The 144054-nt window shown below is 46.1% G+C and overlaps 3 protein-coding genes across 5 annotated transcripts in view; all 3 read left to right on the forward strand.

Annotated features, from left to right (window-relative positions):
* Positions 1–35482: 35482 nt before the first annotated feature.
* Positions 35483–80899, forward strand: si:ch73-95l15.5 (ELKS/Rab6-interacting/CAST family member 1). 3 transcript variants are annotated; one of them, XM_068009151.1, is made up of 11 exons: positions 35483–35583; positions 41421–42512; positions 56092–56226; positions 59805–59927; positions 63190–63306; positions 65000–65137; positions 65580–65759; positions 66426–66620; positions 77841–78032; positions 79062–79181; positions 80169–80899. In XM_068009151.1, exons 2-10 carry the CDS (start codon positions 41505–41507, stop codon positions 79164–79166), a joined length of 2193 nt encoding a protein of 730 aa, XP_067865252.1. In that variant the 5' UTR covers positions 35483–35583; positions 41421–41504; the 3' UTR covers positions 79167–79181; positions 80169–80899. The 3 variants fall into 3 exon arrangements, with proteins under 3 accessions (XP_067865252.1, XP_067865254.1, XP_067865253.1); XM_068009153.1 differs by having other exon boundaries at positions 77841–77888; XM_068009152.1 differs by lacking the exon at positions 35483–35583 and adding an exon at positions 35656–35725.
* Positions 80900–89040: 8141 nt separating this feature from the next.
* Positions 89041–103122, forward strand: LOC137346068 (zinc-binding protein A33-like). Its single transcript, XM_068009352.1, has 6 exons — positions 89041–89666; positions 90961–91056; positions 92366–92599; positions 92749–92771; positions 92868–92983; positions 101061–103122. Exons 1-6 carry the CDS (start codon positions 89256–89258, stop codon positions 101603–101605), a joined length of 1425 nt encoding a protein of 474 aa, XP_067865453.1. The 5' UTR covers positions 89041–89255; the 3' UTR covers positions 101606–103122.
* A 35671-nt stretch (positions 103123–138793) lies between these two features.
* LOC137345910 (zinc-binding protein A33-like) overlaps positions 138794–144054 on the forward strand; it is a 30568-nt gene continuing 25307 nt past the window's right edge. Inside the window, exons 1-3 of the mRNA XM_068009154.1 lie at positions 138794–139192; positions 139273–139368; positions 143987–144054. The exon at positions 143987–144054 is cut by the window's right edge and continues 178 nt beyond it. Of these exons, the coding sequence (XP_067865255.1) occupies positions 138794–139192; positions 139273–139368; positions 143987–144054 (563 nt within the window). The remainder of the gene's footprint in view (positions 139193–139272; positions 139369–143986) is intronic.

A 144054-nucleotide genomic window follows, 5' to 3' on the forward strand; every position in this document is an offset into this window, starting at 1 on the left:
GCGCTGAATTTATCCGCTCTCGGTTCTCAGCATTTCCACACAGGTCCGACTGTTCTCCACTCCCGGAAGGTAAGTGAAGGCCCCGAGCCTCGCGCTGAATTTATCCGCTCTCGGTTCTCGGCATTTCCACACAGGTCCGACTGTTCTCCACTCCTGAAGGTAAGTGAAGGCCCCGAGCCTCACGCTGAATTTATCCGCTCTCGGTTCTCAATGTTACCACACAGGTCCGACTGCTCTCCACTCCTGAAGGTAAGTGAAGGCCCTGAGCCTCACGCTGAATTTATCCGCTGTCAGTTCTCGGTGTTTCCACATAGGTCCGACTGCTCTCTGCTCCCGGAAGGTAAATGAAGGCCCCGACCCTCACGCTGAATTTATTCGCTCCTGGTTCTCAGCGTTTCCACACAGCTCCAACTGCTCTCTGCTCCCGGAAGGTAAGTGAAGGCCCCAAGCCTCACGCTGAATTTATCCGTTCCCAGTTCTCAGCATTTCCACACAGCTCCAACTGCTCTCCACTCCTGAAGGTAAGTGCCCAGGTATGTCCTGTACACAAAAAGCAGGACAAGTCCAACCCAGCCAATTACCACCCCATCAGTCTACTCTCAATCAGTAAAGTGATGGAAGGAGTTGTTGACAGTACTATCAAGCGGCACTTACTTAACAATAACCTGCTCAGTGATACCCAGTTTGGGTTCCACCAGGGCCACTCAGCTCCTGACCCCATTACAGCCTTGGTTCAAACATGGACAAAAGAGCTGAACTCAAGAGGTGAGGTGAGAGTGACTGCCCTTGACATCAAGGCAGCATTTGACCGAGTATGGCATCAAGGAGCCCTAGCAAAACTGAAGTCAATTGGAATCAGGGGGAAAACTGTCCACTGGCTGGAGTCATACCTAGCACAAGGAAGTTGGTTGTGGTTGTTGGAGGTCAATCATCTGAGCTCCAGGACATCACTGCAGGTGTTCCTCAGGGTAGTGTCCTAGGCCCAACCATCTTCAGCTGCTTCATCAATGACTTTCCTTCAATCATAAGGTCAGAAGTGGGGATGTTCGCTGATGATTGCACAATGTTCAGCACCATTCGTGACTCCTCAGATACTGAAGCAGTCCGTGTAGAAATGCAGCAAGACCTGGACAATATCCAGGCTTGGGCTGATAAGTGGCAAGTACCATTCGCGCCACACAAGTGCCAGGCAATGACCATCTGCAACAAGAGAGAATCTGACGATCTCCCCTTGACGTTCAATGCCATTACGATCGCTGAATCCCCCACTATCAACATCTTGAGTGTTACCATTGACCAGAAACTGAACAGGAGTAGCCATATAAATACCATGGCTACAAGAGCAGGTCAGAGGCTAGGAATCCCGCGGTGACTAACTCACCTCCTGACTCCCCAAAGCCTGTCCACCATCTGCAAGGCACAAGTCAGGAGTGTGATGGAATACTCTCCACTTGCCTGGATGGGTGCAGCTCCAGCAACACTCAAGAAGCTCGACACCATCCAGGACAAAGCAGCCTGCTTGATTGGCACTCCATCTACAAACATTCACTACTGGCACACAGTGGCAGCAGTGTGTACCATCTACAAGATGCACTGCAGCAACGCACCAAGGCTCCTTAGACAGCACCTTCCAAACCCATGACCTCTACCAACTAGAAGGACAATGGCAGCAAATGCATAGGAACACCACCACCTGCAAGTTCCTCTCCAAGTCACACACCATTCTGACTTGGAACTATATCGCTGTTCCTTCACTGTCACTGGGTCAAAATCCTGGAACTCACTTCTGAACAGCACTGTGTGTGTACCTACCCCACATGGACTGCAGCGGTTCAAGAAGGCAGCTCACCACCACCTTCTCAAGGGCAATTAGGGATGGGCAATAAATGCTGGCCTAGCCAGTGATGCCCACACCCCATGAATGAATAGAAAAAAGCTGTCCTGCACTCTTCATTGAACCCAGGTTGATCCCCCAGCTTGATGTTAATGGTAGGGTGGGGGATATGCCGAGCCATGAGGTTGCAGATTGTGGTTGAGTACAATTCTGCTGCTGCTGATGTCCCACAGTGTCTCATGGATGCCGAGTTTTGCATTGCTAGATCTGTTCGAAATCTATCCCATTTAGTATAGTGGTAGTGCCACACAACACGATAGAGCGTTTCCTTAATGTGAAGACAGGACTTTATTTCTACAAGGACTGTGTGTTGGTCACTCCTATCATGGACAGATGTATCTGTGGCAGGCAGATTGGTAAATATTAGGTCATGTATGTTTTTCCCTCACCACTTGCCGCATACCCAGTCCAGCAGTTATGTCCTTTATGACTCGGCCAGCTCGGTCAGTACTGGTGCTACTAAGCCACTCTTGGTGATGGACATTGAAGTCCCCCACCCAGAGTACATTTTGTAACCTTGCCACCCTCAGTGCTGTCTCCAAGTGCTGTTCAACATGGAGGAGTACTGAGTCATCAGCTGAGAGAGGGCAGTAGGTGGTAATCAGCAGGAGGTTTCCTTGTCCATGTTTGACCCGATGCCTTGAGGCTTCATGGAGTCCAGAGGCAATGTTGAAAACTCCCAGGGCAACTCCCTTCCTGCTGTATACCACTGTGCCGCCACCTCTGCTGGGTCTCTCCCAACTTTGGTACAGGCCCCAGATGTTAGTAAGGAGGTCTTTGCATGGTTGACAGGGCTGGGTTTGCAGTTGTCGTTTCCGGTGCCGAGGTCAATGCCCGGTGGTCGGTCCGGTTTCATTCCTTATTGACTTTGTAGCGATTAGAGACAACTGAGTGGCTTGCTGGAGCATTTCAGAGGGCATGTAAGTGTCAACCACATTGCTGTGGGCCTGAAGTCACATGTAGGCCAGACAATTTCATTCCCTGAAGGACATTAGTGAACCAGATGGGTTTTTACAACAATCGACAATGGTTTCATGGTCATCATTAGACTAGCTTTTAATTCTAGATTTATTAATTGAATTGCCATGGTGGGACTTGAACCCATGTCCCCAGAGCAATACCTTGGGTCTCTGGGTTACTAATGCAGTGACAATACCACTACACCACCACCTCCCCTTTTTCTACAGGGTTAAGACTTGGCACGGTGCAGGCCTGTGTTTGTTCCTTCTTATGGTTCACTGAAGCTTGGAAGGTTCAGGAGGATGGATGTATTGTAGCAGACTTCTTTGGTTATCTTTCAGTCACAGCTCAATGACGAAAACCCTGGTACAATTTCTTAGGTATGGTGTTGAAGAACACATCCAGTCTCTGCCTACTTGTAGTTTGAAGATAACAGAGGCAGAGTCCTGCCTCTTCACTGGAATAGATGGAACCTATCCCTTTCCCTTTGTCTGCCCAGCGTAGACCTTTACTCAACTCCTTATCAGAAACCTGGCGGAGATTTTATGAGTCCCACGGCATTCCTGACGGCGGGAAAAGAAGTTGGCGGAACTTTGGCTGCCGCCACTTTTCCCGTTTTGCATGCAATATAAAATGCAAATCAATGGTGCGGTGATGGGCGTGGGAGACATGTGCGATCCTGCGGTGGGGATGGACCTGCATTGCTGAAACCTGCCGTTCACTCGCTCACGCACCATGTGCCTTTGTGGAATGTGTCTTCAGGTTTACCACAATTAACTCATTAACTTAGTTTCAACTGTTTTATCCTTCGTTAATTTTTCAAAACCAGCGCCAACTCCCCATCATTTTTTTTTTGACTCCAGCAAGAACTAGGAGCAGGAGTAGGCAATTCAGCCCCTCGAAACTGCTCCACCATTCAATACCATCATGGCTGATCTCATCTCGGCCTCAACTCCACTTTCCTGCCCGTTCTCCATAACCCTTCAACTCATTACTAATTAAAAATCTATCTATCTCCTCCTTAAAATTACTCAATGTCCCGGCATCCACCGCACTCTGGGGTAGTGAATTCCACAGACTCACGACCCTTTGAAAGAAGTAATTTCTCCTCATCTCTGTTTTAAATCTGCTATCCCTTATCTTAAAACTATGACCTCTCATTCTATATTGCCCCACCAGAGGAAACATCCTCTCTACATCTACTTTGTCAATCCCCTTAATCATCTTATATACCTCAATTAGATCTCCTCTCATTCTTCTAAACTCTGGAGAGTAAAGGCCTAAACTGCTCAATCTCTCTTCATAAGACAAACCCCTCATCCATGGAATCAATCTAGTGAACCTCCCCTGAATTGCCTCCAATGCAACTACATCCCTCCTCAAGTAAGGGGACCAAAACCGTACTCAATACTCCAGGTGCGGTCTCACTAGTGCTTTGTACAGTTGCAGCAACACTTCCCTACTTTTATACTCTATTCCTTTAACAATAAATGCCAAAATTCCATTTGCCTTCCTTATCATCTGCTGTACCTGCATTCTAGTTTTCTGCGATTCATGCACGAGGACACCCAGATCCCTCTGCACCGAAGCACTCTGAAGTTTCTCTCCATTTAGATAATAATTTGCCTTTCTATTCTTCTGATCAAAATGGATAACCTCACACTTATCCACATTAAACTTCATCTGCCAAATTTTGGCCCATTCACCTAACCTATCCATATCCATTTGTAAATTTCTTAATTCTTTATTGCAACTTACTATCCACCTATTTTAGTGTCATCTGCAAATTTGGCTATAGTATCTTCTATCCCTGCATCCAAGTCATTAAGATAGATTGTAAATAGTTGGGCCCAAGGACCGAACCCTGTGGCACCCCACTAGTTACATCTTGCCAACCAGAAAAAGACCCATTTATCCTGACTCTCTGTTTTCTGTTGGTTAGCCAATCCTCTATCCAAGCTAATAAATTGCCCCTAACCCCATGTGATCTTACCTTGTGTATTAACCTTTTGTGCAGCACCTTATCAAATGCCTTCTGGAAGTCCAGATATACTACATCTACAGGATCCCCATTATCCACTTTACTTGTTAAATCTTTGAAGAACTCGAGCAAATTAGTCAAACACAATTTACCCTTCATAAAACCATGCTGACTCTGATGGATTGCGTTTTGACTTTCTAAATGTCCTGTTATTACTTCCTTAATAATGGATTCTAACAATTTCTCAACAACAGATGTTAAACTAACTGGTCTATAGTTTCCTACTTTCTGCCTCACTCCTTTTTTGAGTGAGCATTTTTCCAATGTACTGGAATCTTTCCTGCATCCAGGGAATTTTGGAATATTATAACCAATGGATCCACTATCTCCGCTGCCACTTCCTTTAAGACCCTAGGGTGTAGGCCGTCAGCCCTGGGGACTTGCCTGCCTTCAATCCCAATACTTTTTCCCTAGTGATGATGATTGTTCTAAGTTCCTCCCTTTCTGTAACCTCTGCATTACCTGTTACTATTGGGATGGTACCAGTGTCCTCCACTGTGAAAACGGAGGCAAAATACTAATATAGTGTCTCTGCCATTTCTGTGTTCCCCACCATTAACTCCCCAGTCACCCTCCAAGGGACCAACATTCACTTTAGCTACTCTCTTCCCTTTTACATACTTATAGAAGCTTTTGCTATCTGTTTTTATATGTTGCACTAGTTTTCTTTCATAATTTACCATTGCTCTTTTTATTACTTTTTTAGTAACCCTTTGTTGATCTTTAAAAGTTTCCCAATGTTCCAGCCTGTTACTGGCCTTTGCAATATGGTATGCCTTTATGTTATCCTTAACTTCCTTGCTTAGCCATGATTTTTTCCTCCCTCTTTATTACTCTCTGGAATATATTTTAGTTGGAAGGAATTGAATATCTCCTTAAACATCTGCTACTGCTTATCAACTGTCCTACCTTTTAATCTTCCTGCCGAGTCCACTAGGGCCAACTCTGTCATCATGCCTATGTAATTACCTTTGTTTAACTCCAGAACGCTAGTGTGGGACTCCAGTTTCTCGCCCTCAAACTGAATTTGAAATTCTAGCATGCTATGATCACTCTTCCCTAGAGGATCCTTAACTATGAGATCATTAATTAATCCCACCTCATTACATAATACCAAATCTAGAATAGCCTGCTCCTGGTTGGTTCCACAACATATTGCTCCAAAAAACAATCTCTAATACATTCAATGAACTCTCCCTCGAGGCTACCCATGCCAATTTGATTAATCCAGTCTATATGCATATTAAAATCACCCATGATTACTGCCGTACCTTTCTTACAAGCCCCCAGTATTTCCTGGTTTATACTGTGCCCCACTGCGGAACTACTGTTTGGAGACCTATAGATTACTCCCACCAGGGACTTCTTTCCCTTGCTATTTCTTATTTCTACCCAGACTGATTCTGCACCTTGATCTCCAGTGCCTATATCATTTCTCACTACAGCACTGATCGCTTCCTTTACTAACGAAGCTACACCACCTCCTTTTCCTTCCTGCCTATCCTTCCGAAATATTGAATATTCAATTCCCAAACCTGATTTCCCTGCAACCACGTCTCAGTAATCGCCACTAAATCATACCCATTCATCTCCATTTGCCCTGTTAACTCATTAATTTTATTCCAAATGATTCGTGCAATCAGATACAAAGCCTTTAAGTTTGTTCTATTATCAAATTTCTCTACTCTTATTCCTTGGTACAATATGACCTTCACACGTTCTGTCCCTACCTTTTATTTTCTGATAACAATCAGACTCATCACTAGCCTGCACTCCTACCTTCTCCTTTAACTTTGACTTCCTAATTTTCCATTCAACTGAACCCTCCCCCCCAACTATTTAGTTTAAAGCCCTATCTGCAGCCCTAATTATGTGATTTGCCAGGACTCTGGTCCCAGCATGATTCAGGTGGGGCCCGTCCCATCGGAACAGCTCCCTCTTTCCCCAGTATTGGTGCCAATGTCCCACGAATTCAAACCCATTTCTCCCGCACCAGTCTTTCAGCCACTCATTTACCTCTTTAATCTTACTGACCCTGTGCCAGTTAGTTCGTGGCTCAGGTAGGAATCCGGAGATTATTACCTTTTTGGTTCTGCTTTTTAATTTAGCCCCTGGTCTACCTACATCATTGATACCTACGTGAACCATGACAACTGGATCTTTCCCGTCCCACTCCAAGTTCCTCTGCAGCCCAGATGAGATATCCCAAACCCTGGCACCAGGTAGGCAACACAGCCTTCGGGACTCTCGATCCTGGTCACAGAGAACAATGTCTATGCCCCTAACTATACTATCCCCGATTATGACTACATTTCTCTTTTCTCCCCTCACTTGAATGGCTCCCTGTATCACGGTGCTGTGGTCAGTTTGCTCATCCTCCTTACAGTCTCTACTCTCGTCCACACAGGGAGCAAGAATCTCTAACCTGTTGAACAAGGACAATGGCTGAGGCTCCTGCAGCACTACCTCCTGGATCCCTCTACCTACCTCCCTCATAGTCACACCCTCCTGTCCCTGTCCACTGGCCCAATTCAAGGTAGTTAATCTAAGGGGTGTGACTGTCTCCTGAAACACAGAATCCAGGTAATTCTCCCCGTCCCTGATGTGTCGCAGCATCCAAAGCTCAGACTCCAGCTCATTAACTCTGAGCCAGAGTTCCTGGAGCAGCCAACACTTACTACAGATGTGTTCACCAGGAACCACAATGGAGTCCACCAGCTCCCACATCATGCAGATACAACACACCCCCTTACCTCCAGCAGGCGAGCAACATGGGGGATTCTCAATCACCATTACTGCAGACCCCCAGTAGGATGGAGCCATCAAGGCTACGTTCCACCTGCCACAGTCATCCACGGCAACGGGGAAGCACACTGAGCAGACTGCCCGCACCTCAGCTGCTAAAGTCAGGGTAGCACCTAGACCTACTGGGAGAAGACGGGGGGGGGGAAAAAAAGCAATTTTGATCATGAAGGTGGCATGGGTGTTGGAAATTTTGTCCACATATTAAGGATGTTCCAATACATATTTATTTGCTTTAATATTTGGTGCACTCTTGTAATCCATTTACTTTGTTCCAGTTGAAAAGGAACTTGATTATTGGAGGCCTATGGCAGGAATGCATTGATACTTGCAAAGTATTTCTGAAAGTGCCCAATGTTCTTTTATCATTGACGTTTGAGCTTTCAGTCTTCAATGATGGCAGTTTTGTTGTTTGAAGACTTTGCACTTTTTTCCTGACCAACATGCCTTACATTTGTGGTTCTGAGGTCACCCCCATTACTTTCCTTGTATTGGTGTGTTTTCGGTTCCGTCATAACCTAGAGAATTGATCTGCCACTCACATCAAAATGGTGCAGTGTTGTAGCTTCCCATATGTGCTGGGTAATGCCTTGATGTAAGGTAATATTTCCACGGAGACGCTGGTTGCTCTCGATGAAGTTGATAGCATGCAGGCCGTTAGGCACATCTCCACTGCAGGTCCACATGCTCTTTTTAATGGCAACAATGAATAAGACCTCAGGTGTATGTGAACATATTTGGAGAATGTGCTTTTTCTCCTCCCAACATTCCTTTATGAGGTGGCTCAATGTTGGCTGAAACATGTAAATATGAGGTTCTCTCTGATGTCCCTTGCTTGCCTCTCCATGACCCTTGTATTTGTAACGGCATCATTTGCATTGTTGTCCTCCTCCTCACCCTCTTCATAGTCATCCTCACCTGCTATTCCTCCTGTGCCTCCACATGCAAAATGTGACCATGTCTAATTGCCAGGTTGTGCAATGCACAGAAGACAATGATTATTTGTGAGACGCTCTGTGGTGTGTACTGAAGAGCCCCTCCAGACCAGTCAAGGCAGTCAAAGTGCATTTTCAACATGTCAATGGTGTGTTCAATGATGGCTCCGGTAGATGCGGGAGCAGTATTGTATCTCTCTTCAGCTGTGCTTTGGGGATGCTGCACTGGTGTCGTCAACCATGTCTAAAGGGGGTAACAATTGTCACCCAGGATCCAGCTGTTTACTTCAGCTGGTTCCTCAAAAACTCCTGGCAGCTCATGTATGAAAAGTGAATCGTGCGCAAACCTGCATGATTCTTCTCCTGTGGTTGCAAACCAGTTGCATGTTTGAAGACGGGAAACCTTTGAGATACACCAACACAGCAGGCTGGTCCCAGGGAGCTCGAATGGCCACAGTCGATCACCCCTTGCACTCTTGGGAAACCAGCAATGGCACCGAAGGCCGCATTGTCCTCGTCTACAGGTAAGTAGATGAAATCATTGGCACGAGGGAATAGGGCATTGGTCACCTCGTTGATGCACCTATGGGTCACAGACTGCGATATTCCACAAGTGTCAGTCATTGATCCCTGGAAGGAGCCGCTGGAGAAAAAAATTGAGTGTAGCAGTCACCTTGAGAACAACTGGCATGGGATTCCCAGAAAACCCAAGCAGCTACAGGTCATGCCGCAGTATCCTACAAATCTCTGTGACCATTTCACGTGACATTCTTAAGGTGTCTGGCATTGTCTCTCTGGCATGTGATGACGTGCCAGTGCTCGTCTTCGATAAGGCCATTCCTGGATGTTATCATTCGGAGCATCCTCACCTTCCTGTTCTGCCTGTTGCTGGTGTTCCGGCATCATTCGTTGAGGGAAAAGATCCCTCCTTAGTCACTCCCTCTGCTCATCTTCCCGTGGTTTTGGACAAAGAGGGTCTATGAGACCCATGTTACTGCAGCTTTTCAATGATGAATTGAGCAGAGCGTTCCACATTCCCTCTGTTGCCTGTCAGCTGAACCATTGAGACAATGAGCAGTTTTGCTTTTATGTGCTTTAAAATTGCAGCCGTGTGGAAATCCCACCCACCATCATTGGTCTCCTCCCAATTGTCTTGCAATCCTAGAGTGCCACGTGGTTTGCATAGAATTCAGGACAAGTCTCTCCACCCTCCAACCTCCTGAACCCATCACCATTGGCCCACCCAGTGTAACCTTACATCTTCCCTCTGTTAGCATTGAACCTCCCATATCACCTTGGACTGGGTCAGAATCAATTTATTTATGCTATCCCTCCCCATGCTCCTATTTCCATAACCATCCAAATGCCGACTCTGACCCTTGATCCTCCTCAAATCCATCTTAATGCTATTGCCGAGTGCCGTTCCCCTCTATATCATGCCGTAGAATTCCCATCCCTAACTCTCAACTTTCCTCCCACTATGAAATCCAGTTACCCCCATTAACTGTGACCATTCCCTCTGCCAGTCAGTACCCTGAATTTTCCCCACAGGTCACTGATACTGACAGCACTCATCCCTCCCTTTAGGCCCCTCAGTCTGTTTACTGTAAAACTCAAATCAACCCCCTACATCCAGCTTCAGCAAGAAAGGGGTCTTTTTTCGAGTGGCAGGCAGTGACTAGTGGGGTACCGCAGGGATCAGTGCTGGGACCCCAGCTCTTCACAATATATATTAATTATATAGATGAGGAAATTAAATGTAACATTTCCAAGTTTGCAGATGAGATAAAGCTGGGTGGGAGTGTGCGCTGGGAGGAGGATGCAAAGAGTCTCCAATGTGATTTGGACAAGTTGGGTGAGTGGGCAAATGCATGGCAGATGCAGTATAACGTGGATAAATGTGAGATTATCCAATTTGGTTGTAAAAACAGGAAGACAGATTATTATCTGAATGGTGATAGATTGGGAAAGGGGGGAGGTGTAACGAGACCTGGGTGTCCTTGTACACCAGTCGCTGAAAGCAAGCATGCAGGTGCAACAAGCCGTTAGGAAGGCGAATAGTATGTTGGCCTTCATTGCAAGAGGATTCGAGTACAGGAGCAAGGATGTCTTACTGTAGTTATACAGGGCCTTGGTGAGACCACATCTGAAGTATTGTGTGCAGTTTTGGTCTCCTTATCTGAGGAAGGATGTTCTTGCCATGGAGGGAGCGCAAAGAAGATTTACCAGACTGATTCCTGGGATGGCAGGATTGATGTATGAGTAGAGATTGGGTCGACTAGGCCTATATTCACTACAGTTTAGAAGAATGAGAGAGGATCTCATAGAAAACTATAAAATTCTAACAGGACTAGACAGGCTAGATGCAGGGAGGATGTTCCCGATGGCTGGGGAGTCCAGAACCAGGGGTCACAGTCTCAGGATACGAGGTTTGCCATTAGAACCGATATGAGGAGAAATTTCTTCACTCAGAGGGTGGTGAACCTGTGGAATTCTCTACCGCAGAAGGCAGTGGAGGCCAAGTCATTAAATATATTCAAGAAGCAAATAGATATATTTCTTAATATCAAAGGGATCAAGGGATATGGGGAGAAAGAGAGAACAGGGTACTGAATTGGATGATCAACCATGGTTTTTTTGAATGGCGGAGCAGGCCCGAAGGGCCGAATGGCCTACTCCTGCTCCTATTTTCTATGTTTCTATCTTTCAGCAGCAAGAACAACCACCACACACCCCGGACACTCCCCTCCTCCCTCCCCTGTTCCTCCATGCACTTGATCTCCCCACCCTGTCCTCCCCTCCTCCTCCCCTGTTCCTCCATGCACTCGATCTCCCCACCCTGTCCTCCCCTCCTCCTCCCCTGTTCCTCCATGCACTCGATCTCCCCACCCTGTCCTCCCCTCCTCCCTCCCCTGTTCCTCCATGTACTCGATTTCCCCACCCTGTCCTCCCCTCGCCCCTCCCCTGCTCCTCCATGCACTCAATCTCCCCACCCTGTCCTCCCCTCCTCCCTCCCCTGTTCCTCCATGCACTCGATCTGCCCACCCTGTCCTCCCCTCGCCCCTCCCTTGTTCCTCCATGCACTCGATCTCCCCACCCTGTCCTCCCCTCGCCCCTCCCCTGTTCCTCCATACATTTGATCTCCCCACCCTGTCCTCCCCTCGCCCCTCCCCTGTTCCTCCATGCATTCGATCTCCCCACCCTGTCCTCCCCTCGCCCCTCCCCTGTTCCTCCATGCACTCGATCTCCCCACCCTGTCCTCCCCTCACCCCTCCCTCCCACCATGCCTTCACTGCCATCCCTGAGAAGAATCACCCTTACTGGTGCCGAACCTGCAGACAAACATCCATTCCAATGTCGTCCTTCCTTGTGCTAATGAGTTCAAGACTTGAAATCACTGACCTCAGATTCAAATACACAAAGCTGACTGGTGCATATCATGTTTAAACAAATGTGAACCAAGTGACATGGGAATACCATTCACCACTAAATGAATCAGGCAGGTAGGGCTTAATTTGAACTAGGTGTAGGGTAATGAGTATTCATGGTATGGGAATGAATGTAAAGCTGCAATCGGCCACCAGGCGGGAAGATCCCCGGATCTCGACAAACACGCCACCGACTTGATTGGGATAAAAAAAAACTGTCAGAGATCTGAAAATACAACTCACACCTAATTATATCACCCCGCACACCACCAGAGCTGTACCTGCAGGGCCCATAAAATACCCTCCCCCCACCCTCCGAGGTTTATGTCATGTGACCAGAGTTTCTTTTACCATTGATGGTGAGTCCATGGTTAGACAATAGTGCCTGGGGTGTCATTCATTCTCATTCCATTTTGATAAAGTGGAGTTTTTCACACCTATTCTCGAGTTTGAATTTGGAGTTGTTGGAATACTATTGTTCACCCAATTCTTTGGAGAGAAGTAGCCATTATCACAGAATGGGTCATTTTGTATTTAAATGCCTTCTCCAAGAGTTGTCCAGCCAGAAAGATTGTCTCAGTGTTCTTGCAGCTTCCATATGTATCAGCAGTACAAGAAAGGTCACCTGGCACCTTGACTCTGTTTGTTTTGCAGGTAAAGTGTCTGTTTTGGGTTTGCTTCATAAGTTTCTTTTCTAGTTCATAATTTCTCCTTGCGTGAGCATGACAACACACAGACAAATCATTGAAGGGTGAATTTGTTTGAACACTTGACGATGGCATTTCTAACTATCTAACTGACAGAGTTAGCACCGTTTGTGCAGAGAACAGTATAGACTGGACAAACCTTGGCTACAATGGTAGGAAGACACGACTTGATCAGGAACAAAGGAAATGAGTGTGGTGAATGCTGATTGGTTTAGGCTTTGTGTAACCCAGGTTTCTGATGCGAAAAGGACAAGCGCTCGAGGCTGTTCGATGCAGAGGAACTTCGAGATGAGAGGTGAATCATGCAAGAGGAACAGAGCAAATCCTATCAATTAACATCCAGAGGCATCCTTCTGCCCGGGACAGAGTGGCTGGTATACTTCCTGCTTTGTTCTGTAAACTATTGCTCATGTACTGCTATGTGTTAGGTTTTAGCGGTCTTCAATAAAGTATCACTGCAGCCACATGAAGTTAAGTTCAATTCACTACAGGTGGAAGGACAAGTTGAGGAGGTTGTTAAAAACGTGGCTGAGATCCATAGCTTTGTAAATAGAGTTACAGAGTACAAAATAAAGAAGTTATGTTAAACTATTACATTTCATTGGTTAGGCCCCAGTTGGAGTATTGTGTCCAATTATTGGCTGCACACTTTCGGAAGGATGTTAATTTTTTGGAGAGCATGCAGAGGAAATTTACTAAAATGGTACCAGAGATGAGAGACTTCAGTTAGGCAAACCCTTTAGAACTGCACCATTAAGTATATACTGCCGCTCCCTTTTGCTTCTGTCTAAACGCATCAACTTACACTTGTCTGTGTTAAATTCCATCCGCCACTTGTCTGCCCATTCTGCTAGCCTATCCATGTCCTGTTGCAGCTGGTTCGTATCATCCTCACGGTTTGCAACGTCTCCAAACATGGTATGAGAGGCAAATTTTGAGATTCTACTCTGTATTCCAAGATCCAAGTCTTTATATATATATCAAAAAAGCAGTGATCCTGGCACTGATCATTGGGAACACCACTATCTCCCATCCTCCAGTCTGAAAAACAACCATTTACCATGAAATGCTGTTTCCTGCCCTGAAGCTAATTTGTTTATCCAATTATATCTAAACGTGCTATCCACGACATCCTCAGCATCGCGGATGCTCCACAGTGAATCCACCCCCAGCTCCAGTTCTGTAATGCGGGTAGCCAGTAGCTGCAGATGGATACACTTCCTGCACACATGGTCACCAGGGACACTGGAAGCGTCCCTGATTTCCCACATAGCACAGGAAAAGCATAACACGGGGCTGAGCTCTCCTGCCATGACTTACCCTTAGGTTAATTAGTTACTCCCTTTAAAAAATACTAATTACAGTCAGGGTCTTGTTCTACTCCAAACACGACACAGTACAATCCAAAGTCCTGAATAAATTACACTAATTTAAAAAAATAAATTAAAAAAACACCCTTTAGCACAACTCACCTTTATCACTTGAGGTTTTAAAAAAAAACTTTCCCTTTTTTAAGCAATTTAAATGCACTAACAGCTGTTACTTACCCAACCAATCACCTTGCAGAATTCCCGTGATGTCAAGAAGTTTTTTTTCCTCTTTTCAAGTCTCAGCGCGCGCCGAGAGACACAGGGAGAAGAATATGTCATTGTAATTATCTGTCGCTCCAGATCAGCTTCCTCGCAGGTCCGTCAGCCGCCGCTCCAGATCAGCTTCCTCGCAGGTCCGCCAGCCTCCGCTCCGGATCAGCTTCCTCGCAGGTGCGCCAGCCTCCGCTCTGGATCAGCTTCCTCGCAGGTCCGCCAGCCTCCGCTCCGGATCAGCTTCCTCACAGGTCCACTAGCCGCCGCTCCGGATCAGCTTCCTCGCAGGTCCGCCAGCCTTCGCTCCGGATCAGCTTCCTCGCAGGTCCACCAGCCTCCGCTCCGGATCAGCTTCCTCGCAGGTCCGACAGCCTCCTCTCCAGATCAGCTTCCTTGCAGGTCCGCCAGCCGCCACTCCGGATCAGCTTCCTCGCAGGTCCGCCAGCCTCCGCTCCGGATCAGCTTCCTCGCAGGTCCACCAGCCGCTGCTCCGGATCAGCTTCCTCGCAGGTCCGCCAGCCGCTGCTCCGGATCAGCTTCCTCGCAGGTCCGCCAGCCTCCGCTCCGGATCAGCTTCCTCGCAGGTCCACCAGCCACTGCTCCGGATCAGCTTCCTCGCAGGTCCCCCAGCCTCCGCTCCAGATCAGCTTCCTCACAGGTCCACCAGGCTCCGCTCCAGATCAGCATCCTCGCAGGTCCCCCAGCCTCCGCTCCAGATCAGCTTCCTCGCAGGTCCCCCAGCCTCCGCTCCGGATCAGCTTCCTCGCAGGCCCACCAGCCTCGGCTCCAGATCAGCTTCCTCACAGGTCCACCAGCCTCGGCTCCAGATCAGCTTCCTCACAGGTCCACCAGCCTCCGCTCTGGATCAGCTTCCTCGCAGCCCCGCCAGCCTCCGCTCTGGATCAGCTTCCTCGCAGGTCCGCCAGTCACAGCTCCGGATCAGCTTCCTCGCAGGTCCACCAGCCTCCGTTCTGGATCAGCTTCCTCGCAGGTCCACCAGCCACCGCTCCGGATCAGCTTCCTCGCAGGTCTGCCAGCCTCCGCTCCGGATCAGCTTCCTCACAGGTCCACCAGGCTCCGCTCCAGATCAGCATCCTCGCAGGTCCCCCAGCCTCCGCTCTGGATCAGCTTCCTCACAGGTCCACCAGGCTCCGCTCCAGATCAGCTTCCTCGCAGGTCCCCCAGCCTCCGCTCTGGATCAGCTTCCTCACAGGTCCACCAGGCTCCGCTCCAGATCAGCTTCTTCGTAGCTCCGCCAGCTGTCACTCCAGATCAGCTTCCTCGCAGGTTCATCTGCCTCCGCTCCGGATCAGCTTCCTCGCAGGTCGACCAGCCGCCGCTCCAGATCAGCTTCCTCGCAGGTCCATCAGCCACCGCTCCGGATCAGCTTCTTTGCAGGTCCGCCAGCCTCCGCTCTGGATCAGCTTCCTCGCAGGTCCACCAGCCACCGCTCTGGATCAGCTTCCTCGCAGGTCCACCAGCCACCACTCTGGATCAGCTTCCTCGCAGGTCCGCCAGCCTCCGCTCTGGATCAGCTTCCCCGTAGGTCCACCAGCCTCCGCTCCAGATCAGCTTCCTCACAGGTCCGCCAGCCGTCACTCCAGATCAGCTTCCTTGCAGGTCCGCCAGCCACCGCTCCTGATCAGCGTCCTCGCAGGTCCACCAGCCGTCGCTCCGGATCAGCTTCCTCGCAGGTCCACCAGACGGCGCTCCTGATCAGCTTCCTCGCAGGTCCGCCAGCCTCTGCTCTGGATCAGCTTCCTCGCAGGTCCACCAGCCGCCACTCCAGATCAGCTTCCTCGCAGGTCCGCCAGCCGCCGCTCTGGATCAGCTTCCTCGTAGGTCCACCAGCCGCCGCTCTGGATCAGCTGCCTCGCAGGTCCGCCAGCCGGCGCTCCGGATCAGCTTCCTCGCAGGTCCACCAGCCTCCGCTCTGGATCAGCTTCCTCGCAGGTCCGCCAGCCGCCACTCCAGATCAGCCTCCTCGCAGGTCCGCCAGCCTGCGCTCCGGATCAGCTTCCTCGCAGGTCCACCAGCAGCCGCTCCGCTCCCAGCTAAGTGTTGGGTCCCTTGCTGTTTGTCGTAATTATTAATGATTTGTACTTAAATGTGGGAGGCATGATTGGGAAATTTGTTGATGACACCAAAATTGGCCGTGTCGTTGATAGTGTAGAGGATAGCCGTAGCCGCCAGAAAGATATCAATAATTTGGTTGAGTGAGCGGAAACGTGGCATATGGAATTTGCAGGTGGATAGAGTGGTGAAGAAGGCAGATGGAATGCTTTCCTTTATTGTCTGAGGTATAGAATACAAAAGCAGGGATGTAATGCTGGAACTGCATAAAATGCTGGTTAGCCCACAGCTAGAGTATTGCATACAGTTGTAGTCACTACATTACTAGAGGGACATAATTGCTCTGGAGAGAGTACTGAGGAGATTTACAAGAATGTTGCCAGGGCTTGAAAATTGCAGCTATGAGGAAAGATTGGATCGGCTGGGGTTGTTTTCCCTGGAACAGAGGAGGCTGAGGGGTGACTTAGTTGAGGTGTTACAAAATTATGAGGGGCCTAGAAAGAGCAGACAGGAAGGACCTGTTTCCCCTAGCAGAGAGGTCAATTACCAGGGGGCACAGATTTAGGTTGATTGGTAGAAGGATTAGAGGGGACATGAGGAAAACCTTTTCACCCAGAGGGTGGTGGGAGTCTGGAATTCACTGCCAGGAACGGTGGTGGAGGTAGAAACCCTCAATTCTTTTAAAAGGTACCTGGACCTGCACCTGAAGTGCTGTAACCGGCTAGGCTATGGACCAGGTGCTGGAAGGTGAGATTAGATTGGACGGCTAGTTTTTCGGCCAGCACAGATACGACGGGCTGAATGGTCTCCTCCTGTGCCATAATTTCTCTCTGGTTTTATGGTTGTATATTTAAATAATACACTTCTTTTCTATTCTTCCTCTCAAAGTGGACAATTTCATCTGGTTCATTAATATCCTTTAGGGAAAGAAATCTGCCGTCCTTACCTGGTCTGGCCTACACGTGACTCCAGACCCACAGCAATGTGGTTGACTCTTAACTGCCCTCTGAAATGGTCTAGCAAGCCACTCAGTTCAAGGGCAATTAGGGATGGGCAACAAATGCTGGCCTAGCCAGTGACACCCACATCCCATGAAAGAATTTTTTAAAATGTCCTGCCACCTATACTGCACATCAGAGGTGTGATGATCCAAAGTTCACAGACTAACACTGGAGGGTTATGAAAAAGCGGACTTGCTCTTGAAAAAAATTAACCTTTATTTTAAAAAGGGAGCAATGGTCCAAAAATTCCGTTAACGAAAAGCAGTCTGACAAAGACAAAGGACAAATCTTCAAAGCCAAAAGGTGATAAAGAGACCCATCTCACACCTATCCTAAAATCCATTCCAGAATTGAATGTCTTCTTCTAAAACAAAGGAGGTGCGAAATAGCGATGTCCTGGGCCATTGTGTGATCACCATGGGGTGGAAACCAGAATGTCTCCTGAAAGGTAAGAAGAAACAGTTATACCTCACAAAAAAGACAGCCAGAGAGACTGACTAGGAAGGTGAAGCTACTTATACCAGCTGGCATTGTGGCAAGCCATAAAGCACATGCCCTGCTGAAAAAATCTGCCATCTACATTATATAGCAGAGAGAGCTGGAAGTGACCCACCATCTTCAATAGAGAGAGAAATCTACAATCATCTCAGACCTGCAACCACCTAGAACTTGAGTCTCAAGAGAATTCAACGGGTTTATTGTAACCCTTCTACCCAACTATAACTCACGTTTCCTTTCACTATCTGTTTCCTCTTGTGTGAATGTGTGAGCGAATGCACCTTTGGATGTGGTTGCGACAATTTTGAGATAATACGTACTGATCAATAAACAACTGACTTTCTGTTTTTAAAACCTACAAGAAAACCTGTTGCTGTTTATTTGAAAATAAAACACAAAGGGGTGAAACTCTTAATACAAATACACTGCTGAATTGAAACAGTGAGAATGAACAGGGGTTAGTCAAACCACGTGGCTAGAACACACCTTTAGAGATCAATGCACATGCACCCCCAGGTCCCTCTGTTGCTGCACACTCTTTAGAACTGATCCATTTAGTCGATATTGCCTCTCCCTATCCCTTCTGCCAAAATGCATCACCTCACACTTCTCTGTATTAAATCCCATCCGCCACTTGTCTGCCCATTCTGCTAGCCAAACTATGTCCTGTTGCAGGTGGTTCATCGCGTCTTCACTGTCTGCCACACCTCTAAGTTTGGTATCATCAGCAAATTTTGCTCTATATTTGAAAATCCAAATAATTTATTTCGATCAAAAAAGCAGTGGTTTCTGCTCTCACCTTTGGGAACACCACTGTCTGCCATCCTCCAGTCTGAAAAATAACTATTTACCACAACTCACTGTTTTCTGTCCTTTAGCCATTTTTAAAAATCCAAGCTGACACTGACCCTCCTATTCCACGAGCCTCAATTGTATTAACCAGCCTTTTATGTGGTACTTTATCAAACACTTTCTTCAAATCCATATAGACAAGATCTACCACATTCCCTTCATCAACCTTCTCTGATAATCATCAAAAAATTCAATTAGATTAGTCAGACATGATCTGCCTTTTACAAATCCATGCTGACTATCGTGAATTAGCTTGAACCTCGCTAAATGTCTGTTGATTTTTGTCCCTGATTATTGTTTTAAAACCTTATTAACCACCGATGGTAAACTAACGGAGCTGTAGCTTCTAAGACTGTCCTTGCACCCTTTCTTGAATAAGGATGTCACAATTGCCATTCTCCAATCTTCTGGCACCTCCCCCACATCCAGGGAAGACTGGAAGATTATGGAATCCCTTCCACTATCTCCATCTGCACTTCCTTTAGCAACCTGGGATGTAAGCCATCCGGACCAGGTGACTTATCCACTCTAAGCATAGCCAACCTTTCCAATAGCTCATTCCATCTCAATATTTACCTCATACGTTGCCTCTACACTCACCACTTCTACTGATATTTTGTCAACTTCCTCTTCTGTAGTAAACACCAATACAAAGTACTCATTAAGTGTTCTAGTTTTGCCCCGTGCCTCGAAACATATATCACCCTCTTTGTCCCTAATAGGCCCTACTCTTCCTCTTACTACCCGCTTACTATTTACGTGCCGGTAAAGGATTTTTGGGTTCCCTTTTATGTTGACTGCCATTCTATTTTCATATTCTCTCTTTGCCAGTCTAATTTTGCTCTTCACCTCCCCTCTCAACCTATTGTATTTGGCCTGGTTCTCATTTGAAAAATTCATCTGATATGCATGTTTCATTATAATCTCTATCTCCCTCATTCTCCAAGGAGCCCTGTTCTTGGTTCCCTTCCCTTTCATCATTGTTGGAATGTTCCTAGCCTGTACCTGAAGCATCTCTTCCTTAAAGATAACCCATTGTTCCAATACAGCTCTTCCCGCCAGTCTTTGGTTCCATTTTATCTTGGCTGGATCTCCTATCATCGCATTGGAATTAGTCCTCTTCCAAACTAGTCGTTCTACCTTATATCATTCTTGCTTTTCTGCATTACGAGTCTGAACCTTATGATACAATCATCATTCTTACTCCACAGGCTCTTGGCCTAGCTTATTTCCCAACACCAGTTCCATCAATGCCTCCTTTCTAGTTGGGTTGAGAACATATTGATGACGGAAGTTCTGCTGAACACAATCCACAAATTGTTCCCCCTCCTTTCCCATTTAACAGGGTGCAACATGATCAGGGTGTCCTCAGTGTGATGTCTCCAGAGTGCGTGAGGAGGACTTTGCAGAGCCGACTGCAAAGATACATTGAATGATATAGCACAGATAGAGGCCATTTGGCCCACCGTATCTGTACTGGCATTGTTATGTAGAGCTATCCAATTAATCCCACCCCCCTGCACTTTTCCTGTAGCCTGCAAATATTGATGCAATTCTCTTTTGAAAATTACTATTAAATTTCCTTCCACCTTGGAGGAGTGCAGTCTAGACCATGGCACCAATGGGCAAGGAACTGCACAGGAGGGAGCAGCAAAGAGTAGAAATGCTGTCGTTATAGGAGATTCCATAGTCAGGGGGACAGACAGGCATTTCTGTAACCATCATCGTGAGTCCCGCATAGTGGGCTGGATTTTACGTCAGGCAGACGGGAGTTCGCCACGAACCTGCTTCCGCCTTGCCCGGGGATCCGTCCCACATTTTACGGGTCTCCAGGCTTTAATTGTCCCAAGGCAGGACTTACACCCGCTTGAGGGAGGAAGTCCCGCCTCATTGAGCTACTGGCCAATCATCAGGTTGGCAGCTCTTAGTCCCAGCAGTGCCATCGGGAACGGTGGTCACTGCTGGGACTGCAGCCCAGCCGAGGACATGGAGCCAGGACTGCAAGTAAGTTGGGGTTGCCTCACCAGGGAGATCGATCGTGACCCGGTGAGGCAAGGATGGTCGTTTGGGGGGAGGGGTGTCTTGGGTCCCGGGGGTGGGTTGGAAGGCAGAGGCAGCACTCAATTGGGCACCCTGTGCCCAATTATCAGGCCCCCCCCCCGGGGCACGGACAAGCCAGCAGATATCATGGGACGGCCTTTCACGTCACCAGCACGCCCGCTTGCCATGGGTAAAATACTCATGGAGGCGGGTGAAGGCCCTTAAGTGGCCACTTAAGGGCCTTGATTGATCTGGGGCAAGCAGCCCATTTTTCGCACCCCCCCCCCCCACCCCCGCCCACCAACCTCTGTAAAGTTGGCCAGAGGTGGGAGCGGATCGGGCAGCCCTCCCGAGCCTCCCGTTCAATTTCATGCCACCCCTACGCCACCATCTGGCTCGCTGGGGTGACGTAAAATTTCAGCCGGTGTGTTGCGTCCCAGGTGCCAGGGTAAAGGCCATCATGGAGAGGGTGCAGAATATTCTACAGGGGAAAAGGAGTGAGCCAGAAGTTGTGGTGCATTTTGGTACCAATGGCATTGAGAGGGCAGTTATTGAGCTCCTATGGTCAGTTATTTAGGACCTAGGGAGAAAGTTAAAGTGTAGGACCGTGAAGGCTTTAATCTCTGGATTACTCCCAGTAGCTTCCAGTATATTAATACACCGGGCCCTGTTCTTTGCAGACAGAAAGAACATGCAGACACATTGCACTTGTTTCAGCTGAACAAAATAAGTGACAGCCATTTGCTGATTCATTTGACCAATCAGAGTCAAACTGTGTGGTTTAAATTTCAAACAGAGCTTGACAGTTAACTGTCCGTCACCATAGGCTGGTGCATTTTCCATGGCAATGCCTCTACCAATCAGAGTCCACTTGCCAACCAATCAGCACTCTTTCCTCAAACATAAATTTGTTATTTTCCCTTACATTGATATTCTTGTGAAATATCCTGATCAGTCCAAGATGAAAAGCTTCGACAAAATGTCGGCTTTCAGCATTACTCAAGTTCTGTACTACCAAATGACTAGACGTAGAAAAGATGAATAAGGTGCATAAAGTGAGAGAGTTGATAGTACTGGAAAAAGAAGCAGTACTATATTCGATAGGAGCAGACTAAGAAGGACTATGAGGAATAAAAGGACAGGTTTACAATGCATGTATGGAAACGCACAAAGTGTGGTGAATACAATTGGTGAGCTCGAAGTACAAATAACTATGTAGGAATCTGATGTAGTGACAAGAACGGACATGTGACTTAAAAATGGTGAGGACTGGGTCATTAATATTCAAGGATATGAAGTGCTCAGAAAAGATAGAGAAGGAAAAAAGTGAGGTAGGGTGGCAGTACTGATTTGGTAAGACATTGTGGTGTTGGAAAGAGAGGATGTCCTTGAGGGGGCAAAGACAGAATCTATTTGGTTAGAGTGGGGAAGCAATAAGGGGATGATCAAGCTACTAGGGGTATTCTATAGGCCTCCAAATAGTGTGAGAGAGATAGAGGAACAAATCTGCAGTGAAATGATAGAGTTCTGCAAGAACAATAGAGTGGTGTTTTTGGGAGACTTTACCCAAATATCGATTGGGATAATGTTAGAGTAAAGGGTAAGGAGAACTTCCTGGACCAATATGCTCTCAATCCCAGATGGAGACATTGCTGGATCTGGTGCTGGGGAATGAGGTGGGCCAAGTGGACCAAGTGTCTGTGGGGGAACATTTGGGGAAGAGTGATCATCGTATCATAAAGTTTAGATGAGCAATGGAAGAGATAAAGGAACAATCTAAAGTAGAACTTCTACATTGGAGGAGGGCTAGCTTCAATGGGATGAGCGGGATCTAACAAGTGTCGAATGAAACCAAACATTGACAGGAAAAATGGTAGCAGGCCGTTGGATGATTTTTAAGGAGGTAAAGTTTCAGCTACAGGCTAGGTACATTCCAACCAGGGTGAAAGGTAAGGGAACTAATTACAGGGCTCTTTCGATGATGAGGGAGATAGAGAATGTGATGAAACAATAAAGATGGTGTATGATGCATGTCAGGTGAATTCTTTGAGTGAAAATCAGGCCAAATACAATGAGTTGAGAGGGGAGGTGAAGAAGAAAATAAGATTGGCAAAGAGAGAATATGAGAATAGAATGGCAGTCAACATAAAAGGGAACCTAAAAATATTCTACCGACACGTAAATAGTAAGCAGGTGGTAAGAGGTGGAGTGGGGTCTATTAGGGATAAAGAGGGTGGGGTCTATCAGTAACAAATAGGGTAATATATGCTAAGAGGCATAGGGCAAGGCTAGAATACTTAATGAGTACTTTGTATCAGTGACAAAGTATCGGTAGAAGTGGTGAGAGTAGAGGCAATGGATCGGGTAAAAATTGAGAGGGGGGAGGTACCAAAAAGGCTGACTATTCTTAGGGTAGATAAGTCACCTGGTCCAGATGGCTTACATCCCAGGTTGCTAAAGGAAGTGGGGATGGAGATAGTGGAAGGGATTCCATAATCTTCATGTGTTCCCTGGATGTGGTGGAGGTGCCAGAGGATTGGAGAATGGCAAATGTGACACCCTTATTCAAGAAAGAATGTAGGGGCAGTCCTAGCAACTACAGGCCACTTAGTTTAACATCAACAGAGGTGAAGGTTTTAGAAACAATAATCGGAAAAATAGCAACAGACACTTGGAAAGCTCAGCTTCTATCCAAGTCTTTTTTGCAGAGAAAATCTAGTAGCAATAACCAAAATAAGACCAGCGATTGGAACAAAATCATTCACGATAGTCAGCATGGATTTGAAAAAGGCAGATCATGTCTGACTAATCTAATTAAATTTTTTGATGATTATCAGAGAAGGTTGATGAAGGGAATGTGGTAGATCTTGTCTATATGGATTTGAAGAAAGTGTTTGATAAAGCACCACATAAAAGGCTTGTTAACAAAATTGAGGCTCGGGGAATAGGAGGGTCAGTGTCAGCTTGGATTTTTTAAAATGGCTTAAGGACAGAAAACAGTGAGTTGTGGTAAATAGTTATTTTTCAGACTGGAGGATGGCAGACAGTGGTATTCCCAAGGGTCAGTGCTGGAACCACTGCTTTTTTGATAGAAATAAATGATTTGGATCTTCAAGTATAGAACATAATTTGCTGATGATACCAAACTTAGAGGTGTGGCAGACAGTGAAGACGCTATGAACCACCTGCAACAGGACATAGTTTGGCTAGCAGAATGGGCAGACAAGTGGCGGATGGGATTTAATATAGAGAAGTGTGAGGTGATGCATTTTAGCAGAAGGGATAGGGAGAGGCAATATCGACTAAATGGATCAGTTCTAAAGAGTGTGCAGCAACAGAGGGACCTGGGGGTTCGTGTGCATTGATCTCTAAAGGTGTGTTCTAGCCACGTGGTTTGACTAATCCCCAACTTGAGACTCAAGTTCTGGGTGGTTGCAGGCCTGAGATGATTGTAGATTTCTCTCTCTGTTGAAGATGGTGGGTCACTTCCAGCTCTCTCTGCTATATAATGTAGATGGCAGATTTTTTCAGCAGGGCATGTGCTTTATGGCTTGCCACAATGCCAGCTGGTACAAGTAGCTTCACCTTCCTAGTCAGTCTCTCTGGTTGTCTTTTTTGTGAGGTATAACTGTTTCTTCTTACCTTTCAGGAGACATTCTGGTTTCCACCCCATGGTGATCACACAATGGCCCAGGACATCGCTATTTCGCACCTCCTTTGTTTTGGAAGAAGACATTCAATTCTGGAATGGATTTTAGGATAGGTGTGAGATGGGTTTCTTTATTGCCTTTTTGGCTTTGAAGATTTGTCCTTTGTCTTTGTCAGACTGCTTTTCGTTAACGGAATTTTTGGACCATTGCTCCCTTTTTAAAATAAAGGTTAATTTTTTTCAAGAGCAAGTCCGCTTTTTCATAACCCTCCAGTGTTAGTCTGTGAACTTTGGATCATCACACCTCTGATGTGCAGTATAGGTGGCAGGACATTTTAAAAAATTCTTTCATGGGATGTGGGTGTCACTGGCTAGGCCAGCATTTGTTGCCCATCCCTAATTGCCCTTGAACTGAGTGGCTTGCTAGACCATTTCAGAGGGCAGTTAAGAGTCAACCACATTGCTGTGGGTCTGGAGTCACGTGTAGGCCAGACCAGGTAAGGACGGCAGATTTCTTTCCCTAGAGGATATTAATGAACCAGATGAAATTGTCTACTTTGAGAGGAAGAATAGAAAAGAAGTGTATTATTTAAATATACAACCATAAAACCAGAGAGAAATTATGGCACAGGAGGAGACCATTCAGCCCGTCGTATCTGTGCTGGCCGAAAGACTGTCCGTCCAATCTAATCTCACCTTCCAGCACCTGGTCCATAGCCTTGCCGGTGACAGCACTTCAGGTGCATGTCCAGGTACCTTTTAAAAGAATTGAGGGTTTCTGCCTCCACCACCATTTCTGGCAGTGAATTCCAGACTCCCACCACCCTCTGGGTGAAAAGGTTTTCCTCATGTCCCCTCTAATCCTTCTACCAATCACCTTAAATCTGTGCCCCCTGGTAACTGACCTCTCTGCTAGGGAAACAGGTCGTTCCTGTCCACTCAATCGAGGCCCCTTATAATTTTGTACACCTCAATTAAGTCACCCCTCAGCCTCCTCTGTTCCAGGGAAAACAACCCTACCCTATCCAATCACTCCTCATAGCTGCAACTTTCAAGCCCTGGTAACATTCTTGTAAATCTCCTCTGTACTCTCTCCAGAGCAATTATGTCCTTCCTGTAATGTGGTGACCAGAACTGTACGCAATACTCCAGCTGTGGCCTAACCAGCATTTTATACAGTTTCAGCATTACATCCCTGCTTTAGTATTCTGTACGTCAGACAATAAAGGAAAGCATTCCATCTGCCTTCTTCACCACTCTATCCACCTGTCACCTTCAGGGATCTGTGGACATACAGTCCAAGGTCTCTCACTTCTTCTATCTCTCTCAATATCCTCCCGTTTATTGTGTCTTCCCTCACTTTATTTGCCCTCCCCAAATGCATCACCTCGCACTTATCTGGATTGAATTCCATTTGCCGCTTTTCCGCTCACTCAGCCAAACTATTGATATCCTTCTGGCGCCTACGGCTGTCCTCTTCACTGTCAACTACACGGCCAATTTTGGTGTCATCAGCAAATTTCCCAATCATGCCTCCCACATTTAAGTCCAAATCATTTATGTATACCACAAACAGCAAGTGACCCAACACTTAGCTGGGAGCAGAGCGGCGGCTGGCAGACCTGCAAGGAAGCTGATCTGGAGTGACGGCTGGCGGACCTGCGAGGAAGCTGATCTGGAGTGACGGCTGGCGGACCTGCGAGGAAGCTGATCCGGAGCGGTGGCTGGCGGACCTGCGAGGAAGCTGATCCGGAGTGACGGCTGGTGAACCTGCGAGAAGCTGATCCGGAGTGGCGGCTGGCAGACCTGCGAGGAAGCTGATCCGGAGCAGCGGCTGGAAGACCTGCAAGGAGGCTGATCTGGAGTAACGGCTGGCGGACCTGCGAGGAAGCTGATCTGGAGTGACAGCTGGTGGACCTGCGAGGAAGCTGATCTGGAGCAGTGGCTGGCAGACCTACAAGGAAGCTGATCTGGAGTGACAGCTGGTGGACCTGCGAGGAAGCTGATCTGGAGCAGTGGCTGGCAGACCTACGAGGAAGCTGATCTGGAGTGACAGCTGGTGGACCTGCGAGGAAGCTGATCCGGAGTAACGGCTGGCGGACCTGCGAGGAAGCTGACCTGGAGTGACAGCTGGTGGACCTGCGAGGAAGCTGATCTGGAGTAACGGCTGGCGGACCTGCGAGGAAGCTGATCTGGAGTAACAGCTGGTGGACCTGCGAGGAAGCTAATCCGGAGAGGCGGCTGGTGGACCTGTGAGGAAGCTGATCTGGAGTAACAGCTGGTGGACATGCGAGGAAGCTGATCCGGAGTAACGGCTGGCGGACCTGCGAGGAAGCTGATCTGGAGCAGTGGCTGGCAGACCTACGAGGAAGCTGATCTGGAGTGACAGCTGGTGGACCTGCGAGGAAGCTGATCTGGAGTGACAGCTGGTGGACCTGCGAGGAAGCTGATCTGGAGTAACGGCTGGCGGACCTGCGAGGAAGCTGATCCAGAGCGGGGGCTGGCGGACCTGTGAGGAAGCTGATCTGGAGCGGAGGCTGGCGGACCTGTGAGGAAGCTGATCTGGAGCGGAGGCTGGCGGACCTGTGAGGAAGCTGATCCGGAGCAGTGGCTGGTGGACCTGTGAGGAAGCTGATCTGGAGCGACAGATAATTACAATTACTCTACAATTACAATTATTCTACTCCCTGTGTCTCTCGGCGCGCGCTGAGACTTGAAAAGAGGAAAAAAAACTTACAGTGACATCACGGGAATTCTGCAAGGTGATTGGTTGGGTAAGTAACAGCTGTTAGTGCATTTAAATTGCTTAAAAAAAGGGAAAGTTTTTTTTAAAAATACTTCAAGTGATAAAGGTGAGTAGTACTGAAGGGTATTTTTAAATTTATTATTTTAAATTAGTGTAATTTATTCAGGACTTTGGATTGTACTGTGTAGTGTTTGGAGTAGAACAAGACACCGACTGTAATTAGTATTTTTTAAAGGGAGTAACTAATTAACCTAAGGGTAAGTCATGGCAGGAGAGCTCAGCCCCGTGATATGCTTTTCCTGCACCAAGTGGGAAATCAGGGACGCTTCCAGTGTCCCTGGTGACCATGTGTGCAGGAAGTGTATCCATCTGCAGCTACTGGCTACCCACATTATGGAGCTGGAGCTGCGGGTGGATTCACTGTGGAGCATCTGCAATGCTGAGGACATTGTGGATAGCACGTTTAGCGAGGTGGTCACACCGCAGGTAATGGCTGCACAGGCAGAAAAGAGATGGGTGACCAGGTGGAGTAGTAGGCGCAGGCAGGTAGTGCAGGAGTCCCCTGTGGCCATCCTCCTCTCAAACAGATATACCGCTTTGGATACTGTTGGGGGGGAATGACCTCCTAGGGGAAAGCAGCAACAGCCAGGTCCATGGCATCAAGGATGGCTCTGCTGCACAGAAGGGATGAAAAAGGAGTGGAAGAGCAATAGTGATAGGGGATTCTATCGTAAGGGGTACAGATAGGTGTTTCTGTGGCCACAAACGTGACTCCAGGATGGTATGTTACCTCCCTGGTGCTCGAGTCAAGGATGTCACGGAGCGGCTGCAGGACATTCTGAAGGGAGAGGGTGAAATCAGAGGTCGTGGCACACATTGGTACCAACGAAATAGTGGAAAGAGGGATGAACTCCTGCAACAAGAATTTAGGGAGCTAGGTAGCAGATTAAAAAGCAGGACCTCTAAGGTTGTAATCTCTGGATTACTCCTGTTGCCACGTGCTCGTGAGTTTAGAAATAGGAGGATAGAGCAGATGAATGCGTGGCTAAAGGGATGGTGCAGGAGGGAAGGCTTTAGGTTCCTGGATCACTGGGTCTGTTTCTGGCAAAGGTGGGACCTGTACAGTTGGACGGGTTGCACCTGAACCGGAACGGGACCAACATCCTTGCTGGGAGGTTTGCTAGTGCTGTTGGGGGGGGGGGGGTTTAAACTAATTTGGCAGGGGGATGGGATACAAAGTGGAGTTACAGTAGGGTGTAATATAGAACAGAAAGTGAGTCTGTCTGGAAGGCAGAGCAAATATAGACCTGTTAAGGCACAAGTAAAAAATGCATGGTTGGATTGCATCTATTTCAATGCAAGGAATCTGACTAATAAGGCAGATGAATTGAGGGCATTGATTAGCACATGGGATTATGATATTATTGCTATCACAGAGACATGGCTGAGGGAGGGGCAGGACTGGCAACTCAATATTCCAGGGTATAGAAGCTTCAGGCGTGATAAGGGAAGGGGTAAAAGAGGAGGTGGTATTGCACTGTTGATCAAGGAGTCAATTACTGCAGTAAGGAGGGATGATATCTTAGAAGGTTCCTCAAATGAGGCCATATAGGTAGAACTAAAAACAAAAAGGGGGCAATCACTTGGTTGGGTGTGTACTGCAGGCCTCCAAACAGTCAAGGAGAGATAGAGGAGCAGATATGCAGGCAAATTTCAGAGAGGTGTAAAAATAATAGGGTAATAATAGTCGGGGATTTCAACTTCCCCAATATCAACTGGGATAGTCTTAGTGCAAAAGGCTTAAAGGGGATGGAATTCTTAAAATGCATACAGGAGAGCTTTTTGAGCCAGTATGTAGAAAGTCCTACAAGAGAAGGGGCAGTACTGGACCTAATCCTAGGGAATGAAGCCGGACAAGTGGTAGAAGTGTCAGTGGGGGTGCATTTTGGGGATAGTGATCATAACTCTGTAAGATTTAAGGTAGTTATGGAAAAGGACAAAGATGGACTAGAAATAAATGTACTGAATTGGGGGAAGGCCGATTTCAATAGGATAAAACAGGATCTGGCCAAAGTGGACTGGGAGCAGCTACTTGTAGGAAAGTCTACATCAGACCAGTGGGAGTCATTCAAAGAGGAAATAGTGAGAGTTCAGAGCCAACATGTACCCATTAAAGTGAAGGGTAGGACCAACAAGTCCAGGGAACCCTGGATGTCAAGGGATATAGAGGATTGGATCAGGAAAAAAAAGGAGGCTTATGGCAGATCCAGAGTGCTGAAAACAGCGGAGGCACGAGAGGAGTATAGAAAGTGTAGGGTGGCACTCAGAAAAGTAATTAGGAGAGCAAAGAGGGGACATGAAAAAACACTGGCGGGCAAGATACAGGAAAATCCTAAGGCATTTTATAGGTATATTAAGGGCAAGAGGATAACCAGGGAAAGAGTAGGGCCCATTAGGGATCAACGTGGCAATCTGTGTGTGGAGCCGGAGGACATAGGTGAGGTTTTAAATGATTACTTTTCATCTGTGTTCACTGTGGAGAAGGACGATGTAGGTGTAGAGATCAGGGAGGGGGATTGTGATATACTTGAACATATTAGCATTGAAAGGGAGGAAGTATTATCAATTTTAGCGGGCTTAAAAGTGGATAAATCCCCAGGCCCAGATTGGATGTACCCCAGGCTGTTACGTGAGACAAAGGAGGAGATAGCAGGGGCTCTGACACAAATTTTCAAATCCTCTCTGGCCATAGGAGAGGTACCAGAGGATTGGAGGACCGCGAATGTGGTACCATTATTCAAGAAGGCCAGCAGGGATAAACCAGGTAATTACAGGCCAGTGAGTCTAACATCAGTGGTTGGGAAACGATTGGAAAAAATTCTGAGGGACAGCATTAATCTCCACTCGGAGAGGCAGGGATTAATCAGGGATAGTCAGCATGGCTTTGTCAGGGGGAGATCGTGTCTAACTAACTTGATTGAATTTTTCGAGGCGGTGACTAGATGTGTCAATGAGGGTAAAGCAGTTGATGTAGTCTACATAGACTTCAGTCAGGCTTTTGATAAGGTCCCACATGGGAAATTGGTAAAGAAGGTAAGAGCCCATGTGATCCAGGGCAATTTGGCAAAGTGGATCCAAAAATTGGCTTAGTGGCAGAAGGCAGAGGGTAATGGTGAAGGGCTGTTTTTGCGATTGGCAGCCTGTGACCAGTGGTGCACTGCAGGGATCGGTGCTGGGACCCTTGTTGTTTGTAGTGTACATTAATGATTTAGACGTGAATATAGGAGGTATGATCGGTAAGTTCGCAGATGACAGGAAAATTGGTGGTGTTGTAAATAGTGAGGAAAGCCTTAGATTACAGGGAGATATAGATGGGCTGGTAAGATGGGCGGAGCAGTGGCAAATGGAATTTAATCCTGAGAAGTGTGAGGTGATGTATTTTGGGAGCACTAACAAGGCAAGGGAATATACAATGGATGGCAGGACCCTAGGAAGTACAGAAGGTCAGAGAGACCTTGGTGTACTTGTCCATAGATCACTGAAGGCAGCAGCACAGGTAGATAAGATGGTTAGGAAGGCAAATGGGATACTTGGTTTCATTAGCTGAGGCATGGAATATAAGAGCAGGGAGGTTATGATGGAGCTGTATAAAACATTAGTTAGGCCACAGCTGGAGTACTGTGTACAGTTCTGGGCACCACACTATAGGAAGGATGTGATTGAACTGGAGAGGGTGCAGAGGAGATTCACCAGGATGTTGCCTGGGCTGGAGCATTTCAGCTATGAAGACAGACTGAAAAGGATAGGGTTGTTTTCCTTAGAGCAGAGAAGGCTGAGGGGTTACATGATTGAGGTATACAAGATTATGAGGAGCATTGATAAGTGAGATAGGAAGAAACCTTTTCACTTAGCGGAGGGGTCAATAACCAGGGGGCATCGATTTAAGGTAAGGGGCAGGAGGTTTAGAGGGGATTTGAGGAAAGAATCTTTCACCCAGCGGGTGGTTGGAATTTGGAACGCACTGCCTGAAGAGGTGGTAGAGGCAGGAACCCTCACAACATTTAAGAAATATTTAGATGAGCACTTGAAACGCCATAGCATACAAGTCTACAGGACAAGTGCAGGAATATATGATTAGAATAGTTGGGTGCTGGATGGCTGGCACAGACACGATGGGCCAAAGGGCCTGTTCTGTGCTGTATAACTCTATGACTCTATGAGTCCTGTGGAATGCCACTGGAAAACGCTATCTATTCACAAAAAACAAATGGAAAGTGATTGCAGATCTCTGCAGTGCAGAGGGATCTGGGTGTCCTGGTACATGAATCACAAAAAGTTAGCATGCAGGTACAGCAAGTGGTTAGGAAGGCAAATGGAATGTTAGCATTTATTGCAAGGGGAATGGAACGTAAAAGTAGAGCGGTTTTGCTCCAGTTGAACCGGGTGTTGGTGAGACCACATCTGGAGTACTGTGTACAGTTTTGGTCTCCTTACTTAAGAAAGGATATAATTGCATTGGAAGCAGTTCAGAGAAGGTTCGCTCGACTGATCCCTGAGATGAAGATGTTATCTTCTGAAGAAAGGTTGAACAGGATGGGCCTTTCCCATTGGGGTTTAGATGAATGAGAGGAGATCTTGTTGAAACATATCATCCTGGTGACTCTCCTCTGCACCCTCTCCAGCGCAATCACATCTTGAGGGGACCTGGCAGGGTGGATGCTGAGAGCATGTTTCCACTTAACAGAGAGACAGACTACAACCAGGGGACAAAGTTTAAAGATAATGAATCTCCCATTTAAGACGGAGATGAGGAAAACTTTTTCTCTCAGAGGGTCGTTAGACTGTGGAATTCTCTTCCGCAGAGAGCAGTGGAGGCTGGGTCATTGAATATATTCAAGGCTGAGTTAGATAGATTCATGATTGACAAGGGAGCCAAAGGGTACGAGGGGTAGACAGGAAAGTAGAGTTGAGGCCACAATTGGATTAGTTATGGTCTTATCAAATGGCAGAGCAGACCCGGAGGGCAAAAAAAAACTTGCAGAGCTACGGGAATCGAGCTGGGGAGTGGGAATGCTTGGATTGCCCTGAAGAGTGCCGGAATGGACTTGATGGGCTGAATGGCCTCCTTCTGTGCTGTTCTGACTCTATGACACCTTCCTCTTTTATCTTAAATCTTTATCCTTTGGTCACTGACCCTTCTGTCACTGGAAATAATGGCCTGGGTTTTAGAAACTCGCCGCCAATCTCAGCAACCACCCGTGTGGACCACACGCCATAAATCTGCCGCAATCTTCCATTCGTTGGCTCATTTAAATAGCTGGGGTGGGTCACCACACCCCCCCCCCCCCACTGCACCACGTGGCGGGGTCGGGGTCTCCGTCCCTGGCAATGACGTCAGCTGCCTGTGTGCAGGAGCTGACGCCATTTATAAAGGGCTATCCGCCCGACCGACTAATTTAAATATTTAAAGGTAACTTGGCTTAAAATAAATAAACACATCTCTTTTGCCACTCTCGCACCCGCAATCACAATTACATTAATTATTTTCCCTCCCCCCAGAACACGTACCTTTACCATCTGACCTTCCTTTCACCTACAACCCTTCCCACCATCCTCTATTTCCATGATGCTAGTTTGACCCTGTTCCCCGACTCTCCCCCCACCCCCGCACTGATAAACTTACCTTCTTCACCCCCCTCCCCACCAGTGTTGCACCTCGTTTACCCAGACAGGGATCCAAAGTCCTGGGAGTGTGGGCCTCCAGGTTGAAGATCATAGCGGGATATCAGGAGGTAATGTGAGCTTCATTAATTCAATCATTTGTATTTGTTTAAATATTCATATTGGGGTTCCGTCACTGAGTGACGGGGGGAGGGGGAGCCGTCACGAGGCCTTGCTGCAGCCGGTAGTATTGGGCCGAGTCTTCCCAGCATCGGGGTGCGTGGCGGTCCTCTCCCACCCCGTGAAACCTGACTGGGGGAGGGGCCCAGTTTCTCCTTATTTACTTTATCAAACCACTCATGATTTGAACACCTCTATCAAATCTCCTCTTAAACTTCTCTGCTGTAAGGAGAACAATCCCAGCTTCTCCAGTCTCTCCACATCACCGCATTCCCTATCTCTGGCACCATTCCAGTAAATCTCTTCTACATTCTCTCCAAGGCACTGACATTATCCTAAAGTCAGGTGGTGCTCTGAACTGAAGACAATACTCACAGCTGAGACCTAACTGATGATTTATAAAAGTTTAACATAACCTTGTCACTTCCGTACTGTATTCATAAAATCAAAAAATATCAGAATGCTTTTTATTGAAACAGCTTTCTGAACCTAAACAGCCACCTTCAATGATTTGTGTGGATGTTAAACCGCATTCTTACTGAAAGTTCGAAATTTCACAAAGCTTCGCAATGCAAAGCAACAAGTTGAAAATCAACTGGGAATTTGCAAAGCTAATAATAATGGAGTATTCTCCGTGTGTCTGAAATTCTTCCCATTGGCATTTTGTCATGTCCTGAGGTCATGATCAGAACACAGGAACAGCAGTAGGCCATTCGGCCCATTGAGCCTGTGCCAGCTTTGTGGAAGAGCTGTCCATTTCAGTCCCACATCACAGCCTCAGGAACACAGGAGCAGGAGTAGGCCATTGAGCCCATCGAGTCTGCCCCGCCATTCAATATGATCAGGGCTGATCATCCACTTCAATGCCCTTTTCCCCACACTATCCCCACATCCCTTTATGTCATTGCTATTTAGAAATCTGTCAATCTCTGCTTTAAACAGACTCAATAACTGAGCTTCCACAGCCCTCTGGGATAGAGAATTCCAAAGATTCACAACCCTCTGAGTAAAGAAATTTCTCCTCATCTCAGTCCTAAGTGGCTTCCCCCTTATTTTGAAATTGTGTCCCCTCGTTCTAGACTCCCCAACCAGGGAAACATTTTCCTGCATCTACCCTGTCTATCCCTTAAGTATTTTGTCGTTTCAATGAGATTACCTCTCATTCTGGGAAACTCTAGAGAATACAGGTCCAGTTTCCCCAATCTCTCTTCACAGGACAGTCCCACCATCTCGGGAACAAGTCTGATGAACCTTCGTTGCACTCCCTCTATGGCAATAATATCCTTCCTAAGGTAAGGGGACCAAAACTGCACACAGTACTCCAGGTGCAGTGTAACCAAGGTTCTATACAATTGAAGCAAGACTGCACTACTCCTGTACTCAAATCCTCTTGTGATAAAGGCTAATATACCATTAGCCTTCCTATTGCATGCTGCACCTGCATGTTAGCTTTAAGTGACTTATTGACAAGGACTCCCAGGTCCCTTTCTACATCTACACTAATAGCCACTATATAAATACAAGTTATTTTTGTTTCCTTACAGCTTGCTGGATTAGCCATTGCAACTCTCTCCAATTGGTACCTGAGTTCCATTTTTACTGGATTTTGATGATTCGAGTTTGGGAAGCTGGTGCATGCGCACTCGAACCGGTTGCCACTTGACAGATAGAGCACTTTCAGCATCGCGGAGGATTGTGGGCATTCCAACCGCCATTATTGACCCATTGCCAGGAGCAATGGATATGTTGGGCGATCAAAGGGAGGATTACTGTGATACTGGAGGTGGCAACCCTCATACACACACACACACAGACACACACAGAGCAACGTTCCAGCCGAAGTCACTGGCTCACCATTCAGAATAAAAAGCTGATTTTACTTACCCTCTGCCTTACTTGGAGTCCAGTTACAGCATTACAGCTCATTACCTCCATTGCCAACCAGCCAACTCAACTTAGACCCAGCCAGAAATCTGTACACCTCAATCCCACCTCGGGCGATAGATGAACCCACAGAGAATAGAAGCCTTTGTTTTGAGAAACAATGGGCTGTGTTGAAAGCGTTAACCTGTCGAGGTGGTGAAATGGTGAGTCATGCCTTTATCTATCTGTCAGTGTTTAAACAAGCCTGGGCTGTGCCAAAGGAATACTGCAACAAAAAAAAAGAACAGGGAGGTTTTGAATAACACTTGGTCACAAATATTCTCATTCAACTTTCAGAGTGACCTCTGAGTGTGACCTGTGCAGGATTATCGGTCTCACGGCCTGTAAAGACAAACAATTGTTGTCCCTGCGGCATAAAATCAAAAATGCAAGCATTGTGTTGGGCAGGAACACTCTTCCTTCAGTGTGGTCGAGTCCATGAACGGCTGGGCAGGTAACACAGGATAAAGTGAACCCTCCCTAGCCTTGGGGCTGGTGTGTGTGGGTGTTGTAGGAAGTGTAGTGTGTTGGTTTAACCGAGCTTGGAGCCAGTTTAGCTGTTTCGGGGGAGATGCTTTAACAAGCTGCACTCGGGCTGAGGAGTCAAAAGGTATTATTATAAGTAACTCCGGTCAGTGAACTTTGCTGTGTGAGAAACGTTTCGGATTGGTCAGAAGAAGCAACTAAATTTGAAGTTGATGGGAGTTTTAATGTAAACTTAATCCGGAGTCAGTTTCCCCTACGTGGAGGCGGTAAGTTGATATCGGTGGGGGAAATAGTCTGAACGATAAAAGCTGCATGGGCTGAAATATTCAAGAAGGCGGCTCACTAACACCTTCTCCGGGATAATTGGGGATAGACAACAAATGCCAATGGCACGTCACGTGAAGTGAATTTAAACCGGTTACAGACTATCCAGAGTGGAACTTAACCAGACTGACAGTAAAGTATATTTGGAATTGTTTTGAGTGTGAAAGGAGGCTGCAGTCAGTGAGGGAAGCTCTGTCCTTTTTTAAAAAAATAATTGTGCTTTGGCTGAATTGTGAAATTGGGTATCTCCTCCACAGGGGATCATTAATCTCTGGTGAATTTTAAGGTATGGTGTGTGGAAATGAGGAAATTTCCCTTTGCACCAGTCAGTCTCTGACCCAGTATGACTATCGAACCTGTGGCCAGGCCTCTGTAACCAGCCAGCACAATGAAGGTTCCTGCCCCCACCAAGCAAGTGTTAAAACACACACAGTATCTGAGCAGTAATGCTTCAGGTATAATTGAGGGTTCTTGTGCCTTGGGAGTAAGTGTAAATGAAAACTGCCTGAACCCTTTGCTAACCCCCTCTCATAGAAGAATTGAGAAAATTCAACTTTTCATTCTCTAGAAATGAACTGGTGAACTTTTCTGGTTTTCATTCATAGACTTGCACTCATCATATTGTCCAATTAAAGAAATGCTGTGCACACAATGTCCCTGTTTGCTCTGATTTTTTTTTTTTTGTGACTGTTATCAATGCAGCCATTGTACGATGAAGAAATTATCTTCCCCCTGAAGAGTTTAGCCATCTTTAATCACATCCAAATTGATTAGATTACCTGCCTATTCTTGGTTTCCATATCTGTCTCTGTTTGTTTGCTATCCTATTCTCCCTCTTTCTGCTGACTGTTAACTTTTTTTCCACTTAATTTTTGTACTCCTAATTCTCATTTCTCTTTTTTTATTTCCAAAATATACTTTATTCATAAAAATCTGTAAAAATTACATTGCCGAACAGTTTCAAACAGCACCAAAAAATACTAACATTGCAAGGGAGATCAGTTTCCTTCAATACAATCTGTAATCGCTGCAGTCAGTGGCTCTCTGATCTCAGCAGCAGTAAAATATAGCTACACTGTAAGGTATCAGCATACCAATATGTGTGTATATTCATTAAACATTTATTAATAAATAAACAGACATTTGAGAGTTCTCAGGTTATCCTTGTTTAAATGTGGCTTGTTACTTCTGGTGTTCCCCACCCCCCAGGATCTATCCTTGGGCCCTCCTATTTCTCATCTACATGCTGTCTCTTGGTGACATCATCTCAAAGCACGGCATCAGTTTACACGTGTAAGCTGACGACACCCAGCTCTACCTCACCATCACCTCTCTCAACTCCTCCACTGTTGCTAAATTATCAGACTGTTTATCTGACATCCAGGACTAGAGGAGGAGAAATTTCCTTCAATTAAATATTGGGAAGACTCGAGCCATTGCTTTCAGTTTCTGCTCCAAACTCTATTCCCTCGCTACTGATTCTCCCTAGCAGCACTGAGACTAAATCAGTCTGTTTGCAACCTCAGTGTCACATTTGACCCTGAGATGAGTTTCCGACCTCATACCCGTGCCATCACTAAGGATGCCTATTTCCACCTCTAACATTGCCTGACTTTGTCCTGTCTCAGCTCATCTGCTGCTCAAACTCATTTATGCCTTTGTTACATTCAAACTCTGCTGTCAGTGTCCTAACTCTCTCCAAGTCCCATTCCCCTATCACCCCCCTGTACTCGCTGACTTACATTAACACACACCAAGTCTCGTTTTCCCCCCTGCTCACCCCCTGTATTCACTGACCTACACTGGCCCCTGGTCAAGCAATGTCTTTATTTTGAAATTCTATCCTTGTTTTCAAATCCCTCCATGGTCTCGCCCCTGCCTATCTCTCTAATCTCCTCCAGACCCACAAGCCTCAGATATCTGTGCTTCTCTAATTCTGGCCTCTCGAGCATCCCTGATTTTAATTGCTGTGCATTCCGTTGCCTAGGCCCTGAGCTCTGGAATCCCCTCCCTACACCTCTCCATCTCACTTTCCTCCTTTTTAAAGGTACTTGTTAAAACCTATCTCTTTGACTATCTGACTTAATATCTCCTTCTGTGGTTGGTGTCATGCTGTGTTTTATAATGCTACTGTGAAGCACCTTGGGGTGTCTTATTACATTAAAGGTACTATATAAATGTATGTTATTGTAACTGTGTGGCTGGTAGTTGAACAGAGTATACAGGTATCTGCTTCTAACTGCATTTTTTTTTTATTCATTCATGGGATGAGGGTGTCGCTGGCCAGGCCAGCATTTATTACCCATCCCTAATTGCCCTTGAGAAGGTGGTGGTGAGCTGCCTTTTTGAACCACAGCAGTCCATGTGGGGTAGGTACACCCACAGTACTGTTAGGAAGGGAGTTCCAGGATTTTAACCCAGCGACAGTGAAGGAATGGTGACATAGTTCCAAGTCAGGATGGTGTGTGACTTGGAGGGGAACTTGGAGGTGGTGATGTTCCCATGTATTTGCTGCCCTTGTCCTTCTAGTTGGTAGAGGTCACTGGTTTAGAAGGTGCTGACTAAGGAGCCTTGGTGCATTGCTGCAGTGCATCTTGTCGATGGTACACACTGCTGCCACTGTGCGTCGGTGGTGGAGGGAGTGAATGTTTGTGGATGGGGTGCCAATCAAGCGGGCAGCTTTGTCCTGGATGGTGTCGAGTATCTTGAGATGTTGTCTGAGCTGCAGTGAAATTCAGGGTGATATGTGGATGCAATTTAATGGAGAAGTGTAAAGAAAGACTGACTTGCCTCTATATAAATTTACATGTAAGTATTAAATCGTATTCACAGCACAAGCAGACTGGTCCAATGCACTTTTGGGAGAAATAACAGAACAAGACAGTAACATTTAAATATTTACTTCAAGGGAATCAAGTGCCGAGCGACCCTAATGATGCATATTTTCACAACTTTTTTTGCAGGTTAAGGAAAAAGGTTTATGGATACTTGGTTTTGTAAATGGGGGCAGTGAATACAAAAACCAGACAGCCCTGTTAAACAAATTATTTGGTTCATCCTTGGCTGGAGTTTTGTGTCCAATTTTGGACACGACACTCTTGAAGGTTGGAGAGGGTAGAGGGGCGATTTACCCAAGATGAGGGAGTGCAGTTATATGGAGAAACTGGGATTGTTCTCCTTTTGAGCATAGAAGGTTAAAGGGAGATTTAATTAAATTTGAGGGGTTTTGTTTGAATGAGTAGAGGAGAAACTGTTTTCCACTGGCAAGTGGGTCAGTAACTAGAGGACATGGATTTAAAATAGGAGAACTAGAGAGGAAATGAGATTTTGGTCTTTCAGGTGGGTTGTAATGGTCTGGAATCCACTCCTGGAAAAGGCAGTGGGATCGCATTCCATAGACAATTTGAAAAAGCAATTACACATGTACTTGAAAGAACTAATTTACAGGGTAATGGGGAGTTGGGGTGTGAAACTAAACTGAACAGCTCTTTCAAAAAGCCAGCAGAGATTTCCACCCCCCCCCCCCCCCCCCCCCCCACCCCCACCAACTCCCGTCCCCAAGGCTGAATAACCTCCTATACTGTGAGCTTCTGATTTATAATCTGTGCAGGGTTTGTGTTAGGAGCTCCTGTTTAATTCCTGATGGAAATGCAGTGTCAGTGCTTACAGTCCCAAGGAAGGCTGCAGGCATCTCTGTGCGGTCCAATCAATAAGGAAGATGGGTGGGGAAAGAGGATTTGTGGCGCGATTTGAGTAACTGATGTAGAGAGTCACAGCTTCAGCAAAACTATGACCTTTCCCTTTTGGACCTGTCTTTAGTTTGAGCGAAAGCCTATACACACTGCAAAGAGCAGCATGTGTCTGTTCTACCACTGCCTTCAGCTTTTTAATGATAGAATGATCCCACTGGTTGAACAGGACCAAGGAAGACCAGACAGCAACGAGTCCCTATTTTATACCCACCCAGAGCACAGTCCTGGGTGCTTCTGGCTGTGATGTTCCCACTGGTTGGAAAATCAACACTGTATCAGTTGAATTTTATTGATAGCCTTTCTTGACCTGAGGGCATTGTCAGTAAGGCTGGTATTTATTTCCCACCCCTAATTACATCGAGGTGGCCTGCCCTCTATCTAGAACCAGTGGTTTATTTAATCCGCCTGATTTCTGGCCTCTGTTTGGAATGGGATAGCAGGTTGTAAACTGATAACTGCTTGTGAGTCAGACTGGCTATAATGTTCCTGGAGCAGGGGGGTAACCACTGGGCAGGGCTGTGCCCTGGTGGGAGAAGGAATATAATGGCAAACAACCTGGTTCAGTGCTTCCTGCCAACATGGGTGGCACTGTGCAGGTGTGCCCTTTGTACTACATGCCTTTTTTAAAAAAAAAACCAGAGCTGGATGTTTTAGTTGAAGTCTCAAACTATAAACAAAAATTAGTTGATGATTTTCAGACGTTGCAGATTATGATCAGGATGATTAAGGTGCTTGTGTAAATTTTTTATTTTTGTTCAAAGCTCACTCATTGTATGTTACTGAACTGCAGTCCAGGAAGGTCCCATCTCTCTCCTCCTGTACTGTGTTGGGTGTTCACGTAGCTCCAGTGGTAACGCTATTCCTCAAATCAGAGATTGTGGATTTAAGAGACTTTCTCGTAATCTCAGCTGTGAGTGCTGCACTGTCAGAGGTGCCGTCTTTTGGATGAGGCGATGAAATATATTTGTTCCTCAAACCAACATCACTCTCACTGCTTGTGTGAAATCCAGCTGCCATGTTATAACTGTCGCCACATTTCAAGAGGTGATTGGGTGCAAAGCACTTTGGGATGTCCTGGGCTTGTAAAAAGTGAATTTCTTTTTGAGTTGTGTGGTGACAAGAGGAGCGATAACAGTTAGAAACAACCAAAGGTCTAATTCCTCAAGACCATCCAATAACCCCACTGAGAAAGTTTTATACTGGGGGGGGGGAACATGGATTTTTTTTTTTTAATTCTTGTGATGTGGGCATCACTGGCAAGTGAGAGTCTTTTTCCTCGGATGAGGATGGCAAACACGAGGGGACATAGCTTTAAGTTGAGGGGTGAAAGATATAGGACAGATGTCAGAGGTAGTTTCTTTACGCAGAGAGTAGTAGGGGCGTGGAACGCCCTGCCTGCAACAGTAGTAGACTCGCCAACTTTAAGGGCATTTAAGTGGTCATTGGATAGACATATGGATGTAAATGGAATAGTGTAGGTCAGATGATCGGCGCAACATCGAGGGCCGAAGGGCCTGTACTGCGCTGTAATATTCTAATTCTAATTCTAAGACTGGCATTTGTTGCCCTCGAAATGAGTGTCTTGCTAGGCCATTTCAGAGGGCAGTTAAGAGTCAACTGCATTGCTGTGGGTCTGGAGTCACATGTAGGCCAGACCGGGTAAGAATGGCAGATTTCCTTCCCTCGAAGATATTGGTGATCCAGATGATTTTTACAACAATCAGTTTAATAGCTTAATGAAACTAGTTTTGAATTCCAGATTGGGGTCAAGTTGAATCAGGAGAGGGGTCACCAGCCAATTATTTCTCAACATTGTTTTATCTATTTCTGAACGTGAGGCTTTGCGTTGATTTTTAATTCCTCTTTATCCTCTCTCCCATCTCAGGCTGATGACGCTGAATCTCTGTGATTAGACGGACTTGGCTCAGTTTCTCACTGCTCCGTGTCTGAATGTGATGTGTTTATCAGGATGAAGGAGCAGTGCCGTGTCTGTGCCTCGGAGCTGAAGGGAACTCAGCGGCGATGGATCTTCAATACACGGACCGCGGTCAACCTGCAGGTGGTTCTCTCACACGTTCTGGGGCAGCAGGTCACCCGCGATGGTGAAAGCGAGTTCCTGTGTGGCAAGTGTGCCTTCTCGCTGGAGAGGGTCTACCGCTTTGACACTGTCATTGCCCGTGTCCAGGCCCTCTCCATTGAGAAGATCCAGCGCCTTCTTATGGAGAAGGATAGACTGGTCCAGTGCCTGTCTTACCACCATAAGCAGCAACACCCTTCTGCCAAAGAGCAGGACATCACGTCGGACAGTGCCAACCTCCCTCGTGTCCAGTATAACGCACTGCTCCAGGATGACTTGGTCATGTCAGAGTACGAGTGTTGGTCAGAACATAGCAGGAGTGACTTGAACCCATGCGTGTGCCAGCACAAGAACTGCTCTGGGTGCAGTGCCATACGAGTGTCGGACTCCACCTATGAATCAGTGTGCAAGATCCCACGACGACTGGCACGTGCCCTGGCCAAGGGGCACCTCTTCCAGCTGTCAAAGAAGAAGTCACAAAGCATGCCCCTAGACTGGCTTCGGGCCCCGGAGCAGAGGGCCTCCAGCTGCAGCTCTGTGCAGTCACTCTACACTGACGGCCCTGACCCCAGCTCCCGCTCGCTGTCTGTCTCCTCACTCGGTGCAGGCCTGAGCTCCGACAGAGAGAGTGAGGATCAAGTGTTCGATGACAGCATGTCACCGAGTTCCACACTGGACCAGTCACTGGCCGCCATGGTTCAATGGATCAGGGGTATCTCGTATCGACCCGTACACACCCTGCCAAGCAGCAAGATCCCAATCCACATCAGGAACGATGCAAGAGCAACATCGAGCTGCTCGGAGACTCCAAGGAGACGTCTGAGTTTCGGCAGAGATGAGGGCTCCTTCTGGGAGTTGAAGAGTGAATTCTCTGCTGAGTATCTCCCCTTCAATCTGGAGGCAAGAATCTTTTTCATTACACACTCTACAACAATTTGTATTTATATAGCACCTTTTATTAATGTAATAAAACATCCCAAAACACTTTACGGGAATGTGCATTTTGGTAGGAAGAACATGGAGAGACAATATAAAATAAAGGATACAATGGTAAAGAGGGTGCAGGAGCAGAGGGACCTGCGTGTATATGTGCATAAGTCATTGAAGGTGGCAGGACAGGTTGAGAAAGTGGTTAATAAAGCAGACAGTATCCTGGGCTTTATTAATAGGGGCTTCGAAAACAAGGACATCATGATAAACCTGTATGAAACCTCAACTGAAGTGTTGTCCAGTTCTGGGCACCATACTTCAGGAAAGATGTGAATGCATTAGCGAATGGTTCCAGGGATGAGGAATTTCAGTTACATGGATAGATTGGAGAAGTTGGGTCTGTTTTTCCTCCTCTTGGGTAAGAGGAGATTTGCTAAGAGGTTTTCAAAAATCATGGGGGGGTTTGGACAGAGTAGATTTGGGGGGGGGGTGGGGTGGAGAAAGTGTTCCCATTGATGGAAGGATCCAGAACCAGAGGAAGCTGATTGGTTACATGAGGAAGCATTTCTATGTAATAAAAACAAGAAATGCTGGAACCATTCAGCAGGTCTGGCAGCATCTGTGGAAAGAGAAGCAGAGTTAACGTTTCGGGTCAGTGACCCTTCTTCAGAACTGACAAATATTAGAAAAGTCACAGGTTATAAGTAGGTGAGGTGGGGGTGGGGCAAGAGATAACAAAGGAGGTCTAGATTGGACCAGGCCACGTGGCTGACCAAAAGGTCACGGAGCAAGGGCAAACAATATGTTAATGGTGTGTTGAAAGACAAAGCATTAGTACAGATTAGGTGTTAATACACTGAATATTGAACAGCAGCAAGTGCAAACCTGAAAAAAACAGTGGGTGGGTAAGCAAACTGAACAGACTAAGATGAAATGAAATAAATGCAAAAAAAAAACTGTAAAAAAGAATGTAAAAAGAAAAAATGACTAAAAATGAAAGTAAAATGGGGGGCTGTCATGCTCTGAAATTATTGAACTCAATGTTTAGTCCGGCAGGCTGTAGTGTGCCTAATCGGTAAATGAGATGCTTGTTCCTCGAGCTTGCGTTGATGTTCACTGGAACACTGCAGCAATCCCAGGACAGAGATGAGAGCAGTGGGGTGTGTTGAAATGGCAAGCAACCGGAAGCTCAGGGTCCTGCTTGAGGACTGAGCGGAGATGTTCCGCAAAGCGGTCACCCAGTCTGCGCTTGGTCTCCCCAATGTAGAGGAGACCACACTGAGCAGCGAATACAGCATACTACATTGAAAGAAGTACAAGTAAATCGCTGCTTCACCTGAAAGGAGTGTTTGGGGCCTGGAATAGTGAGGAGAGAGGAGGTAAATGGGCAGGTATTACACCACCTGCGATTGCAGGGGAAGGTGCCATGGGATGGGGACGAGGTGGTGGGGTTAATGGAGGAGTGGACCAGGGTGTCGCGGAGGCAACGATCCCTTCGGAATGCTGACAGGGGAAGGGAGGGGCAGATGCGACTGGTAGTGGCATCACGCTGGAGGTGGCAGAAATGGCGGAGGATGATCCTTTGGATATGGAGGCTGATGGGGTGAAAAGTGAGGACAAGGGGAACCCTGTCACGGTTCTGGAAGGGAAGGGGTGAGGGTAGAGGTGCGGGGAATGGGCCGGACCTTCATCTAGCATCATGATGCTACCTTCCATGACGGTGCTTCTGATATGACCTCCTTTTTCCTCAACCGCGGATTTCCCCCCACTGTTGTTGACAGGGCCCTCAACCGTGTCCGGCCCATTCCCCGCACCTCTACCCTCACCCCTTCCCCTCCCTCCCAGAACCGTGACAGGGTTCCCCTTGTCCTCACTTTTCACCCCATCAGCCTCCATATCCAAAGGATCAACCTCCGCCATTTCCGCCACCTCCAGCGTGATGCCACTACCAGTCGCATCTTCCCCTCCCTTCCCCTGTCAGCATTCCGAAGGGATCGTTGCCTCCGCGACACCCTGGTCCACTCCTCCATTAACCCCACCACCTCGTCCCCGTCCCATGGCACCTTCCCCTGCAATCGCAGGAGGTGTAATACCTGCCCATTTACCTCCTCTCTCCTCACTATCCCAGGCCCCAAATAATCCTTTCAGGTGAAGCAGTGATTTGCTTGTACTTCTTTCAATGTAGTATACTGTATTCGCTGCTCACAGTGTGGTCTCCTCTACATTGGGGAGACCAAGCGCAGACTGGGTGACCGCTTTGCCGAACATCTCCGCTCAGTCTGCAAGCAGGACCCTGAGCTTCCGGTTGCTTGCCATTTCAATATTTCCCCCCCCCCCCCCCCCCCCCCCTGCTCTCATGCTCACATCTCTGTCCTGGAATTGCTGCAGTGTTCCAATGAACATCACCGCAAGCTCGAGGAACAGCATCTCATTTACTGATTAGGCACACTACAGCCTGCCGGACTGAACATTGAGTTCAATAATTTCAGAGCATGACAGCCCCCCATTTTACTTTCATTTTTAGTCATTTTTTCTTTTTTCTTACATTCTTTTTGACAGTTTTTTTTTTTGCATTTATTTCATTTCATCTTAGTCTGTTCAGTTTGCTTACCCACTGTTTTTTTTTCAGGTTTGCACTTGCTGCTGTTCAATATTCAGTATATTAACACCTAATCTGCACTAATGCTTTGTCTTTCAACACACCATTAACATATTGTTTGCCTTTGCTCCGTGACCTTTTGGTCAGCTATGTGGCCTGGTCCAATCTACACCTCCTTTGTTATCTCTTGCCCCACCCCCACCTCACTTGCTTATAACCTGTGACTTTTCTAATATTTGTCAGTTCCGATGAAGGGTCACTGACCTGAAACGTTAACTCTGCTTCTCTTTCCACAGATGCTGCCAGACCTGCTGAGTGGTTCCAGCATTTCTTGTTTTTATTTCAGATTTCCAGCAGCCGCAGTATTTTTGCTTTTATGCAAACATTTCTCTGTATTGAGTGGCTTGGATCTGGAATGTATTACCTGAGTGTGGTGGAGACTGATTCAATTGTGGCTTTAGAGTGGGAAATGAATCCTTTATCAGAAAGGAAGAAGGTGCACAACTACAAGAAGAAAGCAGGGGAATGACGCTCGATGAGTTGCTCTCTTGCAGAGAACTAGCACTAACATGATGGGCTGAATGTTTTATCATAGAACAGTCTCTTTCTGTGCTGTAACCAAAGTATGACACTGAACCACGTGAGATATTCGATCAGACAAAAACCTTGGTCTAAGAGGTAGGTTTTAGAGAGTCACTTGAAAGAGGTTTAGAGCGGGAGTTCCAGAGCTCGGAGCCCAGGCAGCTGAAGGCACGGCCACCAATGGTGGAGCGATTAAAATCGGGGATGCTCAATATCTTGGAGGATTGTGGGGCTGGAGGCGATTCGAGATAGGAAGGAGCGAAGCCATGGAGGGATTTGGAAACCAGATGTAAGTTTTAAAATCCGTGTTTTAACCAGGAGTCAGTGTAGAATGTCGTCGGGTAAATTACTTGAGGGATGAATCCTAGGGAAGAAAAAGTTTTTTTCTTCATAGACCAGGTCCTGTTGGCAGAGCTGATTTTATTCCCAAACATTATTTGCCTTGAGGTGTGGGTGGGCTGAATTTTGGATCAGCTGGTTTAACAGCTCCATGTATTGAGTTTTTCCGAGAAGGTGACCAAACAGGTGGGTGAGGGTAAAGCAGTGGATGTGATGTATATGGATTTCAGTAAGGCGTTTGATAAGGTTCCCCATGGTAGGCTATTGCAGAAAATACAGAAGTATGGGATTGAAGGTGATTTAGAGCTTTGGATCAAAAATTGGCTAGCTGAAAGAAGACAGAGGGTGGTGGTTGATGGCAAATGTTCATCCTGGAGTTTAGTTTCTAGTGGTGTACCGCAAGGATCTGTTTTGGGGCCACTGCTGTTTGTCATTTTTATAAATGACCTGGAAGAGGGTGTAGAAGGGTGGGTTAGTAAATTTGCGGATGACACGAAGGTCGGTGGAGTTGTGGATAGTGCCGAAGGATGTTGTAGGTTACAGAGGGACATAGATAGGCTGCAGAGCTGGGCTGAGAGATGGCAAATGGAGTTTAATGCGGAAAAGTGTGAGGTGATTCACTTTGGAAGGAGTAACAGGAATGCAGAGTACTGGGCTAATGGGAAGATTCTTGGTAGTGTAGATGAACAGAGAGATCTTGGTGTCCAGGTGCATAAATCCCTGAAGGTTGCTACCCAGGTTAATAGGGCTGTTAAGAAGGCATATGGTGTGTTAGCTTTTATTAGTAGGGGGATCGAGTTTCGGAGTCACGATGTCATGCTGCAGCTGTACAGAACTCTGGTGAGACCGCACCTGGAGTATTGCGTGCAATTCTGGTCACCGCATTATAGGAAGGATGTGGAAGCTATGGAAAGGGTGCAGAGGAGATTTACTAGGATGTTGCCTGGTATGGAGGGAAGGTCTTACGAGGACAGGCTGAGGGACTTGAGGTTGTTTTCGTTGGAGAGAAGGAGGAGGAGAGGTGACTTAATAGAGACATATAAGATAATCAGAGGGTTAGATAGGGTGGATAGTGAGAGCCTTTTTCCTCGGATGGTGATGTCAAACACGAGGGGACATAGCTTCAAGTTGAGGGGTGATAGATATAGGACAGATGTGAGAGGTAGTTTCTTTACACAGAGAGTAGTAGGGGCGTGGAATGCCCTGCCTGCAACAGTAGTAGACTCGCCAACTTTAAGGGTATTTAAGTGGTCATTGGATAGACATATGGATGAAAATGGAATAGTGTAGGTCAGATGGTTTCACAGGTCGGCGCAACATCGAGGGCTGAAGGGCCTGTACTGCGCTGTAATGTTCTAATTCTAATTAAACAGTCATTTGGCCAACCTGCATGGGGATGGGAGTGGAGTCTCCCTTACCTGGGGGGACACTGAACCAGTCTGGATGGGAGTGGAGTCTCCCTTCCCTGGGGGTGGTGGGGAGGGGGGGGGAGAAAAGACATTGAACCTGTTGCCTGTTTACACATCCAACTTCCACATCATCCCACAAATGGTCTGACTTTATGGAGATGTAATTTTGAAATGTGCCACAAACCCTTCACTTGACAAGTTGTGACTCATTGTGTCCGTCCTGGTTGAATAGCGGAAGTCACTGTCCTTTCCAGGTCTGGAAGATCTCAGCTTAAGTTCCTGGTGGTTGCAGTCCCTACTGGGATACAGAGGGGTAATAATCAGCCAGGCGTTCTGCTCCCATTCGCCATCTGGTAGCTCCTGGTAACAACTGCACAGCTGATCTGGGGGAATGCAGCTTTGAGCTCCCATTATTGAATAATTTGCCAGAGCTCCCTCACCAGGCTGACTTGTAAAAAAAAAAAAAAATAATAAATAAATAAATAAATCATGTTTTAGTGAAGGAAGTTGACGGGGAATTTCAGATGTCCTGTGTTAGCCTTGAACATTTCTGGGTGAGATGTGGTATAGATGCAGAATAATACTTCCCCTACATTTACCCGACAGTGTGGCAAAGCCTCCTCTGTTGCAGCTCCTCACAAACCACATGGATCAGTTGGAGCAGCAACTGGATGCACTTAGGAGCATGCAGGTGGCGGAAAGAGTCATAGACAGGAGTTTTAGAGAAGTGGTTACACCCAAGGTGCAGGCAGATAGATGGGTGACCGCTAGAAGGGGCAGGCAGTCAGTGCAGGAATCCCCTGTGGCTATCCCCCTCTCTAACAAGTATACCGTTCTGGATACTGTTGGGGATGGCCTATCAGGGGAAAACAGCAGCAGCCAGAGCAGTGGCACCATGGCTGGCACTGTTCAGCAGGGAGGGACAAAGCGCAGAAGAGCAATAGTTATAGGGGACTCTTATAGTCAGGGGCACAGATAGGCGCTTCTGTGGACGTGAAAGAGACTCCAGGATGGTATGTTGCCTCCCTGCTGCCAGGGTCAAGGATGTCTCTGGACGGACAGGGGGCATTCTGAAGGGGGAGGGTGAACAGCCAGAGGTTGTGCTAGACATCGGTACCAAACACATAGGCAGGAGGAGTGACGAGGTCCTGCAGGGGGAGTTAGGTAGAAAGTTAAAAGACAGGACCTCCAGGTTGTAATCTCGGGATTACTCCCTGTGCCATGTGCCAGTGAGGCTAGAAATAGGAAGATAGTGCAGCTAAACATGTGGCTGAACAGCTGGTGTAGAAGGGAGGGTTTCAGATATCTGGACCATTGGGATCTATTCAGGGACAGATGGGACCTGTACAAGAAGGATGGGTTGCATCTAAACTGGAGGGGCACAAATATCCTGGCTGCGAGGTTTGCTAGTGTCACTCGGGAGGGTTTAAACTAGTGTGGCAGAGGTTGGGAACCAGAGTAGTAGGACAGCAAGTGAAATAAATGAGGGGGAACTCATATAAATAAGGCCAGTAAGACGAAGAGGAAGAGCAGGCAGGGAGATGTTGCTGAGCACAGCGGGACTGGTGGTCTGAAGTGCATTTGTTTCAATGTGAGAAGTATAACAGGTAAGGCAGATGAACTTAGAGCTTGGATTAATACTTGGAACTATGATGTTGCCATTACAGAGACTTGGTTGAGGGAAGGACAGGATTGGCAGCTAAATGTTCCAGGATTGAGAAGCTTCAGGCAGGATAGAGGGGGATGTAAAAGGGGTGGGGGAGTTGCATTACTGGTTAAGGAGAATATCACAGCTGTACTGCGGGAGGACACCTCGGAGGGGTCATGCAGCGAGGCAATATGGGTGGAGCTCGGGAATAGGAAGGGTGCATTCATGATGTTGGGGATTTTCTACAGACCTCCCAACAGCCAGCGGGAGGTAGAGGAGTAGATATGTAGACAAATTTTGTAAAGATGTAAAGGTAACAGGGTTGTAGTGGTGGGTGATTTTAATTTCCCCTATATTGACTGGGACTCACTTAGTGCTAGGGGCTTGGATGGGGCAGAATTTGTAAGGAGCATCCAGGAGGACTTCTTGAAACAATATGTAGATAGTCCAAATAGGGATGGGGCCGTACTGGACCTGGTATTGGGGAATGAGCCCGGCCAGGTGGTCGAAGTTTCAGTAGGGGAGCATTTTGGGAACAGTGACCATAATTCCATAAGTTTTAAGGTACTTGTGGTTAAGGATAAGAGTAGTCCTCGGGTGAAGGTGCTAAATTGGGAGAAGGCTAATTATAACAATATTAGGCAGGAACTGAAGAATTTAGATTGGGGGCGGCTGTTTGAGGGTAAATCAACATCTGACATGTGGGAGTCTTTCAAACGTCAGTTGATTAGAATCCAGGACCAGCATGTTCCTGTGAGGAAGAGGGATAAGTTGGCAAGTTTCGGGAACCTTGGATAACGCGGGATATTGTGAGCTCGTCAAAGAAAAAGGAAGCATTCCTAAGAGCTGGAAGGCTGGGAACAGATGAATCCCTTGAGGAATATAAAGACAGTAGGAAGGAACTTAAGCAAGGAGTAAGGAGGGCTAAAAGGGGTTATGAGAAGTCATTGGCAAACAGGATTATGGAAAATCCCAAGGCTTTTTATACATAGAAAAAGAGCAAGAGGGTAACCAGGGAAAGGGTTGGCCCACTCAAGGACAGAGAAGGGAATCTGTGTGGAGCCAGAGGAAATGGGTGAGGTACTAAATGAGTACTTTGCATCAGTATTCACCAAGGAGAAGGACTTGGTGGATGATGAGCCGAGGGAAGGGAGTGCAGATAGTCTGTCATCTCATTATCAAAAAGGAGGAGGTGTTGGGTGTCTTGCAAAGCATTAAGGTAGATAAGTCCCCAGGGCCTGATGGGATCTTCCCCAGAATACTGAGGGAGGCAAGGGAAGAAATTGCTGGGGCCTTGACAGAAATCTTTGCATTCTCATTGGCTACAGGTGAGGTCCCAGAGGACTGGAGAATAGCCAATGTTGTTCCTTTGTTTAAGAAGGGTAGCAAGGATAATCCAGGAAATTATAGGCCGGTGAGCCTTACGTCAGTGGTAGGGAAATTATTAGAGGATTCTTCGGGACAGGATTTACTCCCATTTGGAAACAAATGGACTTATTAGCGAGAGGCAGCATGGTTTTGTGAAAGGGAGGTCGTGTCTTACTAATTTGAGTTTTTGAGGAAGTGACAAAGATGATTGATGAAGGAAGGGCAGTGGATGTTGTCTATATGGATTTCAGTAAAGCCTTTGACAAGGTCCCTCATGGCAGACTGATACAAAAGGTGAAGTCACATGGGATCAGAGGGGAGCTGACAAGATAGATACAGAACTGGCTCGGTCATCGACAGAGGGTAGCAGTGGAAGGGGGCTTTTCTGAATGGAGGGCTGTGACTAGTGGTGTTCCGCAGGGATCAGTGCTGGAACCTTTGTTGTTTGTAGTGTATATAAATGATTTGGAAGAAAATGTAGCTGGTCTGATTAGTAAGTTTGTGGACGACACAAAGGTTGGTGGAGTTGCGGACAGTGATGAGGATTGTCAGAGGATACAGCAGGATATAGATCGGTTGGAGCCTTGGACGGAGAAATGGCAGATGGAGTTTAATCCGGACAAATGTGAGGTAATGTATTTTGGAAGATCTAATGCAGATGGGAGGTATACAGTAAATGGCAGAACCCTTAGGAGTATTTGACCGGCAGAGAGATCTGGGTGTACAGGTCCACAGGTCACTGAAAATGGCAACGCAGGTGGATAAGGTAGTCAAGAAGGCATACGGCATGCTTGCCTTCATCAGTCGGGGCATAGAGTATAAAAATAGGCAAGTCATGCTGCAGCTGTACAGAACCTTAGTTAGGCCACACTTAGAATATTGCGTGCAATTCTGGTCACCACACTACCAGAAGGATGTGGAGGCTTTGGAGAGGGTACAGAAGAGGTTTACCAGGATGTTGCCTGGTCTGGAGGGTATTAGCTATGAGGAGAGGTTGGAAAAATTCGGATTGTTTTCACTGGAACGACGGAGGTGGAGGGGCGACATGATGGAGGTTTGCAAAGATTTAGAGATGCAGCACTGAAACGGGCCCTTCGGCCCACCGAGTCTGTGCCGACCATTAACCACCCATTTATACTAATCCTATACTAATCCCATATTCCTACCACATCCTCACCTGTCCCTGTGTTCTCCTACCACCTACCTATACTAGGGGCAATTTATAATGGCCAATTTACCTATCAACATGCAAGTCTTTTGGCTGTGGGAGGAAACCGGAGGGCCCGGAAGAAACCCACGCAGACACGGGGAGAACTTGCAAACTCCACACACAGTACCCAGAACTGAACCCGGGTCGCTGGAGCTATGAGGCTGCGGTGCTAACCACTGCGCCACTGTGCTGCCCCAAAGATATAAGCGGCATGGACAGAGTGGATAGTCAGAAGTTTTTTCCCAGGGTGGAAGAGTCAGTTACTAGGGGACATAGGTTTAAGGTGAGAGGGGCAAAGTTTAGAGGGGATGTGCGAGACAAGTTCTTTACACAGAGTGGGTGAGTGCCTGGAACTTGTTGCCGGGGGCGGTGGTGGAAGTGGGTGCGATAGCGACGTTTACGAGGCATCTTGACAAATACATGAATAGGATGGGAATAGAGGGATATGGACCCTGGAAGTGCAGAAGGTTTTAGTTTCGGCAGGCATCGAGATTGGTGCAGGCTTGGAGGGCTGAATGGCCTGTTCCTGTGCTGTACTGTTCTTTGTTCTTTGTTCAATTTGCCGCATCAACCTTTCTTTGAACTTGTCTTAAGTGAAGATGTAAATGAAAAGGGGTCCGTTTCTGACCACGGGCACAGTTGACGTGCTAAATAATTTAAAAATGGATTCTATCAGGAACTTCTGTCTTTTGTTTTTTCATCACTTATCCGTCCTGTGTTTGTTTTTTTTTTGTTCACTCCCCATTTTAGTGTAATCTGTAGATCTGCTCTGTGCACTGCGCACTGACTATACATTTGCCTCTTTGATTTGAATGAAGCTATTTTAAGCTGGTTTTGGAGCTTGTGCCCCGAGGACCAATCACCTGAGCTTGACTTTAAATAGAAAAACATACTTGTGACCAAACTGCTGGGTTCAGAGACCCAGTGCTTAAAACAGTTGTTAATTTTAAATTTCAGATTTTTGTTCAGCAAAGATATTATGGGATATGGGCCAAAGGCAGATATATGGAGTTAGGCCTTGAATCAGCCATGACCTCATTGAATGGCCTACTTCTGTTCCTATCTTCCGATGTTATATCACATGAACTGATTTTTGTTCCGGCTAGGAATGTTTTTTTCCTTTTTATCCTCACTACATACAGCCACTGAATTCTCTGCAACTCTCAGTGAACTGCCCCTCTTTATTTTAAAAAGCCTGGATTTAATTAGTCCCATTGTGTTGTAATGCTGAAACATGTATTTTGATCATGACTTTGCCACGAGATTTAACAATTCCTACAAGTTAATGTTTATAACACGTTGGGGTGCTGTGGGAAAAATGTGCAAACGTTGCAGCCTTAAATGTTTGAAATATGTAACAACCTTGTGTTTATGTCGTGCCCGAGACGCACAAGATCACAAAGTGTTTCCCAATGGAAGTGGCGTTGGAAACTGTCACTAGAGTCATAGCTATACAGCACAGAACAGGCCCTTCGTGTCTGTGCTGGCCTTACAGCACCAACTATACAGCACAGAACAGAACAGGCCCTTCGTGTCTGTGCTGGCCTTACAGCACCAAGTATACAGCACAGAACAGAACAGGCCCTTCGTGTCTGTGCTGGCCTTACAGCACCAACTATACAGCACAGAACAGGCCCTTCGTGTCTGTGCTGGCCTTACAGCACCAACTATACAGCACAGAACAAGCCCTTCGTGTCTGTGCTGGCCTTACAGCACCAACTATTCTAATCCCATTTTCCAGCACTTGGCCCGTAGCCTTGTATGCTATGGCATTTCAAGTGCTCATCTAAATACCTCTTAAATGTTGAGGGTTCCCACCGCTACCACCTCTTCAGGCAGTGCGTTCCAGATTGCAACCACCCTCTGGGTGAAAAAAGTTTTCCTCAAATCCCTTCTAAACCTCCTGCCCCTTACCTTAAATCTGTGCCCCCTGGTTATTGACCCCTCCGCTAAGGGGAAAGGTTTCTTCTCCTCAAAGCCCCTCATAATTTTGTATACCTCAATCAGGTCCCCCCTCAGCCTTCTTTGCTCTAAGGAAAACAACCTTAGCCTTTTCAGTCTCTCTCCATAGCTGAAATGCTCCAGCCCAGGCAACATCCTGGTGAATCTCCTCTGCACCCTCTCCCGTTCAATCACATCCTTCCTATAGTGTGGTGATCAGAACTGTACACAGTACTCCAGCTGTGGCCTAACTAGCGTTTTATACAGCTCCATCATAACCTCCCTGCTCTTACATTCTATGCCTCAGCTAATAAAGCCAAGTATCCCATATGCCATCCTAACCACCTTATCTACCTGTGTTGCTGCCTTCAGTGATCTATGGACAAGTACACCAAGGTCCCTCTGACCTTCTGTACTTCCTTGGGTCCTACCATCCATTATTTATTCCCTTGCCTTGTTAGTCCTCCCAAAATGCATCACCTCACACTTCTCTGGCTTCAATACTAGATGTCAGACTGGAAGGTGTAAGCACATGGCTGGTCAAAGCATTTGGTTTTTTAATAGTGTAACAGTTTAGAAGGAATCAGAGTATGGCCAATGACGGGGAGTCTCTGGACTGTGGGCTGTTGGCGGAGGATCCCCACTGGGGATCATGAGACATGTGGATTAATTGTTTTCTGCTCCCACTCTCTGTATCCAAACTGATCTCCACACATTGATTCCAACATCTTTTATCTGCTTATCTTAATATTTCAAAATTTGCCAATGGTCCTATCCTGTTGCATTGCATACATTTTATTTGCTGCTGTTGGAAAACAAACTGAGGAATGTCTGGACCAGAGAATTTGTTTTGAAAACTTTCATTTATACAATGCACGTACAGTAGGTTTTAAAAACAACCCAAGGTGTTTCACTGGTGTTCAATCTATCAATATTGACACTGAGCCAAAGGAGGGGGGAGTGACAAAGTTTTTAATGGAAGAGGTAGATATTAAGGAGCATCTTTTCAAAGAAGGGTTTTATGGTGGGAATCCCCAGCTTAGAGGTGCCAGTTCTTGTTGACTGACGATTTGACTTGGTTCTCACTGGTGGGTCAAGGAGTTGGGGGATGTGTAAACAGCTACAGTTTGAGCAGGAAAATTCTCAATTGTTGGGTTGACTATGGTTTAAGATCATAGGAACTAGGAGCAGGAGTAGGGAATTCAGCCCCTCGAGCTTGTTCCGTCATTCAATACAATCATGGCTGATCTCATCTCGACCTCAAATAAGGACATAAGAACTAGGATGACACAAGGGTGAAACCGTGAATTGGTTCGAACAGAAAGGGTGTGTATTTTACATTGGGAGACCAGAGAGACAATCTAGGGCAGTGGTGATGGTTGAGAGGAACTTGACGAGTTAGAATACAGGTAGCACCTTTCATGGTCTGAGCAGTTGGCCAGACCCAGCCTAAGACCAGTTTTCTCCCCTAAAGGGTATTGGATAGACCAGCTGAAATGTGGACAATCTGCTTCACATTCACATCTACCAATGCTATTTCCAAATTTAGAAAGAAAAACTCAATTCAAATCTCAACTGTGGCTCCAGTGTTTTTTTTTTTAATTCAATTTCCCAGATATCTATTTGCAGAGTTAGTCGGGTAGATGAATGAACAGGTCAAAGCAGCAGGAACCTAAATCCATATCCTTCAAAGCCAAAAGGAGTCTTCATCTATATCTAATCTTGCTTCATCTTGTCTCTGCTTGTTGCTGCAACTGAGTATCCAGGAGTTAGGAGTCTTTAATATCCCAGATGTTTTTTTTTATGTTGCCCGAGTACAGAATTTCCCAGACACACACTAACCCATCACCTCATGGTTTAACCTGTTCCATTATGGCAATTCTCAGAGGGGCACATGTTCTTTTCAACTGGAGGTGAATCTACAAACTTACAAGTACTAAACTGCCTCCATTTCCTCACTCCTTTTGAGCATGAGGCCATTCAACCCCTCAACCAGATCATGGTTGATCTGTACTATAATCACTTAGCTGATCTCAGACAGACAACTGGGAGCTGCAGAGTTTACCTCAATGTCCTTCCTCATTGCTCTCCAATGCATCCTGCTGGGGCAGTGAGCTGCTGTGGATTGTAAACAAGACCAGAAATGGCCGCAGGTGTAAGGCTACTACAGCTGAATAGCCCTGAAACCATATCGTACCTTCAGGAGGGGTTTAGGTTCACTGCTGAATTGGTTTGTGACAATCCGCCTGGGAAATCACACTCTAACAGGACTGGCACATTTCGGGATGCTCTTGGTGTCCCAGAACTATTGTGTATAGCCGTCTCCTCCTAATCAGCTTGTCCAGTTGTTCCGTCAGTCAGGTCCGTTAGTATGAGGATAAGTTGGTGCTGTTCACCATTGACTAATTTATAACATCCCCCACACAGTGTTCTCTCTTTTTTTGCTTTAACAGAAGTTTCTGAAACACGAATCTAAACCTGATGGGTTGCAGGAGACCGTCAGGCAGCTGAATGAGCAACTCCAGGCAGCGAGGAATCTAATCCAGACCCTCGAAGGGAGGCTAAAGGACACAGACACCAGTGGCCAGGTCAGTCCAGCACTCCACTTGCACCCGGTTTGAACTGATCCAGATTTGTACAGAAGTGTGGAGTGAATCCTTGTCGGGAGAATTAGCAAAGCGTCCAATTCTGGAACTTGGATACAGTCAATACAGTGGAATTGGATGGGCCCACCCGGGTGTGTGTGTGTGCTCCTCACCACATTGTTCTGGTCACCACCAGCAACATTGGAAATGTTATAGGGGTGTTAATAAAAAAGCCAAGTACTTCCCTCCGCCTCTTCATTTATCATAAAAACTGGGAGGTTGAGCCAACATAAATATGAGCAGGAGTAGGCCATTCGTCCCCTCAAGCCTGCTCCACATTCAATAAGGTCTTGGCTGATCAGATTGGAGCCTTAACTCCACTTTCCTGTCTGCCATCCACCGTCCCCATAACCCTCGACTCCCTTGTAGATTAAAAATCTGTCTAACTCGGTCTTGAATATATTCAATGACCCAGCCTCCACTGCTGTCTGGGGAAGAGAATTCCAAAGATTAACAACCCTCCGAGAAGAAATTCCTCCTCATCTCCATCTTAAAAAGGAGACCCCTTTATTTTGAAACAATGCCCCCCTGGTTCTAGATTCCCCACGAGGGGAAACATCCTCTCAGTATCTACCCTGTCAAAATCCCTCCGAATCTTGTGCTTCAATGTGATCGTCTCATTCTTCTACACTCCAATGAGTACAGACCCAACCTTTCCTCATCCCAGGAATCAGTCTACTGAACCTTCTCTGAACTACTTCTATCCCTCCTTTAGATAAGGAGGCCAAAACAGTATGCAGTACTCTAGGTGTGGTCTCACCATCTCCCTGTACAGTTGTAGCAAAAGTTTACTACTTTTATACTCCACCCACTTTGCAATAAAGGCCAATATTCCATTTGTCTTTAATTACCTGCATGCTGACCTTTTGTGATTCCTGTACCAGAACACCCCGATCCCTCTGTACTGCTGCATTCTCCAGTCTCTCTCCATTTAAATAATATTCTGCCTTTCTATTCTTACCACATGTTTTCCTACATTATATTCCATCTGCCACATTTTTGCCCCCTCACTTAACCTATCTATATCGGTTTGCAAACTTTTTGTCTTTCTCACGGCTTGCTTTCTTATCATATTGTTTGCAAACTTAACTCCATACACTCAGTCCCTTCATCCAAGTCATTAATATGCATTGTAAACTACTGAGGCCCCAGCATTGATCCCTGTGACATTCCACTGCCAAGGTAAAAATCATCCAATGGGTTAATGAACAGTTAACTTTCTAACTAGCGTGGGAAGGCACTGCCTTACCAGGACTGACTTCTGCCCTCCAGGGCAGTAGTGTGGGTGTGCCAACCTGCTGGCATGTTCCCAAACTGAGCTGGCGACTCGACATGCCAGAGTGGTGGAATGTGTTGTTGTATCCATGGAGATAAATCCTGCTGTCTCCCAGAGGAAGTAATCCATTTGTTCTGTGTATGCCTGATTTACACAGGAGGACAATATCAGTTGTGTGTTTTACAGCATGGGGCCTCTTTCCTGAAATGCTTGCTTTCTGTTTTGTAGAATTTAAAAACCGAGATGGCACTGACCGACTGTACATTCAAATCCTAGGGCCCTGAACTGCAGGCTGCTTTCAGGTGAACTCCCCTCTGTTGCACATATCCAGCAGCAGAGTCCTGTAGCTCGGGATGTTACAGTCTAGCAGAACGAGTAGAGCCAAACCCTGTTCACGCTAAGGTTCAGCAAACTCCACCACGCCCTGTCCTCAATATACTAGAACCAGGAACTCGGCAAACCAGTTCCAGCAGGGATCTGTCTGAATAATCACTTTGCTCAAAATAGACTGTGCTTGTTTGTGTTTTCTATACAAGGCGAAGTTTCGGGTTAACCCTTGCTGGCATCAGATTGGGGCATTCAAATCGCAATGTCTCACGCCGGTGCTTTTGAAGCTTGTCGTTTAAAATAAATTTTTATTTTGCAGCTTTTCCCAGTAATTTCATTGGCGCCAACCTCTTAATAACCCTTGTCTTAAGTCAACACCAGGAAAGTGGAGACACCTGTTGGGGGTGGGGCTCCTGTCATGGCTTGCTTGCCATCTGAGTGGCCAGACTCGATAGCTATTCAACTGTAGAGGCATCACGGTTCAGACAGATCCTGTATTTCAATCACTGGCTAGCAATGAAGGATATGAATCCTGGCAGACGTTCCTCCTTCCCCATTCTCTGTCATGGCCCTCGGCAGTTCCAGTTGCAATAACTTGATAACTAGGTGGGTCCCAAACAAATTGATCTAATGCTCAAAGCATCCCACAATGCTTTACAATTAGTGTTTTTTTTTTTGTTTTAAGTGTGCTCACTTGTTTTTTTTTTTGGTTTCTGCAAACTGGGCATAGTTTAGCTGTCATTCAGCAAGAAGACAAATGACCAGCTAACCTGTTTTTGAATGTTGCGGAATGATCATTGACACCCGGGACAGTTCCTACTATTTTGAACGTAAAAGCCATGGGGGTTTCTTGTGCTTCCTGAATTTATAAATTTAAAAAAACAACTTCCTGGTACGTGGGCGTCATTGACGAGGCCTGCATTTATTTGTCCATCACTAACTGCTCTCAAAGGTAACAGTGAGCTGCTGCATTGAATACAACTGAGTGACTGACTGACTGACTGACTTGCTAGGTCATTTCAGAGGGCATGTAAGAGTCAACCACATTGCTGTGCGTCTGGAGTCACATGTAGGTCAGATCGGGTAAGGACAGCAGATTTCCTTCCCTAAAAGACATTAGTGAACCAGATGGGTTTTTAACAACAATCCAGTAGTTTTGTGATCATTACTGAGGCTAGCTTTTTAATTCCAGATTTATTCATTAATTGAGTTAAGATTCCAGCCCAGCTGCTGAGTGTGAGATTTGAACCAGTGTTTCTGGAGCATGAGCTCCGTTCCCTGGATTGGGCTATTTTGTCTTTCAGGTGTGATGTTAAATTGAAGCCTTGTCTGTCTGCTCAGGTGGATGTAAAAGATCCCATGATGCTATTTTGAAGACGGGCAGGAGATTTCTCCCTGGTGTCCTGGTGAATATTTATCCCTCAATCGATATCACAAAATCAGATGATCTGTTCATCATCACATTGCTGATTTATGGGATCTTGCTGTGCGCATTCTGGCTGCTGTGTTACAAGTGACTATGCTTCACAGTACTTCACTGGCTGTGCAGCAGCTTGGAACATCCTATGGTTTGTAATAAAGCGCTATATAAATGCAAGTCTGTGTCCAGTAACCGACACTGTATTCCCATTTTACTGTCTCATGGGAAATGCCGCACCTTCTCTGAAGTATGAGCATAGGTTTGAGGAGTGAGCCTAGCTGCCACAGTATATACCACTCTGATGATCACACAATTACTGTCTCTGAATCCTGTTTTTTGACATTTGACCCGAAATCAACCTCCGCTAAAAGCACATTTACAAGAATCCTGTGTGACACGCGGTCACTCACTTTCGTTCATTGAAGAATCCTCTCCAATACCAGCGCTGTTCTGTTAATCACTGCTCCAGATTCTCTCTCCTCTGCCCTTTTTCTTCAGGAGCTTGGTTTACAAACACCGGGAAAGAGCCACCTTGGTTTATGCAGCCACGGAACAAAGTGTCAGCAGCAGATGATTCAGCACCTGGCATGTGAACTGCACAGCAAGGAGCAGCTATTACAGGTAAGGAGGCTGTGGGACCCAGCTATAGCAGGGATGAGGGACTTCTGTCATGTGGAGAGACGAGAGAAGCTGGGCCTGTATGTCTTGAGAGTACACAAGGTTAAAGGGAAGTTAAATTGAGGCGTTCAAAATTGTGAGGGTCGGGGGTGGTTTTCATGGAATAAACTAGAAGAAACTGTCAGGAGGGTCAGTAACTGGATGGTACAGTTAATAGATAATTGGCAAAAGAACCAAAGATAAGATTTTTTTTTTCATGCCTCCTTAGTGCAAATAGTTTGGATGGAGCAGTTTTTGTCAGGTGTGTCCAGGAAGGTTTCCTGACTCAATATGTCAATAGCCTCCCCTCTAGTCGGCCTATGTTGGACTTGGTGCTTGGCAAAGAACCAGGCCAGGTGGCAGATCTCTCGGTGGGAGAGCATTTCGGTGATAGTGATCACAACTCCCTGACCTTTACTATAGTCATGGAGAGGGACAGGAGCAGACGGGATGGGAAAATATTTAATTGGGGGAGGGGGAATTACAATGCTATTAGGCAGGAACTGGGGAGCATAAATTGGGAACAGATGTTCTCCGGGAAATGCACGACAGAAATGTGGAGGTTGTTTAGGGAGCACTTGCTGCGACTGCTGGATAAGTTTGTCCCGATGAGGCAAGGAAGGTGTGGTGAGGTGAAGGAACCTTGGATGACAAGGGATGTGGAACAGCTAGTCAAGAGGAAGAAGGAAGCTTACTTAAGGTTGAGGAAGCAAGGATCTGACAGGGCTGTAGAGGGTTACAAGGTAGCCAGGAAGGAACTGAAGAATGGACTTAGAGCTAGAAGGGGACATGAAAAATTCTTGGCGGGTAGGATTAAGGAAAATCCCAAGGCGTTCTACACTTGTGAGGAACAAGAGGATGGCCAGAGTGAGGGTAGGGCCGATCAGGGATAATGGAGGGAACTTGTGCCTGGAGTCGGAGGAGGTAGGGGAGGTCCTAAATGAATACTTTGCTTCAGTATTCACTAGTGAGAGGGACCTGGTCGTTTGTGAGGACAGCGTGGAACAGGCTGATATGCTCGAACAGGTTGAGGTTAAGAGGGAGGATGTGCTGGAAATTTAGAATGATATGAGGACAGATAAGTCCCTGGGGCCAGACGGGATATACCCAAGGATATTACGGGAAGCGAGGGAAGAGATTGCCACACCTTTGGCGATGATCTTTGCGTCTTCACTGTCCACTGGAGGAGTACCGGATGATTGGAGGGTGGCAAATGTTATTCCCTTGTTCAAGAAAGGGAATAGGGATAACCCTGGGAATTATAGACCAGTCAGTCTTACGTCAGTAGTGGGCAAATTATTGGAGAGGATTCTGAGACAGGATTTATGATTATTTGGAAAAGCATGGTTTGATTAGAGACAGTCAGCATGGCTTTGTGAGGGGCAGGTCATGCTTCACAAGCCTTATTGAATTCTTTGAAGATGTGACAAAACACATTGATGAAGGAAGAGCAGTGGATGTGGTGTATATGGATTTTAGCAAGGCATTTGATAAGGTTCCCCATGGTAGGCTCATTCAGAAAGTGAGGAGCCATGGGATACAGGGAAAGTTGGCTGGATACAGAATTGGCTGGCCCATAGAAGTCAGAGGGTGGTAGTAGATGGAAAGTATTCAGCATGGAGCTCGGTGACCAGTGGTGTTCCACAGGGATCTGTTCTGGGACCTCTGCTCTTTGATTTTTATAAATGACTTGGATGAGGAAGTGGAAAGCTGGGTTAGCAAGTTTGCCGATGACACGAAGGTTGCTGGAGTTGTGGATAGTGTGGAAGTCTGTTGTCGGTTGCAATGGGACATTGACAGGATGCAGAGCTGGGCTGAGATGTGACAGATGGAGTTCAACCTGGAAAAGTGTGAAGTGATTCATTTTGGAAGGTCGAATTTGAATGCAGAATACAGGCTTAAAGACAGGATTCTTGGTAGTGTGGAGGAACAGAGGGATCTTGGGGTCCATGTCCATAGATCGCTCAAAGTTGCCACCCAAGTTGATAGGGTTGTTAAGAAGGCGTATGGTGTGTTGGCTTTCATTAACAGGGGGATTGAGTTTAAGAGCCACGAGGTTATGCTGCAGCTCTATAAGGCCCTGGTTCGACCACACTTGGAATATTGTGTTCAGTTCTGGTCGCCTCATTATAGGAAGGATGTGGAAGCTTTAGAGAGGGTGCAGAGGAGATTTACCAGGATGCTGCCTGGACTGGAGGGCATGTCCTATGAAGAAAGGTTGAGGGAGCTAGGGCTTTTCTCATTGGAGCGAAGAAGGATGAGAGGTGACTTGATAGAGGGGTACAAGATGATGAGAGGCATAGATAGAGTGGATAGCCAGAGACCTTTTCCCAGGGTGGAAAGGGCTATCACCAGGGGGCATAATTTTAAGGTGATTGGAGGAAGGTTTCGGGGAGATGTCAGAGGTAGGTTCTTTACACAGAGAGTGGTGGGTGCGTGGAATGCGCTGCCAGTGGTGGTAGTAGAAGCAGATACATTAGGGACATTTAAGAGACTCTTGGATAGGTACATGGATGATAGTAGAATGAAGGGTAGGTAGTTAGTTTAATGTTAGAGTCGGTTAAAGGGTTGGCACAACATCGTGGGCCGTTGGGCCTGTACTGTGCTGTACTGTTCTATGCACACCAAGTCACAATCTGCAAGGGACAGTGGAGGCAGATTTAATAGTAAATTTCAAAAGGGAATTGTTTGAACACTTGGGGGGGGGGGTGGAATTTGCTGGGCTATGGGGAAAGAGGAGGGAACTAATGGGATTATTCTTTTGAAGAGCTAACAGAGGCACAATGGGCTGAATGGCCTACTCTGTGCTGTACGATTTCTGACATAATCTGAGAGGCCAGTAAGGTTACTACAGGACTGCGGATCAGTGGATGAAGACTGGGAGTTGTGGAGTTGAAGCTCGCCCATTTTAAAGCAGTGTCTTTTCATTTTATACCAGGTGGAGTGGGTGGGGAAAGGAGTCTCCCTGTCACGAGATGTTTGGAGTTTATTCCCGTTTTTACAAACGGGGCTGAACGTAACCCTTTTTCTGCTGGTTTATAAACCACTGTTAAACTTTTTCACTGTTCCATGGGGGGAATCTGTTTTGGGATCTGGAAGTGTGACTTGTTTTTTTTTGTTCTAATTGTGCAAAGGAGTTGAATCCATTTACCTGCCCACTGTGTAAATGTTTCATTTCCCTGTTCCCTACCTGTCCATTCCCCTCCACCCCCCCACCCCCCCTCAGGAGTGTGTGGAACTACTTAAACAGATGGCCAGCGGTGCCAGGTCTGTGACTGATGTGAATACTGACATGGTTGAGAAACTGCGTGCACGTCTGAAGGAGCGGGATGAAGCACTCGAGGTAAACTGGTGTGTCTGTGTGTCAAAGCAGTTCCAGTATCGGTGGGCGGGGGGGGGGGGGGGGGGGGGTTGGGGGGGGTTGGACATTCCTGTGAATGGGCATCCCTGCTGTAAAAGGTCTGAGGGAACTCCTGACACTTGTCTGTTCATTTCAATTACACTCCACCCAGATTTCTGCAATCTTTTTCTAGTGGTTAACTGATCACTGGGTCCGAATGCAGCTTGTCAGTGTTTCTGTCCCCAGGTTAAAGTGCCCTGCACACACATTACCTACAATTACAAATTAAAATAACAATTGTAAAATTAAACCTGGAATTGTAAGCACAACCGAGTTGGTGCTTTGTCACAAATGACTTTTTAACAGATGTTGATATCAACACAAGGCACGTTTTAACAATTGAAATGTTTGTGATTGCATTTTCTTTTTAAAAACTGCTGTCATCCAGAACCTACATACCTGGTTAGGTGACTCATACTAAAATTCATCTTTAAAAGGAATCAAGGGGGACATGTGGAAGGTTACAACTTGTTAACACTGATTTTTTTTATTTTTTTGACATTCTGGTGTCACCCGGAAATTTCAGCATTAACTTTGGTGTAACCGGTTAAGACTGGCCCCTCCCGAAAAATTCCACCCATTGGCGAGGCTGCTGTCACGGAGTTTTCCCCAGAATGGACTGGTTTCTTGCCCAGTGTGCTCAAAGTTAATTGATTCGTGCCCTTGGCTTGTGGGGTGGAGGGATTTTATTTATTTAGAGATACAGCGCTGAAACAGGCCTTTCGGCCCACCGAGTCTGTGCCGACCATCAAACGCCCATTTATACACTAATCCCATATTCCCTACAATTCTCCTACCACCTACCTACACTAGGGGCAATTTACAGGATTGTACAGGTTGGATGGGCTGAATGGCCTACGCTGCTTCCACAGAAGCTGAGGGCAGCAATTGTGATGGAAGGAGATATTTTGTGTTCTACCTTGGGCTCTGCTTCATTTATAAACGCAACTGGGAACCATTCTGCCCATCACCTGGCTGCTAGCAGTCGATGCTAAATGTGGAACTGCCAGATTGACACTTGAAGGAGCCTTGGTTTGTGATTTTTCTTTTGGCAGCTGAACCTGTGCAGCCGGAAAATGAAAACCAAGCAGCGTTCTTGCCGGCTGAGCAGATTGAACACGGCTCGAACCGGGAAACTGGCTATTTTTGTTGGTCAAGTAGCCGAGGAACGTTTTTTTTTTCAATTTAAGTTTGCCCTAGTTTTAAACTCCTGTAGTCAGCAGGTTCAGACACTACTCCTGCATTGAGCTAGTGGCTCTCGGCTGTTACAATCGACTACAGCAACCTGTGTTTGGGAGCAGACAGAATTCCCACTTCTGATCACTGTCCAGGGTCTCATGAATGCTGAACTGGGGTTGGTTGTGATGACATTGTAGTCAAATAGTCTGCCGAGTGGTTGGAACTCCCGCCTTGCCGCCTGAGTACGATGGGGGTTGATGGCCAGTGTGTTTCTGACTGTATTGCAGGGGCACATGAGGCAAATTTGCAGCTGTGTGGCTCTAACCGTATAGTCACCAAGTGCTGTTAGCTGTGTTGGGCAGACTGGATTGTATTGATACGAAGGCTGGAATCTCTCTCCGTCCTGCCCTCTTTCAGTCACCTGTGGTTTTATCATCTTTTTGTTTTTTTTTTTAAGCGATCTGCTGATGAGAGATTTGCCGCCATCGAGGAGCGAGAGACTGAGGTAGAGCAGCTCCGTGTGGCTCTGCGGGAGAAGGACCGTGACCTGAGCCGTCTGGGGGACGTTCTTACCTGCAACGAGGACATGATCAATGTGAGGATTACGCTGGCGGGCTCTGCCACGCTGGTTTAATGTCAACAGGGATTCATTCCCTCTGCTACTCATCCATCGCAATTCTCAATGCCGCGCGATTTGTAGAGTCTCCTTTCATCCCTCTTTTTATCCTTCAATTTTCTCGAGCGAGGTAGCTGATTCCTGACTGAGATAGTCTGGCACACTCTCTCTGAGCCTCCCCCTCTGGTATAGAGGCTGTGTCCTTACCCTGCTACTATTCATCTATGTACTGTCTCATTGCTGTCCACCTAATAACTCTCAGTATTGCAATCCAGCAGGGTGCTCCCCATCTCCTACAATGAAGCGTAATCTCATTGCGAGTGGAATATATTTGATTTTTAAAGTGTCCTCTCCTGGGGGATTCCTGTGGTTGTTTTTTGGAGAGATCACTCAGCCAGGCTGTGTCCCATGTATTCTCCAGATGTTGAACCACACTATGAAGAAGAAAGACAATGTGATCAAACAGCTGGAGACCCTGTGTGAAAGCCTGAAGGAGGTCTGGAGCCAGCGGGATGAGGAGAGAATGCACGCTCTGCGGGAGAAAGACCGTATCATCGCTCAACTCCAAACAGCCCTGCAGAACTGTGCCAAAGACCTGGAGGTATGGTCGGGGAAGAAGACCGGGTGTGACTGCTTTAATAATCCTGGGAGCGTGTGTTCTAATCCTGCCCTGCTAGTTAGGGGAGGTGGTGTAGTGGTAATGTCACTGAACTAGTAATGCAGGGGCCCAGGCTAATACCCTGTGGACGGGGGTTCAAATCCCACCGTGGCAGCTGGTGGAATTAAAATTCAATTCATTGCATCTGGAATTGAAAACTAGTCTCAATAACGGTGACCATGAAATGTTGCAGTAAAAACCCCATCTGATTCGCTAATTTCCTTTTAGGGAAGGAAATCTGCCATCCTTACCTGGTCTGGCCTACATGTGACTCCAGACCACAGCAATGTGGTTGACTCTTAAATGCCCTCTGAAATGGCCGAGCAAGCCACTCGAGGGCAGTTAGGGATGGGTAATAAACGCTGACCTAGATGGTGACACTCATTATCCCGTGAATGAATAACAAAAAATTGAAATGTTTATAAAAAAATAAATAAATAAAAAAAGATGTGGAAATGAGCTGGTTACTGGACAAGCTCACTTCCTTTATTTTCCCCAAGGAAATCTGCTGTCTTTTTTTTTTTCTTTCCCGGTCGGAGTAGTTTTACAATCCATGCCTCCCTGTTCTCCACTGACCTGCTTTCCCTCCCACCTCCTGTGCACAAACAGGCTCTCACTGACTCTCTGCTCAGCCAGGGACTGGAGCATGGCTCTGACTCCTCCACAAGCCTATACCTGCAGCTGAAAGACAAGGAGCAACTTCTGTCACAGGTCCTCTCCGAGTGGAATCGCAAGTGCGCTAAGCACGAGAAGGTCATCGAGGAGCTTTTAAACAAGGTTGCTGACAAAGATCGGATTCTGAAGGTATGGCAGGAGGACCTTAGCAGCACGGAGACGGTGGTGTGGTGTGGGGGGGTGGGGTGGGGGGGTGCTGCTGACTGATGCACTGACTCTGTACTTTACACAGTCTCTCTTTAAAGCTATGATGCCCAATGTTTTCCTTTAATAATTCAGCAGAATGGTTAGATTTTGAGAGCGCTACATGGCTTTAATTTTTTTTTTAATCCCAATACTGCTCACTGTAAATAGTGCATTTGAGAAATGTTTAGTTTGTTTCATTGTGAGTCTAGTTGCTGTCAGAAACGGGGTGTAATAGTTAGAGCTGAATGAAAGATGGGGATTGCTCTGGGAAGGAGATCAACATTCACCCAATTCACTGTTTTTACCTTTTATGGTAAATGACAATGGAACTATTGACTAATCGATGCAAACTTTATTTTACCAGTTTTCTTACAATAGAAATGACACGAGAGAAACTGCAGTGATGGAGAGGATTGGGAGCTGCAGGTCTAAAACTTAACCTGTTCCTGATGGAGCATAATGTGGGTAAATGTGAGCTTGTCCACTTTGGCGGGAAGATTAGAAAAGCAGAATATTATTTAATTGGAGACAGACTGCAGAATGCTGTGGTACAGAGGGATCTGGGTGTCCTTGTACAGGGATCACAAAACGTTAGCATGCAGGCAAATGGAATGTTGGCCTTGATTTGCCAGGGGGATGGAGTATAAAAGGAGGGAAGTCTTGCGACAACTGCACATGGCATTGGTGAGACCATATCTACTAGAGTATTGTGTACAGTTTTCTTACTTGAGGAGGGATATACTTGCATTGGAAGCATTTTAGGGAAGGTTCACTTGGCTGATTCCTGGGATGAGGGGGTTGTGTAATGAGGAAAAGTTTGAGCTGGTTGTGCCTTTACCCACTGGAGTTTCGGAGATCGAGAGGTGATCTTGATGAAACATAAGATTTTGAGGGGGATTGACCGGGTAGATGCTGCAAGGATGTTTCTCCTCATGGGGGAATCTAGAACTGGGGGCGCAGGTTTAGTAAGGGGTCCGTCCCCCTTTTTTAAGATGGAGACGATGAAGAATTTCTTCTGTCAGATTAATCTTTGGAATTCTCTTCCTCAGAGATCAGCGGAGGCTAAGTCATTGACAATGGCAGATTTTTGATTTACAGGGAGTCTAGGATTACGTAGGCAGGCAGGAAGTGGAGTTAAGGCCACAATTGGATCCTAATGCACCCACCTTGCAACAGAAATGCAGCAACAGGGGTTTTCAGTTCCCATACATTTGTTGCACAGGGTTCCTTCAAATACAGGAGGGTAGAGGAGACTGACACACTGCATACACAGGGTTTCGTTCCAAGCAACAGAAAGATGAGCTACGTTTCCTTGGCAGGCCAAAACCAACTGCCTTCCAAACAGTTCACACTCCAACTGTCTCTCTCTCTCTTTTTAAAACCATCTTCCATATTCCAACTCGCTGTCTTAAGTGAAACCATAAACAATGTCAGAGACGAGCCTCCTGACCTCTAAGTCTTGACCTGTCACTTCTCTGCAAACATCTCTCCCCCAAGTCAAAAACAAGAAGCTCCCTGTTGGTATTTTATCTGAAAACAGGTGCCTTCCAGTAAGGGCTTGTTTACAAGCGAAGTTCAGGAACCTTCTGGTGACCTTTTTTTTTAAATATTTTTTTTTAAAGTCACATGTTCAGTATCTCGAGATTCCAGGTGAATCAATGTTCATAATTTAACTATAAGCCCTTAAAAACATATGTCACATAAAATAGAAGCACTCTCATAACACGTGCAATCAGCACTTGTTTTCACAAGTCTTATTAAATGCCTCCTCATTCATAATGGGACAGAAGCTGGCCATTCAGCCCATCAAGTCCATGCCATGCAAGTTTATTTTCCCTCCTATCCATCCAATTTCATCTTGAAGTCTAATTGTCTAATTTATCTAAGCTTGTCAGAATCTGGTACATTTCTATTAAATCTCCTCTTTGCTCCGGGGAACAACCCCAGATTTTCCAACCTAACTTTCTATATTGCTGAAAATAGAGACATGTTGTCGAAGCTTTTCGTCTTGCACTCATCAGGACAATCCGCAAGACTAACCAATGTAGGGGAAAACAACTTGCGCTACATGAGAGTGCTAATTGGTTGGCAAGTGAACTCTGGTAGAGGTGTTGCCATGGCGAATGCACCAGTTTATGGTGACTGACCAAGCTTTGATTGAAATTTAAACCAAGCAGCTTGACTCTGGTCAAGGCATTGCTCTGAGGAATGAACCAGTGAATGGCTGTCACTTATTTTTTTTTCAGCGGAAACAGGCGCAATGTTTGTACTCTCTCTTTCTGTCTGCAAAGAACTGGACCCTGTGTATTAATATTTGTAGCTTCCGGTCTGTGCAAATGCACCACATTGCAAGCCCCACTGACAATCTTAAATTGGTTGTCAGCGTAATTCTTAGTACACTGAGGATTATTTAGCAAATGTTGTCCAATCGTGGAATCACATCTAATGTTGGACACTGTTTTGAGTTTTGCCAGCAGAGGCTGGTTGGGTATGGTCTGTACCTTGCCCGTTGTGAGCAGTAGAAGGGACATGTTTGATACGATCTGGAGGTCTTTGGAGCATACGGCCTATATATCTAGCATCACACTGGCATTTAAATTCATATATCTCATTACTCATTTGTGTGATAGGCAGGATGTCTTTTTGACTTGACGGCAGCTTCCATTGTTCCCTGAAGGTGGCAACGCAGGTCAATAGAGTGGTCAAGAAGGCATACGGCATGCTTTCCTTCATTGGACGGGGTATTGAGTACAAGAGTTGGCAGGTCATGTTACAGTTGTATAAGACTTTGGTTCGGCCACATTTGGAATACTGCGTGCAGTTCTGGTCGCCACATTACCAAAAGGATGTAGATGCTTTGGAGAGGGTGCAGAGGAGGTTCACCAGGATGTTGCCTGGTATGGAGGGCGCTAGCTATGAAGAGAGGTTGAGTAGATTAGGATTATTTTCATTAGAAAGACGGAGGTTGAGGGGGGACCTGATTGAGGTGTACAAAATCATGAGAGGTATAGACAGGGTGGATAGCAAGAAGCTTTTTCCCAGAGTGGGGTTTCAATTACTAGAGGACACGAGTTCAAAGTGAAAGGGGAAACGTTTAGGGGGGATATGCGTGGAAAGTTCTTTACGCAGAGGGTGGTGGGTGCCTGGAACGCGTTGCCAGCGGAGGTGGTAGACGCGGGCACGATAGCGTCTTTTAAGATGTATCTAGACAGATACATGAATGGGCAGGAAGCAAAGAGATACAGACCCTTAGAAAATAGGCGACAGGTTTAGATAGAGGATCTGGATCGGCGCAGGCTTGGAGGGCCGAAGGGCCTGTTCCTGTGCTGTAATTTTCTTTGTTCCTGTTAGTGGTGAACACCACACATGTTGCGACTGCACAGTAGCAGCATGAAACAGCTAGCTTCATCTGTTGCTCAAATTTTTGGGATACATTACCCTTCCAGGGTAATTTGAGTTAGACTGGGCACTTTTCAGGGCTAAAATGATGACCTTTGGGCTGTTCATCAGTTTGCACAATATACAGTGAGAAATGATCTGATCAGGGTAGCCATTGTCACACAGGTTGTCTTTAATTCGCCCTATTTCAGCATCAAGCTTGCATGGTGAGCAAATGGCTTGGGGCCTATTTACAAGGTTGCCAATAAGGCCAATCTTAGTGTGTGGGACTGTAAGAATCACAATGGGTGTACTGACCAATGAAGGTAGGTTTGCGGTAGAGCATGGCAGAGAACCCCTGGGCAGATTTCTCAACTAGTATGTCGAGGGAAGGGGGTTCATTAGACTGCTCCATTTCAAAGATGAATTTGGGTGCAGGATGGAGGCCATTTAAGATGTGTAAGGAAATTATTGAATGCAGCTGCGAATTGAAATATAGCAAATCTATCACCTACATATCAGAAATATGTTCGAGGTAGGAGGTTGGGTGTCATTCCCTCAGACACTGTTATGACCAGATGCGAAAGGGGTCTATGGTTCCCTCTTGGCCTTCACCTGGTCTTACTGTAACAGGGCTTTATTTTTAAGTTTTTTATTTAGCTCCCCCTCGATGAATTCTTGTTATCTGCTTACCTATTATAAGGCTAAGTAAACAGCCCACACAGGTTTTATTAGGTTTAAAGAAAAGTGAAATTTTCTTAAACTTAAACTCTATCAATAGGCATTAACTGAATTACACAATGCACCCACGCTCGCATGCATATGTGATACACACATGCAGATAGGGACAGCAAAGAGCAGTAGAAAATGAAGTGGAAAAGTTTTGAGGCAATATCTGAAGAGGGCTTTTGTTACGGATCTTCGAGCTCACTGTAGAGTCCTTGATTATAGGTAGATCTGGTTTTTCGTTGGGGCCTGATATTTTCCTTGACCTTGTTCACTGTAGGAGACTTTTCTCTCTTGGTGTTCATGAATCTTCAGTGGATTCAGAGGCTTGCGAAAGAGATGGGAGCAGAAAGGAGAGACCTTCAGTCCAGGAGCAAAGTCTTTTCTGGAATTCAAACTCTCTGTGGCTAGTTCAAAAAAAAAAACCCTGGAACAGCCAGTTAGTCATGTGCCCAGCTGATCTAACCAGTCCTGGCTCTTGTGGAAGGCCCTGGAATGTACTTCCTTGCCCCTTCACTGTCTGGTGATCAAAAATCCATTGTAGGTTGAATGTGTCAGGGGATGGTCCTTTGTCTACACAAGCACCATCTGTTAGTATGCAAATATTTTTTCCAGCCGTGTCTGACCTGTTCATTTCCTCACTCCAGCAACAGTTCATAATCAATGTTCATATGACAAAATTAATATGCCTCATGCTTGGCAGATGGGGGCCCAAATGACCATATGTTTCTCATGAAACCCAACTTGCACAAACATCTTTGGGTTGTACAAATTTAAAAAGCAATGGTCCCAGCACTGACCCTTGGACAACACTGCTGTCTACTATACTCCAGTCTGGAAAATGACTCTTTGCCATGACTTCAATGCCTGTGCATGTAGCTTCTGGGAGCAACTTTGCCAATAATAATTGGAATCTATTCTGAGACAGGATAAACTGTCACCTTTAGAAAGGCACAGGTTAATCAAGGATAGTCAGCATGGATTTGTTAACGGGAAGATCTTGTTTGATCAACTTGATTGGTTTTTTTTCTTAAGTAACCAGGAAGCTAGATGAGGGTAGTGCAGTTGACATGGTTTACAGGGATTTTAGCAAGGCTTTTGATAAGTTCCCACATGGCAGACTTTTTTTAAAAAAAATAAATAAATAAAATCCCATGGGATTCAGGGAACTGCAGCAAGGTGGATACAAAATTGGCTCAGTGGCAGGAACAGAGAACAAAAGAGCACAGCACAGGAACAGGCCATTCGGCCCTCCAAGCCTGTGCCGATCTTGATGCCTGTCTAATCTAAAACCTTCTGCACTTCTGGGGTCTGTATTCCTCTATTCCCATCCTATTCATGTATTTGTCAAGATGCCTCTTAAACGTCGCTATCGTACCTGCTTCCACCATCTCCCCCGGCAGCAAGTTCCAGGCACTCACCACCCTCTGTGTAAAGAACTTGCCTCGCACATCCCCTCTAAACTAGTAACTGACTCTTCCACCCTGGGAAAAAGCTTCTGACTATCCACTCTGTCCATGCCACTCATAACTTTGTAAATCTCTATCATGTCGCCCCTCCACCTCCGTCGTTCCAGTGGAAACAATCCAAGTTCATCCAACCTCTCCTCACAGCTAATGCCCTCCAGACCAGGCAACATCCTGGTAAACCTCTTCTGTACCCTCTCCAAAGCCTCCACGTCCTTCTGGTAGTGTGGTGACCAGAATTGCATGCAATATTCCAAGTGTGGCCTAACTAAAGTTCTGTACAGCTGCATCATGACTTGCCAATTTTTATACTCTATGCCCCGACCGATGAAGGCAATCATGCCGTATGCCGCCTTCACTACCTTATCCACCTGCGTTGCCACTTTCAGTGACCTGTGGACCTGTACGCCCAGATCTCTCTGCCTGTCAATACTCCTAAGGGTTCTGCCATTTACTGTATACTTCCCACCTGCATCAGACCTTCCAAAATGCATTACCTCACATTTGTCCGGATTAAACTCCATCTGCCATTTCTCCGCCCAAGTCTCCAACCGATCTATATCGTGCTGTATCCTCTGACGATCCTCATCACTATCCGCAGCTCCACCAACCTTTATGTTGTCCACAAACTTACTAATCAGACCAGCTACATTTTCCTTCAAATCATTTATATATAATACAAACAGCAAAGGACCCAGCACTGATCCCTGCGGAACACCACTAGTTACAGCCCTCCATTCAGAAAAGCACCCTTCCACTGCTACCCTCTGTCTTCTATGACCGAGCCAGTTCTGTATCCATCTTGCCAGCTCACCTCTGATCCCATGTGACTTCACCTTTTTGTACCAGTCTGCCATGAGGGACCTTGTCAAAGGCTTTACTGAAATCCATATAGACAACATCCACTGCCGTTCCTTCATCAATCATCTTTGTCACTTCCTCAAAAAACTCAATCAAGTTAGTGAGACACAACCTCCCCTTCACAAAACCATGCTGCCTCTCGCTAATAAGTTTGTTTGTTTCCAAATGGGAGTAAATCCTGTCCCGAAGAATCCTCTCTAATAATTTCCCTACCGCTGACGTAAGGCTCACCGGCCTATAATTTCCTGGATTATCCTTGCTACCCTTCTTAAACAAAGGAACAACATTGGCTATTCTCCAGTCCTCTGGGACCTCACCTGTAGCCAATGAGAATGCAAAGATTTCTGTCAAGGCCCCAGCAATTTCTTCCCTTACCTCCCTCAGTATTCTGGGGTAGATCCCATCAGGCCCTGGGGACTTATCTACCTTTTAATGCTTTGCAAGACACCCAACACCTCCTCCTTTTTGATAACATGACCCAGACGATGTACACTCCCTTCCCAAGACTCATCTTTGACCAAGTCCTTCTCCTTGGTGAATACTGATGCAATGGACTCATTTAGTACCTGCCCATTTCCTTTGGCTCCACACATAGATTCCCATCTCTGTCCTTGAGTGGGCCAACCTTTTCCCTGGTTACCCTCTTGCTCTTTTGTATACGTATAAGAGGCGTTGGGATTCTCCTTAATCCTGCTTGCCAATGACTTTTCATGACTCCTTTTAGCCTACCTGTCTCCTTGCTTAAGTTCCTTCCTACTTTCTTTAAATTCCTCAAGGGCTTCGTCTGTTCCCAGTCTTCCAGCCCTTACGAATGCTTCCTTTTTTCTTTTTGACTAGGCTCACAATATCCCGTGTTATCCAAGGTTCCCGAAACTTGCCAAACTTCTCCTTCTTCCTCACAGGAACATGCCGGTCCTGGATTCTAATCAACTGACATTTGAAAGACTCCCACATGTCAGATGTTGATTTACCCTCAAACAGCCGCCCCCAATCTAAATTCTTCAGTTCCTGCCTAATATTGTTATAATTAGCCTTCCCCCAATTTAGCACCTTCACCCGAGGACTACTCATCCTTATCCACCAGTACCTTTAAAACTTATGGAATTATGGTCACTGCTCCCGAAATGCTCTCCCACTGAAACTTCGACCACTTGGCTGGACTCAGTCCCCAATACCAGGTCCAGTATGGCCCCATCCCTAGTTGGACCATCTACATATTATTTCAAGAAGCCTTCCTGGATGCTCCTTACAAATTCTGCCCCATCCAAGCCCCGAGCACTAAGTGAGTCCCAGTCAATATAGGGGAAGTTAAAATCACCCACCATTCCAACCCTGTTACCTTTTACATCTTTCCAAAATCTGTCTACATATCTACTCCTCTAAATCCCACTGGCTGTTGGGAGGCCTGTAGTAAACCCCCAACATCGTGACTGCACCTTTCCTATTCCTGAGCTCCACCCATATTGCCTCGCTGCATGACCCCTCCGAGGTGTCCTCCCGCAGTACAGCTGTGATATTCTCCTTAACCAGTAATGCAACTCCCCCACCCCTTTTACATCCCCCTCTATCCCGCCTGAAGCTTCTAAATCCTGGAACATTTAGCTGCTAATCCTGCCCTTCCCTCAACCAAGTCTCTGTAATAGCCAGAACATCATAGTTCCAAGTACTAATCCAAGCTCTAAGTTCATCTGCCTTACCTGTTATACTTCTCATATTGAAACAAATGCACTTCAGGCCACCAGTCCCACTGTGCTCAGCAACATCTCCCTGCCTGCTCTTCCTCTTAGTCTTACTGGCCTTATTTACCACTTCCCCCTCATTCATTTCACTTGCTGTCCTACTGCTCTGGTTCCCACTCCCCTGCCACACTAGTTTAAACCCTCCTGAGTGAGGCTAGCAAACCTCGCAGCTAGGATATTTGTGCCCCTCCAGTTTAGATGCAACCCGTCCTTCTTGTACAGGTCCCATCTGTCCCTGAAGAGATCCCAATGGTCCAGATATCTGAAACCCTCCCTTCTACACCAGCTGTTCAGCCACGTGTTTAGCTGCACTATCTTCCTATTTCTAGCCTCACTGGCATGTGGCACAGGGAGTAATACCGAGCTTACAACTCTAGAGGTCCTATTTTTTAACTTTCTACCTAACTCCCTAAACTCCCCCTGCAGGACCTCGTCACTATTCCTACCTATGTCGTTGGTACCGATGTGTACCACAACCTCTGGCTGTTCACACCCCCCACCCCCACCCCCTCCCCCTTCAGAATGCCCCCTGTCCGTTCGGCGACATCCTTGACCCTGGCACCAGGGAGGCAACATACCATCCTGGAGTCTCGTTCACATCCACAGAAACAAAGGGTAATTGACGGCTGTGTTAGCGACTGGGGGGCTGTTTCCAGTGGTGTCCCACAGTACTGGGGTTCCCTGCTTTTTGTGGTGTATATTAATGATTTGGATGTAAATATAAGGGGCATGATCAAAAAGTTTGCAGACGACAAAAAGATTGGCTGTGGGGTAGATAGTGAGGAGGATAGCTGTCGGCTGCAGGAAGATATTGATGGTCTGGTCAGATGGGCAGAAAAGTGGCAAATGGAACTCAACTTGGAGAAATGTGAGGTGATGCATTTGGGGAGGTCAAACCAGGCAAAAGAATACACAATTAATGGGGAAAATACTGAGGTGTAGAGGAGGAGAGGGACCTTGGAGTGAATGTCCACAGATCCCTGAAGGTAGCAGAACAGGTCGATAAGAGGGTTTAGGCGGTGTATGGAATCCTGTCCTTTATTAGCCGAGGTATAGAATACAAGAGCAGGGAGGTTATGCTGGAACTGTATAAATCATTAGTTAGGCCACAACTTGAGTACTGTGTGCAGTTCTGGTCACCTCATTACAGAAAGGATGTATTTGCACTAGGGAGGGTACAGAGGAGATTTACGAGGATGTTGCCAGGACTATGGGGAAAGATTGGATAGGCTGGGGTTGTTCTCCTTGGAACAGAGAAGGCTGAGGAGAGATCTGATTAAAATGTACAAAATTTTGAGGGGTCTGGATGGAGTTGAGGTGAAGGGTCTATTCACCTTGGCAGAGAGGTCAGTGACAACGGGGCATAGATTTAAAGTGATTGGTAGGAAAATTAGAGGGGAGATGAGGAAAAGCCCAGAGGGTGGTGGGGGGGGGTCTGGAACTCCCTGCCGGAAAGGGTAGATTTAGATTTAGATTTAGAGATACAGCACTGAAACAGGCCCTTCGGCCCACCGAGTCTGTGCCGACCATCAGCACCCATTTATACTAATCCTACACTAATCCCATATTCCTACCACATCCCCACCTGTCCCTATATTTCCCTACCACCTACCTATACTAGGGGCAATTTATAATGGCCAATTTACCTACCATCCTGCAAGTCTTTGGCATGTGGGAGGAAACCGGAGCACCCGGAGGAAACCCACGCAGACACAGGGAGAACTTGCAAACTCCACACAGGCAGTACCCAGTATTGAACCCGGGTCGCTGGAGCTGTGAGGCGGCGGTGCTAACCACTGCGCCACTGTGCCGCCCTCAACTCGTTCAGAAGGAATCTGGATATTCGCCTCCAGTGCAGTAATCTGCAGGGCTACAGAGCAAATGCTGGAAAGTGGGATGAGAATAAGTGGATCATTTTTCGGCTGGCACAGACACAATGGACCAAGTGGCCTATTTCTGTGCCTTAAACCATCTGTGATTTCAGTGACCTAATCTGAAGGTATTCTAGGCATGTTAACACATCCCGCAATTACCAGCTATTTTTAAACCCTCGCAATTGACCTGTGGAGTAAGGATTGGTGAATGTGTGCATTGACAGATACCTGACTGCAGGGTGTTTTAGACTAGAACAGGAGTCTCTGCATTGTGTTATGACCGAGGTGCGAGGAGTAAACTGTTTTATTCTAGTCCCACTGCTCCACGGGTCACAGCAAATGTGTAAATTTTTTTCCCACTTACCGATACGGTCAATCATAGGCTCTATTTTTATCCCAGAATAAAATATGCCAACCAGGTTTCTTTAGTAAACAACAAAATTATCTGTTTTTATTATAAAATCAGTCTTAACCAGGAATGAAGTGAAGCAATAACTCACAGATTGAAATATATTAGTTACCTTTTTTAATCTTAACCTTTTTGACCTCCATCAATCTTGACCAGTCACTTTTTTTTAAAAAAAAAACCTTCCAGGTGTCCAAAGTTGTGTTTTATTGATCTAGAAGTCAGGTGGTTTCCAGAAAGGCTTGTTTTTCATCAAGACCCTCAGTGCCCCTTTTTTTAAAAACATTTCCGAGGACATTTTGTCAAAGTTGTGGCCTTTTACTGATGCCCCCCCCACCCCTGACCCAACCACTTTGAAAACCCCAAAGTTTAACATTGTCCATCTTTCAAGAATGAATCTTCAAAATATATTTAACAAAACACCGAGGCACTTTTGTAACACTAGTGATCAGAGATAGTAATCCCATGCATCTCACTGCTCCCTACTCCAAGGTACTAGTTATAGTTCCTTTTTACTACCAGTGTAACTGAGATGAGTTAACTCGATACAAATCCCAGGAGATGCGTGGTTACCTGTACCTGAGGTAATTGCTGTGTTGAAATGGATAGATTGGAGGAAACTGAGGTTGTAATTAGCAACTAATTCTGTATTGTGGGAACAATCTGCCTTTTTTTTTTTACATTTTTTAAAAATCTTTTCCCACCCCATCCAGGAAATGTCAGATCATCATTTGGAAAAACTTGCGATTCAAGCTCAGGAGGTTCGTGCAGCCAACCAGAAACTGTCTGCTAAAGATAAAGAGCTGAGGCAATTGTCCAAGCAGGAATCTGCTGCAGCTCAGGAGTGTTTCATTGAACTAGCTCACCTGAAGGCCATTCTGGACAATAAGGATCAGATAATTCTGGTACAGTCCACATGGATATTTGTCTGTAAAATTCAGAGAGCCGGGAAATCATGTGTGTTCAGGAGGGACAGCGGAGGGAGTCTTGCTTTTATTATGTACCTGTGACCAATCTGATTTCCATACTGTGGTGAACTGCTGTGCCCAGTAGCTGAGTGACCGTGCTGAGGTTTGCGAAACGGGTTTAAAATGCGAGTGAGCCAAGCTTTGGAAGGCTTTTGCCTTTTTTGAGTTGGTGGTGAATCGATCCATTTGTCAGGCCGTCTTGGTAATCAGTAAATGCTTCACGCCCATTATGTTGGGAAGTCTCTGGTCCCTGGAGCTCGGCAGCAATGGTCTGCCATACCTCCCTTTTTTATCAGCTGTGAACTGAAGGAGATTAAAACAAAGACTAAAGCAGTGAATCAGGTTTTAGGTATTTAAACTGAGGTTAAGATCGTGGAGAATAATCTGTCCAAACCAGTTGATCCATTGACGTTGCGGGGGGAGGGGAATTAACATAATTATTTTTGTATTAATTGAATAGTGAGTTGGATCTTGCTGCTGCATGTGAAATCACAGCAGCTTAACTTTTATACCTAACATCGTCTTGGTAAATGGTGCCTTGGTCCACCTTCACGGAGGTTTATTAAAGTGAAATCTGCCATGTGTGTGACCTGTGTTCAAGTGTTATCCTGTGTGGGGTAAGGTCATGTCTAGATCACTGGCACCCTGAATTGCTAGTTGGTGCTGGGGACAGGATGATGGTGATTGAAGCAGGAACTGTGCAGAGAACCCTGGGTTCCTGACTGACAACCTTGCTTCGCGCTGGGTTCAGTAGCTTCAGCATCACTGAGGCTCACTCCTCTGACCAGCAGAGCTCCTTGCTAGAAAAACAAACTGCTTTTGCAAATCTTGATGGTCAGCCTCCCTCCTTTTACAAACTCTTGGGTTGTTACTGTGACAGAGGCTGCTTCTCGGATGGTTGGGTATTTGTTTAATGGTGCTAAAATGGGTTTTCTTTTTTTTTGTTAAATGTCCCTCCTGGAGCAGAATCTATTGGAAGACGGACGAGAGAAAGATCGAGTCCTCACCTCTCTCCAGGGGCAGCTACATGACAGTATGTTACTGAAGGTCACCATGAAACAGACCCTTTGAGGTTGGAGGTTAAAGGTGAGCCAGGGTCATTTACCTCGGTCTCTCTCGGTCTACCCTGTCCAGGAGAATACAACAAGCTGTATTTGTTTTACTGATGTAGGTCCCCTTGTTTTAAAAGCTGTGCTGTCGAAATGAAAATTGGAACACTCCACATGCTAATTCACCATTTAAAACATGTGGAGCTGAGCAGTGTCCTGCCTAAACCGTTCAATATGAATATGCATACAAACATACCAGTTAGGAGCAGAAGTAGGCCGTTCGGCCCCTCAAGCCTGCTCTGCCATTCAATAAGATCATGGCTGATCTGTCTCAAATTCCAACCTCCCATCTACCCCAGATAACCTTTGGAATCCCTTTCCTAACAAGAATCTATCTACTTCCACCTGAAAATTATTCAAGGACCCAACCTCCTGAGGCAGAGGGTTCCAAAGTAACAAGACCCTCCAAAAAAAAAAATAAATAAATAAATTCTCCTCATCTCTGTCCTAAAAGGACAACCCCTAATTTTAAAATGGTGCCCCCCCAGTTCTGGACTCACCCACAAGAGGAAACAACCTTTCCACATCCACCCTGTCAAGACCGTTCAGGATCTTTATAAACTTCAATCAAATCTCCCCTCACTCTTCTAAACTCCAATGAAAACAAGCCCAGTCTGTCCAACCGTTCCTCAAGACAGCCCACTTATTCCAGGTATCAATCTAGTAAACCTCCTCTGAACAGTCTCCAACACATTTACATCCTTCCTTTTAAATAAGGAGACCAAAACTGCACACCATATTCGAGATGTGCTCTCACCAATCCCATCCAACAAAGTATCCAGAAACTCCTTTATTTAAACTGAAAGTGGAAAATGCAGCACGGGACCTTGGCACCAGAGAGAGAGAAGAATGAACAGGTAAACGTTTTTGGGTGGAGAATGGAAGAGTTTTGTTTTGTGTGGCTGATGGATTAATCCATCGGCTGCAGATTCTGTAACATTCATGTTTTTCTTTCTTTTTAAAGATATCGCACGGTTCCTGAGTGACCGCGAATCAACTTCAGAGAGCAGAGAAGCTGAAAAAACCAAACCGGGTGCCAAATAATCTTCCCTTTCCCTGCCAGACCTGTCAAAGCCTTGGGAGAACTGGGAGTGAGGAGGGAGTTTTTCTGTTGTCTAAAGAACTGCTTTATAGTTTTTTTTTCAATAAATGAGTGCAGACAGAAACCTTCCCCTGCCGCCTCCTCCCCTCCATCTTTGTATTTGTACTCCTGTGGTTAATATTGGTGTGACATGGTACCCTGTGATTTGGGTTGCTTTGTTACACTTTTTTTGTGAGCAGCCACTTGGGTGCAGTGATGGTCCTTGCTTTTGGTGCCTCTGTTATTGTACAAGGGCAGTGGAGATGGGGAAACTCACTCTTGTACTCTCTAGATTCACAGATCTGCTGCTGTAAACACCCTCATGTTCTGTCTCCGGCTGGGTAGTTTAAGCCATCACGTGCCATGCAGATCTCTCTCTCTGTGCCAGGTGCCATGCTTTCAGCAGGCACTCACTATGGACTGGAGCTAATGAACTGACCTTCGATGTTTGCCAGGTGAAGATTGAAATGTGGCACCGCTTAATTCAAATCAAAAACAGCGAGGTTTTTTTTGTGTGTATATTGCAGTAAGATCAACGTCATGCAGAGTGTGAATATCCAGCAAAGTTTGCAGTTTGACTGTTTTTACATGGTCACTAATCAATGTTCAGAGGTGATTGGGTGCACAGTTGGGGTGGGGGTGGGGGTGGGGGGTGGTGTCAGGGAAAAGTGGTTCTACTTTGTTTTGAGTGCAATTTTCCTTTTTTTTAAAAAAAATAAATCTCCAATTCTTGTGGTTTGGGGGAATTGCCTTTGATCTACACTGGAGAAGGAAGAAACTAGTTTTGAGGTAGAATAGCATTCTTTGTCTTTTTTTTCCCCCTAAAAGATTGTACAGGTTGTGTGTCTCGCCCTGGTTCATGGCTGTGGAGCACAACTTTGTGTGGAAGTGCAATATGGCATGTGTAAAAGGAGATGTTTTTGATGGGGTAGTGTAACGATCTCTGGGATTGGATTTTTTTTTTAAGTGGACTAAACCCCAGCTTGTTCAAATACAGTCGAATCAGTTATCTGTATCAGCTGTAGCTCAGTTGGTAGCTCGCTCTCCTCCAAGCCTCCCAGTTTATGTTGTGAAGGTTCTGAGTTCAAGTCCCACTCCAGGACTTTGAGAACAAACTCTAGGATGACACTCCAGTGTTGTACTATTGGATGAGACAGTAAACTGAGGTCACATCTGCCCTCTAGGGTGGCTGTACAAAGATTCCATGGCTCTGGAGAGCAGGGGAGTTCTCCCCAGTGGCCTGGCCAATATTTTATCCCTGAATCAACACCGCAAGAACAGATGATCTGGTCATTATCACGCTGCTGTCTGTGGGATCTTGCTTTGCACAGACTGGCTACTCCGTTTCCCACATTACAACAGTGACTACACTTCAAAAAATACTTCGTTGGCTGTAAAGTGCTTTGAAACATCTGGTCATGAAAAGTGTTATCTAAATGCAAGTGTCTCTGACTTTTTAAAGTGATTTTTTTCACGTTCTAAAGAGTTACATGTCGATCCTTGTTTCAGGAAGGGGTTTGGCTGTTTTATCCTGGGAGAATATTTTTTGGAATGTGTCAGATTTTGGTTGAATGGATCAGGAGTGAGGGTTTAGGAAAATCTGAACAAATCAAGAGCAGAGATTTGGTTTTGGGGTTTGATTTGAAGTGAGGCTGCATTCTGAATGCTGGCACCAACTAGCGACCTTACACCTTACAGTCTCTCCTTCGCTTCCCACCACCGCCACCCCCCCCAACCACACTTTTATCATGTTCAGTTCGGAGAGTGAAGCCCATTCACATTAGCCAAGCTCTGGGGGCTGGGAGGAGACCAGGAATACTGAGGGTTTTCCCCACATCAGTGGTAGGGATGGTGCTGAATTTTTCTTTTCTTTTTAAATTAATATAATATGAATACTTTTTAAGCTTGTGGTGAAAAGGTTTCTGTGCTCTAGTAAATATTTCTAATCTGCCAGTAAATGGTGACATTTTGCACATTGTGAATGCTTTCACAATCACTTTAGAAAATGTCCCATTGCCAATTTGTGATTCTACTTGTTCTTGTGATGTGAGCAACATCCCTAATTGCCCTTGAGAAGGTGCTGGTGAGCTGCCTTCTTGAACCACTGCAGTCCATGTGGGGTAGGTACACCCACAATGCTGTTAGGAAGGGAGTTCCAGGATTTTAACCCAGCAACAGTTAAGGAACAGCGATATAGTTCCAAGACCGGATGATGTGTGGTTTGGAGGGTAACTTGCAGGTGATGGTGTTGCCATGTGTTTTCTGCCCTTGTCCTACTAGTTGGTAAAGGTCACTGGTTTGGAAGGTGTTGTCTAAGGAGACTTGGTCTGTTTAAAAGGCTTTTAAAGTGTCCACATGGATGTTATCGTTCAGCTACTTCAGTCCTTTTTTTTTTGTTTTTGAAAAAACACACATGCTCATCAGCAGTAAGGCAAGGAATGTTTGCGAGAATCCCAGTTTCTGCTCCCATTTTTTTTTTTACTTTCTAACATACTGCCTCTCCAGAAGCTGACTGCCTTCCACTGCCTCGCCTAACGCCGACAAGCTATTTGAGTGTGGGAGGCATCACAGCAGAGCCTGGTCTGGAACTCGCTGGGCATCTGTTCGTGACTCTGCGACTTGATGACCTTTTGTCGGAGAGCAATCGGATTAGCTTCTCTTTCCACTCTGTCCCGGAATCCTTTTTAATCCAGGGTCACCCAGGCATTTTCACCACATCCGCTGCCACTCTCTGGCTCCAACCAGCTGCTTTTGTTCTGTGTTCTGTTATTTTAATGCTTAATAGTTGATTGTGGCTGCTTCATAATTAATATTATTATATGCTAATATCAAACGTGTACGTGTGTGTGTGTGTGTGTTCAATAGCACTTTGAGCAATAACTGGGCCCTGTATGTAGGGTCTCCTCAAAACTCAGGATATGTTTGATAAGCGAATGGGAAGCAGGGGCCTGGGGGATTAGAGTTGTGCTTTGATCCTTTATTTCCCCTGCACATTCTGGCCTTTGCATTGGGTTGCTGCTGCTGACTGTTTCTCAAACCCAGTGCCACTAATGTTGTCCATAGTTCACTATCTACAACTCTGCGGTCAGGAAACTGTACTGTGCAGGAACCGGCTCCTAGATGTAGCATCTTGTGAAGCTGGATTCAAACTACACACCATTTTATCAACAAAAAAAAACCTTTCATATTCTAGAGAGAACTCTGGACCTTGCAGTGACCATTTTCTAATTAGTATTCAAGGACAATCTCTCAATATGTTTTGAATCATGTTTTACTCTAATTATTCGAAGTGAATTGAAGGTGAAATGAGCTGTGCTTTCGTGTGTTGCCCTGATTTCTACCAGATATAATGGAATCTGTTTCAAGCCCCTCACTGTATTGCTACTTCAGTGACTCTCGGGCTGTTTAACACCCTTACCTCTTCCTAATGCATGTAGAATTCTGTTACGATAAACTAAAATACAGAAATCAGACAAATTATAAACTGATCTCAAGGTCGATCCAATAGAGGAAGTAATGTTGAGTTTCCAAGAACCTGTGTCAGAAAAGAGGCCTTGCAGAGACTTTAACTGTTTGTATAAGCTGATAAAAGCCCTGTTCTGAGGCTGTTGGGGAGAGGAGACTGATAGAATGAAGAAGTTGTAGTAGAGTACATGTCCTTCTCTGGCAAATGACCTGAACTGACTGCGATTGGCTGACGTAAGTGTGCACTAGGCATGATCACCTGAGGGATGGGTATGATTGGGTAGTGGGAGGGTTAACTGAATACTAGCCAAGCAAAAAAAAAAAAGACCCTCCCGCTCCGACAGCAGAGAAGACAAGGAAGAAGGTGAGAGAGAGAGAAAGATCTGAAAGCTGCAAGAGAAGTACATTCCCATCCAAGACTAATACAAGAAGTATATAATCCCATGTTAAACTGTATATCGCTGCCTGTGTTTATTGCTTTAGGTTGAGTACAACTTAATAAATTTGTCTCAAAGTAGATTCACAGCTGAACCTCATGACCGTTTCAGGCTTGGGTCAGGTATAAGTGAACTGATAGCATTTCGGTGGAAACTCTGGCGGCGGGTTTTTACCCACAAAGCACTAAGTTTATTAGAAAATGACTGGGCTACAATCACACCAAACCATGTAAAAGATTATAAAACCTATTTATACCTGATACCACTCTTACTGTGCCTTACAAATACCATGACATTAGTGAACCAGATGGGTTTTTAATAGCAGTACAGTGGTTTTATAATCACCATTGCTGATGATCTCCAGCCCACTGGATTACTAGTGGTAATGTTGTGATTAGTAATCCAGAGACCCAGGCTAATGCCCTGTGGGCACCGGTTCAAATCCCACAGCAGCTGGTGGAATTGAAATTCCGTTAATAAAGTCAATTTATTAAGTCTGAGTAATGGTGCCTTTACTGGTGGAAGTTAGGAATAACAGGGATCAGGAAACACTGGTGGGAGTAGTTTACCGCAGCCCCCCCCCCCCCCTAACAGAAGCAGTATTACTGGGGAGAACATTGAATGGGAAACTATTGGAGCATGTAAAAAATGGTAATGTATTAATTGTGGGGGAATTTAATCTGCATATCGACTGGCATAATCAAATTGGCAACAGTGGTCAAGAAGATGAGTTTATAGAATGTTTTCATGACCGTATTGCTCCAAGAAACTATCTGCAGCACCTGTGGAAGCGTCTGTCACTCCAGAATTGGCCTTTATAGCCACTCCAGGCGCTGCTCCAAACCACTGACCACCTTCAGGCGCTTACCCATTGTCTCGCGAGGCAAGGAGGCCAAAGAAGAAGACATAGTAGAACTAGCTAGAGATAAGTCTATCTTAGATCTCGTACTGTATAATGAAGCAGGATTAATAAGCAATAAAAAGTAAAAGGTCCACTGGGAAATAGTGATCATAATACCATTGAATTTCAGGTTAAGTTTGAAAGTGACACATTTCAATCACAAACAAGAATCTTAAAGCCAATTACAAAGGTATGAGAGAAGAACTGGCTCCAGTTAATTTGGTAAATAGACTGGTAGGTATGGCAGTAAATGAACAGTGGGAAACATTTAAAGAAACAATTCAAAGGATTCAACAGAAGTACATTTCATTCAAAAACAAAAACTTGTCCAGAAAGACCCATCCGTGGCTCACTCAAGGAGTTAAGGAGAGTATTAGACTAAAAGAAGAGGCTTACGATGTCGCAAAGAAAAAGTAGCAAGTCTGAGGATTGGGAGTGTTTTAGAAACCAGCAAAGGGCCACCAGAAAACTGATAAAAAGGGAAAAAATAGAATGAGTAAACTAGCCAGCAATATAAAAAAGCAGATTGTAAGAGCTTTTATAAGTACATTAGAAAGGAAGATAGTAGCTAAAGTAAATGTTGGTCCCTTAGAGGCAGAGACAGGAGAAATCATCATGGGAAATGAGGAAATGGCAGAGACATTGAACAAATATTTTGTGTCTGTCTTCACAGTAGAAGACACAAGTTCCAAATCAGAAATAGGCAGTTACCTCGGGGCTAGAAAGAGTGAGGAAACTAAGGATATTGTCAGCTGAGAAAAAGTACTGGAGAAACTTGAGGGAAGCCTGTCAGAAACTGGGGAATAAAGAAATGGCTGACCAACTAAATCCATACTTTGGTTCTGTCTTCACAAAGGAGGACAAAAATATCATACCAGAAATGTTGGGGAACACAGGGTTTAGTGAGAAGGAGGAACTGAAAGAAATCAGTACTAGCAGAAAGATGGTGTTGGGGAATTTGATGGGATTGAAGGCTGATAAATCCCCAGGGCCTGATGGTATGCATCCCAGAGTACTTAAGGAAGTGGCCCTAGAAATAATGGATGCATTGGTGGTCATCTTCCAAGATTCTATGGACTCTGGAACAGTTCCTACAGATTGGAGAGTAGCTAATGTAACCCCACTATTTAAAAAGGGAGGTGGAGAGAAAGCAGGGAATTATAGACCAGTCAGCCTGACATCGGTAGTGGGGAAAATTGTAGAATCCATTATCAAAGATTTTATCGCAGAGCACTTAGAGAACAGTGGTAGAATCGGACAGAGTCAGCATGGATTTATGAAAGGGAAATCATGCTTGACAAATCTGCTAGAATTCTTCGAGGATGTAACTAGTAGAGTTGATGAGGGGGAGCCAGTGGATGTGGTTTATTTGGATTTTCAGAAGGCTTTCGACAAAGTCCCACTTAAGAGATTAGCATGTAAAATTAAAACGCATGGGATTGGGGGTAGTGGATTGCGATGGATAGAAAATTGGTTGGCAGACAGGAAACAAAGAGTAGGAATAAATGGGTCTTTTTCCGAATGGCAGGCAGTGACTTGTGGGGTACTGCAGGGTTTGGTGCTGGGACTGCAGCTATTCACAATATATATTAATGATTTAGATGAGGGAAATAAATGTAATATCTGCAAATTTGCAGATGACACAAAACTGGGCGGGAGGGTGAGTTGTGAGGAGGATGCAGAGAGGCTTCAGGGTGATTTGGACAAGTTGAGTGAGTGGGCTAATGCATGGCAGATGCAGTATAATGTGGATAAATGTGAGGTTATCCACTTTGGTAGTAAAAACCGGAAGGTAGATTATTATCTGAATGGCTATAAATTGAGAGAGGGAAATATGCAACGAGACCTGGGTGTTCTCGTACACCAGTTGCTGAAGGTAAGCATGCTGGTCCAACGGGCGGTAAAAAAGGGCAAATGGTATGTTGGCCTTCATAGCGAGAGGATTCGAGTACAGGAGCAGGGATGTCTTGCTGCAATTATACAGGGCCTTGGTGAGGCCACACCTGGAATATTGTGTGCAGTTTTGGCCTCCTTATCTGAGGAAGGATGTTCTTGCTATAGAGGGAGTGCAGTGAAGGTTTACCAAACTGATTCCTGGGATGGCGGGACTGACGTATGAGGAGAGATTAAGTCAGTTAGGATTATATTCGCTGGAGTTCAGAAGAGTGAGGGGGGAATCTCATAGAAACCTAGAAATTTTAACAGGACTTGACAGGGTAGATGCAGGAAGGATGTTCCCGATGTTGGGGGAGTCCAGAACCAGGGGTCATAGTCTAAGGATACGGGGTAAACCTTTCAGGACTCAGATGAGGAGAAATTTCTTCACCCAGAGAGTGGTGAGCCTGTGGAATTCACTACCACAGAAAGCAGTTAAGGCCAAAACATTGTATGTTTTCAAGAGTCAGATATAGCAGTTGGGGCAAAAGAGATCAAAGGGTATGGGGGGAAAGCAGGAACAGGTTACTGAGTTGGATGATCAGCCATGATCATAATGAATGGTGTAACAAGCTCGAAGGGCCGAATGGCCTACTCCTGCTCCTATCTTCTATGTTTCTATGACTAAAATCTGACGAATCCCCAGGACTAGATGGCCTACATCCTAGGGTTCTAAAAGAGCTAGCTACAGAGATAGTGGATGCACTGGCTATGATTTTCTGGAATTCCTTAGATTCTGGAATGGCCCTGTCAGATTGGAAGCTGCTAAATGTTACACAGCTTTTCAAGAAAGGAGGTAGAGAGAAAACAGGGAACTACAGGCCAGTTAGCCTAAATCAATCGTTGGGAAGGTGCTGGAAACTATAAAAGAAGTATTAACATTGCACTTGGAAAAACATAGTATGATTAGAGCAAGTCAGCATGGTTTTAGAGTCATAGAGTTATACAGCACAGAAACAGGCCCTTCGGCCCATCGTGTCCGTGCCGGCCATCAAGCACCTTATTATTCTAATCCCATTATCCAGCACTTGGCCTGTCGCCCTGTATGCTATGGCATTTCAAGTGCTCATTTAAATACTTCTTAAATGTTGTGAGGGTTCCTGCCTCTACCACCTCTTCAGGCAGTGTGTTCCAGATTCCAACCAACCTCTGGGTGAAAAGTTTTTTTCCTCAAATCCCCTCTAAAGCTCCTGCTCCTTACCTTAAATCTGTGCCCCCTGGTTCTTGACACCTTCACTAAGGGATAAAGTTTCTTCCTATCTCACCTATCAATGCCCTTCATAATTTTGTAAACCTCAATCATGTTCCCCCTCAGCCTTCTCTAATCTAAGGAAAACACCCGAGCCTTTTCAGTCTCTCTTCATAGCTGAAATGTTCCAGCCCAGGCAACATCCTGGTGAATCTCCTCTGCACCCTCTCCAGTGCAATCACATCCTTCCTATAGTGTGGTGACCAAAACTGTACACAGTACTCCAGCTGTGGCCTAACTAACATTTTATACAGCTCCATCATAACCTCCCTGCTCTTATATTCTATACCTCGGCTAATAAAGGCAATTATCCCATATGCCTTCCTAACCACCTTATCTACCTGTGCTGCTGCCTTCAGTGATCTATGGACAAGTACACCAAGGTCCCTCTGACCCTCTGTACTTCCTAGGGTCCTACCATCCATTGTATATTCCCTTGTCTTGTTAGTCCTCCCAAAATGCATCACCTCACACTGTTCAGGTTTAAATTCCATTTGCCACAGCTCCGCCCATCTTACCAGACAAAGATGAGGAGAAATTATTTTCTCTCAGAGGGTCGTGACTCTTTGGAATTCTCTTCCTCAAAAAGTGGTGGAAGCAGAGTCTTTGAATATTTTTAAGGCAGAGGTAGATAAATTCTCGATAAACAAGGGGTTGAAAGGTTATCGTCCATCCAAAGTCCTTCAGGGACGGATTCCTGCCCTCGTGACAGGGTCTGGCCTATATTTGGCTTTTGTCCCACAATGATGGGATGTGGGTGTAAGTTAGCTCACCTCTAGGAATTGGGAAATGTGTGTCAGACTTGCTAGCAACACCCAGTGGCTAAAGAGGCTGAGACTGAGTTTGAAACAAAGACTGGATTGATTTGCTAATCAGCATATGAAAGTGAAACCTGTTTGAACGGGTTCAAGGGTCAGTCTTGAAAACGCAGGCGTCTGTGAGAGAGAGAGAGAGAGAGGAGTGGTAACATTCAGTCTTCCTGTATGGCTGCACGAAAGCAGGGGCAGTGTCTCGGAAAAGAGCTGCTGTGTTCCATTTGCCAAGGACTGTTCCGTGAGCCGGTGACCCTGGAGTGCGGCCACAACTTTTGCACCCTTTGTATCACACGGGAATGGGAAGAGAGGGAGAAGCAGGCATGCCCTGAATGTCAGGAGGTGTCACCTCACAGGGGCCTGAGGGTGAATCAGGTCCTGTCCAGCCTGGCTGACACTGCTCGCTCACTCAGCCTGAATGCAGAGACGAATGGGGCAGCTTTGTACTGCCAGGAACACCAGGAAGAGCTGAAACTGTTTTGTGAAACTGACATTGAGCTGATCTGTGTGGTTTGCAGAGAGGGGAGGGCTCACTTTGAGCACAAATGCCGGCCGATAAAGGAGGCGGTCGAGATTCATAAGGTTACGTTTTTAAAAAAGTATATAATTCATGCAGCTAGTTTAATTTCACACCCAGGATAAACAATGTATTTTCTGCAAAGTTTTATATTACAAGGTTGATTACAGTGAGGTCACCCAGGGTTCAGTACTAGCACCACCCCCAGCTTTTCCTGATATACATCAATGACCTAGTCTTGGGGATACAGGGCTCAATTTCAAAGTCTGCATATGACACAAAACGTGGAAGTTTTGTGAACTGTGAGGGAGATAGTGATCAACTTTAAGAGGACATAGACAGGCTGGTGGAATAGGCAGACACTTGACAGATAGAATTTAATGCAGAGCAGTGTGAAGAGATTCATTTTGGTCGGAAGAACATGGAGAGACAATATAAAATAACAGGTACAATTCTAAAGGAGGTGCAGGGGCAGAGGGAGCTGGGGGTATATGTGCACGAATCATTGAAGATTGCAGGGCAGGTTGAGAAAGTTAATAAGGTCTATGGGACCCTGGGCTTTATAAACAGGGGCATAGAGTACAAGAGCCAGGAAGTTATGTTAAACCTCAACTGGAGTAATGTGTGCAGTTCTTGAAACCACAATTTAGGAAGGATGTTAAGGCCTGAGAGAGGGGGCAGAAAAGGTTCACAAGAGTGGTTCCAGGGATGAGGAACTTCAGTTACGTGGATAGGTTGGAGAAGCTGGGGCTGTTTTCCTTGGAGGAGAGAGGATTAAGAGGAGATTTGATCGAGGTGTTCAAAATCATGGGGGGTCTGGACAGAGTGGAAAGGGAGAAACTGAGCCCATTGGCGGGAGGATTTAGAACCAGGGCACACTGATTTACGGTGATTGGTAAAAGAACCAGAGGCGAGATGAGGACAATCTTTTTTGTGCAGCGAGTGGTTAGGATCTGGAATGCACTGCCCGAGAGTGTGGTGGAGGCAGGCTCGAATGAGGCTTTCAAAAGGGAGTTGGCTAACTATCTGAAGAGTAAATAAAATTGCTTGGCTATGGGAAAGGGCGGGTGGGAGTAGGTAAGCTGATCTTGCAGAGAGTCAACACGGACATGATGGGCTGAATGGCCTCCTTGTGTTCTATAATTATTCCATGATTCCAGGCAGGGGAAGAAGGCTGCTTTGAACATCCATGTTGCTTCTGGCGATGCTGTTTGATGGGGGTTGGGCGGAGGGGTAACAGCCAGTCCACGTACATGTAAACCGGGCGTGACATTTTAGTTGGTGCACATGTACAAAATGGTACGACAGGCAGTGGAAGTGTGTGTAACATGTCCCTAACTGGAAAATCTACCCTTCTAGGATAAACTCAAATCATCCCTGGAGTTCCTCACAGAGAAAAAGGCTGCCATTTTGGAAGTTGAACGTCAGCACAAGCAGGATATTATGGTCGTGAAGGTGAGTTAAGGTCATGCTTGAGTTCATTTTGTTTTCACCGAGTGCTGTCTCTCTTTCCTCCGGCCCCACGTTTAACCCTGGATGCGACTGCACTCTCTGCTTACCCGTTCAAAATCTGCAAGCAAACGCCCTGGTCGCGTGAATCTGCTGGACTCTGAAATCTATTGGCGACTTCCTACTCACAGGCCACCGTAGGCTGAACCAGACTGCTCGCCACCTCTGTGACCCCCGGCTGACCCTCTGACCCCGAACCCTCTCCGTCACAAAGCCCGTCTACTTTCACCCCCATATTCCCTCCCATCTCTGGCCTCAGCCGATCTGCTGCTGGAATCTTTATCCGTGCTTTTGTTCCCACTAGGCACGCCTATTGCAATGTTCTGATGAAACGTCATCGAGCTGCAGCGTTACCTTTGTTTCTCTCTCCACAGATGTCGAGTATTTTCCATTTGTTTACCTCCTAGCTGTCCTCCCAACTCCCAGCCCCCTCCCCTCCCCCCTCATAAACTTCAGCTCATTCCGAGACTCTGTTGTCCCTATCCAAAATTGTGGAATGGTTTTGGGATTACTTTAATGGGGCAGCTGTTGGCTTTTACCAAGTGAAAGAACTAAGATGGGCTGAATGGCATTGCTCAGCGGTATTTATCACGGATTGGCCAAAGTCAAAGCATTGACACAAAACTGTATCACAGAGACAGCCGGAGTTTTAATCCCCAATTGTGTTTTTCTCAAGCCTGACTGAGATAGACTATGTACAGGGAAAACCATTTTCTGGTTTTACAAATGCTGGGTTACACCCACTACATCCCTCTCTCTGAATATATCATATTGTGGCTCATGTCCGTTATTATCACTCTGCTTCTTAATTTCTTTATTCATTCATGGGATGTGGGTGTCGCTGGCCGGGCCAGCATTTATTGCCCATCCCTCATTGACCTTGAGAAGGTGGTGGTGAGCTGCCTTCTTGAACCGCTGCAGTCCATGTGGGGTAGGTACACCCACAGTGCTGTTAGGAAGGGAGTTCCAGGATTTTGACCCAGTGACAGTGAAGGAACGGCGATATAGTTCCAAGTCAGGATGGTGTGTGACTTGGAGGGGAACTTGTAGGTGGTGGTGTTCCTATGTATTTGCTGCTCTTGTCCTTCAAGGTGGTAGAGGTTGCAAGTTTGGAAGGTAAGTCCTTTCTCCCTACTGCTTGTCTCTGACCCAGTGTAGGATTCCCAGAGCCCTCAACCCATCACTGCTTTCGGACGCTGCCCTTACCGACTGTGTGTTACCAGTATTTTAACCTGTATAAAACTGATATTTACAGGAACAGGCAAGTAATCTGCTGAGCCACATTATGTCAGAGTTTACCCAAATCAGGATGATTCTCAATGACAAAGAGAATGATTTAATCCAGGAGCTGAAAGAGAGGGAAGAAAACATTTTACAAACAATAAATGGAAACCTTCAGCAGATTCAATGTGATCTAGGCTCGATCCAGCAAGAATTATCGCAATTGCAAAGAAGACTAGACGAAAAGGACCAGCTCACTTTCCTGAAGGTAACACCATGATGAAACTTGATTTCAGTACATCTGCATTAACCTAGACCAGGATAGTTTCATTCTGCGAACGCCCCCTCCCTCTGTTCATGTCATTGTGATTCTAGCTATCATTTCCGCACTCATCCTGAATGTGTTTATTTTTCTAGGAAGAAAGCTGTCAGGTGAGCAGGTATGGTTTCCTCTTTACAACAAGTTGGTCTGGTATTATTGAAATGAACTGGCAAAGTTTTCCATCTTTGTAAACCTAAATTGTTTGGCATTACAGAAAGACACAGGATTATAGATCACTGGTGTTGGTACGTGGACATCTCCCTCTGGGAGATTTCAAAGGACCTTTACAGTATAAAGTGTGGAAAGAGATGATACAAAATATTAGTCCAGGTAAGCAGTGTTATGCAGAATGAAATGATTATGTCTGTATACACATCCTGTCTAAAAATCCTACTTGTCCCATTATCAACAGATTCCATTGTAACTCTTCTTCACCCTGATAATGCAAACGGTCTTTCTATTTACCCATCTGCTGCTTGTATCCTAATTCACATCAAATCCTGTTCACCCATCACATCCCGAGCTCACTGACCTACGGTAATTCCTTGTCCCCTAATACTGTTTTATATTTGTTCATGGGAGGTGGGCGGTGCTGGATAGGCCAGCATTTAGTTTCATTTAGTTTAGTTTAGTTTAGAGACACAGCACTGAAACAGGCCCTTCGGCCCACCGAGTCTGTGCCGCCCATCAACCACCCATTTATACTAATGCTACACTAATCCCATATTCCTACCACATCCCCACCTGTCCCTATATTTCCCGACCACCTACCTATACTAGGGGCAATTTATAATGGCCAATTTACCTACCAACCAGCAAGTCTTTGGCATGTGGGAGGAAACTGGAGCACCCGGAGGAAACCCACGCAGACACAGGGAGAACTTGCAAACTCCACACAGGCAGTACCCAGAATTGAACCCGGGTCGCTGGAGCTGTGAGGCTGCGGTGCTAACCACTGTGCCACCCAAATCTCCCTGGAAGTGAGTGATTAAGGTGTTGGATGGGCCACTAATCATGTGGGCTGCTTCGCTGAGCTTCTTGAGTGTTGTTGGAGCTGCACCCATCCAGGCAAGTGCAGAGTATTCCATCACACTCCTGACTTTGTGGACAGGCTTTGGGGAGTCAGGAGGTGAGTTACTCACCTCAGGATTCCCAGCCTCTGTCCTGCTCTTGTAGCAACAGTATTTGTATGGCTACTCCAGTTCAGTTTCTGGTCAATGGTAACCCCTAGGATGTTGATAGTGGGGGATTCAGCAATTGTAATGGCATTGAATGTCAAGGGGAGATGGTTAGATTTTCTCTTGTTGGTAATTGCCTGGCACTTGTGTGGCATTAATGTTACTTGTTGCTTATCAGCCCAAGCCTGGATATTGTCCAGGTCTTGCTGCATATGGACATGGGCTGCTTCAGTATCTGAGGAGTCACGAATGGTGCTGAACATTGTGCAATCATCAGTGAACTTCTCCACTTCTGACCTTATGATTGAAGGAAGGTCATTGATGAAGCAGCTGAAGATGGTTGGGCCTAAGACACTACCCTGAGGTACTCCTGCAGTGATGTCCTGGAGCTCAGATGATTGACCTCCAACAACCACAACCATCTTCCTTTGCGCTAGGTATGACTCCAACCAGCGGAGAGTTTTCCCCCTGATTCCCATTGACTACAGTTTTGCTAGGGCTCCTTGATGCCATACTCGGTGAAATGCTGCCTTGATGTCAAGTGCAGTCACTCTCACCTCACCTCTTGAGTTCAGCTCTTTTGTCCATGTTTGAACCAAGGCTGTAATGAGGTCAGGAGCTGAGTGGCCCTGGTGGAACCCAAACTGAGCATCACTGAGCAGGTTATTGCTGAGTATGTGTCTATTGGTAGCACTGTCGATGACACCTTCCACCTCCATTTTAAACTTATGATCCTTCTGTTCAAATCCCTTCGTGGCCTGAGCTCTCCCTATCACTGTAACCTGTTCCAGCCCAACAAACCTGTGTGATCTCTGCCCTGTGATTTTACTCCAATTCCGGTCTCTTCCGCATCCACCACTGTCTTCACCTCACCATCAGAGGCCACGATCTCCGCCATCCAGGCCCGATGGCCTGGAATTTCCTCCTTAAACATCTTCATCTCTGCACATCGCTGTTTTACCTTTAAGACTCTTTGAGCAAGCATTGGGTCAGCTGTCTGAATGGCTCCTTTGGTTGGGTGTCAAATTTTGTTTGATAATGTTCCTGTGAAATGCTGTGGGCTGCTTTTTTAAAAATTCATTCATGGGATGTAGGCGTCACTGGCCAGGCCAGCATTTATTGCCCATCCCTAATAGCCCTTGAGAAGGTGGTGGTGAGCTGCCTTCTTGAACCGCTGCAGTCCATGTGGGGTAGGTACACCCACAGTGCTGTTAGGAAGGGAGTTCCAGGATTTTGACCCAGCGACAGTGAAGGAACAGTGAAATAGTTCCAAGTCAGGATGGTGTGTGACTTGGAGGGGAACTTGCAGGTGCTGGTGTTCCCATGTATTTGCTGCCCTTGTCCTTCTAGTTGGTAGAGGTCGCGGGTTTGGAAGGTGCTGTCTAAGGAGCCTTGGTGCATTGCTGCAGTGCAGCTTGTAGAGGGTACACACTGCTGCCACTGTGCGTCGGTGGTGGGGGAGTGAATGTTTGTAGATGGGGTGCCAATCAAGCGGGCTGCTTTGTCCTGGATGGTGCCGAGCTTCTCGAGTGTTGTTGGAGTTGCACCCATCCAGGCAAGCGGAGAGTATTCCATCACACTCCTGACTTGTATCTTGTAGATGGTGGACAGGCTTTGGGGAGTCAGGAGGTGAGTTACTCGCCTCAGGATTCCTAGCCTCTGACCTGCTTTTGTAGCCACAGTATTTATATGGCTACTCCAGTTCAGTTTCTGGTCAATGGTAACCCCTAGGATCTTGATAGTGGGGGATTCAGCGATGGTAATGCCGTTGAATGTCAAGGGGAGATGATTAGATTCTCTCTTGTTGGAGATGGTCATTGCCTGGCACTTGTGTGGCGCGAATGTTACTTGCCACTTATCAGCCCAAGCCTGGATATTGTCCAGGACTTGCTGCATTTCTACACGGACTGCTTCAGTATCTGAGGAGTCACGAATGGTGCTGAACATTGTGCAATCATCAGCGAACATCCCCACTTCTGACCTGATGATTGAAGGGAGGTCATTGATGAAGCAGCTGAAGATGGTTGGGCCTAGGACACTACCCTGAGGAACTCCTGTAGTGATGTCCTGGAGCTCAGATGATTGACCTCCAACAACCACAACCATCTTCCTTTGCACTAGGTATGACTCCAGCCAGCAGAGGGTTCTCCCCCTGATTCCCATTGACCTCAGTTTTGCTGGGGCTCCTTGATGCCATACTCGGTCAAATGCTGCCTTGATGTCAAGGGCAGTCACTCTCACCTCACCTCTTGAGTTCAGCTCTTTTGTCCATGTTTGAACCAAGGCTATAATGAGGTCAGGAGCTGAGTGGCCCTGGCGGAACCCAAACTGAGCGTCACTGAGCAGGTTGTTGCTAAGCAAGTGCCGCTTGATGGCACTGTCAACAACACCTTCCATCACTTTATTGATGATCGAGAGTAGCCTGATGGGGCGGTAATTGGCCGGGTTGGACTTGTCCTGCTTTTTGTGTACAGGACATACTTGGGCAATTTTCCACATTGCAGGGTAGATGCCAGTGTTGTAGCTGTACTGGAACAGCTTGGCTAGGGGTGCGGCAAGTTCAGGAGCACAGGTCGTCCGTACTATTGCCGGAATATTGTCAGGGCCCATAGCTTTAGCAGTATCCAGTGCCTTCAGTCGTTTCTTGATATCACGCAGAGTGAATCGAATTGGCTGAAGTCTGGCATCTATGATGCTGGGGACTTCAGGAGGGGGCCGAGATGGATCATCAACTCGGCACTTCTGGCTGAAGATTGTTGCAAATGCTTCAGCCTTATCTTTCACACTGATGTGCTGGGCTCCCCCATCATTGAGGATGGGGATATTTGTGGAGCCACCTCCTCCAGTTAGTTGTTTAATTGTCCACCACCATTCACGGCTGGATGTGGCAGAACTGCAGAGTTTAGATCTGATCCGTTGGTTATGGGATCGCTTAGCTCTGTCTATCCCATGCTTCTTACACAGTTTGGCATGCAAGTAGTCCTGGGTTGTAGCTTCACCAGGTTGACACCTCATTTTGAGGTATGCCTGGTGCTGCTCCTGGCATGTCCTCCTGCACTCTTCATTGAACCAGGGTTGGTCTCCTGGCTTGATAGTAATGGTAGAGTGGGGGATATGCCGGGCCATGAGGTTACAGATTGTGGATGCCCAGTTTTGCATTGCTAGATCTGTTCGAAATCTATCCCATTTAGCACGGTGTTAGTGCCACACAACACGATGGATGGTATCCTCAATGTGAAGGCGGGACTTCGTCTGCACAAGTACTGTGTGGTGGTCACTCCTACCAGTACAGTCATGGACAGAAGCATCTGCAGCAGGCAGATTGGTGAGGACGAGGTCAAGTATGTTTTTCCCTTGTGTTGGTTCCCCCACCACCTGCCGCAGACCCAGTCTAGCAGTTATGTCCTTTAGTACTCGGCCAGCTCGGTCAGTCGTGGTGCTACCGAGCCACTCATGGTGATGGACATTGAAGTCCCCCACCCAGAGTACATTCTGTGCCCTTGCCACCCTCAGTGTTTCCTCCAAGTGGTGTTCAACATGGAGGAGTACTGAGTCATCAGCTGAAGGAGGGCGGTAGGTGGTAATCAGCAGGAGGTTACCTTGTCCATGTTTGACCTGATGCCATGAGACTTCATGGGGTCCAGAGTCGATGTTGAGGACTCCCAGGGCAACTCCCTCCCTACTGTATACCACTGTGCCCCCACCTCTGCTGGGTCTGTCCTGCCGGTGGGACAGGACGTACCCGGGGATGGTGATCATCTTGTCTGGGACATTGTTTGTAAGGTATGATTCTGTGAGTATGACTATGTCAGGCTGTTGCTTGACTAGTCTGTGGGACAGCTCTCCCAACTTTGACACAAGCCCCCAGATGTTAGGAAGGAGTATTTTGCAGGGTCGACAGGGCTGGGTTTGCTGTTGTTGTTTCCGGTGCCTCGGTCGATGCCGGGTGGTCCGTCCGGTTTCATTCCTTTTTATAGACTTTGTAGCAGTTAGGTACAACTGAATGGCTTGCTAGGCCATTTCAGAGGGCATGTAAGAGTTAACCACATTGCTGTGGGTCTGGAGTCACATGTAGGCCAGACCAGGTAAGGACAGCAGATTTCCTTCCCTAAAGGACATTAGTGAACCAGATGGGTTTTTACAACAATCGACAACGGTTTCATGGCCATAATTAGACTAGCTTTAATTCCAGATTTATTAATTAAATTCAAATTCCACCTTCTGCTGTGGTGGGATTCGAACCCATGTCCCCAGAATAATACCCTGGGTCTCTGGGTTACTAGTCCAGTGACAATACCACTACGCCACCGCCTACCCGTTTCATTGAAGACACTATATAAAGGCAGGATGTTTTGTATGTAAACTTGTCACGCTGTAGTTACCCCATCTTGCCAGTGGCAGAGCCATCTGTACTTGTCATCCCCCGAAACTGTCAGAGTTTAATGTAAGCACAGGCTGATGTGAAGCTATAATCTATTGCCGGTTATGCGGTAGTTTTGTGTTAAAGAACACAACCCATCAGGATAGAGCTGAGTTTGTACTCAATTGCCTGTTGCTATTTTCTCTTTAGCTCTGAAAATCTTCACTTCTGTTCAAGAACTCAATGTATTAGAGTCAAAAACTTTAATTCGGAATTGTAAAGCTTCGCCAAGTTCAAACTATTACAGTTTTAAGAGCAAAGTAAGACAAGTCTTGCACAACATCTCGTTGCACCCAATGAGTGGCTGCTACTTAATTGTTTGGAAAGGACTCCTGAATCATCCCTTTCATCTGCTTTGGACACTTATTAAAAACAGATTTCCATTCTCAAATGCCTAAAGGGGATTTGGGAGGTGGTTTCTTTTTGTTTCTGTTCTTGTTGCCAAGCCATTGTGCACTTCATTTCATGCCAATACAATGTGGTTTTAGCTATGTCAGGAAGTAAATGCCGCAGTCTGCTGCAGGAGTCAGGAGAACAATCTAACTGAAGCCAGAGGTTGTGGGATACCAACCCCCACCCGACCCCCGACCCCCCCGACCCCCGACCCCCCCCCCCCCCCCACCTCCCCGCCCCCACTTCCTGGAATAAAGATCGATGTCTATATAGTGCTCTGTGCAGTCACCAGACCAGAGTTATCCTGCGAGATACATTTACACTGCGGGTTGCACTGAGTTCAGCACTGGTGATTATGTGAAGTTGTCGAACTGGTTGGATTTGCACTTTCTCCTTTCATTTCTGGACACAATTCCAAATCCAGGTGGGACTGTCGGGATAAATGCTGCCCCCTCTCATTGCTGGGGAAAGTAACAATGAGCTTGAGGGATGTCGGCTCAGTTACACGCTAGGCTGTGCCAAATCTTACCGATGGGTGTCGAGTGCTGGCACGGTGTAGTGCCGCGTGTAATTGGAAAGTATTCCTTTATTAACCTGGTTTAAATTCGCCGAAAATTAGAGACACTGAATCGAAAGGAAGGAGAAATGCAACAGAATTGGGCCTATTTCTCACTGTGGCCAATGGGATTTAATACTGACCAGTGTGAGGTGATGCATTTTGGCAGAAGGAATAGGGAGAGGCAATATAGACTTAATGGCACAGTTGTAAAGAGTGTGCAGGAACAGAGGGACCTGGGGGTTGTATGTGTACCGATCTTTGAAGGTGGCAGGACATATTGAGAGAGTGGGTTTGAAAAACAGATGGGAACTTGGGTTTCATAAACAGAGGCATTGAGTACAAAAGCAGGGAAGTTATGCTGAAACTTTATAAAGCTCTGGTTCGGCCCCAACTGGAGTATTGAGTCCAGTTCTGGTCAACACATTTCAGGAAGGATGTGAGGGTCCTTGAGAGGGTGCAGAGGAGATTTACCAGAGTGGTTCCAGGGATGAGGAGTTTTAGATACAAGGTTAAGTTGGAAAAGCTGGGGTTGTTAGAACCTTGGAACCAAAGACAAGTTACGACACAGAAGGAGGCCATTCAGCCCATTGTTCCTGCGCTGGCTGAAAAAACTAGCCTCCCAATCTAATCCCACCTTCCAGCACCTGATCCATAGCCTTGCCGGTGACAACACTTCAGGTGCATGTCCAGGTACCTTTTAAAAGAATTGATGGTTTCTACCTCCACCACCGTTCCTGGCAGTGAATTCCAGACACCCACCACCCTCTGGGTGCCAAGGTTTTTCCTCATGTCCTCTCTAATCCTTCTACCAATCACCTTAAATCTGTGCCTCCTGGTAATTGACCTCTCCGCTAAGGGAAACAGGTCCTTCCTGTCTATCTAGGCCCCTCATTATTTTGTACACCTCTACTAAGTCACCCCTCAGCTTCCTCTGTTCTAGGGAAAACAACCCTGGGCGATCCAATCACTCCTCATAGCTGCAACTTCCAAGCCCTGGCAACATTCTTGTAAATCTCCTCTGCACTCTTTCCAGAGCAACTATGGCCTTCTTGTAATGTGGTGACCAGAAATGTACGCAATACTCCAGCTGTGGCTGAACCTGTGTTTTATACAGTTCCAGAATTACATCCCTGCTTTTGTATTCTATACCTCGGCCAATTAAGAAAGCATTTCATATGCCTTCTTCACCACTTCATCTACCTGTCCTGCCACCTTCAGGGACCTGTGGACATGCACTCCAAGGTCTCTCACTTCTTCTACCCCTCTCAGTATCCTCCAGTTTATTGTGTATTCCCTTGTTCTCCTTGGAACACAGGAGATTGAGGGGAGATTTCATAGAAATGTACAAGATTATGACAGGCTTAAATAAGTTAAACAGGAAAAACTGTTCCCATTAACTAATGGTACAAGGACTAGGGGACACAGATTGAAGGTTTTGGACAAGAGATACAGGGGGAATAAGAGGAAGAATGTTTTTTACACAGTGGGTGATGATGACCTGGGACTCACTGTCCACGAGGGTGGTGGAAGTGGAGATGATCAATGATTTCAAAAGGAAATTGGATGGGCACTTGAAGGAAATAAATTTGCAGAGCTACGGGGATCGAGCAGGGAAGTAGGACTGACTGGATTGGCCTGCAGAGAGCCAGCATGGACTTGATGGCTGAATGGCCTCCTTCTATACTGTTCTGACTCTATGCAGAAAAGCAGAATACTTATTATTATAATTATCAGTTAATCATCTTGGGTTTTTAAAATTCATAATCAATATTTTATAATGCCTTCGTAATGTTTTTCCTAATGTAAAGAAATATATCCGCTGATTTATTTGTCTTCTCCTTCTCGTTTGCCCTAAAGCTCCAGCCTTCCTGACGTTAGATCCAAACACAGCGCACCCTGAACTCATCCTGTCTGAGGACCTGACCAGCGTCAGACACGGTGAACAGTGGCAGGAACTGGCTGACTCTCCGAAGAGGTTTGATGAATGTGTCAGTGTCCTCGGAGCTCAGGGATTCCGATCAGGGAGGCATTACTGGGAGGTGAAAGTGGGAGATAAGATCAAGTGGGATGTGGGTGTAGTGAGAGAGTCTATCAACAGGAAAGGGACCATCTGTGCAGCACCTGCGACCGGCTACTGGCTTGTAGGCCTGAGGAATGGCAGCCAGTACGAGGCCTGCACTTCACCCCCTACCCCCCTCACCCCGAGTGTGAAACCCCGGAAGATCGGGGTTTACCTGGACTATGAGGGTGGACAGGTGTCATTTTACAATGCGGACAACATGTCCCATCTCCACACTTACACACACACCTTCACTGAGACACTCTACCCCAATCTCAGTCCCTGTTTGGCTGAAGGAGGCAGTAACTCCGCCGAACTGAAAATCTGCTCCGTTGAATTGTAGAATCGGGAAATAGCTACAGCACAGAAGGAGGCCAATCGGCCCATCATGTCTGTGCTGTCTCTCTGCAGGAGCAACCCGACTAGTCCCACTCCCCATAGCCCTGCAAATGCTTTCTCTTCAGATCATTATCCCTTTTGAAAGGCACGATTGATTGAAGGAAAGAGAAATAGAGGCAAGTCTGTTTGTTTGTGGTTTTCCTTTTCTCCACCTCAGTTGGGAAGTTCTAGGGTGTTATCGACCATTCTCAGACTGACAGCTACAGACAGCTGCTGTGATAACACGATTGGGACCATTTGCCTCAAATAACTTTTAAAACCTCTAAGCCATGGCCTAAGTGTAGGAAGGACCCCTTCCTGCATTTTTTAAAGCTAATTTAGATTAGATTAGATTAGATTAGATTAGATTAGATTAGATTAGATTAGATTAGAGATACAGCACTGAAACAGGCCCTTCGGCCCACCGAGTCTGTGCCGACCATCAACCACCCATTTTATGCTAATCCTACACTAATCCCATATTCCTACCAAACATCCCCACCTGCCCCTGTATTTCCCTACCACCTACCTATTCTAGTGACAATTTATAATGGCCAATTTACCTACCAACCTGCAAGTCTTTTGGCTTGTGGGAGGAAACCGGAGCACCCGGAGAAAACCCACGCAGACACAGGGAGAACTTGCAAACTCCACACAGGCAGTACCCAGAATCGAACCCGGGTCCCTGGAGCTGTGAGGCTGCGGTGCTAACCACTGCGCCACTGTGCCGCGCTGTGCCGCATCTCACACGCTTGGATTTTGCGTGATATGATTGGTATAAGTTCGAGTCCCTGAGGCACTATTGCAATGAATGCTTCATTAGAACTGATCGCAACTTTACCACTGGAGTTTTGTTGTCAGTTTTGCTTTTTATCAGACATTACATAAGTGATGATAAGGTTCTACCTCTAGATTCTCACCATGCTCTTTTATGTCAAAACTCTCCAATTGTAAAGCCAATTCCACTCCTGCCCCTCCTTCATATGGCACTCCCCCACCCCACCCCCCGATTCTACTCCGCCATTCATTACGATCATTCCTGGTCTTCTACCTCATCTTCACTTTCCCACCCAATCTCCACATCTCTTGATTCCCTCAATGTCCGAAAATCTCTCGATCTCAGCCTTCAACATATTCAATGACTGAGCATCCACAACCCTCTGGGGTAGTAAATGCCAAAGATTCACAACCCTCTGAGCTTGCCATACCTGTTTGTTAACTCTCTGTCTTTCTGTGATGAGATGTATTGTCATGTGATACAGCTCCAATTAACTAATTGTGTAGCACATGTAAATCACTTTTCCCAAGAGAATATGGCAATGTTCCGCTACGTACACAGATTGGGGACTGACTCCAGACTTTCCTTTCCATGATTCCTTTGCCCAAATCAGAACCTTTGCTTTGTTGTAATACAAAAGTGATTGTGTAACTGTGAAATGATCTGACCTGTGTTTAATAAAAATCAAAGTTTGCTTTAAAATAGACAGGATAATAGTTTCTTTAATCCTTGTCAATTGTTCTTTGATTTTATGCTACACAACCTGCCAACATCGAGTTCAAATTCTGTGCAAAGACATTGTAAATTTGAATTAACTACAAACTTAGAAATACCAAACCCCCTCACCTTGAGTCAAACTGTTCCTTCATTTAATTACATAGAATTTGGTAGAAATTGCAACATGGATATGGAACTGGCTGAGTGACAGACAACGGAGAGAATTGCTGAAAATAGAGACGTGTTGTCGAAGCTTTTCGTCTTGCACTCATCAGGACAATCCGCAAGAATAACCAATGTAAGGGAAAACAACAACTTATACTGCATGAGAAGAGAGTGCTGAATGGTCGGCAAGTGGACTCTGATTGGTCGAGGCATTACCATGGAGAATGCACCAGTTTACGGTGACTGTCAGTTAACTGCCAAGCTTTGTTTGAAATTTATCCAGGCAGCTTGACTTTGATTGGTCAAGACATTGCTCTGAGGAATGAACCAGAGAATAGCTGTCACTTATTTTGTTCAGCTGAAACAGGCATAATGTGTGTACATGTTCTTTCTGTCTGCAAAGAACTTGGCCCTGTGTATAAATATATGTAGCTTCCAGTACCTGCAAATGAGCCACACCGTGAGCCCTACTGACAATCTTAAATTGGTTTGTCAGCGTAATTCTGAGGATTATTTAGCAACTGTTGTCCAATCATGGAATCACATGTTGGACACTGTGTTTTGAGTTTTGCAAGCACGGGCTGGTTGGGTACGGCGGGTACCTTGCCCATTGCGAACAGTGGAAGGGACATAGTGTTTGATACAATCCGGCCAGTCTTTGGCACGTACGGCCTATATACCTAGCATCACGCTGGCATTGAAATTCATATATCACATTACTCATTTGTGTGATAGGCAGGATATCGTTTTGGTTTGACGGCAGCATCCTGTTAGTGGTGAACACCACACGTGTTGCTACTGCATAGTAGCAGCGTGAAACAGTTAGCTTCACCTGTTGCTCAAATTTTTGGGATACATTACCCTTCCAGGGTAACCTGAGGTAGACAGGGGGCTTTTCAGGGCCGAAAATGACAGTCTTAGGCCCGTTCATAAGTTTGAGTGAAATACAGTGAGAAATGATCTGATCAGAGTAGCCATTGTCACACAGGATGTCTTTAATTCGCCCTATTTCAGCATCAAGCTTGCATGGTGAGCAAATGGCTCAGGCCCTATTTACGAGGCTGTTGATAAGGTCAATCTTATAACGTGTGGGACTGTAAGAATCCCAATGGGTGTATTGACCAATGAAGGTAGGTTTGCAGTAGACCACAGCAGAGAACCCCTGGGCAGATTTCTCAACTAGTACATCAAGGAAAGGGAGTTCATTAGACTGCTCCATTTTAAAGATGAATTTGGGTGCAGGATGCAGCCCATTAAGATGTGTAAGGAAATGATTGAATGCAGCTGCGGATTCAAATCTAGCAAATGTATCATCTACATATCGGAAATATGCAAGAGGTAGGAGGTTGGGTGTCATTCCCTCAAAGACACATTCCTCATGGAACCCAACAAAGATGTGAGTGAGAGCTGGGCCTAGAGGGGATCCCATGGCAACACCATCTATTTGGGCATAAATGGTGATGTAAAGACTGAGCTCAACTGCCTGAGTTGCGGAGTTCACAAATGCAATGAATACTGATTCACACAATGGTGGTGGGTCTATATCGCCATGATCAGTGCAAGACGGAAAGCTTTGACAACATGTCTCAATTTTCAGGAATTCTCCAGGTCTGTCCTACCAAACTGAGTGTCGTGGTTTAGGCTGCAGGAAGGTTTGTAGTGGAGTTTCCCCGGGGTCAGTGTTGGGACACTTGCTTTTCCTGATATCTATTAATGACCTAGACCTTGGTGTACAGGGCACAATTTCAACATTTGCAGATGATACGAAACTTGGAAACATTGTGAACTGTGAGGAGGATAGTATAGAACTTCAAAAGGACATAGACAAGTTGGTGGAATGGGCAGACAGGTGGCAGATAAAGTTCAATGCGGAGAAAGGTGAAGTGATTCATTTTGATAGGAAGAACATGGAGCGACAATATAAAATGGAGGGTACAATTCTAAAGGGGGTGCAGCAGCAGAGGGACCTGGGTGTATATGTGCATAAGTCATTGAAGGTGGCAGGACAGGTTGAGAGAGCAGTTAATAAAGCATACAGTATCCTGGGCTTTATTAATAGGGGCATAGAGTACAAGAGTTATGAATTTGTATACGACACTAGTTCGGCCTGAGCTGGAGTATTGTGTCCAGTTCTAGGTGCCGCACTTTAGGAAAGATGTGAGGGCATTGGAGAGAGTACAGAAAAGATTCACAAGAATGGTTCCGGGGTGAGTAATTTCAGTTATGAAAATAGATTGGAGAAGTTAGGACTGTTTTCCCTGGAGAAGGGAAGGCTGAGAGGTAATTTGATAGAGGTATTCAAAATCATGAGGGGTCTGGACAGAGTAGATAGAGAGAAACTGTTCCCACTTGTGAAAGAACGGAGAACGAGAGGGCACAGATTTAAAGTATTTGGTAAGAGAAGTGAAAGTGACATGAGGAAAATCTTTTTCACACCGCGAGTGGTTAAGGTCTGGAATGATCTGCCTGAGAACGTGGTGGAGGCAGGTTCAATTGGAGCATTCAAAAGAGAATTAGACAGCTATATGAAAAGGAAGAATGTGCAGGGTTACGGGGAGAAGTCAGGGGAATGGAACTGAGGGTGTTGATCTTTTAGAGAGCCAGTGTGGACATGATGGGCCGAAAGGCTTCCTTTTGTGCTGTAACAATTCTGTGATTCTGTGTTTTATCCAGTTAAATAAGCGAAATGTTAACAGCAGTCAGCATGGATTCACAAGAGGAAGATCCCATCTCACCAATCTACTCATCTTCTTTGACCAAGTTGTCATCTATTGACTTCCAGAATGCTTTTCATAAAGTTCCACACAAGAGGCTTTAACTCAACACAAATATAGAGCAATTCATGGTTAACCTTGGGAAAGTATAAATGCACAAAACTCATTAGAGTGAGGGGGCAGTACTGAGTGGGATGCCTCAGGGCTCAGTTCTGGGTTGACCACTGCTTCTAACTTACAGAAATGATTCAGAAAGTCAGTGTCAATGGGTCAAATTAGAAATTCTTTGTACACTCAGCGTTAAACATGTCCAACTGATAGAGTGCAGCAAGCAGCAAAGCCAATGGAGTCGGAAGAGGAAATGGTTAAATTATATAATGCTTCATTCAGACCACACCTCAGACACTGAGTCAAATTCTAATCGTCAAGAAACAAGGCAGCCATTTAGGTGTTAGAGGCAGGGCAGGGTGGAGCAGGAACAGGAAAATCTGGTTCTGGATGTGGGCAGTTTCTAATGAACACAGCCATTGTTTACTTAACAGCAATAATCCTTTTATTGATTCTTGTTCTGCATATGCAGTGATTGCTTAACAATAGTTAGAATTTGTAGCCTTAAAGGGATACACACATCTCCTCTCTATGGTATACCTGGGGACACACACATCTCCTCTCCATGGTAGACCTGGGGATACACACATCTCATCTCTCTGGTATACCTGGGGATACACACATCTCCTCTCTATGGTATACATGGGGACACACACATCTCCTCTCTATGGTAGACCTGGGGATACACACATCTCATCTCTATGGTATACCTGGGGATACACACATCTCCTCTCTATGGTATACCTGGGGATACACACATCTCCTCTCTATGGTAGACCTTGGGATACACACATCTCCTCTCTATGGTATACCTGGGGATACACACATCTCCTCTCTATGGTAGACCTTGGGATACACACATCTCATCTCTATGGTATACCTGGGGATACACACATCTCCTCTCTATGGTAGACCTGGGGATACACACATCTCCTCTCTATGGTATACCTGGGGATACGCACATCTCCTCTCTATGGTATACCTGGGGATACGCACATCTCCTCTCTATGGTACACCTGGGGATATGCACATCTTCTCTCTATGGTATACCTGGGGATACGCACATCTTCTCTCTATGGTATACCTGGGGATACGCACATCTCCTCTCTATGGTATACCTGGGGATACGCACATCTCCTGTTTATGGTATACCTGGGGATACGCACATCTCCTCTCTATGGTATACCTGGGGATACGCACATCTCCTCTCTATGGTATACCTGGGGACACGCACATCTCCTCTCTATGGTATACTTGGGGATACGCACATCTCCTCTCTCTGGTATACATGGGGACACACACATCTCCTCTCTATGGTATACCTGGGGATACACACATCTCCTCTCTGTGGTATACCTGGGCATACACACATCTCCTCTCTATGGTATACCTGGGGACACACACATCTCCTCTCTATGGTATACCTGGGGATACACCCATCTCCTCTCTATGGTATACCTGGGCATACACACATCTCCTCTCTATGGTATACCTGGGGACACACACATCTCCTCTCTATGGTATACCTGGGGACACACACATCTCCTCTCTATGGTATACCTGGGGATACACACATCTCCTCTCTATGGTATACCTGGGGATACTCACATTTCCTCTCTATGGTATACCTGGGCATACACACATCTCCTCTCTATGGTATACCTGGGGACACACACATCTCCTCTCTATGGTACACCTGGGGACACACACATCTCCTCTCTATGGTATATTTGATAAAACTGCAACTGCAACACATTGATTATCAAGAAATGGATGACGATTCTGAAAGAAAGGTGGGATGTGGAAACAATTTATTTGGTTTTGTTCTCTGGATGGGTAAGGCTTAGTGCTGGAATCAGCAAGGTGTAAAATTATCCTGAATTGTTTTTAAACGTCTAAAAGAGTGATAATTATGACCTGCTATGAGTGAATGAATTTCCACAGTGAAAAAAAACATGGTGGAGGAGATTGTAGTTTTACAAATTGGGGGATAGATACATTTCACAGGTGAAGTTTAACCCAACGATAGGCAACATCTGTCTCTCAGTAACTCACTCTTACCTGTCTATCACTCTCTGCAACTCACTCTCACCTGTCTATCACTCTCTGTAACTCACTCCCTCCTGTCTATCACTCTCTGCAACACACTCTGTCCTGTATATCACTCTCTGAAACTCACTCTTACCTGTCTATCACTCTCTGTAACTCACTCCCTCCTGTCTAACACTCTCTGTCACTCACTCTCTCCTGTCTATCACTCTCTGTAATTCACTGTCACCCGGCTATCACTCTCAGTAACTCACTCTCTCCTGTCTATCACTCTCTGTAACTCACTGTCACCCGGCTATCACTCTCTGGAACTCACTATCACCCATCAATCACTCTCTGTAACTCACTGTCACCCATCAATCACTCACTGTAACCTCACTGTCACCCATCAATCACACACTGTAACTCACTCTCTCCTGTCTATCACTCTCTGTAACTCTCTCTCACCCATCTATCACTCTCTGTACCCACTCTCACCCATCAATCACTCTCTGTAACTCACTCTCACCCGACTATCACTCTCTGTAACTCACTGTCATCCATCAATCACTCTCTGTAACTCACTGTCACCCATCTATCACTCTCTGTAACTCACTCTCACCCATCAATCACTCTCTGTAACTCACTGTCACCCATCTATCACTCTCTGTAACTCACTGTCACCCGACTATCACTCTCTGTAACTCACTGTCACACATCAATCACTCTCTGTAACTCACTCTCACCCATCAATCACTCTCTGTAACTCACTGTCACCCATCTATCACTCTCTGTAACTCACTCTCACCCATCAATCACTCTCTGTAACTCACTGTCACCCATCAATCACTCTCTGTAACTCACTGTCACCCGTCTATCACTCTCTGTAACTCACTGTCACCCGTCTATCACTCTCTGTAACTCACTGTCACCCATCAATCACTCTCTGTAACTCACTGTCACCCATCTATAACTCTCTGTAACTCACTGTCACCCGTCTATCACTCTCTGTAACTCACTGTCACCCGACTATCACTCTCTGTAACTCACTGTCACCCATCAATCACTCTCTGTAACTCACTCTCACCCATCTATCACTCTCTGTAACTCACTGTCATCCATCAATCACTCTCTGTAACTCACTCTCACCCGACTATCACTCTCTGTAACTCACTCTCACCCATCAATCACTCTCTGTAACTCACTGTCATCCATCAATCACTCTATGTAACTCACTCTCACCCATCAATCACTCTCTGTAACTCACTGTCACCCATCAATCACTCTCTGTAACTCACTGTCATCCATCAATCACTCTCTGTAACTCACTGTCACCCGTCGATCATTCTCTGTAACTCTCTCTCACCCGACTATCACTCTCTGTAACTCACTGTCATCCATCTATCACTCTCTGTAACTCACTCTCACCCATCAATCACTCTCTGTAACTCACTGTCACCCGTCTATCACTCTCTGTAACTCACTGTCACCCATCAATCACTATCTGTAACTCACTGTCATCCATCTATCACTCTCTGTAACTCACTCTCACCCATAATTCACTCGCTGTAACTCACTGTCATCCATCAATCACTCTCTGTAACTCACTGTCACCCGTCGATCATTCTCTGTAACTCACTCTCACCCGACTATCACTCTCTGTAACTCACTCTCACCCAACTATCACTCTCTGTAACTCACTGTCACCCGTCTATCACTCTCTGTAACTCACTGTCACCCGACTATCACTCTCTGGAACTCACTGTCATCCATCTATCACTCTCTGTAACTCACTCTCACCCATAATTCACTCGCTGTAACTCACTGTCATCCATCAATCACTCTCTGTAACTCACTGTCACCTGTCGATCATTCTCTGTAACTCACTCTCACCCGACTATCACTCTCTGTAACTCACTCTCACCCGACTATCACTCTCTGTAACTCACTGTCATCCATCAATCACTCTATGTAAATCACTCTCACCCATCAATCACTCTCTGTAACTCACTGTCACCCATCAATCACTCTCTGTAACTCACTCTCACCCATAATTCACTTGCTGTAACTCACTGTCATCCATCAATGACTCTCTGTAGCTCACTGTCACCCATCAATCACTCTCTGTAACTCACTGTCATCCATCAATCACTCTCTGTAACTCACTGTCATCCATCTATCAATCTCTGTAACTCACTCTCACCCATCAATCACTCTCTGTAACTCACTGTCACCCGTCTATCACTCTCTGTAACTCACTGTCACCCATCAATCACTATCTGTAACTCACTGTCATCCATCTATCACTCTCTGTAACTCACTCTCACCCATAATTCACTCGCTGTAACTCACTGTCATCCATCAATCACTCTCTGTAACTCACTGTCACCCGTAGATCATTCTCTGTAACTCACTCTCACCCGACTATCACTCTCTGTAACTCACTTTCACCCAACTATCACTCTCTGTAACTCACTGTCACCCGTCTATCACTCTCTGTAACTCACTGTCATCCATCTATCACTCTCTGTAACTCACTCTCACCCATAATTCACTCGCTGTAACTCACTGTCATCCATCTATCACTCTCTGTAACTCACTCTCACCCATAATTCACTCTCTGTAACTCACTGTCACCCGTCAATCATTCTCTGTAACTCACTCTCACCCGACTCACTCTCTCTAACTCACTGTCACCCAACTATCACTCTCTGTAACTCACTGTCACCCATCAATCACTCTCTCTAACTCACTGTCACATGACTATCACTCTCTGTAACTCACTCTCACCCATAATTCACTCGCTGTAACTCACTGTCATCCATCAATCACTCTCTGTAACTCACTATCACCCGGCTATCAATCTCTGTCACTCATTGTCACCTGACTATCACTCACTGTAGCTCACTGTCACCCATCAATCACTCTCTGTAACTCACTGTCACCCATCTATCACTCTCTGTAACTCACTGTCACCCATTAATCACTCTCTGTAACTCACTGTCACCCATCAATCACTCTCTGTAACTCACTGTCACCCATCTATCACTCTCTGTAACTCACTGTCACCCGTCTATCACTCTCTGTAACTCACTGTCACCCATCAATCACTCTCTGTAACTCACTCTCACCCATCAATCACTCTCTGTAACTCACTGTCACCTGTCGATCACGCTCTGTAACTCACTCCCTCCTGTCTATCACTCGCTGGAACACACTCTGTCCTGTATATCACTCTCTGAAACTCACTCTTACCTGTCTATCACTCTCTGTAACTCACTCCCTCCTGTCTAACACTCTCTGTAACACACTCTGTCCTGTCTATCACTCTCTGTCACCCACTCTCTCCTGTCTATCACTCTCAGTAACTCACTCTCTCCTGTCTATCACTCTCTGTAACTCACTGTCACCCGGCTATCACTCTCTGTAACTCACTCTCCCCTGTCTATCACTCTCTGTAACTCACTATCATCCATCAATCACTCACTGTAACCTCACTGTCACCCATCAATCACACACTTTAACTCACTCTCTCCTGTCTATCACTCTCTGGAACTCACTGTCACCCGGCTATCACTCTCTGTAACTCACTCTCCCCTGTCTATCACTCTCTGTAACTCACTATCATCCATCAATCACTCTCTGTAACTCACTATCATCCATCAATCACTCACTGTAACCTCACTGTCACCCATCAATCACACACTTTAACTCACTCTCTCCTGTCTATCACTCTCTGTAACTCTCTCTCACCCATCTATCACTCTCTGTAGTCACTCTCACCCATCAATCACTCTCTGTAAGTCATTCTCACCCGACTATCACTCTCTGTAACTCACTGTCATCCATCAATCACTCTCTGTAACTCACTCTCACCCGACTATCACTCTCTGTAATTCACTGTCACACATCAATCACTCTCTGTAACTCACTGTCACCCGTCTATCACTCTCTGTAACTCACTGTCACCCGTCTATCACTCTCTGTAACTCACTCTCACCCATCAATTACTCTCTGTAACTCTCTGTCACCCATCTATCACTCTCTGTAACTCACTGTCACCCGACTATCGCTCTCTGTAACTCACTATCAAACATCAATCACTCTCTGTAACTCAGTCTCACCCGACTATCACTCTCTGTAACTCACTGTCACACATCAATCACTCTCTGTAACTCACTGTCACCCGTCTATCACTCTCTGCAACTCACTCTCACCCATCTATCACTCAGTGTAACTCACTGTCATCCATCAATCACTCTCTGTAACTCACTCTCACCCATCTATCACTCTCTGTAACTCACTGTCATCCATCAATCACTCTCTGTAAGTCACTCTCACCCGACTATCACTCTCTGTAACTCACTGTCATTCATCAATCACTCTCTGTAAATCACTGTCACCCATCTATCACTCTCTGTAACTCACTCTCACCCATCAATCACTCGCTGTAACTCACTGTCACCCGTCTATCAATCTCCTTAACTCACTGTAACCCGTCAATCACTCTCTGTAACTTACTGTCACCCGTCAATCACTCTTTGTAACTCACTGTCACCCATCAATAACTCTCTGTAACTCAGTGTCACCCGGCTATCACTCTCTGTAACTCACTCTCACCCATAATTCACTCGCTGTAACTCACTGTCATCCATCAATGACTCTCTGTAACTCACTGTCACCTGGCTATCACTCTCTGTAACTCACTGTCACCCGGCTATCACTCTCTGTAACTCACTCTCACCCATAATTCACTCGCTGTAACTCACTGTCATCCATCAATCACTCTCTGTAACTCACTCTCACCCGACTATCACTCTCTGTAACTCACTGTCATCCATCTATCACTCTCTGTAACTCACTCTCACCCATAATTCACTCGCTGTAACTCACTGTCACCAAACTATCACTTTCTGTAACTCACTGTCACCCATCTATCACTCTCTGTAACTCACTGTCACCCATCAATCACTCTCTGTAACTCACTGTCACCCATCTATCACTCTCTGTAACTCACTGTCACCCATCAATCACTCTCTGTAACTCACTGTCAACCATCAATCACTCTCTGTAACTCACTGTCACCCGTCTATCACTCTCTGTAACTCACTGTCACCCATCATTCACTGTCTGTAACTCACTGTCACCCGTCTATCACTCTCTGTAACTCACTGTCATCCATCTATCACTCTCTGTAACTCACTGTCACCCATCAATCACTCTCTGTAACTCACTGTCACCCATCAATCACTCTCTGTAACTCACTGTCACCCATCTATCACTCTCTGTAACTCACTATCACCCGGCTATCAATCTCTGTAACTCATTGTCACCCGACTATCACTCACTGTAACTCACTGTCACCCATCAATCACTCTCTGTAACTCACTGTCACCCATCTATCACTCTCTGTAACTCACTGTCACCCATCAATCACTCTCTGTAACTCACTGTCACCCGTCAATCACTCTCTGTAACTCACTGTCACCCATCTATCACTCTCTGTAACTCACTGTCACCCATCAATCACTCTCTGTAACTCACTGTCACACGACTATCACTCTCTGTAACTCACTCTCACCCATACATCACTCGCTCTAACTCACTGTCATCCATCAATCATTCTCTGTAACTCACTGTCACCCATCAATCACTCTCTGTAACTCACTATCACCCGTCTATCACTCTCTGTAACTCACTGTCACCCATCAATCACTCTCTGTAACTCACTGTCACACGACTATCACTCTCTGTAACTCACTCTCACCCATACATCACTCGCTCTAACTCACTGTCACCCGTCTATCACTCTCTGTAACTCACTGTCACCCATCAATCACTCTCTGTAACTCACTGTCACACGACTATCACTCTCTGTAACTCACTCTCACCCATACATCACTCGCTCTAACTCACTGTCACCCATCAATCACTCTCTGTAACTCACTGTCACCCGTCTATCACTCTCTGTAACTCACTGTCACCCATCAATCACTCTCTGTAACTCACTGTCACCCGTCTATCACTCTCTGTAACTCACTGTCACCCATCAATCACTCTCTGTAACTCACTGTCACACGACTATCACTCTCTGTAACTCACTCTCACCCATACATCACTCGCTCTAACTCACTGTCATCCATCAATCACTCTCTGTAACTCACAGTCACCCGTCTATCACTCTATGTAACTCACTCTCACCCGTCTATCACTCTATGTAACTCACTGTCACCCGTCTATCACTCTATGTAACTCACTCTCACCCATCTATCACTGTCTGTAGCTCACTGTCACCCATCTATCACTCTCTGTAACTCACTGTCACCCATCTATCACTCTCTGTAACTCACTGTCACCCGACTATCACTCACTGTAACTCACTGTAACTCACTGTCACCCATCTATCACTCTCTGTAACTCACTGTCACCCATCTATCACTCTCTGTAACTCACTATCACCCGACTATCACTCACTGTAACTCACTGTAACTCACTGTCACCCATCTATCACTCTCTGTAACTCACTGTCACCCATCTATCACTCTCTGTAACTCACTGTCACCCGACTATCACTCACTGTAACTCACTGTAGCTCACTGTCACCCATCAATCACTCTCTGTAACTCACTGTCACCCATCTATCACTCTCTGTAACTCACTGTCACCCATCTATCACTCTCTGTAACTCACTGTCACCCGTCTATCACTCTCTGTAACTCACTGTCACCCATCAATCACTCTCTGTAACTCACTGTCACCCATCAATCACTCTCTGTAACTCACTGTCACCCATCTATCACTCTCTGTAACTCACTGTCACCCATCAATCACTCTCTGTAACTCACTGTCACCCATCAATCACTCTCTGTAACTCACTGTCACCCATCAATCACTCTCTGTAACTCACTGTCACCCATCAATCACTCTCTGTAACTCACTGTCACCCATCTATCACTCTCTGTAAATCACTGTCACCCATCAATCACTCTCTGTAACTCACTCTCACCCATCAATCACTCTCTGTAACTCACTGTCACCCATCAATCACTCTCTGTAACTCACTGTCACCCATCAATGACTCTCTGTAACTCACTGTCACCCATCAATTACTCTCTGTAACTCACTGTCACCCATCTATCACTCTCTGTAACTCACTGTCACCCATCTATCACTCTCTGTAACTCACTGTCACCCGTCTATCACTCTCTGTAACTCACTGTCACCCATCAATCACTCTCTGTAACTCACTGTCATCCATCAATCACTCTCTGTAACTCACTGTCACCCATCAATCACTCTCTGTAACTCACTCTCACCCATCAATCACTCTCTGTAACTCACTGTCACCCATCAATCACTCTCTGTAACTCACTCTCACCCATCTATCACTCTCTGTAACTCACTGTCACCCATCAATCACTCTCTGTAACTCACTGTCATCCATCAATCACTCTCTGTAACTCACTGTCATCCATCAATCACTCTCTGTAACTCACTGTCACCCGACTATCACTGTCTGTAGCTCACTGTCACCCATCAATCACTCTCTGTAACTCACTCTCACCCATCAATCACTCTCTGTAACTCACTGTCACCCATCAATCACTCTCTGTAACTCACTGTCATCCATCAATCACTCTCTGTAACTCACTGTCACCCATCAATCACTCTCTGTAACTCACTCTCACCCATCAATCACTATCTGTAACTCACTGTCACCCATCTATCACTCTCTGTAACTCACTGTCACACGACTATCACTCTCTGTAACTCACTCTCACCCATACATCACTCGCTCTAACTCACTGTCATCCATCAATCATTCTCTGTAACTCACTGTCACCCGTCTATCACTCTCTGTAACTCACTATCACCCGTCTATCACTCTCTGTAACTCACTGTCACCCATCAATCACTCTCTGTAACTCACTGTCACACGACTATCACTCTCTGTAACTCACTCTCACCCATACATCACTCGCTCTAACTCACTGTCACCCGTCTATCACTCTCTGTAACTCACTGTCACCCATCAATCACTCTCTGTAACTCACTGTCACACGACTATCACTCTCTGTAACTCACTCTCACCCATACATCACTCGCTCTAACTCACTGTCACCCATCAATCACTCTCTGTAACTCACTGTCACCCGTCTATCACTCTCTGTAACTCACTGTCACCCATCAATCACTCTCTGTAACTCACTGTCACACGACTATCACTCTCTGTAACTCACTCTCACCCATACATCACTCGCTCTAACTCACTGTCATCCATCAATCACTCTCTGTAACTCACAGTCACCCGTCTATCACTCTATGCAACTCACTCTCACCCGTCTATCACTCTATGTAACTCACTGTCACCCATCTATCACTCTATGTAACTCACTCTCACCCATCTATCACTGTCTGTAGCTCACTGTCACCCATCTGTCACTCTCTGTAACTCACTGTCACCCATCTATCACTCTCTGTAACTCACTGTCACCCGACTATCACTCACTGTAACTCACTGTAACTCACTGTCACCCATCAATCACTCTCTGTAACTCACTGTCACCCATCAATCACTCTCTGTAACTCACTGTCACCCATCAATCACTCTCTGTAACTCACTGTCACCCATCTATCACTCTCTGTAACTCACTGTCACCCATCAATCACTCTCTGTAACTCACTCTCACCCATCAATCACTCTCTGTAACTCACTGTCACCCATCAATCACTCTCTGTAACTCACTGTCACCCATCTATCACTCTCTGTAACTCACTGTCACCCATCAATCACTCTCTGTAACTCACTGTCACCCATCAATCACTCTCTGTAACTCACTGTCACCCATCAATCACTCTCTGTAACTCACTGTCACCCATCAATCACTCTCTGTAACTCACTGTCACCCATCAATCACTCTCTGTAACTCACTGTCACCCATCAATCACTCTCTGTAACTCACTGTCACCCATCTATCACTCTCTGTAACTCACTGTCACCCGTCTATCACTCTCTGTAACTCACTGTCACCCGTCTATCACTCTCTGTAACTCACTGTCACCCATCAATCACTCTCTGTAACTCACTGTCACCCATCAATCACTCTCTGTAACTCACTGTCACCCATCAATCACTCTCTGTAACTCACTGTCACCCATCAATCACTCTCTGTAACTCACTCTCACCCATCAATCACTCTCTGTAACTCACTGTCACCCATCAATCACTCTCTGTAACTCACTCTCACCCATCTATCACTCTCTGTAACTCACTGTCACCCATCAATCACTCTCTGTAACTCACTGTCATCCATCAATCACTCTCTGTAACTCACTGTCATCCATCAATCACTCTCTGTAACTCACTGTCACCCGACTATCACTGTCTGTAGCTCACTGTCACCCATCAATCACTCTCTGTAACTCACTCTCACCCATCAATCACTCTCTGTAACTCACTGTCACCCATCAATCACTCTCTGTAACTCACTGTCATCCATCAATCACTCTCTGTAACTCACTGTCACCCATCAATCACTCTCTGTAACTCACTCTCACCCATCAATCACTATCTGTAACTCACTGTCACCCATCTATCACTCTCTGTAACTCACTGTCACCCGACTATCACTGTCTGTAGCTCACTGTCACCCATCAATCACTCTCTGTAACTCACTCTCACCCATCAATCACTCTCTGTAACTCACTCTCACCCATCAATCACTCTCTGTAACTCACTGTCATCCATCAATCACTCTCTGTAACTCACTGTCACCCATCAATCACTCTCTGTAACTCACTGTCACCCGACTATCACTGTCTGTAACTCACTGTCACCCATCAATCACTCTCTGTAACTCACTCTCACCCATCAATCACTCTCTGTAACTCACTGTCACCCATCAATCACTCTCTGTAACTCACTGTCATCCATCAATCACTCTCTGTAACTCACTGTCACCCATCAATCACTCTCTGTAACTCACTCTCACCCATCAATCACTATCTGTAACTCACTGTCACCCATCTATCACTATCTGTAACTCACTGTCACCCATCAATCACTCTCTGTAACTCACTGTCACCCATCAATCACTCTCTGTAACTCACTCTCACCCATCAATCACTATCTGTAACTCACTGTCACCCATCTATCACTCTCTGTAGCTCACTGTCACCCATCTATCACTCTCTGTAACTCACTGTCACCCATCAATCACTCTCTGTAACTCACTGTCATCCATCAATCACTCTCTGTAACTCACTGTCACCCATCTATCACTCTCTGTAGCTCACTGTCACCCATCTATCACTCTCTGTAACTCACTGTCACCCATCAATCACTCTCTGTAACTCACTGTCATCCATCTATCACTCTCTGTAACTCACTGTCACCCGTCTATCACTCTCTGTAACTCACTGTCACACGACTATCACTCTCTGTAACTCACTCTCACCCATACATCACTCGCTGTAACTCACTGTCATCCATCAATCACTCTCTGTAACTCACTGTCACCTGTCGATCACGCTCTGTAACTCACTGTCACCCGTCTATCACTCTCTGTAACTCACTGTCACATGACTATCAATCTCTGTAACTCACTATCACCCGGCTATCAATCTCTGTAACTCACTGTCACCCGGCTATCAATCTCTGTAACTCACTGTCACCCGTCTATCACTCTCTGTAACTCACTGTCACCCATCAATCACTCTCTGTAACTCACTGTCACCCATCTATCACTCTATGTAACTCACTGACACCCGTCTATCACTCTCTGTAACTCACTGTCACCCATCAATCACTCTCTGTAACTCACTGTCACCCATCTATCACTCTCTGTAACTCACTGTCACCCGTCTATCACTCTCTGTAACTCACTGTCACCCATTTATCACTCTCTGTAACTCACTGTCACCCATCAATCACTCTCTGTAACTCACTGTCACCCATCTATCACTCTCTGTAACTCACTGTCACCCGTCTATCACTCTCTGTAACTCACTGTCACACGACTATCAATCTCTGTAACTCACTATCACCCGGCTATCAATCTCTGTAACTCACTGTCACCAAATTATCACTCTCTGTAACTCACTATCACCCGGCTATCAATCTCTGTAACTCACTGTCACCAAATTATCACTCTCTGTAGCTCACTGTCACCCATCAATCACTCTCTGTAACTCACTGTCACCCATCTATCACTCTCTGTAACTCACTGTCACCCATCAATCACTCTCTGTAACTCACTGTCACCCATCTATCACTCTCTGTAACTCACTGTCACACGACTATCAATCTCTGTAACTCACTATCACCCGGCTATCATTCTCTGTAACTCACTGTCACCCGTCTATCACTCTCTGTAACTCACTGTCACCCGTCTATCAATCTCTGTAACTCACTATCACCCGTCTATCACTCTCTGTAACTCACTGTCACCCGTCTATCACTGTCTGTAGCTCACTGTCACCCATCAATCACTCTCTGTAACTCACTGTCACCCGTCTATCACTGTCTGTAGCTCACTGTCACCCATCAATCACTCTCTGTTACTCACTGTCACCCATCTATCACTCTCTGTAACTCACTGTCACCCGTCTATCACTCTCTGTAACTCACTGTCACCCATACATCACTCGCTGTAACTCACTGTCATCCATCAATCACTCTCTGTAACTCACTGTCACACGACTATCACTCTCTGTAACTCACTCTCACCCATACATCACTCTCTGTAACTCACTGTCATCCATCAATCACTCTCTGTAACTCACTGTCACCCATCAATCACTCTCTGTAACTCACTGTCACCCATCTATCACTCTCTGTAACTCACTGTCACCCGTCTATCACTCTCTGTAACTCACTGTCACACAACTATCACTCTCTGTAACTCACTGTCACCCATACATCACTCGCTGTAACTCACTGTCATCCATCAATCACTCTCTGTAACTCACTGTCACCCATCTATCACTCTCTGTAACTCACTGTCACATGACTATCACTCTCTGTCACTCACTCTCACCCAGCTATCAATCTCTGTAACTCACTATCACCCGGCTATCAATCTCTGTAACTCACTATCACCCATCTATCACTCTCTGTAACTCACTGTCACCCGACTATCACTGTCTGTAGCTCACTGTCACCCGACTATCACTCTCTGTAACTCACTGTCACCCATCTATCACTCTCTGTAACTCACTGTCACCCGACTATCACTGTCTGTAGCTCACTGTCACCCGACTATCACTCTCTGTAACTCACTGTCACCCATCTATCACTCTCTGTAACTCACTGTCACCCGACTATCACTCTCTGTAACTCACTGTCACCCATCAATCACTCTCTGTAACTCACTGTCACCCATCTATCACTCTCTGTAACTCACTGTCACCCATCTATCACTCTCTGTAACTCACTGTCACCCGACTATCACTGTCTGTAGCTCACTGTCACCCGACTATCACTCTCTGTAACTCACTGTCACCCATCTATCACTCTCTGTAACTCACTGTCACCCGACTATCACTCTCTGTAACTCACTGTCACCCATCAATCACTCTCTGTAACTCACTGTCACCCGACTATCACTCTCTGTAACTCACTGTCACCCATCTATCACTCTCTGTAACTCACTCTCACCCATCTATCACTCTCTGTAACTCACTGTCACCCGACTATCACTGTCTGTAACTCACTGTCACCCATCAATCACTCTCTGTAACTCACTGTCACCCATCTATCACTCTCTGTAACTCACTGTCACCCATCTATCACTCTCTGTAACTCACTGTCACCCATCAATCACTCTCTGTAACTCACTCTCACCCATCATTCACTGTCTGTAACTCACTGTCACCCGGCTATCAATCTCTGTAACTCACTCTCTCCCATCAATCACTCTCTGTAACTCACTCTCACCCATCTATCAGTCTCTGTAACTCACTGTCACCCATCTATCACTCTCTGTAACTCATTGTCACCCGACTATCACTCTCTGTAACTCACTGTCACACATCAATCACTTTCTGTAACTCACTGTCACCCGTCTATCACTCTCTGTAACTCACTGTCACACGACTATCACTCTCTAACTCACTGTCACCCATCTATCACTCTCTGTAACTCACTGTCACCTGTCTATCACTGTCTGTAACTCATTATCACCTGTCTATCACTCTCTGTAACTCATTGTCACCCATGTATCACTCTCTGTAGATCATTGTCACCTGTCTCTCTCTGTAACTCACTCTTGTTGGCACGAATCCCTTGGGTCAATTGTAACATTTATTTCCTCGCGAGAAATGGACAGTAACCAATCAGCAGTGGTTTAAAATGTGCTTCTTATCCATTATCATCCTTGTTTGACCATGCCACTCACATTGAGTTCGCTGCTGAGCAGTCTTAATCTGCAGTGACAATGCTGGTGGCCTGTATTGAGAAAGGTCTGGGTTTTGTTGCAAGGTTTTTTATTTTTGTATTAAAAACTTAGAATTCTGTGTGTTTTAAAACCTGAAAAAGGATTTTTTCAGTGGACATTGACATCTGCATATAGCTGAAATTTTTGGATGTTTTGAAAAGGAAGCTGAACTTGCGCAAGGACAGGCAAGTAGATAATTTCAAGGAAACCAGTGGGGTTTGGCCTCCTCTGAGCTACTCTTTGAATAACAAGGGAGACCCTATATCTGGACATGTGACCTATTTAGGAAGGTTTTGCTTTCACTTTGGACCCTTTAAAAAAACAGTGAGTTGGACAAAGAGCAGGCATTTGAAATCTGGTTTTTGACCTGCCTGGAGATCAGACAGGGAGACCCAGAAAGAGTGTTACTTCTCTCTGTAAAGGAATCCTGCGTCTCTTGAGAAGAAAGCCTGTATTTGAAAGGTAGCAGATTCCTATTGCCTCCTGTCTCTGAAGAATCCCTGCATCCAGTGTGGCTCCTGTTGCCTCCTGTGTGTTAAGAAATCCTGAAACTTGAAGAAAGCTTCTACTACCATACTGCTGCTGTTAGACCTAAGCAGACCTGTTCCTACACCCATGATGGAAGAGCTTATATGAAGACTTCTGCAGTTGAATTGCCTTGACCATCTACCCATCACAGATTGTTCATCAACCTCGCCTGGAAATACTTTGAGTGGGATCCGACTATTCGACTTTAGGACCCCTCACGAAACCAAAAAAGTCATACCAGAGTGTGACATATTAAGTTATTTTATTATTCCTTTTATTCCAATGAAACAGCTGCAAACAAAGAACAAAGGAAATTACAGCACAGGAACAGGCCCTTCGGCCCTCCAAGCCTGCGCTGATCCAGATCCTCTATCTAAACATGAACAAACCAAAATCCTTTTTACCCCAGTTAACCAGGTTTTTTTTGATTGTATGTGTGTGTGCATGAGGGCTAAGGAAATAAGGAGCTTTTCGTATATAGATTTATCTCATTATTGGTTAAGACTTAGTTTATTAATAAATAGTTAATTTTGTTCTTGATTAAAGAAACCAGGTCAGTGTGCTTTATTCTGGGGAGCAAATCGACTATGTAATTGGCTGTTTTTCGGTAGGTGGGAAAATGTACTGATAAGCTGTGACCTGTGGAGAAGTGGGACTGAATTAACAGTGCATTCCTCCTGCCTCAGTCGTGACATATTAATTTGGGGCTCTTGTTGGGATTAAATTAACATTAATTGTAAGCGGAGTAATAATAATTGAGAGAAGAAAATAAAATAACCAGTTTTCTTGTGTAATAGGGTAAAGTCTACACCACAGGAATGGCATTAGCAGTTGCTGCAGTTCTTCTGGGAAAGGAGAATGTGTCCCTCAGTGACTTGGAAACTTTAACCAAGGTTAAACTAAAAGATTTGGCAGCACAGTTGGGGTTAGAATTGAAGAAAAAAAGCAGAGAAAATTGACATAATAGCCCAACATTTGAAATGAAAGAAGAAGCTAGTAAGTCAGAGGGTGATCACAGAATCACAGAATCGTTAGAGTGCCAAAGGAGGCCATTCAGCCCATCGTGTCTGCACTCGTTCACCGAAAGAGCAATTCCCTCAGTTCCATTCCCCTGCCTTCTCCCCGTAACCCTGCACATTCTTCCTTTTCATATAACTGTCTAATTCCCTTTTTGATGCTTTAATTGAACCTGCCTCCACCACACTCACAGACAGATCATTCCAGACCTTAAAGCTTTCCCTCATGTCATGTCCTGATGCAGTTGAGCTCGTTAAAATTCAGTTACAACTAGAAAAAACTTGAGCAGGAACAAGAAATGAGAAAACTTGAATTTGAAAAAGAGGAAAGGGAGAAAGAGAACACATTTCAGAGAGAAAGGGAGGAGAGGGACTTCAAATTAAGAGAGATGGAACTAAGACAAAAGGGGTAGTCTATACACCAGGGAAAACTCTGGTCAGGAAGAATCTGAATCCAGTCCAGGACCGAGCAAAGAGCCGAATAAATTTACAAATGCTCACCCTATGTTTGAGGAAAGGGACATAGAGACAATTTTCATTTCTTAAAAAAAATATAGCCAAACAAATGAAATTGCTGAAGGAAAGTTGGACACTGCTTATGCAAAGCAGGTTGGTAGGCAGAGCTCATGATGCTTATGTCATGCTTCCTGAAGAGGCTTCTGCAGATTATGAGATGGCAAAAAAGGTTATTCTCACTGTGTATGAGTTAATCCCTGAAGCTTACTGTCAGAAGCTTCAGAACTTACGGAGATTGACTGGGTAGACTTTTATAGAATTTGAGAGGGTAAAGCAAATTAATTTTGATCATTGGAAATGGGAATTAAAGATGGAAGCCATGTATGAAGACCTTAGAGAACTGATTCTCTTGCAAGAGTTTAAACGTTCACACCCTCGAGCAGTGAGAACTCATATAGATAACCTGAAAGTTTCGAAAGCCAGACAAGCAGTGGAAATTGCTGATGATTTTGAGCTTGTGAATAAGCCAACCTATTTTGTCCATCATACCACCCCCTCCCCCACACACACAAACCTGAGAAGGGTAGAAAGTGGAAGAGTGAAAGGAAGGCAAGTAGCCGGGGACAAGATGGAACAGCTGGGAATGCCCGAGGATCACCTCCTCAGGTCAGAAAGGAAGGTGCTGAGGGTGAAGGTGAGGTTCACAAGCCGAAGCATTATCATTGCAACAAGGTGGGACATCTTTGTTCAGAGTGATGGAAGTTGCAATGTAATCCCATGGGACTTGTTGGGGTATACAAACCTAATGCAGCGAAAGGGGCTCTGACTGACAGTACAGCAGATCAGGCTGTAGCTTTGACAGCAGCTGTAAAACCAGATACAAAAACCAAAGTGAGTGTAAGGGTTAAGAATAAGATACCTGAGATTTATAGGGAATTCTTGTCGAAAGGTAAAGTAACTCCTGATCTTTCAAGGGAGGCAGCCATACCTATAGTTATACTTAGGGATGCAGGAGCAACCCAAACTCTTTTGCTAGGGAAAAACATAACATTTCCACGAGAAAGCACACTGAATGCTAACGTTTTAGTGAATGGTATTGGCGGAGAGTATACTCGTACCTTCGTATCGGGTGCAACTACAGTGTGACCTAGTGTCTGGAATGGCAACTGCAGGATTTGTCCATAGTTTGCAGGAGGAGTGATGTGGCCAGAGCGAAGGTATCAGTTTCTCATAGTCACAGAGAAACCAAATGAAGGTGAAGAAACAGAACAATTACAGGAACAAGTTCCAGGAATATTTCCTTCGTGTGTAGTAACCCGAGCCATGGCAAAACAAGTTTCATTGCCGGAGGTGAAATTGGCTCCACAGACAAATAGCCGAATATCTGAAACTTTCCTTGGGGATTTAGATAATCCAAATGAGATGTTTAATAAATCTTCTTTAATCGCAGAACAAGAAGCTGATTGAGAGTTACATAAAATAGCCCAGTCAGCTCTGACAGAAGCTGAGGCAAATGGAATTCCAGAAGGCTATTATGTTGATGATGGGGTTCTATTTTTAAAATTCATTCATGGGAAGTGGGCGTCGCTGGCCAGGCCAGCTTTTATTGCCCATCCCTAATTGCCCTTGAGAAGGTGGTGGTGAGCTGCCTTCTTGAACCGCTGCAGTCCATGTGGGGTAGGTACACCCACAGTGCTGTTAGGAAGGGAGTTCCAGGATTTTAACCCAGTGACAGTGAAGGAATGGCGATATAGTTCCAAGTCAGGATGGTGTGTGACTTGGAAGGGAACTTGCAGGTGGTGGTGTTCCCATGTATTTGCTGCCCTTGTCCTTCTAGTTGGTAGAGGTTGCGGGTTTGGAAGGTGCTGTCTAAGGAGCCTTGGTGCATTGCTGCAGTGCATCTTGTAGAGGGTACACACTGCTGCCACTGTGCATTGGTGGTGGAGGGAGTGAATGTTTGTAGATGGGGTGCCAATCAAGCGGGCTGCTTTGTCCTGGATGGTGCTGAGCTTCTCGAGTGTTGTTGGAGCTGCATCCATCCAGGCAAGTGGAGAGTATTCCATCACACTCCTGACTTGTGCCTTGTAGATTGTGGACAGGCTTTGGGGAGTCAGGAGGTGAGTTACTCACCTCAGAATTCCTCGCCTCTGACCTGCTCTTGTCGCCACGGTATTTAGATGGCTACTCCAGTTCAGTTTCTGGTCAATGGTAGCCCCTAGGATGTTGATAGTGGGGGATTCAGGGAAGGTAATGCCATTGAATGTCAAGGGGAGATGGTTAGATTCTCTCTTGTTGGAGATGGTCATTGTCTGGCACTTGTGTGGCGCGAATGTTGCTTGCCACTTATCAGCCCAAGCCTGAATATTGTCCACGTCTTGCTGCATTTCTACATGGACTGCTTCAGTATCTGAGGAGTCACGAATGGTGCTGTACATTGTGCAATCATCAGCAAATATCCCGACTTCTGACCTTATGATTGAAGGAAGGTCATTGATGAAGCAGCTGAAGATGGTTGGGCCTAGGACACTACCCTGAGGAACTCCTGCAGTGATGTCCTGGAGCTCAGATGATTGACCTCCAAATACCACAACCATCTTCCTTTGCGCTAGGTATGACTCCGGCCAGCAGAGGGTTTTCCCCCTGATGCCCATTGACCTCAGTTTTGCAATGGTTCCTTGATGGCATACTCGGTGAAATGTTGCATTGATGTCAAGGGCAGTCACTCTAACCTCACCTCTTGAGTTCAGCTCTTTTGTCCATGTTTGAAACAAGGCTGTCATGAGGGCAGGAGCTGAGTGGCCCTGGTGGAACCCAAACTGAGCATCACTGAGCAGGTTATTGCTAAGCAATTGATGGCACTGTTGATGACACCTTCCATCACTTGACTGATGATTGAGAGTAGACTGATGGAGCGGTAATTGGCCGGGTTGGACTTGTCCTGCTTTTTGTATACAGGACATACCAGGGCACTTTCCACATTGCCGGATAGATGCCAGTGTTGTAGCTGTACTGGAACAGCATGGCTAGGGGTGCAGCAAGTTCTGGGGCACAGGTCTTCAGCACTATTGCTGGAATATTGTCAGGGCCCATAGCCTTTGCAGTATCCAGTGCCTTCAGTCATTTCTTGATATCACACGAAGTGAATCGAATTGGCTGAAGTCTGGCATCTGTGATGCTGGGGACTTCAGGAGAGGGCTGAGATGGATCATCAACTCGGCACTTCTGGATGAAGTTTGTTGCAAATGCTTCAGCCTGATCTTTCGCACTGCTGTGCTGGGCTCTCCCATCATTGAGGATGGGGATATTTGTGGAGCCAGCTCCTCCAGTTAGTTGTTTAATTGTCCACCACCATTCACGGCTGGATGTGGCAGGACTGCAGAGCTTAGATCTGATCCGTTGGTTGTGGAATCTCTTAGCTCTGACTATCACATGCTGCTTATGCAGTTTGGCATGCAGATAGTCCTGTGTTGTAGCTTCACCAGTTTGACACCTCATTTTGAGGTATGCCTGGTGCTGCTCCTGGCATGCCTTCCTGCACTCTTCATTGAACCAGGGTTGGTCTCCTGGCTTGATGGTAATGGTAGAGTGGGGGATATGCCAGGCCATGAGTTTACAGATTGTGGTGGAGTACAATTCTGCTGCTGCTGATGGCCCACAGCGCCTCATGGATGCCCAGTTTTGCCTTGCTAGATCCATTCGAAATCTATCCCATTTAGCACGGTGGTAGTGCCACACAACACGATGGATGGTATCCTCAATGTGAAGGCGGGACTTCGTCTCCATAAGGACTGTGCGGTGGTCACTCCTACCAATACAGTCATGGACAGATGCATCTGTGGCAGGCAGATTGGTGAGGACGAGGTCAATTATGTTTTCCCCTCTTGTTGGTTCCCTCACCACCTGCCGCATATCCAGTCTAGCAGATATGTCCTTTAGGACACGGCTAGCTGGGTCAGTAGTGGTGCTACCGAGCCACTCTTGGTGATGGACATTGAAGTCCCCCACCCAGAGTACATTCTGTGCCCTCGCCACCCTCAGTGCTTCCTCCAAGTGGTGTTCAACATGGAGGAGTACTGAGTCATCAGCTGAGGGAGGGCGGTAGGTGGTAATCAGCAGGAGGTTTCCTTGTCCATGTTTGTTCTGATAAGGAAATGGAGACTACCTTATAGACCTGCAGATGAAGACTGGATGGTTGTTCAACAGGTAGTGCTACCCCCACCTAAATATTGCTGGGAATTATTAAGGTTAGCACTTGACATTCCTATAGCAGGACATATGGGGATCTGGAAGACCAAATCACTCATAAGTCAACATTATTACTGGCCAGGTTTACAAAGGACATGGTGCAGTTTTGTAGGATATGCATACATGCCAAATGGTGGGAAAACCGCAACCTGCTATGAAACTGGCACCTCTAATTCCTATACCAGTGGTTAAGGAACCATTTAGCAGGGTATTGGTAGACTGTGTAGGACCTTTGCCAAAAACAAAAGCAGGACACCAATACGTTATCATGGATATGGCTACTCGTTTTCCAGAGGCCATTACCCTGAGAACAATTTCTGCTAAGGTAGTGGTAGAGAAGTTAACCCAATTCATTACGAGATATGGATTACTGATTGAAATTCAGTCGGATCAAGGTTCCAATTTTCTGTCTAAGATATTTCAAGAAGCCATAGGTAATTTGGGTATCAAACAGTTAAAATCTTCAGCCTATCACTCACAGACACAGGGAGCTTTAGAAAGGTACCATCAAACTCTCAAAACAATGATTAGGTCATACTGTCATGAATATCCCCATGATTGGGATAAAGGACGAGACTTCCTTTTATTTACCACTAGAGATTCCCCTAATGATTTAGTCCATTTGGATTGGTTTCCGGACATGAGATAAGAGGTCCTCTAAAACTAATCAAAGACAGGTTCTTTGAACAAAGGGATGAATCTTTGGTGCTAGATGATGTATTCATGATCTGGGAAAGGCTCACGAAAGCTTGCAAAGTGACTCAGGAGCACCTTAAAACATCCCTAACCACTGTGAAAAAATGGGCGTTCAAAAACACAAAGATCCGATGAAGTATTAGTGTTATTACCTTTACAGAGTAAAACACGGTTCAGTGGTCTGTATAAAGTGATCAAAAGAATTGGCCAGGTAAATTATCTGATTGACACCCCAGACCACCAGAAAACGAGTCAACTGTGTCATATCAATATGTTAAAGCAATATTATCACAGGGAGGAGGATAAGCCGGTACAGATATGTCAGGTAATGGGGACAGTTAAGAATGAAAGGGATAGTGAGGATGAGGCAGAAAGAGGCCTAGACAATTCTCAAATTGAACCTCCTACTATCCGGTTAACGAATACAGAATGGCTGGGAAAATTGGGCAACATGCTTTCGTACTTAGATGCAGAACAACGAGAAGACCTAACAAGGTTACTCACAGTGTTTAAAAGAGTCTGTAGGGATAAACCAGGATGTACAACCTTCGTCACACAAGATGTGGATGTAAGGGAATCCTTATTGCTTAAGTCCAGACAAACAGGCCCAAGTTAAAGCAGAAATCCAATACATGCTGGAAAACAACTTAATTGAACCTAGTCCATTACATAGACTACAGAAAAGTCAATGCAGTAACAAAGGCAGACTCCTACCCAATTCTTCATTTGGGAGACTGTATTGACAGAGTGGGCACTGCCGTGTGTCTTACAGAGACATATTTGTTAAAGGAATACTGACAAATTCCTTTAACACCCCGAACTAAAGAAATAACAGCTTTTGTCACATCAGATGGTCTTTACCTGGGACCGAGTAATGCCATTTGGGCTAAAAAATGCCCCAGCAACCTTTCAGACACTAATGAATCAAGTGGGAGCCAGTGTTTTCACCTGGTAGTGTATCTTGATGATGTGCTGATATACAGTAACACTTGGAAGGAGCACTTTAAACAGCTAGAAACTTCAAAAAAAATTACAAGCAGCTGATTTAGTGGTAAATATGGCAAAAAGCAAATTTGCAAAAGCAAGAGTGACCAAGCCCTGGCATAGAGTGGGGCAAGTACAAGTATTGCCAGAATAGCAAAAGTACAAGCCTTGGTTTATTTCCCTATCCCTAAGACTGTGTGAAATTATGAGGTTTTTGGGAATGTGTGGTTTCTACAGAAAGTTTGTACCAAATTTCAGTATTGTAGCTGCTCCACTGATAGATTTGCTACAGAAAAAGATAATGACGGTAGTGTGGTCAGGAGAGTGCTAGGCATCTTTGGAAAAGCTAAAGGCAATTTTGACTCATGGACCACTGTTGGCTGCTCAAAATTTTATGAAACCCTTCAAGGTAGCAATTGATGTGAGTGAGCTGGGTGTCGGTGCAGTCCTGTTACAAGATAATGAAGTGGGCTTAGGAAAAACAGTAGGATACTTTTCAAAAAAAAAAGAATCGCCACCAAAAAATGTGTTCCACTGTGGAAACAAAAACATTATGCCTGGTGTTGTCTCTTAAACATGTTGAGTGATATGTCCGCCATGACTACAAAGAAACACTGATATACACTGACCATAATGCATTAAGAGAGTGTGGGAAAATGGTGCACTGACACGGAACACAAAAGTCCGAGTGTATCAAGCCTGTGTCTACCTTGCTCTACGGCAGCAAGGCCAGGACGACGTATGTCAGCCAAGAATGATGTCTCAATTCATTCCATCTTAGCTGCCTCCGGAGAATCCTTGGCATCAGGTGGCAGGACCGTATCTCCAACACAGAAGTCCTCGAGGCGGCCAACATCCCCAGCATATACACCCTACTGAGTCAGCGGCGCTTGAGATGGCTTGGCCATGTGAGCTGCATGGAAGATGGCAGGATCCCCAAGGACACATTGTACAGTGAGCTCGTCACTGGTATCAGACCCACCGGCCGTCCATGTCTCCGCTTTAAAGACGTCTGCAAACGTGATATGAAATCCTGTGACATTGATCACAAGTCGTGGGAGTCAGTTGCCAGTGATCGCTAGAGCTGGTGAGCAGCCATAAAGGTGGGGCTAAAGTGTGGCGAGTCGAAGAGACTTAGTAGTTGGCAGGAAAAAAGGCAGAAGCGCAAGGCGAGAGCCAACTGTGTAACAGCCCCGACAACCAACTTTACCTGCAGCACCTGTGGGAGAGTCTGTCACTCTAGAATTGGCCTTTATAGCCACTCCAGGCGCTGCTTCACAAACCACTGATCACCTCCAGGCGCTTACCCATTGTCTCTCGAGACAAGGAGGCAAAAGAAGAAGAGGAGAAGAAGAAGAATCCATTAACCATTGTGGAAAAATTTAAAACTAAAATACCAGAATATTCTGATGGGAGTTTACTGTTACAGCCTTATCGCTATAGATTGTGCATATTTCAGGAAAAAACACAGTGAGTTGGACAAAGAGCAGGCATTTGAAATTTGGTTTTTGACCTGCCTGGAGATCAGAAAGGAAAACCCAGAAATAATGTTACTTCTTTCTGAAAAGGAATCCTGCACCTTTGATAAGAAAGCCTGTATTTGAAAAGTGGCAGATTCCTTTTGCCTCCTGTCTCTGAAAAATCCCTGCATTATGTGTGGTTCCTGTTGCTTCCTGTGTGTTAAGAAATCCTGAAATTTGAAGAAAGCTTCTAATGCTACACTGCTGCTGTTAAACCTAAACAGACCTGTTACTACACCCCCGATGGAAGAGCTTATGTGAAGACTTCTGCAGTTGAATTATCTTGAACCCCTACCCATCACAGATTGCTCATCAACCTCACCTGGAAATACTTTGAGTGGCATGTCACTATTTGACTTTAGGACACCTCACCAAACTGAAGAGCTTCCTACCAGAACGTGACATACTAAGTTATTTTATTATTCCTTTTATTCCTATGAAACAGCTGTAAACCAAAATCCTTTTTCCCTGGTTAACTGTTATTTTTTTAATGTATCTGTATGTGCAAGAGGGAAATAGGTAACTTTGCATATATAGATTTATCTCATAATTGGTTAAGAATTGTTTTGATAATGAACAGTTAATTTTGTTGTTGATTAAAGAAACCTGGTTGGATCACTGTATTCTGGAGGACAAATCGAGTATGGAATTGGCTATTTTTCAGTAGGTGGGAAAATGTATTGATGTGCTGTGACCTGTGGAGAAGTGGGACTGAATTAACAGTGCACTGCTCCTGCCTCAGGTATAACAGTTCCCATCGGACAACACACTAAAAATGTGGATCCCCAACTATGTCTTTTCAATCTATTTTAATATTTGTCTTTCGATGCAGTAATAATTATGAACCTGGCACATCACAAGGCTTCAATTGTGTTACTTCTGCAGTTTTTTTATTTGCCCGGAAGCTGCTGGAACTGTCTGAATTCGCTCTGCAAACAGACACCAGGTGTTACCAGGTATAAGGTTAGGGGGAAAGCTTTGCAGCTCCCAGCATCAATAATGGCAACGACTGGCATTACTGAGAGGTTTGCATGTTCCATCAGACTGAAGTCTTTGAGTGATCTGTGCCTGGCGGACTGCAGCCATAACCTATCCCAGTCCTGCATCGCAACTAGTTAATGAGAACCAAAACACAACATTCTGGATGGGTGCAGCTTCATCAACACTCAGGAAGCTCGACACCATCCAGGACAAAGCAGCCCGCTTGATTGGCACCCCATCTACAAACATTCACTCCCTCCACCACTGACGCACAGTAGCAGCAGTGTGTACCATCTACAAGATGCACTGCAGCAATGCACCAAGGCTCCTTAGACAGCACCTTCCAAACCCGCGACCTCTACCAACTAGAAGGACAAGGGCAGCAAATACATGGGAACACCACCACCTGCAAGTTCCCCTCCAAGCCACACACCATCCTGACTTGGAACTATATCGCTGTTCCTTCACTGTCACTGGGTCAAAATCCTGGAACTCCCTTCCTAACAGCTAACTGTGGGTATACCTACCCCACATGGACTGCAGTGGTTCAAGAAGGCAGCTCACCACCACCTTCTCAAGGGCAATTAGGGATGGGCTAAAACATGCTGGCCTAGCCAGTGACGCCCATATCCCATGAATGAATGAAATAAAAGCAGGGGAATTCTCCCCAGTGTCCTGGGGCCAGTATTCATTCCCAATCACCATCACAGAAAACAGATTATCTGGTTGTTACCTCACTGCTGTTTGTGGGATCTTGCTGTGCACAAATTGGCTGCTGCATTCCCTACATTACAACAGTGAATACACTATAAAAGTACTTCATTGGCTGTAACGCATTCTGGCACATCCTGAGGTTGGGAAAGGTGCTATCAAAATGCAAGTCTTTCTTTATCCAGTGGTGAGTGGAATATCTTCCATCGCTATATACAGTATGGGAAAATGACTTTCTGAAGATTTCCGAAAGGGAAAACAAGGAATTCTGAAAGGGTTTCCAATCAGGCAGTGTAATTCCTGATGAATGCCTCTACACATGGTGACCAGAGGAATTTTACCACATTCCCGGTGTCCTTCTTTACTTCCTCACTTGTTTGATGCCAATATCTCCTTCCTTAGTCAGTTCAAATTCACTCGTCTGTGATTTAGCATCTGTCATCGTCCTGTTTATTACAAGTTGGAACTTCCTTTTACTATCGCCTGTCCTGTTTCAGAATCCTAATAAATATCCTTGAGTTGTTTCAGGAACTGATAAGAACACAATGTGTGTTTTCATATTTAATAAACAGGTAAAAATGAACAATCCTGGTCATCCCTGAATACCCACAGGGAATATTGTAAGTAACACAGAATGTAGATATGCAATAATAAAACACTGTAAGTCTTCGGTTTGTGACAGTTCAATAGTCTATCTATCTGGATATATAAGCGTTAACCCGGACAGAACAACAGAAAACACTGTGTTTAACTTCCCTGATACAAAACTGATGAGTCTGGTCCAAATTTAAATCTCCCTCCCTTCACTCCTGCCAAGATAAGCACACTTAGGCACGCTTCCCTATTTAATTTAATGTGAGCTAATGATATCCAAGTATAACTAGTTCTCAATTCCTCTCCCTAAAAGCCCAGCAGCAGGGACTCTGGATCCGAACACTGCGCACTCCAAGCTCATCCCGTCCCAAGATGTGATCAATGTGAGTCACGATGGTCAGTGGTGGGATCTCCCCGACAATCCGGAAAGGATCAGCACTGGGGGGTGTCAGTGTCCTGGGATTGCAGGGATTGACACCGGGAAGACAAGACTGGGAGGGAGAGGTGGTGACGAGACCAGATGGAATGCAATGCAGAGAAGTGTGAGGTGATACCTTTTGGTGGGAAGAATGAGGAGAGGCAATATAAAATATAAATTAACTATAAATATAAATTAAAGGATACAATTCGAAAGGGGGTGCAGGAGTAGAGGGACTTGTTGGTGTATGTGCATCAGATTGAAGCTGGCAGGGTAGGTTGAGAAAGTGGTTAATAAAGTATATGGGATCCCGAGCTTTATAAATAGGGACATAGAGTACAAAGGCAAGAAAGTTATGATAAACCTGTATAAAGTACTGGTTTGGCCTCAACTGGAGTATTGTGTCCAGTTCTGGAAACCACACTTTAGGAAGGATGTGAGAGGATACAGGGAAGATTCACAGTCTCAGGACCGAGATGAGGAGAAATTTCTTCACTCAGAGGGTGGTGAACCTGTGGAATTCTCGACCCCCGAAGGCAGTGGAGGCCAAGTCATTAAATATATTCAAGACGGAGATAGATATATTTCTTAATGTCAAAGGGATCAAGGGTTATGGGGAGAAAGTGGGAACAGGGTACTGAATTAGAAGATCAGCCATGATCTTTTTTGAATGGCGGAGCAGGCCCGGTGGGCCGAATGGCCTACTCCTGCTCCTATTTTTTTATGTTTCTATGTTTCTACGAGAATGGTTCCAGGGATGAGGAACTTCAGTGACGTGGATAGATTGGAGAAGCTGGGGTTGTTTTCCTTGGAGGAGAGAGGGCTGAGAGGAGATTTGATCGAGGTGTTCAAAATCATGAGGGGTCCGGACGGGGTAGATGGGGAGAAACTGTTCCCATTGGGGCAAGAATTGAGAAACAGAGGACACTGATTTAGGGCGATTGGTAAAAAAGGCAAAAGTGAGAAAAGAAAAAAATGATTTCACGCAGCGAGTGGTTAGGATGTGGATTGCACTGTCTGAGACTGTGATGGAGACAGGTTCAATTGAGGTCTTCAGCAGGGAATTGGGTAATGATCTGGAGGGTATGTGCAGGGCTGTGGGGAAAAGACAGGAGAGTGGGACTAGGTGAGTTGATCTTGTAGAGAGCCAGCACGGTCACAATGGGCTGAAAGGCCTCCATCTGTACTGTACCCATTCTATGATTCTATGATTTCAAAAACCTCGATCAGATCACCTGTCATACTTCAAAACTCAGAAGAATAGAAGCCTGACCACATAGTCCATCCACCTGGTCCCAGTATACCTCTGCTGAATACTCCTGGTCCCAGTATACCTCTGCTGAATACTCCTGGTCCCAGTATACCTCTGCTGAATACTTCTGGTCCCAGTATACCTCTGCTGAATACTCCTGGTCCCAGTGTACCTCTGCTGAATACTTCTGGTCCCAGTATACCTCTGCTGAATACCTCTGGTCCCAGTATACCTTTGCTGAATACCTCTGGTCCCAGTATACCTCTGCTGAATACCTCTGGTCCCAGTATACCTCTGCTGAATACTTCTGGTCCCAGTATACCTCTGCTGAATACTTCTGGTCCCAGTATACCTCTGCTGAATACCTCTGGTCCCAGTATACCTCTGCTGAATACTTCTAGTCCCAGTATACCTCTGCTGAATACTCCTGGTCCCAGTATACCTCTGCTGAATACTTCTGGTCCCAGTATACCTCTGCTGAATACTTCTGGTCCCAGTATACCTCTGCTGAATACTCCTGGTCCCAGTATACCTCTGCTGAATACTCCTGGTCCCAGTATACCTCTGCTGAATACTCCTGGTCCCAGTATACCTCTGCTGAATACCTCTGGTCCCAGTATACCTCTGCTGAATACTCCTGGTCCCAGTATACCTCTGCTGAATACTTCTGGTCCCAGTATACCTCTGCTGAATACCTCTGGTCCCAGTATACCTCTGCTGAATACTCCTGGTCCCAGTATACCTCTGCTGAATACTTCTGGTCCCAGTATACCTCTGCTGAATACCTCTGGTCCCAGTATACCTCTGCTGAATACTCCTGGTCCCAGTATACCTCTGCTGAATACTTCTAGTCCCAGTATACCTCTGCTGAATACTCCTGGTCCCAGTATACCTCTGCTGAATACTCCTGGTCCCAGTATACCTCTGCTGAATACTCCTGGTCCCAGTATACCTCTGCTGAATACTTCTGGTCCCAGTATACCTCTGCTGAATACTCCTGGTCCCAGTATACCTCTGCTGAATACTCCTGGTCCCAGTATACCTCTGCTGAATACTCCTGGTCCCAGTATACCTCTGCTGAATACTCCTGGTCCCAGTATACCTCTGCTGAATACTCCTGGTCCCAGTATACCTCTGCTGAATACTTCTGGTCCCAGTATACCTCTGCTGAATACCTCTGGTCCCAGTATACCTCTGCTGAATACTTCTAGTCCCAGTATACCTCTGCTGAATACTCCTGGTCCCAGTATATCTCTGCTGAATACTTCTAGTCCCAGTATACCTCTGCTGAATACTTCTGGTCCCAGTATACATCTGCTGAATACTCCTGGTCCCAGTATACCTCTGCTGAATACTTCTGGTCCCAGTATACCTCTGCTGAATACCTCTGGTCCCAGTATACCTCTGCTGAATACCTCTGGTCCCAGTATACCTCTGCTGAATACTTCTGGTCCCAGTATACCTCTGCTGAATACTTCTGGTCCCAGTATACCTCTGCTGAATACCTCTGGTCCCAGTATACCTCTGCTGAATACTTCTAGTCCCAGTATACCTCTGCTGAATACTTCTAGTCCCAGTATACCTCTGCTGAATACTTCTAGTCCCAGTATACCTCTGCTGAATACTCCTGGTCCCAGTATACATCTGCTGAATACTCCTGGTCCCAGTATACCTCTGCTGAATACTTCTAGTCCCAGTATAGCTCTGCTGAATACCTCTGGTCCCAGTATACCTCTGCTGAATACTCCTGGTCCCAGTATACCTCTGCTGAATACTTCTAGTCCCAGTATACCTCTGCTGAATACCTCTGGTCCCAGTATACCTCTGCTGAATACTTCTGGTCCCAGTATACCTCTGCTGAATACCTCTGGTCCCAGCATACCTCTGCTGAATACTTCTGGTCCCAGTATACCTCTGCTGAATACCTCTGGTCCCAGTATACCTCTGCTGAATACTTCTGGTCCCAGTATACCTCTGCTGAATACTCCTGGTCCCAGTATACCTCTGCTGAATACTCCTGGTCCCAGTATACCTCTGCTGAATACTCCTGGTCCCAGTATACCTCTGCTGAATACTTCTGGTCCCAGTATACCTCTGCTGAATACTCCTGGTCCCAGTATACCTCTGCTGAATACTCCTGGTCCCAGTCTACCTCTGCTGAATACTCCTGGTCCCAGTATACCTCTGCTGAATACTTCTGGTCCCAGTATACCTCTGCTGAATACTCCTGGTCCCAGTATACCTCTGCTGAATACTTCTGGTCCCAGTATACCTCTGCTGAATACTCCTGGTCCCAGTATACCTCTGCTGAATACCTCTGGTCCCAGTATACCTCTGCTGAATACTTCTAGTCCCAGTATACCTCTGCTGAATACTTCTGGTCCCAGTGTACCTCTGCTGAATACTTCTGGTCCCAGTATACCTCTGCTGAATTCTTCTAGTCCCAGTATACCTCTGCTGAATACTTCTGGTCCCAGTATACCTCTGCTGAATACTCCTGGTCCCAGTATACCTCTGCTGAATACTCCTGGTCCCAGTATACCTCTGCTGAATACTCCTGGTCCCAGTATACCTCTGCTGAATACTTCTGGTCCCAGTATACCTCTGCTGAATACTCCTGGTCCCAGTATACCTCTGCTGAATACTCCTGGTCCCAGTCTACCTCTGCTGAATACTCCTGGTCCCAGCATACCTCTGCTGAATACTCCTGGTCCCAGTATACCTCTGCTGAATACTTCTGGTCCCAGTATACCTCTGCTGAATACTCCTGGTCCCAGTATACCTCTGCTGAATACTTCTGGTCCCAGTATACCTCTGCTGAATACTCCTGGTCCCAGTATACCTCTGCTGAATACCTCTGGTCCCAGTATACCTCTGCTGAATACTTCTAGTCCCAGTATACCTCTGCTGAATACTTCTGGTCCCAGTGTACCTCTGCTGAATACTTCTGGTCCCAGTATACCTCTGCTGAATTCTTCTAGTCCCAGTATACCTCTGCTGAATACTTCTGGTCCCAGTATACCTCTGCTGAATACTCCTGGTCCCAGTATACCTCTGCTGAATACTTCTAGTCCCAGTATACCTCTGCTGAATACTCCTGGTCCCAGTATACCTCTGCTGAATACTCCTGGTCCCAGTATACCTCTGCTGAATACTTCTAGTCCCAGTATACCTCTGCTGAATTCTTCTAGTCCCAGTATACCTCTGCTGAATACTCCTGGTCCCAGTATACCTCTGCTGAATACTTCTGGTCCCAGTATACCTCTGCTGAATACTTCTAGTCCCAGTATACCTCTGCTGAATTCTTCTAGTCCCAGTATACCTCTGCTGAATACTCCTGGTCCCAGTATACCTCTGCTGAATACTTCTGGTCCCAGTGTACCTCTGCTGAATACTTCTAGTCCCAGTATACCTCTGCTGAATACTCCTGGTAAACCTGTGCTTGTGTTGCTAGACATTGCAGTCGCAATGAATAGGGTCAGGATTTACTTGTGACACCAGGTGTGATGTTTCCTTGCATTCAATCTGTCAAGTGTTCTTATTTTTTTGTCACGGGAACACTACAGGTCTGACTGGTTACCAACTTGGAAACACCCAGTACTGAAACTGAGAACGAAAACATCATTTTCATCTGCGTGTGTGTGAGAGAGACAGAGAGAGAGAGAGAGAGAGACAGGGACAAACGGAGAGAGAGACAGACAGACAGACAGACAGAGACAGACAGAGAGAGACAGAGACAAACGGAGAGAGAGACAGAGACAGACAGACAGAGAGAGACAGAGAGAGAGAGAGAGAGACAGATAGGCATGGCTTTGAAAACCCAGGCTGATCTCTTCACCGAGGAGTTAATTTGCCCCATTTGCCTTGAGTTCTTCAATGACCCAGTAACACTGCAGTGCAGTCACACTTTCTGCAGATCCTGTATCTCGCAATGCTGGGGAGAACAGAGCAAAGAGTCATGTCCAGCGTGTCGGCGAGTCTTTGCTCAGAGAGACTTGCGGAGTAGCCGAGTGTTGAGGAACCTGGCCGAGAAAGCTCGCCGATTAAGTCTGAGGAAAGAAACGGAAAGTCCACGTTACTGCGAGGAACACCAGGAGGAGATGAAACTCTTCTGCAGGACTGACAGGAGGCTGATTTGTGATGCCTGTAGAGAGGAACCGGAGCACAGAAATCACAGCTTCGCTCCGGCAAGTGAACCGACCCAGGTCCGGACCCAGCTCCTACATTTGCGGCATTCTCCTATTCTGCTCCACCCACATGTTCTAAATATCTACTTTGTTTTCAGGTTAATCTCCTGGCAGCCATGGATTCCCTCAAGAAAAAGAGAGATGCCAGCCGAGAGACTAAGTTTCAGCAAAAACACAGCATTTCGAAGATAAAAGTAAGTTCTTCTTCTTTTGGGCCTCCTTGTCTCGAGAGACAATGTGTAAGCACCTGGAGGTGGTCAGTGGTTTGTGAAGCAGCGCCTGGAGTGGCTATAAAGGCCAATTCTGGAGTGACAGGCTCTTCCACAGGTGCTGCAGGGAAATTTGTTTGTTGGGGCTGTTGCACAGTTGGCTCTCCCCTTGCGCCTCTGTCTTTTTTCCTGCCAACTACTAAGTCTCTTCGACTCGCCACATTTTAGCCCTGTCTTTATGGCTGTCCGCCAGCTCTAGCGAACGCTGGCAACTGACTCCCACGACTTGTGATCAATGTCACAGGATTTCATGTCGCGTTTGCAGACTTCTTTAAAGCGGAGACATGGACGGCTGGTGGGTCTGATACCAGTGGCGAGCTCGCTGTACAATGTGTCTTTGGGGATCCTGCCATCTTCCATGCAGCTCACATGGCCAAGCCATCTCAAGCGCCGCTGACTCAGTAGTGTGTACAATCTGGGGATGTTGGCCGCCTCGAGGACTTCTGTGTTGGAGATACGGTCCTGCCACCTGATGCCAAGTATTCTCCGGAGGCAGCGAAGATGGAATGAATTGAGACGTCGCTCTTGGCTGACATACGTTGTCCAGGCCTCGCTGCCATAGAGCAAGGTACTGAGGACACAGGCCTGATACACTCGGACTTTTGTGTTCCGTGTCAGTGTGCCATTTTCCCACACTCTCTTAGCCAGTCTGAACATAGCAGTGGAAGCCTTTCCCATGCGCTTGTTGATTTCTGCATCTAGAGACAGGTTACTGGTGATAGTTGAGCCTAGGTAGGTGAACATTTGAACCACTTCCAGAGCGTGGTCGCCAATATTGATGGATGGAGCATTTCTGACGTCCTGCCCCATGATGTTCGTTTTCTTGAGGCTGATGGTTAGGCCAAATTCATTGCAGGCAGACGCAAACCTGTCGATGAGACTCTGCAGGCATTCTTCAGTGTGAGATGTTAAAGCAGCATCGTCAGCAAAGAGGAGTTCCCTGATGAGGACTTTCCGTACTTTGGACTTCGCTCTTAGACGGGCAAGGTTGAACAACCTGCCCCCTGATCTTGTGTGGAGGAAAATTCCTTCTTCAGAAGACCTGAACGCATGTGAAAGCAGCAGGGAGAAGAAAATCCCAAAAAGTGTGGGTGCGAGAACACAGCCCTGTTTCACACCACTCAGGATAGGAAAGGGCTCTGATGAGGAGCCACCATGTTGAGTCGTGCCTTTCATATTATCATGGAATGAGGTGATGATACTTAGTAGCTTTGGTGGGCATCCGATCTTTGCTAGTAGTCTGAAGAGACCACGTCTGCTGACGAGGTCAAAGGCTTTGGTGAGATCAATGAAAGCAATGTAGAGGGGCATTTGTTGTTCACAGCATTTCTCCTGTATCTGACGAAGGGAGAACAGCATGTCAAAGGTCGATCTCTTTGCACGAAAGCCACACTGTGCCTCAGGGTAGACACGCTCGGCCAGCTTCTGGAGCCTGTTCAGAGCGACTCGAGCAAAGACTTTCCCCACTATGCTGAGCAGGGAGATTCCACAGTAGTTGTTGCAGTCACCGCGGTCACCTTTGTTTTTATAGAGGGTGATGATATTGGCATCGCGCATGTCCTGTGGTACTGCTCCCTCGTCCCAGCACAGGCATAGCAGTTCATGTAGTGCTGAGAGTACAGCAGGCTTGGCACTCTTGATTATTTCAGGGGTAATGCTGTCCTTCCCAGGGGCTTTTCCGCTGGCTAGAGAATCAATGGCATCACTGAGTTCCGATTTGGTTGGCTGTATGTCCAGCTCATCCATGACTGGTAGAGGCTGGGCTGCATTGAGGGCGGTCTCAGTGACAACATTCTCCCTGGAGTACAGTTCTGGGTAGTGCTCAACCCAGCGGTCCATTTGTTTGCGTTGGTCAGTGATTTTGTCCCCTGATTTAGATTTGAGGGGGGCGATCTTCTTGATGGTTGGCCCAAAAGCTCTCTTAATGCCATCATACATTCCTCTGATGTTTCCGGTGTCTGAGGCCAGCTGAATATGACTACATAGGTGTTGCCAGTAGTTGCTTGTGTAGCGCCTGGATGTTCTTTGTGCAGTGCTTCTGGCTGCTTTCAGTGCCGCGGATGTTAAATCGCTGGGGGCTTTCTTGTAGTTCAACAGTGCAATGCGCTTAGCGGCTATGACAGGTTCCAGCTCTTCATTATGAGATTGAAACCAGTCTGCATTTCTCTTCACACGTTTGCCGTAGGTGGTCAAAGCTGACTCATAGATGGCGTCTCTGATGTGGGCCCACTTGGTCTCAGCATCCCCTGTGGGAGTGTTTTGAAGGGCTGTTACAAGTGAATTTAGAAATTTTTGTAACAGCTGTGGGTGAGAAATTCTGCTCGTGTTGATGCGCGGGTGGCCCTTCTGCTTGGAATGATGCAACTTCTTTGGTCTGAGTCTAACCTTGCTGCACACCAGGGAGTGGTCGGTGTCGCAGTCCGCACTGTGGAAGCTGCGTGTGATTTGAACACTGTTTAAGGCGGCTCGCCTTGTGACAATGAGGTCTAGCTGGTGCCAACGACGTGATCTTGGGTGCCTCCATGAAACCTGGTGACAGGGTTTAGTGTGAAAGAACGAGTTGGTGATGCAGAGGTTATGATAGGTACACAACTCAAGCAGTCTCTGCCCGTTCCCATTCATCCTTCCAACGCCATAGCGCCCAAGGCAGGAGGACCATGAGTCATGGTCAGCCCCAACCCTGGCATTAAAGTCCCCCAGCAGGAACAGGTGTTCGGTGTTGGGGATGCTGCTAATGATGTTATGGAGTTCCTCGTAGAACTGGTCTTTAGCTTCAGGTGAGGAACAGAGTGTTGGAGCATAGATGCTGAGTAGGTGTACTGGACCAGAGGTGGTGAGCAGTCGGATGGACAGTATGCGTTCCGAGCCATTTGAGGGAGGCTCTATCATGCTGAGCAAGGAGTTTCTGATGGCGAAGCCCACTCCATGCTGTCTTGGTTCTTCAGGATCCCTGCCCTGCCAGAAGAAGGTGTAGTCTTGCTCTGCTAGAGAGCCACTCGCGGAGAGGCGAGTCTCCTGAAGTGCTGCAATGTCCACATTGAATCTACTAAGCTCGTTGTTAATGATGGCGGTCTTCCGAGAATCGTTGATTTGTGTAAGGTCTTCCGACAGGCCAGGACATATAGTTCTGACGTTCCAGCTTGCAAAGCGAAGGGCTGGTACCTTCTTTCCTTTTTTCGTGTTGTTTGGTGCGGTGTTTCAGTCCACCTTTCGGGCAATGACCCTGAGCTCTGAGCACCCATTGAAGCAGGCAGACTGTGGCGGGACAGAACCTTATTGACCGGGGGCTGCCCGGTTTGAGGCGGGCGGTAGCTGTCCAGTGAGATGCGATGACCTCTCCCACCGACAAAGGCAACCCGTGGCGCCCAGTTTCTACGCCAATTTATCTGGACTTATAACCCGTAACTGCTGCCTTCCGTGTTGTTTCAGTCGCTGTGAGGCAACTATGGAGTGACCTCTCCATGGCGCATGCCTGGGCAAGTTTATGGAGGTTGAGAGTTGCCCAGTCGTGAAAACCCCCCTCTCGGCCTTTCTGGTGGGGTCCAAAGGAGTGCAGGACACGACGTTTGGCACCTGTATGGCTGCAGGAACTGCCGGAAACATGCCAAAGGTGACACATGACCACCTACGGGGTTCCGCTCCGGATTTTCTGTTGGGGTTTACTCCCTTAGCCTTGGTCTCTCCCGAGACGCCCACAAGGCAGTGGGGTTGTTAGGGCCCCTACATGTAGGATGATGCCGGTGGGAGGAGGGGGTGCAAGGGGGAGGAGTGGAGGGAAGGGGGTGCGAGGGGGAGCTCGGAAGGGGGCTGTAAGGAGGTGGGGAGGTGCAGGGGAAGGGGGTGGACGGAGGGGGGTGCGAGGGGGAGCTGGGAAGGGGGCTGTAAGGGGGTGGGGGGGTGCAGGGGAAGGGGGTACGGGGGTAAGATGGTGTGAGGGGGGGCCTGGGACAGGGTTGTGAGGGGGTGAGCTGAGAGGGTGGAGCAGGGAAGGGGACGGGGGGGTGGAAGGGGGGAAAGGGGAGGGGAAGGGGGGGAAAGGGGAGAGGAAAGGGGGTGTGGGGAAAGGGGGGTGCAGGTAATAAGCCATTTCCTCAGTTCCCACCATCGACGTCCGTAAAGCTCATCCACGTCCTTCGGGAGGTGAAGCATCTTTGGGCAGACTTACAGAGGTGATTACATTTGCTAAGGGTTTTTTGATGTGGTTTAAATAAAGGTATGCAGCATTGCCGACAGTGCGCTGCAGATGCTCTCCGAGCCATCTCCCGCAGGCGCTTTGAAGTTGCGGCCGGGGGGCCGTTCGTGGATTTTTTGGGTGTTCGGAGCACCTTTTCTTAAGGCTTCCCGAGAGTCCCGCTGCTCCTTCTTCTCCTCAATGGACTTACCGCACGCCGTGGCCACAGACACTCTGGACAGTGAAGACAGCAGGAATCGGAGATTAAAGTATCGACAGCTGTGCTCTTCAGTTACCTCTGTTTAATATGCGTAGATTCTGTGCTGGTTTATCTATCTCCCCTCATTCATGCATCAAACTTCCATTCTGTAGGAACAGTCGAGCAGTCTGCAAACCCACATCACATCCCAGTTCACTAAAATGCACCAGATTCTCACTGA

This window comes from Heterodontus francisci, chromosome 29 (genome assembly GCF_036365525.1).
Source record: "Heterodontus francisci isolate sHetFra1 chromosome 29, sHetFra1.hap1, whole genome shotgun sequence".
Taxonomy (NCBI): domain Eukaryota; kingdom Metazoa; phylum Chordata; class Chondrichthyes; order Heterodontiformes; family Heterodontidae; genus Heterodontus; species Heterodontus francisci.

Bases quoted from the DNA above. Each gene is read 5' to 3' on its own strand.
- si:ch73-95l15.5 (XM_068009151.1), top strand. From the start codon at position 41,505: ATGAAGGAGCAGTGCCGTGTCTGTGCCTCGGAGCTGAAGGGAACTCAG. The intron at 65,760-66,425 runs GTATGGTCGGGG...GTGCACAAACAG, and splicing joins ACTGTGCCAAAGACCTGGAG to GCTCTCACTGACTCTCTGCT. The intron at 66,621-77,840 runs GTATGGCAGGAG...CACCCCATCCAG, and splicing joins ACAAAGATCGGATTCTGAAG to GAAATGTCAGATCATCATTT.
- LOC137346068 (XM_068009352.1), top strand. From the start codon at position 89,256: ATGGCTGCACGAAAGCAGGGGCAGTGTCTCGGAAAAGAGCTGCTGTGT. The intron at 92,600-92,748 runs GTAACACCATGA...TTATTTTTCTAG, and splicing joins ACCAGCTCACTTTCCTGAAG to GAAGAAAGCTGTCAGGTGAG. The intron at 92,984-101,060 runs GTAAGCAGTGTT...TTTGCCCTAAAG, and splicing joins GATACAAAATATTAGTCCAG to CTCCAGCCTTCCTGACGTTA.